This window comes from Hypanus sabinus, chromosome 9, assembly GCF_030144855.1.
Source record: "Hypanus sabinus isolate sHypSab1 chromosome 9, sHypSab1.hap1, whole genome shotgun sequence".
NCBI lineage: Eukaryota > Metazoa > Chordata > Chondrichthyes > Myliobatiformes > Dasyatidae > Hypanus > Hypanus sabinus.
In genome coordinates, this window is record NC_082714.1 from 71,038,192 (window position 1) to 71,169,370 (window position 131,179).

A 131,179-nucleotide genomic window follows, 5' to 3' on the forward strand; every position below is an offset into this window, starting at 1 on the left:
CCTTCGAAGGAACAAAAATGATAGTCAGCAATATAGTATAATGGTTAAAGTGTATAAAGCAAACCGATTAATATGATGAAAGAACACTTTAACTTGAATATAAAGTGTAGAGTAAACCTACACCAATAGCCAGAAACAAAATCTGGTTTGAGGAATCAAAAACCATCTTACACGATCAAAAACCCTCATTTGTTAGGAATGAGATTCCGTAACAGTAGGGAAGTTCTCATTTAGAAAACTTCTCGCTTCAAATGTAGAAAGGAAAATCCGGCATGGAGCGTTTGGCGGTGAGATTCTGAGCTTCACAGGTTTTAGATTTTTCTCATAACATTCAGACATCAGAGGTTTAAAAAGAGACCTTGCCTTCATTACTTCAGGACTAAAATCTTCTACTAAGCGGAAATTGTGATCCTGAAATTTAACCATTCCTACACGCCGGGCCACACAAATAAATTGCTCTTTATCATGTACATAATGAAACCGGACAATTACAACCGAGGGTTTAGCTGAAGCACTCAGTGATCGACGCTTGATTCTATGAGCACGATCAAGTAACGGGGGGCTATCTGGAAATACAGACGGGAACACACCCTTTAAAAGTTGAGCAAAGAATTTCAAAGGGTCGCCTTGTTCTATGCCATCCGGGAGACCAAGTATATGTAGGTTCTGTCTTCTGGACCGACTCTCAAAGACGACACTCTTGGCTTTAAGTGTTTCCACCAGTTTAGTGGTCGAAAGTAAATCCTGTTGCAATTTTTCAATTATCAAATCTCTTTTCCGAGCGTCTTCTTGCAGAGATGCGATAAGAACTTGCTGCTGGTTAATTACTGAATCCGTCTTTTCCATATAATCTTGAAAAGGCTTTATATCTTGTTTAAAAATTTGTTGTAGTTCTCAAATTTTTTATCCAAAACCTCCAGAAACAATTCATAAGTTAATTCAGTGCGTTGCGGATGAGCTTGCTTCTTTCCATTACCGTTCAGGTTCAGCCCAGGTTCTCGTCCTTTAGATCTAAGAGCCATTTCTGATTGCATATCTTCAAAAATTCACAATAAACTCTTAACGATAAGTCCAAAAAATGGCAAGAATCTTTTGGTGTAGGTAAAAATAAGTTGGATAAGGGTGATCAAAGATTAAAAAAAGTAAAGGTTATGGAGCGAATCTAAAACAGTACTAACTCCATGAGCGTCTCTTGCTGACTTCCCAGGGAACTCTTAGATAACCATGAGCAGGACAGTTTGGAGCAACCACAGACCCTGAAGGAGCTGATTGACACCATCTATTCATTTGATTCAAATACAACTCATGGAAGCTACAGTTTATTGACTGTGAGTGCTGATGATGAGTTTTGGCCCAAAGCATCAAGTCCCCTGTTACTCCCCTCCATAGATGTAGCCTGACTTGCTGAGACCTCCAGTATTGTATGTGTTGCTCAGTTTACTGACTAACTTGTACTTGGTGCTCTGGGACTGGATAGGCTCAGACCTACTGGAAGTGAACATTGTGATGCTTCTGAATGGTTACATAGCAGAATCCATGAGTAAGTGCATCATCATTTCATCTACAAGCAGAAAGAGGAGGGAATAACATCAGGAATTGGAAATCAATACCTTTACTGAGTGTGGACTCCTGTCTAACGTTGTCACCAACATGGTTGCACCTGCTCTAGCATAGGTAATCTACCTGTGCTGTACCTGGTAGAAATATCTTTGGTAGTCCTGCACTGCTCAAAGATACCATCTGCTATGTTCAGGTCAAAGACATTGGCACCAGTCTAGTCAGCTTGGTACAGGAGAAGGCCTTTGACAGGATGGACAAGTCCACCAAAATGGGTGTTGGGGAAAGAATCAGGAATTGCATTGAAATGCTCTATACAGATATCCCTAGTACAATTCAAATCAATGGATGAAAAACACACAGGCTTTTCCATTAAATCTGGAGTCAATCAGAGTTGTCCACTTCCCCAGTCATGTTTATTTATTGCACAAATCTCTCTATCAAATCCTTTAGGAAATTTTACGTACCCCATAATAAGTTAAAAGAACCAGCAGAAATGGAACACACCTAGAGTCTGGTTTTACTACAAACAAAACACTATTTATTAGTATCTACATAATATAGTAACATAAAACCAGATAAATCAAGCAGGTTAGCAGAGTATATGCATAATTAGAAGTGTGTAAATATAAAACCCCAAACTTCTTCAAGCTTAGGTGGTAAATGATACAGTCTTACAATGGTATAGGAATGAAGTCAGTTTGGTTCGTGATATTGAATTGAGTAGATTTAGCAGAGAGAGAGAGGTGATTTGTTTTCCAAGTAAGCTGATGCTGTTGATTCTTCCCACATTGTCCTCTGAAGTCCTGTTAAAGTCACTGACCTTGACCACACAAAAGGGTACCATCTTCATGCGGTAAAGCTATCAACCCAGGCAAGGATTAAACACACTGATAGCCTTTCACCGGTCACCCCTTTTCCACACTGCGAGCAAAACCCACCCTTTCTTGGGACACTCAAAGCTCACCCAGTGTCTATATCTTCCATGTGTCTGTTGGAAAGGCAGCTGACTTTGTATTTATCCCAAACATGCTGAAACTCTCTTGTATATATCTCACTCACATACACTCTCTCTCTCTCTCTCTCTCTCTCTCTCTCTCTCTCTCTCTCTCTCTCTCTCTCTCTCTCTCTCTCCCTCTCCCTCTCCCTCTCCCTCCCTCCCTCCTAGACTGGATAATTTTGAAAATGCCGGTTTCATGTAATAACGATAAGCGTCCACACCAAGTGTTTTTGAAAATACCTCCGTCCACATTAAAACTGATATTTGGGCAAATTTCCTCCTACTGGGCATGTGCAGGACACATCTACATTGAAAAACTAACTCTGTTGCATTAACAAAGCACCTTGTTAAATATATAAAACATGTCTGCATCAGTGTTTTCTTGTATTTCCATACAATGGTACAGTAGGCTGTTACACATCTATTGTCAAAGAAGTACTTGCATAAATAGGTAAACCACTTTCATACAAGCAAGGACAGAAAACAGGGCAAAGTGAGTATACTTATTTATTCAGAAAGTTATGGGTCAAAGTATTTGGTGAGTACATTTCTAACTCTTCTGGCTTCAGTCTCGTTGCCGTCTGTTCTGAAATTGTTACGTTGTTCCGGCTCGTCATGACAGCATTTCCAGAAATCTCCAGTAACCCCGTCCACACTGCTCCGGCCAATTGGCATTTTAAAATTTACACACTCTGGAGGGCGCTTTAGAAAAGCTCCATTTTTGGGGGAGGAAAATGCTGTTTCAGTGTGGACAGAGGGTCAAAACGAAGAGAAAAAGCCATTTACTGATTTATCTGGTCTAGTGTGAACATAGTCTGAATCAGTGTCCACCCACTCTCTCTCTTTTTAAAGGCACAGTCCATAATGAATAAACCTTAGGATCTTGTCACAGAAGGATGAGAACATGTGTTATGAAATTGCATGGCAGTTGAGGCACACAGATCAAAACCTCCCTGTATATGGTTGATATTGTCATCTTTGACTCATATCCACAGTTGGTTAACAGAATGTCCAGTATCTATGATCAGCTTGAATTGACATAAGGGCCAGAATCAACAGCAGGAAGATTCAGGTAAATGGTCTGACTGGTTTCTACTACACCTTCAGTATCAGCTTTGATGACTTGAAAGTGCTGGGGTTCTTGTTTGGAGGGGGTGATACATGTCACAAACATTGTCTGGAGCACATTGGAAAGGTCAAGCAAAAAAGTTCCAACTGTGAGAAGGGCACTCCCTTTCAATGATTGGGAAGAACCTGGTCCTCAGATGTGAAGTACTTTTAGTACTGCTTGTTATGTTTTGTAACACCACAACATTAAACTAATTGAAAACAAAAATATGGAGCCAGGAATAAAGCATCATAGTTTCATTTTTACTGAAAGTGAGGCACACATGTATTCAATTCACTTATTTTTACATATAGCCAGTAATGAAATATTTAAATGAACAAGAATGGTGAGAGGCAGGTGAGTGGGATCTGGGATCAGTCATATAACCATATAACAATTACAGCATGGAAACAGGCCATCTCGGCCCTTCTAGTCCATGCCGAATGCTTACTCTCGCCTAGTCCCACTGACCTGCACTCAGCCCATAACCCTCCATTTCTTACCTGTCCATATACCTATCCAATTTTACTTTAAATGACAATATCGAACCTGCCGCTACCACTTCTACTGGAAGCTTGTTCCACACAGCTACCATTCTCTGAGTAAAGAAGTTCCCCCTCATGTTACCCCTAAACTTTTGCCCCCTAACTCTCAACGCATGTCCTCTTGTTTGAATCTCCCCCACTCTCAATGGAAAAAGCCTATCCATGTCAACTCTATCTATCCCCCTCATAATTTTAAATACCTCTATCAAGTCTCCCCTCAACCTTCTACACTCCAAAGAATAAAGACCTAACTTGTTCAACCTTTCTCTGTAACTTAGGTGCTGAAACCCAGGTAACATTCTAGTAAATCTTCTCTGTACTCTCTCTATTTTGTTGATATCTTTCCTATAATTCGGTGACCAGAACTGTACACAATACTCCAAATTTGGCCTTACCAATGCCTTGTACAACTTTAACATTACATCCCAACTCCTATACTCAATGCCCTGATTTATAAATGCCAGCATACCAAAAACTTTCATCACCACCCTATCCACATGAGACTCCACCTTCAGGGAACTATGCACCATTATTCCTAGATCACTCAGTCCTACTGCATTCTTCAATGCCCTACCATTTACCATGTATGTCCTATTTTGATTAGTCCTACCAAAATACAGCACCTCACACTTATCAGCATTAAACTCCATCTGCCATCTTTCAGCCCACTCTTCTAACTGGCCTAAATCTCTCTGCAATCTTTGTAAACCTACTTCATGATCCACAATGCCACATATGTTAGTATTATCTGCATACTTACTAATCCAATTTACCACCCCATCATCCAGATCATTAATGTATCTGACAAACCACATTGGACCCAGTACATATCCCTGAGGCACACCACTAGTCACTGGCCTCCAACCTGACAAACAGTTATCCACCACTACTCTCTGGCATCTCCCATCCAGTCATGATGGAATAGCAGACTCAATGGGCTGAATCCTGCTACTATGTGTCTTATATTCACAGTATAACTATATAATACAACTACTATACAGATATTCACAGTACAGTTAATTTTAAATTGTCCCATTTAGGCCTAAAGATTTAATTGCTGTGGAAGATTTCTTATTCTTGCGGGGTAACAGCTTTCCTGACGAGAGAGATCATTCTGCTTGGCAGGTGAGACTTATGGCTGTGAAACCGTCCAATCTCAATGGTGGTTGTAGGAGTTGACTCTGGATACCTTTCTTCTGGACTTGTTGGCTTTCCAAACAATGCATGGCAAGTTTCACATTCAATATGGATTATAATGTGTGAGTACGGTGTCTGATATTACCATTTTCTTTTGTTTTTTTGAAAACTACCCCACAACTGCTTTGTTCTTTGCTGTTTCTTCCCAATCTGTAGTAATGAGTTCAAAGAATGGAGCACAGTAGCCAGGTTTGGCAGGAACCTATTATAGTAATTGACAAATCCTAAAAAAGTACCACAATTTTGACACAACCTTTTGGCCTTGGGGCATCCACTACAGCTTGAATTTTCTCAGCACACTTGTGTAATCTTTGTGCATCAATGGTGTGACACAGTAAGTGATGCCTGGTTTAAAGAAATCACACTTGTTGCATCGTCCTCTGAGCCCATAACCTTCTAATCTTTTAAACACTGTCTTGAGATTTTAGAGATCATCCTCGTCATTGAAATTTGAGTGGGTAATGCTATTGGTCCCAGGAGCCATAAAGAATGGGTCTGTCAGGTTCTATGGTAATTTTAAGGTCACCATCAAACCAGTACTGAAAGTAGATCGATAACTTCTGCTCAGGGTAGAGGATATCTTTGCAAACCTTACTGGAGGAAAATACTTCACCAGAGACCTATATATAGATGGAAACGAAATAAGAGTCTAAAGTATTACTCTGTATAAACACTTGTAACCCTCAGACTTGCCCAGCTCGCGTTTGTCTAGGGGAATCAGCCTTTGGCCCTGCCAAACTGGGTGATCACATTTGTGTGGATGCTGAGTAACATCCCCCTGGTTTCAAAACCACAACGCAAAATATCGGATAGTACATCATATGCAATTAAATGATAAACTTTATGAATCTTAATCTGAATATAAGGTTAGTAATGAAAATAAGTAAAACAAAAAAAAGGCCTAAATCACAGTCAAGATTACGTTGGAGCTCACCCAGTAGACATTCTTCCACCATCGGTCCCCTCTGTATGTTGCTGACCTTCGGGACCCTCAGATCCCAGTCCACTCCGTCCGGTGGTCTACCAGCTCTCTCCACACACCTTTCCTCTTCATCTCTCCTCGAAAAAAGACCACAAAAACCCCGGCTCCCAGAATCACAAGAAAGAACAACATTTCTCCCATTTGATAGTCACTGAATTCCGAAGTCCCATTATCTCTAGTCATAACCCAACCATCGCTGCTACAGAGAAACCATTATCTTATTATCATAACCATTATCTGGAACATTATATAGAAGCCATTACATTAGCCTTAGCAGTGAAACCTTACAGTGTGTTACACACTCAAAAAGGATTTTATTGCTTTAATGGCCTTATTTTGGAGTAACATCCACACCTGCACTCTGGCAAAAAGTGATGTACCAGTCACTGCAAGGTTACCCAGGCACTCAGTGTTACCTGGATAATGTCAGTACTGATTTGACGGTGATCACCACAAAACTTGACAGATTTGTTCTTCTTGGCTCCTGGGACCATTGGCATTACCCATATGGACTCCACTCAACCTTGGAAGGGATTCCTTCAGTCTCCATGCAATGTAGCTCAATGGCTACTTTATCACAGATGGTATAAAGAACTGAACGGGCTTTTGCAAAATGTGGATGTGGCATTTTCATTTAGCACTATTTTTACCCTTGGTATGTTTGAGTTAAAAGTTCAGATTTGAAAGTACATTTATTATTGATGTATACAGACTATATCTCTGAGATTTCATCCTCCTGCAGGCAGCCACAGAACTAAGTTTTCCAATATCATCCTTGAACACTGCTGTGGCATCATCCAATACCTTTTTAAGTTCACTTTCAGTTGACTCTTTTGCAGGGAATATGGCATGAAAATGGTGGATGGCTCGCCAATCAGGTTGTAGTTGTCTCAACCACTCTGGCCCTCCTGTTTTTACCAAATACCAGTCCAATGTTTCTTATTGGTTGTTGTATTTCACTGTTATTCCCACAGGAACCATCTTTTCTCCAGTATAAATTCTTAGTTAGATATCTGCAGGCATCTTTGAAATGCCATTTTGTGGAATGATTGAAACAGCTGAGCCAGTATTCAATTCCATTTTAATTAGTTTGCCGCACATTTCTAGTGTAAGCCATATTGCTTGTCTTTGTTAGTTTTCACACTATAAATCTCAAGGCTACTCAGTCCTCTATCATTCTCATCATTATCAGATTAGTGCTCTTTTTGAAACTGCAACTTGACTTTTTATCTTTATAGATAATATCTTTATCTTTATCTTTATAGATACTGTGCAGTTCATTTATTTCTGTCTGCCCAACATGCTCTTTGTATGTGTCCAGTTAGGAAGCATTTTAATTGCTTTCTTGTAAGAGTCCGCAAACTATACAATCTCTCGGAGAACCATGAAGCCCACTACCAAACAGACAGTGCTCAGGCAATCTCTTCATGCTGAAATGAACTCCCCTTCCTATTGATTCCACTTATGAAACCCAAAACATCCTAAAAATACCAAAAGTTTCAGTTCTAAATGTCCCTGCATTACTTTTACAATATCAGTAAAACTCATTTAGGCTGGTTTGGTTGCAGAAAACTTCAAAGCAAACGGTGTTCAAGCACCTAGTCAACTGCCAGATGCTGTTGTTGTCACTGTGCATAATGCAACCATAGCTCAAACCTTAAGCTACGGCCAGCATCCAAGCCATTTTCCATTTCATCTGGAGATCCAGATTAGATTGTATTGCTTGGGGCTGAATGTTCAGGTCAGAGGAAGGAGAGAGTGGAAAACATATTCAATTTGCCCTCATTCTGATGGCCACTTTTGTGTGTGGGTGCACATTGAGTTCAGATATACACAACATGCTGTGGATCTATCTGCTCACATTGTTGTAGAGCTTGGGCCTGGCTTAGTTGCCACTCACTGTCTCACTGAGCTGAACATTGCTGCACCACCTGCAGAGAAAAGAAACTATGGAAACTATGGAAACTTTGGAACTATGGAAACTTTTGGCTCAGAAGTAGGAAGAGGGTGGTAGCTGAAATATGTTCCTTGGAATTGGGGTAGGTGACTAGTGACAAATGCCATGTCAAGAGGTCTAGAATACAAGAGCAAGGATGTGATGCTGAGGCTTTATAAGGCACTGGTGAGACCTCACCTTCGGCATTGGGGACAGTTTTGGGCCCTCTGATCTTAGAAAAGATGTGCTGGCATGGGGAGTTTCCAGAGGAGGTTCACAAGGATGATTCCAGGAATGAAGGGGTTATCATATGAGGAATGTTTGATGGCTCTGGGTCTGTACTCACTGGAATTCAAAAGGATGAGGGGGGATCTCATTGAAACCTTTCAAATATTGAAAGGCCTTAACAGAGTAAATGTGAAAAGAATGTTTCCCATCGTGGGAGAGTTTAGGACAAGTGGGCACAGCCTCAGGATTGACGGGTGCCCTTTCAAAACGTAGATGTAGAGAAATTTCTTTAGCTAAAGAGTGGTGAACTTATGGAATTTGTTGCCACATGCAGCTGTGGAGGTCAGGTCTTTGGGTGTATTTAAGGCAGAGATTGACAGGTTCTTGATTGGACATGACATCAAAGGTTATGGAGAGAAGGCCAGGAACTGGGGTTGAGGAGGATATATATAAACAAAAAAGGATCAGCCATGATTGAGTGGCGGAGCAGACTTGATGGGCCAGATGGCCTAATTCTGCTTCTATGTTTTATGGTCTTGTTATTTATTTACAGTAATGACTTTGATGTGAATGTAGGCTAGATCAGTATGTTTATGAATGACACAAAATTAGAAGTTGTTGATAGTGAAGAAGGTTATCATTGATTACAGGGGATCTTTATCAATTAGGCAAGTGAGGCAAGAAGTGGCAAATGGACTTTAATACAGATAAGGTGATGCAGTTTGGAAAATCAAACCAGCAAAGAACATACCAATAATGACAGGGCAGTGAGGAGTGTAATAGAACACTCAGGTGTATAAGTGTATAGTTCAGAAAAAGATCTATCACAGAAAGAAAGATTTGTGAAAAAAGCAATTAGTACACCTGGCCTTTATCAGTCAGTGCATTGAATATAGGAACCAGAGCTGACTTTGCATGCTAGGACAGGTATGTCCCCACGTCACCAGGACATGAAGCCACTGGCTACCCCCACCTGTTGAAGCACTATGCTGTGGCTGCTGTCACATGCAAACAGCTACTTGTGACAGCTGAGTGTCTGGTGGGGATCAGAGGTAAACAAACTGCCCTGGAATAAACAAGACAAACCCCTTCACCAGAGGTGCTACCCCATGCGCCCCAAGGAGGATGTACATTAAAGTCATAAGGAAGTACAGCACAGAAGCAGGCCCTTCAGCCCATCTAGTCCATGCCAAAACAATTCAAACTGCCTATGCCTGTTAACCTGCATGGGGATCATAGCCCTCCATACCCCTACTATCCATGTATCTATCCAAACTTCTCTTAAACACTGAAATTGAGCTCGCATGCACCACATGCTGGCACCTCATTCCACACTCTCACAGACCTCTGACTGAAGACGTTTACCCTCATGATCCCCTTGAACTTCTGGTTGTAGTCCCACCCAACCTCAGAGGAAAAAAAGCTGCTTGCACTAACCCTATCTATTCTGCTCACAGTTTCGTATAGCTCGATCAAATCTCTTCTGAATCTTCTACATTCTAAAGAATACAGTCCTAACCTCTTCAATCTCTCCTCATAACTCACATCCTCCAGACCCAGCAACATCCATATAAATTTTTTCTGCACTTTCAACCTTTCCTGTAGGTAGGCGATCAAAACTGCTCACATTACTCCAAATTAGACCTCGCCAATATCTTATACAACTTCAACATAACATCAATTTATGAAGAGCAATGTGCCAAAAGCTTTCTTTACGAACCCATCTGCCTATGACGGCATCTTCAATGAATAATGGACCTGTATTCCCAGATCCCTTTGTTCTACCCTCTCTTCAGTGTCCTACTGTTCACTTTGTACCTTATGAGGTTTATCAAATTATGAGGTAACAGCATCATTTAGGAAGCACTTTGAAAGGTACATAGGGGGATATAGCCCAGACACAGGAAACTGGGACTAGCTGGATAGGAAGTGGTCAGTATAGACATGTTGAGCTGAAAGACTTGTATGTGATGTATGTGCACCTTAGGGTTAGGCTCCGTGGGAGATGGCAGCAAATTCTGTGGGACTGTTTCCCACCCAGTACTATACACACAGCAATATTAATTGAGTAACAAAGCCCAAGGTGCAAACAAAGTCGGAGTCAAAGTTCAGGCAGAGATCAACACATCTAGAGAAATCCATAAAACCAGAATTGGGAAACAGGCAGAGTCGATATTTAGACTGAGAGTACACAGACGAATGCTGGAAAGCCCAGGAAAATTCACTGGCACAATCTGGCAACAAACAGGTGAAAACACAGGACTGAAATACACTGAGCAATAAACAGAGAGGCAGTCGGTAATAATGAGAAACAGAAGAGAGATGGAGTACTCAGTAATACAGGGGCCGGAGTAGAACAGGACCGCGGACAGGAGCATATGACAATACAAAACCACAGACTGACGGCTAGGGGGGAAAACACACAAAAAGACAGTTCGACTAGAGATACTGACAGTACACCACCCTCCCCCCCCCCCCCGAATGCCTCCTGGCATCACGGAAGGTAGAGCCGGGTGCTGGCGATGAAAGTCTCTGATGAGAGAGGGGTCCAGGATGTTACGGGCAGGGACCTAGCATCTCTCCTCAGGACCATAGCCCCCTGCCCCCAGTCCACAGTTTGGCAACAAACATCCAGCAGTCAACGCACCATGAAGACCTCTGACCTATCAATGAGCTGTTGGGGGGGGGGGGGGATGCGGTTTGGGGACAGGACACAGAGGGTGGCTCGTGAAAGGCTTTATCTGGGACATATGGAAGGTGGGATGAATGCGGTGGAGTGTGGAGGGGAGCTTGAGATGGATGGCAGCAGGGCTGATGACTTTAGCAACAGGAAAGGAGCTAATGAAGCAAGGGTGAGCTTGCAGGAATCCATCTTGAGGGGCAGGTCTCGGGTTGAAAGCTATGCACGCTGTCCCTGCCGGTAACGTGTGGCCTTGGAGCTTGACGCTTGACTCCTAGCAGAGGCACAGAGAAGGGCAGAGCAAGTACGTCTCCACGTCTGCTGACAATGGCAGATGAATGCCTTGGCAGATGGAATGCCAACCTCCTCCTCCTGGGCAGGAAACAGTGGAGGGTGGTAGCCAAGGCAGCACTCAAAAGGGGACAGACCGGTGGATGAGGACGGATGAGAGTTTATGGTGTACTCGACCCAGGGTAGCTGCTGACTCCACGCGGAGGGGTTCTGGGAGTCCAGACACAGTCTCTAGCTGTTGGTTGGCCCACTCAGTCTGGCCATTGGTCTGTGGGTGGAATCCTGAAGACAGACTCACAGAGGCACCCAGAAACAGGAGGCATGCCCTCCAGAAGTTGGATGTGAATTAAGAGCCCCTGTCTGACACATCTACAGGTAAACCATGTAGTTTAAAAACATGCAATACTAGTAATTTGGTTGTTTCTTTGGCCGAGGGGAGTTTAGGTAAAGGAATGAAGTGTACAGACTTGGAGAAACAATCAACAACTGTGAGAATGGTGGTATTACTATCTGTTGGGGGAAGACCAGTGACAAAATCCTGGGCAATGTGGGACCAGAGTCCCCTGGGGATAGACAGGGGGTGTAACAGACCAGCAGGTGACTGGTTAGAGTTCTTGCCTTGAGCACAGACTGAACAGGTTGAGACAAAGTTGCAAGTGTCATCTCCCATGGAGGGCCACCAGAACCACTGACTGATGAAGGCCTGAGTATGCTTGGTTCCAGTGTGACAGGATAACTGGGAAGAATGACCCCACTGCATTACCTGTGAGCAGACAGAGCTAGAAAAATAAACATGGTTAGTGGGACATTGACTAGGGGTTGCCTCGCTTTGTAGAGCGGCTTGCACAATGGATTCAATGTCCCATTGCACTACACTCATGAGACAATGAGCAGGGAGGATGACATCAGATACCTCAGGGGTGTCAGAGGAAGGAAATCTTTGGGCGAGGGCATCAGGTTTTCCATTCTTGGAACCAGGGCAGAAGGACAGAGTAAAATTGAATCTTGAGTAAAACAGGGACCAACGAGCTTGACAGGAGTTGAGATGCTTGGTTGTGCGGATATATTCCAGATTCTTGAGATCAGTCCAGACTAAGAATGGCACCTTTGCTCCCTCCAGCCAATGCCTCCACCTCTCCGGAGCTAGCTACACACAGCCAGCAGCTCCCAGATTCAGACATCGTAATTCCGCTTCGTGGGAGTGAGGTGGTGAGAGAAGGTGGCACGGGAGGTGTACCTCCTCACCCTTGGCCGAGCACTGAGAGAGAACAGCTCCTAAGCCAATGTCAGATGCATCCACCTCCACAATGAACTGCCTGTTGGTGTCGGGTTGAATCAGTATGGGGACAAAGATGAAACATTCCGTCAGGTCAGATAATGATTTTTCAGCATCAGGGGACCAGGAGAATCTGACATCCAATGAGGTAAGAGCAGCCAGTGTATTGTAATTTCTGATCAAGCGGCGATAGAAGTCAGCAAAGCCCAAGAAGCATTGCAACACCCGACGAGTCGGAGGTTAGGGCCACTCGACCACCACCTTGACCTTCAATGTGAATGGAACCGCCTGAAATTACATACCCCAGGAAGGAGATGGTATTGTGCTGAAACTCACATTTCTCAGTCTTCACAAAGAGTTGGTTCTCCAGAAGGTGCTGGAGAACTCTGCAGACGTGACCTGTGTGTTGAGCAAGGGCTTAGAAAAAAAATCAAAATGTTGTTGAGATACACAAAAACAAATTGGTTCAGCGTGTCCCTGAGAACATCTTTTAGCAGGGCTTGGAAGACGACGGGGGCATTGGTGAGACCAAATGGGATGACCAGATACCTGTAATGGCCTGAGGTGGTGTTGAAGGCAATCTTCCACTCGTCCCCTCGCAGATGCAGACAAGCTGATAGGCATTATGGAGATCAAGCTTGGTGAAAACTTGGGCTGCTTGTAGTAGTTCAAATAGAAACATAGAAAAGCTACAGCACAACACAGGCCCTTCAGCCCACAAAGTTGTGCCGAACATGTCCCTACCTTAGAAATTACTAGGCTTACTTATAGCCCTCAATTTTACTAAGCTCCATGTACCCATCTAAAAGCCTCTTAAAAGACCCACTCGTATCCTCCTCCTCCACCGTTGCTGGCAGCCCATTGTACGCACTCACCACTCTCTGAGTAAAAAACCTCCTCTGTACCCACTCCCCAGCACCTTAAGCCTGTGTCCTCTTGTGGCAACCACTTCAGCCCTGGGAAAAACCCTCTGACTATCCATATGATCAATGCCTCTCATCCTGTACACCTCTATCAGGTCACCTTTCATCCTCCTTCACTCCAAGGAGAAAAGGCCGAGTTCATTCAACCTATTCTCATAAGGCATGCTCCCCAATCCAGGCAACATCCTTGTAAATCTCCTCTGCACTTTTTCTATGGCTTCCAGAACCTTCCTGTAGTGAGGCGATCAGAACTGAGCACAGTACTCCAAGTAGGGTCTGACCAGGGGCCTATATAGCTGTAACATTACCTCTCAGCTCCTAAATACAATTCCACGGTTGCTGAAGGCCAATACACTATATGCCTTCTTAACAACAGAGTCAACCTGCGCAACTGCTATGAGTGTCCTATGGTCTCGGACCCCAAGATCCCTCTGATCCTCCACACTTCCAAGAGTCTTACCATTAATATTCAATAATATAATTAATATTATATATTATATTATATTAATATTCCAATAATTAACATTAATAATTAATGTTACAGAAATATTTCAAATGTCATTAGAAATGGGGATGGTGCCGGAGGATTGGCGTATTGCTCATGTGGTTCCATTGTTTAAAAAGGGTTCTAAGAGTAAACCTAGCAATTATAGCCTGTCAGTTTGACGTCAGTGGTGGGTAAATTAATGGAAAGTATTCTTAGAGATTGTATATATAATTATCTCGATAGACAGGGTCTGACTAGGAACAGTCAACATAGATTTGTGCATGGAAGGTCGTGTTTGACAAATCTTACTGAATTTTTTGAAGAGGTTACGAGGAAATTTGACAAGGGTAAAGCAGTGAATGTTGTCTATATGGACTTCAGTAAGGCCTTTGACAAGATTCTGCACGGAAGGTTAGTTAGGAAGGTTCAATCGTTAGGTATTAATATTGAAGTAGTAAAATGGATTCAACAGTGGCTGGATGGGAGATGCCAGAGAGTAGTGGTGGATAACCGTTTGTCAGGTTGAAGGCTGGTGACTAGTGGTGTGCCTCAGAGATCTGTACAGGGTCCAATGTTGTTTGTCATATACATTAATGATCTGGATGATGGCGTGGTAAATTGGATTAGTAAGTATGCAGATGATGCTAAGGTAGGTGGTGTTGTGGATAATGAAGTACGTTTTCAAAGTTTGCAGAGAGATTTAGGCCAGTTAGAAGAGTGGACTGAATGATGGCAGATGGAGTTTAATGCTGATAAGTGTGAGGTGCTGCATTTTGGTAGGAATAATCCAAATAGGACATGCATGGTAAATGGTAGGGCATTGAAGAATACAGCAGAACAGAGTGATCTAGGAATAATGGTGCATAGTTCCCTGAAGGTAGAATCTCATGTGGATAGGGTGGTGATGTTTTGGTATGTTGGCCTTTATAAATCAGAGTATTGAGTGTTGGAGTTGGGATGTAATGTTAAAATTGTACAGGGCATTGGTAAGATCAAATTTGGAGGATCGTGTACTGTTCTGGTCACCCAATTATAGGAAAGATGTCAAAAAAATAGAGACAGTACCGAGAAGATTTACTAGAATGTTACCTGGATTTCAGCACCTAAGTTACAGGGAAAGATTGAACAAATTAGGTCTTTATTCTTTGGAGCGTAGAAGTTTGAGGGGGGACTTGATAGAGGTATTTAAAATTATGAGGGGGATAGATAGAGTTGACGTGGATAGGCTTTTTCCATTGAGAGTAGGGGAGATTCAAACAAGAGGACATGAGTTGAGAGTTGGGGACAAAAGTTTAAGGGTAACACAAGGGGGAATTTCTTTACTCAGAGAGTGGTAGCAGTGTGGAATGAACTCCCAGTAGAAGTGGTAGAAGCAGGTTCGGTATTGTCAATTAAAGTAAAATTGGATAGGTATATAGACAGGAAAGGAATGGAGGGGTTATGGGCTGAATGCGGGCCAGTGGGATTAGGTGAGAGTAAGCGTTCAGCATGGACTAGAAGGGCCGAGATGGCCTGTTTCTATGCTGTAATTGTTATATGGATTATATATTAATACTATATTCTGCCTTCATATTTGAACTACCAAAATGAACCACTTCACACTTATCTGGGTTGAACTCCCATCTGCCACTTCTCAGCCCAGTTTTGCATCCTATCAATGTCCCGCTATAACTTCTTTTTTAAATTTTTTTTATTGTATTTTCAAATAGGTTACAGAAGGAAAAAAAATTTAAAAAAAAATTGGCAACCCTTACCCCCTTCCCCCTAACATATCCCTGTAGAAGGAGAAAATAAAGAAGAAGAAAGAAAGAAAGAATGCCTCGATATCGGAAGATCCCCACATGCTCCATGGAATTCATAATAACTTTAGTATATATATTTATTTCTTTCCCCAGATAACCAATAATTTTATCTTTGGAACACCTATATAATCCTATCTTTTGTAAATAAGGGCACCAAATTTTCAGAAATATTTCATATTTATCTCTTAAATTATAAGTAACTTTTTCAAGTGGAATGCAGCTAAAAATTTCATTCTTCCAATGATCTATACTTAAGTATATACTTAAGATTTCCAAGTAACTGCATAGCCTTTTTGGCTACTGCCAATGCAATTTTTATGAATTCTTTCTGATATTTATTCAGTTTGGATTTCGGTTTTATCCCTTCAATATTGCCTAGTAAAAATAATGTTGGATTATGTGGAAGTTATGTTCCAATAAAATTCTTAAATTTGTCCACAAAGGTTGAATTTTAAAACAAGACCAAGTAGAGTGTAAAAAAGTACCAATTTCTTGATTACATTGGAAACATTGATCAGATAAATTTGGGTTTAATTTATTTATTTTTTTGTGGTGTAATATATAATTGTTGTAAAAACTTATATTGCTCTAATCTTAACCGGACATTTGTTGTATTTGTCATACTGTCAAGATGTAATCTTGACCAACTTGTTTCTTCAATTTTAATATTCAAATCAGTTTCCCATTTTTGTCTTGACTTATCAATTCCTTGTTTAATTGCCTGTTTTTGAATCAAACTATACATACAAGAAATAATTTTTTTAATTTTTCCTTTTTGAATTAAAGTTTCTATTTCATTAGGTTTCGATAATAACATTGTTTGACCCAATTTATCTCTTAAATAAGCCCTTAATTGGAAATAACAAAAAAGTGTTGTTTGATATTTTGTATTTATTCTTTAATTGATCAAATGACATTAATATACCTCCTTCAAAACAATCTCCTATATATCTAATCCCTTTTTGAAAACAATTGTATAAAAGTTGGTTATCCATTGTAAAAGGAATAAGTTTATTTTGAATTAAAGGTCTCTTTGCTAATAAAGATTTCTTTATCTCATCATCAACATTTATCATCCCATTAATCAATCAAATGTTTTAATATAGGAGATTCTTTCTTTTCCTGTATCCATTTAGATTCCCACTTATATATAAAATCATCTGGTATATTTTCTCCGATTGTATCTAATTCTATTCTAATCCATGCCGGTTTATCTTCATTAAAAAAGATGCAATAAATCTAAGTTGATTTGCTTTATAATAATTCTTAAAGTTTGGAAGTTGTAACCCTCCTAGGTCAAATTCCATGTCAATTTTTCCAACGATATTCTTGACATCTTATCTTTCCAAAGGAACTTCCTTACACATTTATTTAACTCTTGAAAAAACTTCTGTGGTAATTGTATTGGTAGTGTTTGGAATAAATATTGTAATCTAGGGAATATATTCATTTTACTGCATTTATTCTGCCTACTAATGTTATTGGTAACATCATCCATTTATCAAGATCTTCTTTAACTTTTTTCAATAATGGTAAATAATTTCATTTATATAAATTCTTTATATCATTATCAACTCTTATACCTAAATATTTTATACCATTTATTGGCCATATAAATTGAATTATTAGTTGACATTGACTATAATCTCCTTTAGTAAGGGGTAGAATTTCACTTTTATCCCAATTTATTTTGTAGCCTGATATTTTCCCATATTCTTCCAATCTAGAAGATAATTTACGCAGCGAATACAATAGGTATGTTAAATAAAACAAAACATCGTCAGCAAATAAATTAATTTTATATTCTTCCTGGTTAACTCTGAAACCCATAATATCTGGGTCAATTACTAATTAATTCAGCTAATGGTTCTATTGCCAACACAAATAAAGCAGGTGATAATGGACAACCTTGTCTAGTTGACCTTGTTAACTGAAATGATGTTGAAATTTGACCATTTGTCACTACTTTAGCTTTGGGATTAGTATTTAAGGTTTTAATCCATTTCTGCTATGACTTCTGACAGCCCTCCACAATGACCACAACACCCCCAACCTTTGTGTCATCAGCAAACTTACTAACCGATTCCTCCACTTCCTCAGCCAGGTTATTTTAAAAAATCACAAAGAATAAGGGTCCCAAAACAGATCCCTGGTGACCAACCTTCATGCAGAATATGACCCGTCTACAACCACTCTTTGCCTTCTGTGTGGGCAAGCCAGTTCTGGATCCACAAAGCAATATTCCCTTGGATCCCATGCCTCCTTACTTTCTCAAAAAGCCTTGCAGGGGTACCTTATCAAATGTCTTGCTGAAATCCATATACACTACATCTACTGCTCTTCCTTCATCAATGTGTTTAGTCACATCCTCAAAAAATTCAATCAGGCTTGTAAGGCACGACCTGCCCTTGACAAAGCCATGTTGACTACTCCTAATCATATTATACCTCCCCAAATGTTCATAAATCCTGCCTGTCAGGATCTTCTCCATCAGCTTACCAACCACTGAGGTAAGATTTACTGGTCTATAATTTCCTGGGCTATCTCTATTCCCTTTCTAGAATAAAGGAACAACATCCGCAACCCTCCAATCCTCTGGAGCCTCTCCCGTCCCTATTGATGATGCAAAGATCATTGACAGAGGCTCAGAAACTTCCTCCCTCGCTTCCCACAGTAGCCTGGGGTACATTTCGTCCAATTCTGGCGACTTATCCAACTTGATGCTTTCCAAAAGCACCAGCCCATCCTCTTTCTTAATATCTACATGCTCAAGCTTTTCAGTCTGCTGCAAGCCATCACTACAATCACTAAGATCCATAGTGAATACTGAAGTATTCATTAAGTACCTCTGCTATTTCCTCAGGTTCCATACACACTTTCTCAATGTCACACTTGATAGGTCCTATTCTTTTACATCTTATCCTCTTGCTCTTCACATGCTTGTAGAATGCCTTGGGGTTTTCCTTAATCCTGTCCGCCAAGGCCTTCTCATGGCCCCTTCTGGATCTCCTAATTTCCTTCTTAAACTGCTTCCTAGTAGCCTTATAGTTTTCTAGATCTCTAACATTACCTAGCTCTCTGAACCTTTTGTAAGCTTTTCTTTTCTTCTTGACTAGATTTATTACAGCTTTTGTCAACCACAGTTCCTGTACCCTACCATAATTTCCCTGTCTCATTGGAACGTACCTATACAGAACTCTACACAAATATCCCCTAAATATTTGCCATATTTCTTCCATATTTTTCCCTGCGAACATGTTTCCAATTTAAGCCTCCAATTTCCTGCCTAATAGCCTCATAATTCCCCTTACTCCAATTAAACACTTTTCTAACTTGTCTGTTCCTATCTCTCTCCAATGCTGTTGTAAAGGAGATAGAATTATAATCACCATCTCCAAAATGCTATCCCACTGACACCTGAGCAGGTTTTTTTCCCAATACCAAATCAAGTACAGCCTCTTCAGGTGTCCATTATCACCTGCTTTATTTGTGTTGGCAATAGAGCCATTAGCTGAATTAATTAGAATGGACCCAGATATTAAGGGTTTCAGAGTTAATCAGGAAGATTAACTTATTTGCTGATGATGTTCTACTTTATTTAACAGATCCATTACATTCATTACGCAAATTATCTTATAGATTAGAAGAATATGGGAAAATATCAGGTTATAAAATAAATTGTGATAAAAGTGAAATTTTACCTCTTACTAATGGAGACTATAGTCAATGTCGATTAATAACTCAATTTAGATGGCTGGCAAATGGTATAAAATATTTAGGTATAAGAGTTGATAATGACATAAAAAACATACAAATTAAATTATTTACCACTTTTGAAAAAAATTCAGGAAGATCTTGATAAATGGATGGCATTACCAATAACATTAGTAGGTAGAGTAAATACTATAAAAATGAATATATTCCCTAGACTACAATATTTATTTCAATCATTACCAATACAATTACCCCAGAAGTTTTTTCAAGAGTTAAACAAATATGTGAGGAAGTTTCTCTGGAAAGGCAAGATGTCAAGAATATCGTTGGAAAAATTGACACGGAAATTTGATCTAGGAGGGTTACAACTTACAAATTTTAAGAATTATTATAAAGCAAATCAACTTAGATTTATTGTATCTTTTTTCGAGAAAGATAAACCGGCATGGATTAGAATAGAATTAGATAAAATAGGAGAAAACGTACCAGAAGATTTTATATATAAATGGGAATCTAAATGGATACGGGAAAAGAAAGAATCTCCTATATTAAAACATTTGATTGACTTATGGAATAAGATAAATGTTGATGATGAGACAAAGAAATCTTTATTAGCAAAGAGATCTTTAATTCAAAATAGACTTATTCCTTTTACAATGGACAATCAATTTTTATATAATTGGTTTCAAAAAGGGATTAGATATAGAGGAGATTGTTTTGAAGGAGGTATATTAATGTCATTTAATCAATTAAAGAATAAATATAAAGTATCAAATAACACTTTTTTTTGTTACTTTCAACTAAGGGCTTATTTAAGAGAAAAATTAGGTCAAACAATGTTATTGCCAAAATCTAATGAAATAGAAATTTTAATTCAAAAAGGAAAGATTAAAAAATTTATATCTTGTATGTATAATTTGATTCAAAAACAGGCAATTAAACAAGGAGTCCATAAGTCAAGACAAAAATGGGAAAGTGATTTGAATATTAAAATCGAAGAAACAAATTGGTCAAGACTATGTCTTGATAGTATGACAAATACAATAAATGTTCGGTTAAGATTAGTGCAATATAATTTTCTATATCAATTATATATTACACCACAAAAAATAAATAAATTAAATCCAAATTTATCTGATCAGTGTTTCCGATGTAACCAAGAAACTGGTACTTTTTTACATTCTACATGGTCTTGTTCTAAAATTCAACCTTTTTGGACAAATTTAAGACCTTTACTGGAACAAATTACAGGAACACAACTTCCTCATTATCCAATATTACTCTTACTAGGTGATATTGAAGGGATAAAACCGAAACCCAAACTAAATAAATGTCAGAAAGAATTCATAAAAATTGCACTGGCAGTAGCCAAAAAGGCTATTGCAGTTACTTGGAAATCGGATACATATTTAAGTATAGATTGTTGGAAGAAAGAAATTTATGGCTGTATTCCACTAGAAAAAATTACCTATAATTTAAGAGATAAATATGAAACATTTCTGAAAATTTGGTGCCCTTATTTACAAAAGACAGGACTAAGTATATAGGTGCTCTGAGGATGAAACAATTGGTTACTTGGGGAAAGAAATAAATATATATACTAAAGTTATTACGAACTCCATGAAGCATGTGGAGATCTTCCAACATCCAGGCAATCTTTCTTTTTTTTCTTTCTTTCTTTCTCTCTTTTTTTTCTATAGGGAAGTTAGGGGGAGTGGTTAAGGGGAGGGGGAGAGGGTTATATACATTTTTTTCTATACTTTACTCTGTAATCACTTAAAAACGCAATAAAAAAAAGTTTAAAAAAAAAAGTACAGCCTCTTCTCTTGTATGCTTATCTACATACTGTGTCAAGAAACCTTCCTGAACACACCCAACAAACTCCACCCCATCTAACCCCTCGCTCTACGGAGATGCCAATCGATATTTGGGAAATTAAAACCTCCCATCATGACAACTCTGTTATTAATACACCTTTCCAGGATCTTTCCCATCTGCTCTTCAATATCCCTGTTACTATTAGGGGGCCTATAAAAAACACCCAGTAAAGCTTTGACCCCTTCCTGTTCCTATACTCTACCCACAGAGACTCTGTAGACAATCCCTCCATGGCGTCTACCTTTTCTGCAGCTGTGACACCATCTCTGATCAACAGTGCCACGCCCACACCTCTTTTGCTTCCGTCCCTGTCCTTTCTGAAACATCTAAAACCCAGCACTTGAAGTAACCAATCCTGTTCCTGAGCCATCCAAGTCTCTTTAATGGCCACCAAGTCATATCTCCAAGTACTGATCCATGCTCTAAGCTCATTCACTTTGTTCACAACACTCCTTGCGATAAAAATCAACATATCTCAAGCCTTTGGTCTGAGCGTGTCCCTTCTCTATCATCTGCCTATCCTCCCTCTCGCACTGTCTGCAAGCTTTCTCTATTTGTGAGCCAACCTCTTCTTCCCCAGTCTCTTCAGTTCAGATCCCACCCCCCAACAATTCTAGTTTAAACCATCCCCAGTAAACTCTCCCCCAATGCTGAGATCATGAGCAGAAGAGGGTAATGGTTCTTAACAGCGATTTCATTCAGTGTCCGGTAATCAATGCATTTTCAACAAAGGAAAAACCAGCACCAGCAGGGGAGGAAGACAGCCGGATGATGCCTGCAGCCAGAGACTTTTGGATGTACTTATTTATGGCTTCTGTTTCAGGTATAGACAGGGAATAAAGGCAGCTCCTTGTGGGAGATGTGGTGGGCAAGAGTTCAAAGGTGCAATCATATGGACGATGAGGTGGCAGGGAAGTGGCCCAGTACTTGGGAATTACAGAACCAATACTGTGCACACCGTGATATTAATTGAGTAACAAATCCCAAGGTGCAAACAAAGTCAGCATCAAAGTTCAGGCAGAGATCAAAACATCCAGAGAAACCTAAAAACCAGAATCAGGAAACAGGCAGAGTTGCTATTTAGATGGACAGAGTACAGATACGAATGCTGGAAAGGCTCAGGAAAATTCACTGGCACAATCAAACAATAAACAGGTGAAAACACAGAACTGAAATACACTGAGCAATAAACAAAGAGGCAGATGATAGGTGGAGCACAATGAGACACAGGTGGCAGCAATACAGGTAATAATGAGAAACAGATGAGAAGCAGAGTACTCAGTAATACAGGGGCCGGAGTGGAGCAGGGGCAGGGGATGAAAACAAACAAGAGCATATGGAAATACAAAACCACAGACTGACAGCTGGGGGAAATACACAAAAAGACAGAATTCAACTGGAGGCACTGACATTCCCATATAAATGTCAAAAGTCATTGCTAAAACAACAAATCCAAGATCTCCCCGTTAGATCCTCCCAGCATTGACTGATGTCCTCAAATCCACTGCCCTCGAAATGGCCGTGATGTGGATGAGGCAATCGTCCACTTTCTACTGGAAGTTGCATTTGCCATGGTGTGTAAAGGGATGCAATGTTCCTCATCAAGATTGATCTGAGCAGCTACATAACACAGGAATGATTATACAAACACCAAATGCTGCAGGAAAATCATTAACCTTTTAAAAAACACATCCTAGTCTGCCCAAAACCCATTGGAGATGTCAGAAATGTTGTTGCCTGGCACATTTCAGGGTTTGCAGTACATGCTGAGGGAAGCACTGAAGCTCATCTGTGAGGAAGGACCACAGTCAAGTGTTCTGCTGCCGCTAGACACTGAGAGCTGGATCTATGTAACAAGGATCTTCAAGGAGGCATTATTTAAGAATGAAAATGAATTGAATTGGTCACAAACAAGAGAAAATCTGCAGATACTGGAAATCTGAGCAACACACAAAATGCTGGAGAAACTCAACAGGCCAGGCAGCATCAATGGAAAAAATTAGTCAATGTTTTGGGCTGAAACCCTTCGGCAGGACTCAATTGATGGTAGAATTAGTAGAGAGAAAGACATGTCCTGGTTGCAAAAAAAAAGTGGCCTTTGGTCATGGAGAGTGACCTTCGAGCCAATCATATGTTGTTAAGTATTTTTGCTTCTTTATAATTCATACAGTAGAACGACAGATTGGATTACATTCTAAGTGGCCTTTAGTTCGGTAGGTGAGCTCAGTTCCATGGGTAGTACAGCTCAGCAACGTGGGGATTACTTAGGAAAGGGAACCTATGGGGAAACTTCTTCACACAGTGGGCCATGAGAGTGTGGAACAAGCATAAGTGGTGCATGGAATGCTGAATGGACATGGATGGGAGGGTTATGGAGGACCATGGTCCCAGTAATAGGTCGATGGGATTACGCAGTTTAAGTGGTTTCAGCATGGACTAGATGGGCTGAAGGGTCTGTTTCTGAGCTGTATGTTCAGATGACTCTGCCCAAATGACTATATCTATAGACTGCACCTCCAGTTTAAGCACTTGCTTTTAGAGCTAGTGTGGCACATTTAGTTGAGCTTGCTGCCTCTCAGCTCCAGTGACCTCTTGTGCTATCTGTGTGGAGTTTGCATTTTTCCTGTTATGAACCCCGTAACTGGGTCACTTACCAGCAAAGATAGAGAGGTCCGTTGAAGTCTGATGGTACTATTTTTAACAGTATTTATTAGTAAAAATACACCAAAAATAATATCAATGCAAATATACAGATAATATACGCCATCAATACTAAATCTATAAGTGCGGGTATAATAATAATCAATAAGAAATAAGCTCTATCGTTGTCTAGGGGATAATGTATTGTCCAATAGAAATATAAAGTTCGCTCAGTTCATGCAGACTGCAGCCTTTGGGGACCGCGGCATCTCTCTTCAATGGTTGGAGAGAGAGAGAGAGTTTTGGGAGAAAAACTTGCCGGCTTTCCTTTTATGATTTCGATCCGTCGGAGTCTCGTTGGTGTGGCCGTTCACTTGTGGCCTCTCCTTTAGCTAAAGCCGTTCTTCCGTGGTGAGCCCGCCAATCCCAGGCAAGAGAAGGGCGCACACGAGCCCCCCACCGGCTGTCGCTATTAAACGCTGTCACAGGATTTCTAGCATTTCTCCTGGTGCATCTGAAGGGGTTGTTCCCCAGACCCTCTTTTATCCTTACTCACGGGGTCTCAGATGTCAATCAGGTTGGGATGATGCAATCCCTCAACCAGCCCACTCTGGTCGTCCCCTGAGGGGCTTCAATGAATAGTACAGTACTCAATACACAATTCCGTCTCCAAGAGACAATAGCCATTATCAATGGTTTTGTTTTCGCTGAGGCCAGGACACATTCTAAACCTTGTGGATTCTGCGTGTCTCTCTCTCATTTCCTGGGTCCCAGACCCGAATTGATAGCGATCTTGCGATTCTCAAAAAGGAGGGGGCGACTTTGTACCCTTCTGAGTTGCGGCACATTCGTAAAATTCCTGTGACAAAATGTGTTTCCCCTGGGCTCTGGTTTTATTCCACATTATAAAGATATGCATTTGGTTAAGTTAAAAGTAACTGTAAGTTGCCCCTAGGTGAGTAAATGAATATGTGGGGAATTGGTGGGAAAGGGGAAAGTAAAAATGGGATTGGTGGAAATGGATGTAACTGTTGCAGCCTGTTTCCATGCTATGTGATCTATGACAGAGGCACTACAATTTACCAATAGTCTTATTACTTGGGAGCTAAAGGAAAAGTGCCAGAGGTAGAAAATGTAACCATTGGTCAGAAAAAGCAAGGCAGAAACCCCAGAGTACACTTCCCTTTGAATATATAGCAGGTGACAAGTTTATTTTCACAAAAAACTTGTACAAAACTACATGGTGAATGAGGTTTAAAGGAATCTCAGAATGAACTCCCCCCATCCCCGAGGTGGAATCCAGAACAGATTACGTAAAGTGGTGGTAGGGGCAGAGACTCTCACAGCATTAAAGTATCTGGACAGGCACCAAGTAGGCTACGGACTGGTGTAAATAAATTCTGTTAGTGTAGATCAGAGAAAGTCAGCATGGACGTGGTGGGCCAAGGATTTTACCTCTGTGTTGTAATACTGTTGAGGTGCAGAAAATGAGCAATAGGAAGGAATGAGCCCTTCCCAGTGGGGCAGCATGCAAGTCCACCAGACAAAATACCTCTCGCAGATGAAGGGAGCTGCATCGTTACCATTGCGGAGGACTGTGGCCTGCCCTGGTAGGAAACATGCGGTCACCTTACCCGCAGCTCCAGTGGGACTGATATTAGCCAACCTGGACAACGTGAGGCTTCATGACACGAGAAGCTGCAGCAAAGAATACTTTGCTTCAGTATTCACTATAAAAAAGAATCTTGATGATTGTAGGGATGACTTACAGAGGACTGAAAAGCTTGAGCATGTAGATATTAAGAAAGAGAATGTGCTGGAGCTTTTGGAAAGCAACAAGTTGGATAAATAACGGGGACTGGATGGAATGTACCCCAGGCTACTGTGGGAGGTGAGGAAGGAGATTGCTGAGCCTCTGGCAATGATCTTTGAATCATCAATGGGGACAGGAGAGGTTCTGGAGGATTGGAGGGTTGCAGATGTTGTTTCCTTATTCAAGAAAGGAAGTAGAGATAGTCGAAATTATAGACCAGTGAGTCTTACTTCAGTGGTTGTTAAGTTGATGGAGAAGATACTGAGAGGCAGGATTTATGAACATTTGGAGAGGTATGATTAGGAATAGTCCACATGGCTTTGTTGTGCCTTATGAACCTGATTGAATTTTTTGAGGACATGACATTGATGAAGGAAGAGCAGTAGATGTAGTGTATATGGATTTCAGCAAGGCATTTGATAAGGTACCCCATGCAAAGCTTATTGAGAAAGTAAGGAGACATGAGATCCAAGGGTACATTGCATTGTGGATTTAGAATTGGCTTGCCCACAGAAGGCAAAGAGTGGTTGTAGATAGGTCATATTCTGCATGGAGATCAGTGACCAGTGGTGTACCTCAGGGATTTGTTCTGAGACCCCTACTCGTTGTGATTTTTATAAATGACCTGAATGAGGAAGTGGAGGGATGGGTTAGTAAATTTGCTAATGACACAAAGGTTGGGAGTGTTGTGGATAGTGTGGAGGGCTGTCAGAGGTTACAGCGGGACATTGATAGGATGCAAAACTGGGCTAAGAGCTGGCAGATGGAGTTCAACCCTGATAAATGTGAAGTGGTTCATCTTGGTAGGCCAAATATGATGGCAGAATGTAGTATTAATGGTAAGACTCTGGCAGAAGGATCTTGGGGTCCAAGTCCATAGGGCACTCAAAGCTGCTGTGCTGGTTGACTGTGTGGTTAAGAAGGCATACGGTGCATTGGCCAGGAGGTAATGTTGCAGTTATATAGGAACTTGGTCAGACCCCACTTGGAATACTGTGCTCAGTTCTGACTGCCTCACTACAGGAAGGATGTTGAAACAATAGAAAAGGTGCAGAGGAGATTTACAAGGATGGTGCCTAGATTGGGGAGCATGGCTTATGAGAATAGGTTGAGTGAACTAGGCCCTTTCTCCTTGGAACGATGAAATAAGTTAACTGATAGAGGTGTATAAGATGATGAGAGGCATTGATTGTGTGGATAATCGAGGCTTTTCCCCAGGGCTGAAATGCCTCAGGTTTAAGGTGCTGGGTAGCAGGTACAGAGGAGATGTCATGGGGTAAGTTTTTTTTATATAGAGAGTGGTGAGCGCGTGGAATAGGCTGCCAGCAACGGTGGTGGAGGCGGATAAGATAGGGTCTTTTAAGAGACTTTTGGACAGGTAAATGGAGCCTAGAAGGATAGAGTGCTATGTGTAACCCTAGGTTAACGATATGTTCGGCACAGCTTTGTGGGCCAAAGGGCTTGCATTAAGTATTAAGCTGTAGGTTTCTATAGCGGTGATGGGCCGAAGGGTCGGGGAGAAAGGCGCATGTCACCTTCACCAGCCGGGACTGGCGGGAATTGTGACGTCACAGCCCCTGTGCTGGGCTACGGGAAACCCCTGGCGTTATTGCGTTGGAGACGCCATTGTTGTGTAGGTTGTGTCGGTTTGAAGGTGCTGGGGTTTGTTGTCTCCCTTCCGCTCCCCGCTCCGGGACTCGTGGAGATTGTTCGCCTGCGCCCTTTCACCTGTTGCCGAGTGCAGTCGGTGGTTAAAGTGAGTGAGTGCTGCACTGCGACGATGTACGTGGGAGCACAGGGCCGGCCTTTGGCCCACAGCTGATCCGGGCGCGGCCGTGTCGTCTCCCGTCCCGGGTTCTAGCCCTCTCTACGTGCCCCCATACCCTTGCTGCCGTCTGCCCGCTTGCCCATGGAGCCGGCTGGTGCATGAGGATTCGCCGAGGATTAGGAGCGCGGGGCCCGTCCGCTGCCGTCCGTCCGTGAACCTTCCCGAGAGAGGTGGTGTTCGCTCGGAGCTGGGCTCCTCTCGCCACCCAGTGTCCGCGACAAGTATCTGGAGATCGCCGCTGCAGCACCGTTCCGAGGAGGGTACGCCGAGACGCAGACGTGGACCTTTTTGTGTTAGATTTAAACAAAAACTCTGACCAGACTTGCTGCATTGCGGCTTTGTCAGAAAACAGACAGGAAGGAAAACTGCATTGTTCGGATTATTTATTTGGGAGATACTTCTTTTGGACTACTTGGACGTTTAAACTATACCATTAAATTTTGAGCTCTCTGGTTTATTAGTGAGTAAATCAGCTAGTATATAATTTTTTATGCAATGTGAAGTTAAAAAGGAAGCTGGTTGCTTATTGAGTTCGGGCAAGATTACTACAGATTATTTTTCTTAAACATTACTATACAACAAAGTCTAAATACTTGAGTTTCACATTTGGGAATTAAATTGTGTGTTTTGCGGTGTTAAAAGGGTAATTTATTTTGTGGGTAAGGCTTGTCCCATTCAAAAAAAAATGTCGTGTATACATTACAAATTTTCTTCTAAACTGAACTATGACACGGTCACTTTCGATGGGCTTCACATTTCTTTGAGTGATCTAAAGAAGACAATAATGGCCCGAGAGAAGCTGAAGGCAGCAGACTGCGATTTACAAATCACCAATGCACAGACGAAGGAAGGTAATTGAACTACCGTAACTTTTTACTATTTCAGGATTTTTTCTGTCCTTTTGTTTTATTTCCTCAAACTGTGTTCTGTGGTAGACAAGATGGCGCGTGTTGCTGGACTTGCCTCTTTAGACATTAGCTTACACGTTTGAAGGAGCAGCAGTCCAATGCACAGGAAGCCGAAAGCTTTAAAAATATACTGGATGACATATTTGTCTTACTCCTTTTCAATTTACTTCGCAGCTTTTATTGTTACTCATTGTCTTTTTTTAACATGAAAATGCTTTATTCACGGATTGTCTTTCTGCCTTTGAAGGGTTTTATTTAGAATACTATAGTAAGCTTTTCATTTACCCGAGAAAGAGCTTCATGGAGGTCACAGTCTCTGCACCCTTCTATAACTCATCAGGATGACGGATTTAAATTACAAAAAGCCTAAACAAGGCTTTGAGGCATGCTGGAGTTGTAAAGATGATTTGATTCTAAATGAATAAAGTAGTTTTGAAAACTGGGAAGTACATTTTAGATAAAAGTCATAAGGTACATGTAATTAAATTACACCGGTTTCAAAATTCATAAAGGCTGCTGGTTTTGGTGCTCAAATATTTTAGAGACTGATCTACTTTTATTTTTAATGACTAGTAAGATTAGTTTGTTAAGGTTGAGTTAGAACAATATGTAAAAGCAATAAGGACTTGTTACAGTTAATAATTTTAAAAAAGTTGCGCAACTTAGCCCATTTCTCACTAGCTCTACATGACAATTCTTCGACTCCATATTCTGGCAATGGGTAATCACTATTTGTGCATCTTCCTTCAATATACTACAATCTACCAATGGTTGGGGAGGGGGATACCTCTCAGTGCCCTCCCAATTCTTCCAATTTTCTGATTCTTGACCCCTCTGTTGTTGCTACTATTTTTATGGGATCATCTTAATTTAGAAGATCTCCATTCAGTCTAAGACACTTGCAAATAAGTTCTGTTCTCAATCTATCCAGTTTTTCTGTGTAACTATTCTAGTAATAGCAACAAACAAGTCTCCCCATGCCATCTCTAGAGCAACCACATCTTATTTTACACTCACTAATTTGGTACCTCCTGTTCAGTCTTCTCTTGCAGTAGCCCATCAACTTCAAGATTCAACGTGTGTTCTGAAATGCACTTCAATACACAACTGGTGTAACGTGTGGTTGTTTGAATTAGTGTTACCTTGCTGTCAGCTTGAACTACTCTGGTCATTCTCATACCCCTCATTACGCAAAACATTTTTGCCAACAGAACTACCACTCACTGAATGTGTTTTGTTTTTCACATCATTTTCTGTGAAGTAGAAATATGCATGAAATCCTATGAAACAAGTCATTTCTGAGATACCAAAACACCCTGTCAGACACAAACAATGATTGTATGTTCAAAGTCACTTGGATTACATTTCTTCCCCATTCTGAAGTTTGGTCTACACAACAATTGAAACTCGAGCATTTCTGCATGCTTTTATGCATGGAGTTACTGCCACATGACAGTCTGAGTAGATATTTACGTTCCTAATAAACTGGTCACTGAGTATATATGCTTCTAAAGTCAAAATGCATTATTCTTCCTGTCAATTATGTGACCAATTTTTTTTGTCTGTAAATTTTGTATCAATTTCTCAATTGATAAATCGTTAATCTAAACAGAAAAAATTGAGTCTTGAGCCTTGTGGAATCCCACTGTTAAAGGAGCCTGTCAGCCATGAAAAACATCTTTTCTCTGTCAGTTTGCTACTTCCTTGGATCCCAGGTAGATTTGCTATTTTGATAAACACACGTAATGTAATAAAAATCTTCAGTGAAACCTGCATATACCGCACAAAACAGATTAGTGCTCACCTAATATTCGAAACAAAATTGAATGGTTATTAGAAAATCTTTGCATTCCAGAAGTGGCTGATTATATTGTTCTGCCTTTCTAACTGAAATCATCAGATTCTTTCTCATCAGGATACAAATAGTTGCCCCCCACCCACCAAAAAAAAGTTTTCAACTGGCTTTGTTCATTGCTTTTTAAGCAGTAGTCCTGCAGCTACAGATGATTGAAGCATGATGATCTCGAGTTGTCTGGACGTGCCTATATATCCTTTTTAAGACGCTTGATATTTTTGTCTTATCGATGCTATAATTTGTTCATCTTCCTTAGCCAATAGAGGGGCAATGCCAAACTTTTTTAAAAACAGCTACAGGATCCTCATGTTGAGAAACCATGTTGACACAATGTTAAGACTGATCCATTGGTTCCTAATGGACCTACCCTTCCTTCAATAGCCAGCCTTATTGTGAATGCTCCAGATGTGCATTACTGTCCTTTTTGTTTGTAGCACCAAGTTTATGTTAAACTATTGTTTCCTCAAATATCTCATATTTTTCTGAAGCAGGAAAATATTTGGTATACATTGATTATTATTTCTGAATCTGATCATAACTCCTGCTTTTCACTTGTCTTCATTATTTGGTTAATTACATAATTCATTTCCAAAACTTCATTGCCAACCAAGTAAGAATATTGTCACTGTAGGAGATTCTTTAAAATCCTGATGTCTGTTGAACTCAAACTGATCAGTTGGTCTCTTTTTCCTACTCTGATTAAACACAAGCTTACCATAAACACTGCAATTTGTTCTAATTTGTACAGTGTTCATCTTCCCACCATCTCTAGTTGCCTACATTGATTGCCTCAATATCTCATTTATTAGACTTTAGGTCTGTTTGTGGTTTTGTTCCTTCAAATGAGCAATCCAAATAAGTACTTTATTCTTTTGTGCTGCATCCTTTTTGGTTTCCAACCATATGCAAGCAACTGTACGAAGTGTTGGATGTTCCCCAGATTTCTATCCACTAGCCTTTCACTTCTGTGACATTTTGAAACCTGACCAATCATACCACTTGAGCTAATTTTGTTTCAGGTAGTCAATACTCTCCTGTGAAATGATTTGCACATTTTGTGGTTGCTACATACTACACTACATTGATAGTTACATAAATATAAATTCAATAATCAGGGTTAAGTAAATCAAGATGAATGCTCTATTACATTCTTTTGTATGTGCGGTCTTATCTGTAGTGTTATATTCTGTTCAGGTTAATTGCGCATCTTTGAACTTGGTTTTACGGTTGTATGATTGAAAAATATGCTGTCATTTTGCATTCTGCTGATTGAAAGGCAGACTGACGACATGGTTATTTTATGATTTTTGCATTTTTTTTGGGGCTGTTTGCATCCATATTTACTTGGGAGATGGACTGTCTAGAATTGGCAGAAAAACATGGATTTGTTTGATGTCTTGAGGCAAATTGAAATGGATAGGTCCCTTGGGCTGATAAAGTTCCTCCTTGGGTCTTGTAGGAGGTTACTGCAGAAATTGTAGGGGTGCTGGGAGAGCTACTGTATTTACAACGTCCTTAGCCACAGTTGAGGTGCCAGTGGACTGGAAGATAAATACTGTTCAGTTGTCCAAGAAAGGCTGTAAGATTAATGTGGGAAATTATAGGCTGGTGAGCTTGACAACAATTAAGGGTAAATTACTGGAACATATTCTAAGGGACTGAATATATAAGTAGATAGAGTGATAAGAGATTGTTGCTCCTCTAACTGGAGACCTGTGATTGATGGTGTGCTGCAGGAATTGGCGCTGGGTCTGTTGTGTGTCATCTGTATCAATGATAACAATGACTTTTTATCAATTTCTCTCCCCTGTGCACACCCATTTATTTTTGTCTACCTGATATTATCTTTATATGTGCATTTTCTGCAAGTTTCACACTGAAACCTGCATTGATCTGGTGTATGTGAGCCCCTACCACAATAGTAACGGTTTGTTCGGCTAAATTGGTTTCTGTTTAGACGTTATAATGTTATTCACACTGGTTTTTATTCTCTGCAACTCAATTGTGTGTGTCTATGCCGTTTCCATTGATACAGCTATTTGAAATGTAAGTTGTGCTTCAGTTGGGGGAAGCAGCAGTGGCCATGTCTGTGGCACAGAGTCTGGCCTTGTGGCTCGGAAGGGTAGGGAAGAGTAGAGAAAGGTAGTAGCGATAGGGGACTCTATAGTTAGGGGGTCAGACAGGTGATTCTGTGGATGCAGGAAAGAAACTCCGATGGTATTTTGCCTCCCAGATGCCAGTGTTTGGGATGTTTCAGATCGTGTCCAAGATATCCTGTGGTGGGAAGGAGAACAGCCAGAGGTTGTGGTACATATTGCTGTCAACGACATAGGTAGGAAAAGGGAAGAGGTCCTGAAAAAAGACTACAGGGAGTTAGGAAGGAAGTTGAGAAGCAGGACTGCAAAGGCAGTAATCTTGGGATTACTGCCTGTGCCACACGACAGTGAGAATAGCAGTTGTATGAGGTGGAGGATAAATGTGTGGCTGAGGGATTGGAGCAGGAGGCAGGGATTCAGATTTCTGGATCATTGGAACCTCTTTAGAGGCAGGTGTGACCTGTACAAAAAGGACAGGTACCACTTGACTCCCAGGGGGACCAATATCTTGGTGGGGAGGTTTGCTATGGCTTCTGCAGAGAGTTTAAACTAGAATTGTTGGTGGGTGGGAACTGAACTGAAGAGACTGGGGAAGAGGAGGTTAGCTCACAAATAGAAAAAGCTTGCAGAGAGGGAGGATAGGCAGGTGATAGAGAAGGGACGCGCTCAGACTGAAGGCTTGAGATGTGTCTATTTTAATGCAAGGAGTGTTGTGAACAAAGCGGGTGAGCTTAGAGCATGGATCGGTACTTGGAGGTATGATGTGGTGGCCATTACAGAGACTTGGATGGCTCAGGGACAGGATTGGTTACTTAAAGTGCAGGTTTTAGATGTCTCAGAAAGGACAGGGAGGGAGGCAAAAGAGGAAGAGTGTGGCACTGTTGATCGCAGATAGTGTCACGGCTGCAGAAAAGATGGACTGCCATGGAGGAATTGTCTGGAGTCTCTGTGGGTAGAGGTTAGGAACAGGAAGGGAGTCAATAACTTTACTTTTTTTTAAAGGCTGCCCAATATTGATAGGGAAACAGGTCGTGGAAAGGTGTAATTATAACATTTGTTGTGATGGGAGAATTAAATTTCCCAAATATTAATTGGCATCTCCCTGGAGCAAGGGGTTTAGGTGGGGTGGAGTTTGTTAGGTGTGTTCAGGAAGGTTTCTTGACACAGTATGTAGATAAGCCTACAAGAGGAGAGGCCGTACTTGATCTGGTATTGGGAAGTGAACCTGGTCAAGTGTCAGATCTCTCAGTGGGAGAGCATTTTAGAAATTCTATCTCCTTTACAGTAGCATTGGAGAGGGATAGGAACAGACAAGTTAGAAAAGCGTTTAATTGGAGTAAGGGGAATCAAGCAGGAAATTGGAGGCTTAAATTGGAAACAGATGTTTTCGGGAAAGTACGGAAGAAATGTGGCAAATATTCAGGGGATATTTGTGTAGAGTTCTGTGTAGATACATTCCAGTGAAGGTTATGGCAAGGTACAGGAACTGTGGTGCAAAAAGGCTGTAATAAATCTAGTCAAAAGGAAATCTTACAAAAGGTTCAGACAGCTAGGTAATGTTAGAGATCTAGAAGACTATAAGGCTACTGGGAAGGAGCTTAAGAAGGAAATTAGGAGAGCCAGAAGGGACCATGAGAAGGCTTTGGCGAGCAGAAGAGCAAGAGGATAAGATGTGAAAGAATATTACCTTTCAAATGTGACAGTGGGAAAGTGTGAATGGAACTGGAGGAAATAGCAGAGATACTTAATAAACACTTCAGTATTCACTATGGAAAAGGATCTTAGTGATTGTAGTGATGACTTGCAGCAGACTGAAAAGCTTGAGCATGTAAATATTAAGAAAAAGGATGTGTTGGAGCTTTTGGAGATAAGTTGCCAGGACCGGAGGAGATTGTTGAGCCTCTTGTCGATGATCTTTGTATCATCAATGGGGACGGGGGAGGTTCCGGAAGATTGGAGGGTTGTAGATGTTGTTCCTTTATTCAAGAAAGGGAGTAGAGATAGTCCAGGAAATTGCAGACCAGTGAGTCTTACCTCAGTGGTTGGTAAGTTGGAGAAGATCCTGAGAGGCAGGATTTATGAACATTCGGAGAGGTATAATATGATTAGGAGTAGTCAGCATGGCTTTGTCAAGGGGAAGTCGTGCCTTACAAGCCTGATTGAAATTTTTGAGGATGTGACTAAACAGATTGATGAAGGAAAAGCAGTAGACGTAGTGTATGTGGATTTAAGCAAGGCCTTTAATTCCTATGCAAGATTTATTGAGAAAGTTAGGAGGAATGGGATCCAAAGAGACATTGCTTTGTGGATCCACAACTCGCTTGCCCACAGAAGGCAAAGGGTGGTTGTAGACGGGTCATATTCTGCATGGAGGTTGGTGACCAGTGGAGTGCCTCAGGGATCTATTCTGGGACCCTTACTCTTCGTGATTTTTATAAATGACCTGGATGAAGAAGTGGAGGGATAGGTTAGCAAGTTTGCCGACGACACAAAGGTTGGAGGTGTTGTGGATAGTGTGGAGGGCTGTCAGAGGTTACAGTGGGACATTGATAGGAGTGGCAGATGGGAGTTCTACCCAGATAAGTGTGAAGTGGTTAATTTTGGTTGGTCGAAAATGATGGTAGAATATAGTATTAATGGTAAGACTCAGCAGTGTGGAGGATCAGAGGGATCTTGGGGTCTGAGTCTTTAGGAAGCTCAAAGCAGCTGTGCAGGTTGACTCTGGTTAAGAAGGCGTATGGTGTATTGGCCTTTATCAATGGTGGAAGTGAATTTAGGGACCAGAGGTAATGTTGCAGCTGTATAGGATCCCACTTGGATCAGACCCCACTTGGAGTACTGTGCTAAATTCTGGTCGTCTCACTACAGGAAGGATGTGGAAGCCTCAGAAAGGGTGCAGAGGAGATTTACAAGGATATTGCCTGGATTGGGGAGCATGCCTTATGAGAATAGGTTGAGTGAACTTGGCTTTTCCTCCTTGGAGTGAAGGAGGATGAGAGGTGACCTGATAGAGGTGTACAAGATGAGAGCTATTGATCGTGTGGATAGTCAGAGGCTTTCTCCCAGGGCTGAAATGGTTGCCACAAGAGGGCACAGGCTTAAGGTGCTGGTGGAGAGTAGGTACAGAAGAGATGTCAGGGGTAAGTTTTTTTTCTCTCAGAGTGGTAAATGTGTGGAATGGGCTGCTGGAAACGGTGGTGGATGCAGATACGATAGGGTCTTTTAAGAGGCTTTTAGATAGGTACATGAAGCTTAGTAAAATAGAGGGCCATAGGCAAGCGTAGTACATTTTTCTGGTAGGAACGTGTTCAGCACAACTTTTAGCTGAAGAGCCTGTAGGTTTACTCCTGTAACTGTAGGGTTTTTTTCGATGTTTTTTGAATGCATTCCTGTAAGAAAATCAACAAATATTCTCTCAGTCCTTAATTAAGCCCATTACCTAGTTGACAGTGCTCAGACAACTTTAATACAGCCATTACTCTGAAATGAGCTTACTTTTGAATTCACTTCGGAAACCTAAAGCATTCTGCAATCAAAAATGGTTTTAGTTCTATATATTCATGCATTACTTCCATGATACCAGCAAAGCTCATTTCAGCTGGTTTGGTTGATTGGAAAATTCTAAGCAAACTGTATGCATTTAAATCCAATGCACTCAAAGTTGTTACTTGTTTCTCATTGGCTATTCCATGGGAAAAAAAAGCTGCGCTGCTTTTTTTTAACTTGACCGTTTCTCGCTTATTTTACTCGAACGCTTAGCTGCTGTTCAACAGGTAGGTAGTGGTTTCAGGTTTGATTAAAATTTTCATGTTGCTACTGTTCTGTAACTCTGTAACATTAAATTGAATTAAAAGTGATATAAGGAGCCAGCAGATGCTCATTCACATTTGTCTTTAAGCGTGTGACCTAGTAGCATCATGACATGTTCAATTTACTTACTATATATAGCCCATAAAGAATTATTTAAGCAAAGAGTGCTTAAGCAATGTATTTACGCAAGCAATATTACTCCAGTATTGCTGAAATATTAAATGCTCAATACAAGTAAGTGGGAAGGTAGATGGGTTGGGATGGGAGACAAAATGAGAAGTTGGGAGGTAACAGGTGGAAACGATAAAGGGTTGAAGTAGTAGTAGCTTGATAGTGCAGACTCCCTTTGGGAGAAAGGGATGGAGGAGGGGTACCAGATGAAGGTGAAAGGCAAATGAGAACAGCTAAGAGTGGGAAAGAGAGGAAGGAATGAGTAAGTAATTACCAGAGGTTGATGTTCATACCATCAGGTCAGAGACTACTCAGATGGAATGAGGTGTTGCTGCTCCATCCTGTGAGGCCTTGTCGTGGCTTTAGAGGTAGCCGTGGGCCAAAATGTCAGAATGAGAATGGCCAGTGGAAGTAAAGTTATCGGCAACAAGGATATCCTGCTTGTTATGGACAGGGCATTGTCTTATCATTGCATGATCATTGCCTCTAGTGCATAGGTGTCAAACTCAAGGCCCGCGGGCCATATCCGGCCCGGCGTACAATTATATTTGGCCCGCGAGATCATTTTAGATAGATCTATTATTTTAATTATTAATGGCCCGATGATATGAAGCCTATGATTGTAAGTTAATACCAATCATAAAAATAATGCTTGCTCAGCAGTCTTCTTCATAAGAAACGGAATTTGTGAAATGAACCACTTTGTAGTTATAGCAGTCTGAGACACATGAGAACAGGCTGAAAAAACGGAGGCAAAGAAAGCTGCGTTCGCACTCGCCCGACTGATCCGGCCCGCATGAAGCTGCATTTTGCCCAATCCGGCCCGTGACCTAAAATGAGTTTGACACCCCTGCTCTAGTGCATCATTCTCTGCAACATCTATTTTCAATGGGATCCTATGAATAAATCCATGTTTCCCCCTACCCCAAAACACACATCCCATTTGACACAGGAATCATTCTTTGCGTTTCCCTTGTCCATTCATCCTGCCACCAATCTCCTGTCAGTTATCCCTGCAAGCAGAAGATGGGCCACCACCTCCCTCATCACAATTCAAGGCCCCCAACAGTGTCCAGGCAAGGCAACCCTCCACCTGTGAATCTGTTGGGGTCGTGCTGTTTCAGGTGCAGCCTATCTACGTAATGAGACCTGACATATATAGGGGGATTGCTTTGTCAAAACATGTTTGCTCTGTGCAACAAGCAGGATTTCCTGTGGCCAACCATGTAAATTCACTGCCCCTTCCCATTCCAACATTGGTCCATGGCTGTTTCTGCATGATGAGGCCACTCTCATGACAGTATTTTGTCTGGAAAATCTCCAACCTGATACTTGAACATTGATTTTTCTAACTTCTGATAATTTCTTGCCTTTCCACCTTCCTCTTTTTTTTGCACTTGCCATTCTAACTCCCTTCTTATCCCATTTCTTATTACCTGCTTATCACCTTCCTTGATGCTCTTCCTTCCCTTTCTCCTGTGGTCCAATTTCTTATATTAGGTCATTCCTTCAGCCCTCTAGCTTTTCCACTTACCACTTGCTAGCTTCTCAATTAATCTTAACCTCTCCTGCACCACCCACCTACTTTCCCTCTGAACTGCCTTCACCTATCACTATTCTAGCTTGTACTATTTCCTTCATCCCAACATCTTACTCTGGCAACTTCCCCCTTTCTAGTCCTGATGATCGGTCTCAAACAAAATGTTGACTGTTTGTTCTTCTCCATAGATGCTGCCTGACCCGCTGATTTCCTCCATTAGTTTTTTTTGTCGGGTTTTTGGACTTCAAAGCATAATCTACAAAAACTCTGGTGCAGTCTGGAACCGTTGCCTTTTTGCTGTCAGCTTTTCTGGCTGTAAATTGATGATTCAGAAATGTTACTTTAAAAAAACGTTTTTATTGAAAAAAAGTAACTTCAACCGGGAAGAAAGAATAAATTGAAAAATTATTCAAAGCAAGGAGTTTAACTTTCTGGTTTGCATTCCTTCGAAATGAATTGAAGCCTGGGCACTTACGCATCCTCATTGAGACATTGAATGACTGAGATATAGAAAATAACACTATTTTGGATCTTGGTAGATTATTTTCAGAATAGAAACTAGTGTGTTGACCCCAAGGGTTTAAACGAACAAGCAAATAATAAGACAAAATGACACAAACCTGTGAGTGAGGTTTTCCTACATTGGTAATATAACTGTCTCTCTCTTGTTCTGTGAGTAGTGCTTCTATTTGCTAATCTACTGTATTCCAAGATGTTTTATGCTGATCAACTTTTCATAATCCTGTGTACTAGTTCTAGATTAATCAGCCCTGAAATCAATGGACCTTTATAGTAGAATGCTTTAGGTTTGTATGCAAACTTTTTGTAGTCTCAGGCTTCTAATCAAACAAACCAAAGTACCCAAGTATTTAATACTTATAATCTTCTGTTTTTCATGGTTGTATTGCAACCATCTACCAGATTGTTCCAATAAAGCCAACTGTTTTAATATTTTCCTACCATTGGCCGTAAGTCTCAAGGCACCTTATCCAAATGGAGGAGAACATGAGGACATCCATTTAGTTGGCAAATGAATTGATAAAAAAGTGAATGTGTTAGATATATTTGATACAATTGAAGGGTGTATGACTAAGATTGAATGTTCTTGTTTTTATTTTGACACTTGGATAATAATGGTATGCTAATTGTTCACAGAATATACAGATGATAATACTCTAATACCCAAGAATTCATCTGTCATTATAAAAAGAATTCCGATTGGAGGTGTGAAATCCGCTGGCAAATCATTTGTCATGTAAGTCTGCCATTTTGATTTTAAGTAACTATTAACTATTACATGTTAAAATTCAAACAAATTTGGCAGTAGGGTTCTTTCACAGTTGAATGTATTGATGAATTCTATTTTTGCCGTTTAACTTGCAGTTTACAGATTTTATAAGGGGTGCAACTTTACATCTACATTACCACTTTCAGTTGTGATTTGTGGAAGTAAAAAGAATTGTGAAATAGACACTGCATAGTCTTTAATTTCTTGATCCTTTGTAAGGTTTTTGTGTAATATAGCAAGACATTATCAATTATTTTGATGACAATTTTGACTTGACCAACAGAGTTGGGGTTTGTGTCTGAACTTGAGATGATAAGCCAAAGCCTTCACAAAGATTTGAACCAGAAATGGGGGATAGCTTCTGTGATGTGATAGAAATTACTGAGGTAGTGCTCTTGGGATGAATTGATAATTAAATGCAGAGAGTGTTTCAAAAAAGAGTATTTAGTGACCTGTAGTGGCTAGTCATTTAACTATCATTAAACTTTAATCATTATCAAACAAATAAACTGATCATCTTGCCATTAAAAACTATTTTGTGACCATTATGAAAAATTAGTTGCATTAACCACATTACTCTGATTACATTTCCAAAGTACTTCATTAATTCTAAAGTGAGTAAATACATCAGCGCTTGAGGTATGCTGTTGTAATGAACATAAAATTTTTAGGGAAAATCTGGCATTTAGATGGTTTCAAAACCAAGCAAAAATATGAATGATTCAGTTTCAAATATGTTATGCAAAATTTGGCATTATCTTTAAGATCATTAATAAATTCAGTACATTTAGAGCAAAGCAGAAGCTTGCAGAATGGATGTTTTTTTTTCAAATTAATTGAAAATAAATACAACACTTCATTTTGCTCAGAATGGATTTGATTTCACAGAGACCAAATAACCACCTGAATATGTTGGGAAACTTGAAATCTAGAAAGAGGAACCAAAAGGAATCAATTAAATATAGTAGGAAAGCTAATGGGGCTAAAGGCTAACAAATCTCCAGGTTCTGATGACTAATGTCAAGAAGCCATGGCTTCTTCCCTTTTCCAGTCCTGATTAAGAGTCTCAGCCCAAAATGTCGACTGTTTATTCTTTTCCCAGAGATGTTGCCTAACCTGAGTTTCTCCAGCATTTTGTGTGTTACAATGGATTTCTAATATCTACAAAATACTTTGTTTATAAATAGTATGAGAGTAGTATTGTTAGTCTTTGGAATCTTGGTTACTTAAATGTGGATACTTCTAGGAGTAGTGCTCATTACACATAACGTGTTGCTGGTGAGAAGGTTTGAGAACTTGAATGAAAGAATAATAAGCTGAAGTTTTAGGAAAAATGCAAATGTGTGAGATGGTGTCTTTTTTATAGATCATAGATGAACCTGATGAAGACTGCATGGACCAAAACTAGTTTATTTTACTTAATTTATGACATGTATGTATAGCAGGCAAGGTCAGTAGTTCCTTGAAGAAGATAGTGGTCTAGATCTTACCCAAATCTGAACCAAAATATAGGAGCATCATAAACTAATGAAGGTGCTTCCAATTTTGGGTAAGATTTAGATCAGTAGTAATAACTGAGCATCATTCTCTTTTTGGTTTGGGTGGTGAATGGAAAGAAATCTACATATGGTAATTTATGCATGTACCCATTGTTATAATGGAAGTAACAGATTTGGGAGGCCTCATGAGTTTCAATAACATCCCCCTCATTCATCTTAATTCCAGTGAGTAAAGGCCCAGAGCCATCAAAATAAGGGGCTGAAAACTGCTTTCCAAGTGATGCCTCACCAGTATCTTATTACATCCTTGCTTTTGTATTCTAGATAACATTGCATTTGTCTTTCTCACCACTGACTCAATCTGCAAATTAACCTTTAGGGAATCCTGCACAAAGACTTCCAAGGAATCAGTGAACCTGATTCTAAAGTCCCTTTGTACCCCAGAATTTTGAATTTTTTCCCTGTTTGGAAAATACTCAATGCTTATTTTCCTTCTACCAAAATGCATTACCATATACTTCCTGAGACTGTGTTTGATCTTAGATTAGATTCAACTTTATTGTCATTGTGCCGAGTACAGATACAAAGCCAATGAAATGCAGTTAGCATCTAACCAGAAATACAAAGAATAGTGGTAGTTACAAAATAACTGCAAATAAAAAGTAAGTGCTACAGCACACAAATATAAAAGTACTGAGACAGTACAGTCTGGGTGCAATACTGCTTAGTGCTGTGATGTGAGGGTCAGCAGGGTCACAGCCTCCGGGAAGAAGCTCTTCCTGTGCTGCTGGTGCAGGAGTGGAGGCTCCTATAGTGCCTACCGAATGGGAGGAGAGTGAAAAGTCCATGTTTAGGGCGAGATGCATCCTTGATAACGCTTTTGGCCTTACCCAGGCAGCGTTTATGGTAGATGTTCTCAATGGTGGGTAATTGGGTGCCGATAATCCACTGGCAGTTTTCGCCACACGCTGGAGTGCTTTGTGGTCTGATACCGGACAATTGCCATACCACACTGTGCCTTTTTGATCAGGATGGAGAAGTTCAGGGACCAGGTGAAATCCTCGGAAATGTGGATACCAAGGAATTTGAAGCTTTGACTCCACTGCAGCTCCGTTGATGTAGATGGGGACGTGAGTGTGGCTCCTAGCATGCCTGAAGTCCACAATGATCTCATTGGTCTTCTGGGTGTTAAGGGCCAGGTTGCTGTCGGCACACCACGCGGCCAGGTGTGGACCTCATCCCTGTAGGCCCTCTCGTCATCCCCTCTGATCAGGCCAACCACTGTGGTGTCGTCTGTAAACTTGATTATGGAGTTAGAACCATGTACAGGTGAAAAGGGAATACAGAAGAGGGCTCAGCACACAGTCTTGAGGCACAGTGGTGTTCAGGGTGAGAGTGGAGTAAAAGAGGTTGTCTTAACAGACGGGTCTGTTAGTCAGAAAGTCCAAGGTCCAATTGCAGAGCGATGAGCTGATATCAAGATGGCAAAGTTTAGCAATCAGTTTGGAGCGGATCACAGTATTGAATGCCAAACTAAAGTCAATGAACAGCATTCTGATGTAAGAGTTGGGGCTGTCCAGGTGGGTCTGGGCAGAGTGAAGTGCCATGGAGATAGCGTCCTCTGTTGACCAATTGGTGTGATAGGCAAATTGATGGGGGTCCAGGGTAGTGGGGAGACAAGATTTCAGATGTGGTAGAACCAGTTTCTCAAAGCACTTTGCAATGATGGGGGTGAGTGCAACTGGGCGGAAGTTATTCAGGCCTGTGGCAGTGGAGTGCTTCAGCACTGGCATGATGGTGGCGATCTTGAAGCTTGTGGGGACAACTGCCTGGGCCGGGGACAGATTGAAAATGTCCTTGAGGACCCCGGCCAACTGCCCTGTACTGACTCTGAGCACGTGTCCAGGTATTCCATCTGGACCAGATGCCTTCCGTACACCCTGCTCAGGGTGGCGCAAACATCAGAGGTGGAAAGAGAGAGTGGCAGTTCACCAGGTGGGAGATCTGCTTTGAGGGTGACCTTGTCCTCAGTCAACGCGAGCGTAGAAGTAATTGAGCTCATCAGGGAGGGAAGCAGAGCTGGCAGGGGGCACATACTAGATGGTTTGAAGTCTAATGACCTGTATGCCATGCCATGTGCGCCGGGGGTCCGAGGAGTTGAAATGCTGTTTGATTCTCTGTTTGTACATGTGTTTAGCCTGAGAGATTCCCCCCCCCCCTCAGGTTGGCCCTGGCTGAGCTGTAAGCCTCCTGGTCTCCCAGACCTGAAGGCTGAATCTCTGGCTTTGAGCAGGAGGCGAACCTCTGTTCATCCATGGTTTCTGATTGGGGAAGACTTTTCTTTGTTTTTGTGGTGTCACTCTATCTGCACACTTGTTGATGTGCTCAAGGACAGGTTTGGTATATAAATCAATGTTAATCTGAGAGTCTGTGGTTGCATGGGCAGCAAACGCACTCCAGTCTGTGTGTTGGAATTTGTGCTGAAGAACAGAGTCAGCACACTATAGCAAGATCTTAATTTTATTTGCCATTTCTTTGCCCATTCTCCTAATCTGTCCAAGTCCTTCTGCAGTTTCCCTGCTTCCTCTTCAATACCTTCCCCTCCACATATATTATCTGCAAACCTGATCACAAAGCCATTGATTCTGTCATCCAAATCATTGACATCTGATGTGAAAGGATATGGCCCCACACTGTTTCCTTTGGAACACAATAGTCGCCAATAGCCAATCAGAACAGGCTTCCTTTATTCCCACTGTACCTCTTGTTAATTGGGCAATATGCGATCCATGCTAGCATCTTTCCTGTAGTACAATTGGCTCTTAACTTGTTAATCAGCCACATATGTGACACCTTTTAAAAGGCCTTCTGAAAGTGATTCTCCTTTGTCAATTCTGTTTATTTCCTCAAAGAATTCTTAACAGATCTGTCAGTAGGTAGGATTTTCCCTTAAGGAAACCATGCTGACCATGTGCCTCCCAAGTACCTCAAAACCACATCCTTAACAATAGACTCCAACATCTTCCAAACCCGTGAAGTCAGGCTAACTGGCCTATCATTTCTTTTCTTTTGTCTCCCTGCTGCCTTGGAGCAACATTTGCAATTTTGCAGCCCTCTGGAACCATGCCATAATTTATTGATTTGTGAAAGATCATTACCTCTGCAATCTCTTTGGCTACCTCTCTTGGATCCACCATACTGTTCGTGTCTTTCACAGTGAAGACTGATACACAATACTTAGTTTGTCTGCCATTTCTGTAGTCCATTTACTATGTTTCTTTTTCATTTTGCCGCACTCCCATTATCTACACTCACCTCCCTTTTACTCTTTATATGGTTTAAAAAGACTTTTGCTTTTCCCTTTGGTATTGTTGGCCAGCTTGCCTTCTGTGTATTTAAAAGTTTTGTAATCCTCTAACTGGCTACTAATTTTTGCTCTATTATGTGACCCCCTCTTGATTTTATGTTTGACTTACCTTGTTAGCCACGGTTGCCTCATCCTGACTTTAGAATACTTTGGGATGTATATATCCTGTGTCTTCCGAATTGCTCCTAGAAACTCCAGCCATTGCTGCTCTGCCGGCATTCCTGCTTCTCCTTCCAATCAACTTTGGCCAACTCCTCTCTCATGCCTCTAATGCCCTTTACTGATATATCTGTCTAGCTTCTCCCTCTTAAATTGCAGGGTGAATTCACTTTAAGAACACACCCACTTAAGGTTTACCACAAGCTCCCTAAAGAAATTCAATTCTTTACACAACACCCAATCCAGAATAGCTGATCCCCTAGTGGCTAAACCTCAAACTGCTCTATAAAGCCATCTTGTAGGCAGGCATTCTGCAGATTATCTCCCTCGGGATCCAGCACCAACCTAATTTTCCCAATCTACCTGCGTATTGAAATTCCCCATGACTATTATAACATTGCCCTTTTGACTTTCCATTTCTATCTTGTGTTGCATTTGTAACCCACATTCTGGCTTCTGTTTTTGATTTTTGTTTACTTTTGTGTATTTTTGGTGTTGATTTGTCAAGGTGCTTCTGCCCCTAAACTGATTCTATGACTGCAGCTTTAGCCATTGGGCTCTTGGACTTGCTTTACTTGCCTCAGCAGTTCTGTGGCTGTGGACTCGCTTTTGGTCACTGGTTAATGTTAATTTGTTTACTTTTTATTGTTTGCTTGATTTTTTTTCACACATTGGGTGATCTTGTGTCGGGTTTTCTTTAAACTGGAAAATTAATCTCAATTGCGTATTTTATACATACTTTGGTTATAAAAATGTACTTCGAACTTCAATATGTGGCTATTTTAGATGAATGATTTCAGTATTCCAAGTTTTTACAATGTTAATCCCCAAAGATGTACTTTTAACTCCTTGGGTTTCTAGATGATGTGGAAAAACCCAAAAATAATTTCAAAGTAAGATTCTGCCACTCAACACACACTAACATGAATTAACTCACTAACATGAATATACTTGGGATGTTGAAACCAGAATACTTGGAGAAAGCTCAAAAGGTCATGGGGTATGTAGGTAAACCTCATGCAGACAGCGCTAAGTCGGGATTAAACCTGGGTCTGTGACACTGAGGCAATGTGGATTTATATCTAGAAACATAGAAAATCTATAGCACTCTACAGGCCCTTCGGCCCACGATGCTGTGCTGCACAGATACTTAATTTAGAAATTACCTAGGGTTACCCATAGCTGCCTATTTTTCTAAGCTCAGTGTACATATCCGTGAGTCTCTTAAAAGACCCCATCGTATCTGCCTACACCACTGTTGCCGGCAATTCATTCCATGCATTCACCACCCTCTCTTTTTTTGCCCCTGACATCTCCTGTGTACCTACTTCCAGTGCCCTCTTGTGTTAGCCATTTCAGCCCTGGGATAAAGCCTCTGACTATTTGAAGATTTATTACCTGCAATCCATCTGTTGTCATTTAAATAACTTCATGCAAGAGGATAAGGCAGCAATATTACTGAGATTTCAGTAATTGTGTTGCTAATTTAGGAACACTTTTCTCAATGAAGGTGAATTGTACTCATTTTTGCAGTTATAGACAATCTTGTTTTTAAAACCTCCATACTAACCTCAAACCCTCATAAGCTCATTGTGGCAAAACTATCCCTGAGAATTTGCACAATGTAACAAATCCCTAATTCACTTTGTTATGTATTTTGTCAGGAAATCTTTTCAGATAGTGTTGATTGCTAAATGAAAATTGAATGACTGTAACATCTTAATATATTTTTGCTTTCCAGAGATCGTTTTGAACCAACAAGTGGGACATCGAAAGCAGTATGTAAAACAAAAATACAATCTGAACCTTTCTATTGGTTGAATTTAAGTTGCACTATTTAATACATGCTAACCATAAGTCACAATGTTAATGATTTTGAGTAATTTTCAAAATGCTCAAATGACATGATATATCTGGCAAAGTAATGTTTTGTAATGCCTACGAAAATAGAGCGATCATTTTAAAACACTGTTGGATAACATTTAGTAATGGTTGTCTTATCTGCACATTACTTGTGTGTGTGTCCTGATAGTGCAAGATTTAAGCACTGTATTTCATACTGAAACTGCAAATTAACATATTCAGGATTCAGTCTGTACAGATCAGTGTATGATTTTTAGAGTCTGGTTCAACAGTTTGCTATGGTGAATATGGAAGTTTCCTGTGATGTCTTGTCTTTTAGTATTGTGTGTATAGGGTATTTTGTGCATTTTCCTTCAAATAAAGAATGTTTGAAGTGTATTTTCCATTTCACATTGTATCACTCCAAGTTTTTAATGCTTTTATAGGTGTAATTTAATGGTAAAATGGGTTGCTTTACACTATAAGGCGTGTGAAAATCAAGCTAGACTGCTGCAATTAAAAATGAATTGCTGAATTTTGTGCAGTTCAACAATTCCTCCTGTAATTTGTTTATAACAGTATATTTTATATTTGAGCTTAAAAAATTAAAATATGACATGCATCTAGAATACTGTTTTTATTTTTTAAAAATCTGTTATTTTGGTTATTTTCCTTTTTCCTGGTCATAGTTTCAAAATGGAAGTTAGAAGGCTTTTGTGGTGTTCTTAACTTAAATCAGTGTATTTTTATGTATGCACTAGTATCAAGCTGGAGGTTCATACATTATGTACTTATTCTTGCTACACACCACAGAAATCTCCTGACTTGTCAATTTAAAGCTCAGAGCTGACTGTTTTGTTATTTTGTTATCTTGATGTAAAGTTGATTTTGGTTGAGCCATATAAAATGTGGATTCCTTCAGAGATTACATTAAACTTAACTAGTCATACACACATGGAATTACATTGTCTCCTAATAAATATATTACTGAATGCTTGATTCGATTTTCTATATCCTCACGATGAAATATAGACTGCATTAGTTTCTAATCTAATAGTTTTGTTGAGGACTTATTTTGTATTATTACCATAACAATTTAACAAGCAATTACGTGCCACGTTTATTGCTTGTTAGTGCAATGGAGTAATGTTTTAAAAAGAAAAGCAATTTTTTTTATTAGACTTGAAAATGAGATCAGTTTGTTTTTTTGTATCACTGACTTTATGAACAAGGCTTAGTTAGGTTTATCCATTGCAAAAATATTTAGTGCTTCATGGATGTCAACAGAGTTGTGGTTGTTTTTCACTTAACACTAATGATTTTAGGATGTTAGCTTTGTGGGGGGGGGAGGGAGAATTGGGAGCTCCATTAAGGTGGCATTGACATGTCTGAATGCCATACTGATTTTGCTGTCAAATTTCTGAGCAAGTTCCTTGTCCTTTACCATGATGGTGGAGTAGTTTAATTGTGCATTTACTAGATAAATTCTGATATTTAACTGAGGTAATGAAAACTTAATGGTGTCACAAAATAAATCAGACTGACACTTTAGCCTTATATCAAAGCTGTAAGTGTTTTAGGAGTGGTTTGCTTTGAATTCCAGCATCCACTTTACAGTTTTTACCAAGGTTAAAGGAACCAACAATCTCTTATTTGTCATGTTACAATATCATAACAATACTACAAGTCTGGGAAGCTTCAGAGGTGCTGTGTTAAATGAAATCGGCCACCAACCTGTTAAAAATCTAACCTAGCAAAAAGCTCATCAGTTTTAAGGGGCCGCAGAGGTTGAGGGAGAGAATTGCTGAGATAAGAGGCTAGCTAGTTTGACTGCCAATGGTGAAATGAGTGAAAATCAAATGGGTGCATCAAAAATTGAGTTGTAAGACTTGAAGTAAATGAGATGAAATCTTTAATGTAAATACAAAGATAAAATTTGTTTAGCTGGTTGTAAAAAAAACTACAAAATGATGAAAAAGTTTTAACAGTTCAAGCAGCATATGTAGAAACAAGTAGTCAACGTTTTTGGGCTGTGATTGTTGGTCAGGATGTTGTCCTGACTTGAGGCTCATTAAGTTAAGATGTATCTTTATAAATACACTTTTATTTTTATAAATTCTTCCAAGATTCTCAATTCTGCCAAGATTCTGATCTGCACCTGTTTTCCTGAAACTACAATCAATTGTTAGTGTCCAAGTAGGCTACCAATCTGTATGTCTTGAGATGTGGGAGGAAACTGAAGCTCCTGAAGGAAGACCACATCTTGAAAAATATATTTGGATAGGGTCCAAAATCAGCATTGAACCCAAGTCTCTTTTGCTCTGAGACTGCACAATTGCCACTCTAATACTTAGCCAATTCATTGTCCCATCAACTTGTAAATCGAGGGATGTGATTTAGAATAAAATACCCATAATTTTGGATATGTCTTCAGATGGAAAAATGGGGAGAGTTTGAGGAAGTAGGTTTGACAAATTAATAGATTAGTGCTTCAGTAGGTGAGAGCAGAGCTAAACAATGTCATAAAGGTGACATGTTCAAAGATTGGAGTCAGTTGAGGCACTAAAATGATGAGTGATCTGGTTCATCATCTAGATGATTGTTGGCTGAGGCAATGATTTGTTCAGCAGACTTGAGGTCAGTAGTGTGATATTTCAGTGTGCGTGACTCAGTTTAACGACGGGTAGTGAGGCCATGGTCTGGGCCCAGAGATGTTATAAAATGTGTAGACGGGTGACTGATTAACACTGGAAATGCGGAATACCACGTAGGAAGAGAAGTTGTAGCAGATTTTGGATGGTTCTTGGAATGGAATCACGTGATGCCTCGGCCAGCTAGAAGATGATTGAGAGGCTTTGTTAAATATAAAAGATTGGATGAGGAGGAAAATGGTCATACCCATACAAGATGTTTGTCATTTTGATTGTGACTGCTTTGGTACTTGAACAAAAATCTGATTGAAGGACTTTAAGTGTAGGGCTATTGTGATTTGAAAGATGGTGGTATTTCTGGGGAAGAATTAAATTTGAACTTCATGGAGAGGTGACTGTTGTAATGTGCATGGTTATGGTTCTTTTAGAATGTATGATACCTACCGCCCACAAATTCCATGGGTACACATGGAAAAGCATTACTTTTGTTTACATAAATAAGTTGTACTGAACAGATTGTATAATTCCTTCTGAGAGTTCTTCAGGTCACTAGGCCTTAGTCAAGGGGAGAGAGCAGAGAAATTGGCCCTTTGGCACATCAATTTCATTTTGATCATTAGCTATGCATTTAATATTAATCATAACTAATTTTTTTATTCCTCCCATATTCTCATCAACTTCCCCCAATTTCAACCACTCGTCTATATACCATGGGTGAGATAGAATGGCCAAGTGTTCTATCATCCCATAACTTTCGGTTATGGGAGAGTTTCGGTGAACTTTATTGGTCACGGAGAACATGCAAGCTCTGCTCAGATGGCACTTGATTTAACCCAGGCCTGGCACTGTATGGCAACGGTTCTATTAGCTGTACCACTGTGCTGCTCTTTGGTGTTTTAAATATGCCCTGGGTTTGATATTTTTGACATCATATTCTAAATTTGATAAGTTTTTTAGAAACCTGTGTGTGTAATGTTTAATTTGTTTGATATTTGTACCATAGTCTTCCTTGCAAATACCATTTGCATATAGTTTTTTAATGCTTCAAAATTCATAGTTTTTTAAATTCTGTTTTGTCAAGATAAATCCCTTTGGTCATTGGAGCTGCAGGGGAAAGCAAAAGAAAGAGGTGTCAGACCTAGTTGCCAGACTGCAGGGAAAACTAAATGAGGTCAGTGTTGAGTAGTGATGTAGAGTAAAGGAACGTAGAGTGCATTAAACTGTGGAAGAAAACAGAAAAGGTAGATGTATTTCAGCGGAAAGGCAGTTGTAGGTGGTCTCTTGTCTAAAAACCTTTCAACCAAGTGAAGACTTGATGAACTTGCTGTTCTGGATTCAGTAAATTGTAGGTCTAAAACCACATATTGCTATGTTTAAGCCTTTAATCTCTGGACTTACTGCTTTTAGAAGTTATTTATAAATGAGGCTCAAACTGAAGAAATGTTTAGTCCTACTACATTTCCCCAATATTTGCTTAAATTGTATTTTCATTGAAAGTAGAATGACTCGTATAATATTCCTTTTTATAGCACCAGGCCTTTATTTAGCTCTTAGAGTCATAGAGCCCTAGAGAAGTACAACACAGAAACAGGCCCTTTGGCCTAACTAGTCCATGCTATATACATTTAAACTGCCTACTTTCATCAACCTGCACTGCAGCTATAGGCCTCTGTATCTCTACAATCCATGTGAAGCACCTATCCAAACTTCTCTTAACTGTTGAAATCAAGCTTGCATAGACCACTTGTGCTGGCAGCTCATTCCACACTCTGACCTGAATGAAGAAGTTTCCCTTCATAGAACTATAGAACATTACAGCACAGAAACAGGTCTTTTGGCCCTTCTTGGCTGTGCTGAATGATTTTTCTGCCTAGTCCCACTGACCTGCACCTGGACCATATCCCTCCATACCTTTCACATCCATGTACCTTTTCGTTTTTCTTAAATGTTAAAAGTGAGCCCACACTTAACACTTCATCTGGCAGCTCATTCCACGCTCCCACTACTCTCTATGTAAAGAAGCCCCCCCTCCCCATGTTCCCTTTAGACTTTTCCCCCTTCACCCTTAACCCATGTCCTCTGGTTTTTTCTCCCCTACCTTCAGTGGAAAAAGCCTGCTTGCATTCACTCTATCTATACCCATCATAATTTTATATACCTGTATCAAATCTCCCCTCATTTTTCTATGCTCCAGGGAATAAAGTCCTAACCTATTCAACCTTTCACTGTAATTCAGTTTCTCAAGTCCCGGCAACATCCTTGTAAACCTTCTCTGCACATTTTCAACCTTATTAATATCCCTCCTGTAATTCAGTGACCACAACTGCACACAATACTCCAAATTCCGCCTCACCAATGCCTTATACAACCTCACCATAACATTCCAACTCTTATACTCAATACTTTGATTTAAAAAGGCCAATGTACCAAAAGCTCTCTTTACTACCCTATCTACCTGTGACACCACTTTTAGGGAATTTTTTATCTGTATTCCCAGGTCCCTCTGTTCTACTGCACTCCTCAGAGCCCTACCATTTACCTTGTATGTTCTACCTTGGCTTTTCCTTCCAAAGTGCAATACCTCATGTATTCAACTCCACCTGCCATTTTTCAGCCCATTTTTCCAGCTGGTCCAGATCCCTCTGCAAGCTTTGAAGGCCTTCCTCACTGTCCACTACACCTCCATTCTTTGTATCCTCAGCAGATTTGCTGATCTAATTTACCACATTATCATCCAGATCATTGATATAGATGACAAATAACAATGGACACAGTCACAGGCCTTCACTCAGAGAAGCAATCCTCCACTACCACTCTCTGACTTCTCCCATTGAACCAATGTCTAATCCAATTTATTACCTCACCATGTATACCTAGCGACTGAATCTTCCTAACTAACCTCCCATGGGGAACTTTGTCAAAGCCCTTACTGAAGTCCACGTAGACAACATCCATTGCCTTCCCTTCATCCACTTTCCTGGTAACCTCCTCGAAAAACTCTTAATAGATTTGTTAAACATGACCTACCATGCACAAAGCCATGTTGACTGTCCCTGTCTATCTAAATACTTGTAGATCCTATCTCTTAGTACTCTTTCCAATAATTTACCTACTACTGACGTCAAATTTACCGGCCTATAATTTCCCAGATTACTTTTAGAGCCTCTTTTAAACAACGGAACAACATACTTCTCACTTTTCACCCTTAAAATATGACCTCTGGTTGTACTACCACCCAGCCTCAGTGGAGAAGGCCTGGTTGCATTTACCCTATCTATACCCCTCATAATTTTGTGTATCTATCAAATTTCCTTTCAGTCTTCTACATTCTAAAGAATACAGCCTCTATCTGTTCAATCTTTTCGTATAACTGGGCATCTCCAGACCTGGCAACATCCTTTCTCTGCAAGTTTTCAACCTGTTTACATCCTGCTGTAGGTAGGTAACCAAAACTGCACCCAGTACTCCAAATTTGGTCTTGTACAGCTTCAGTGTAACATCCCATGTTCATTGATTTATGAAGGTCAGTGTGCCAAAAGCTTTCTTTATGACCCTATCTACCTGTTACACCATTTGTTCTACCACACTCCTCAGTGCCCTACTGTTCACTGAATAAGACCATAAGATATAGAATTAAAATTAGATCATTTGGCTGATCGAGTCTGCTCCCCCCCCCCCCCCCCCCATGACTGATCCAATTTTCCTCTGAGCCCCAATCTCCTGCCTTCTCCCCGTATTCCCTTCATGCCCTGACCAATCAAGAATCTGTCAACCTCTGCCTTAAATAAACATAAAGCCTTTGACTCCACTGCTGCCTGTGGCTAAGAATTCTAGATTCACCACTCTCTGGCTAAAGAAATCCTCATCTCTGTTCTAAAGATATGATCCTCTTCACATACTCTATCAAGGACTTTCACCATTTGATAGTTTTCAATGAAGTCACCCCTCATTCTTATGAATTCTATTTAATACAGGCACAGAGCCATCAAATACTCTTTATGTGACAAACCATTCAGTCCTCCCTTGCACCCTCCAGTTTCAACACAACCTCTCTTAAGATGAGGGGCCCAAACCTGCTCACAATACTCCCAAGTGAGACCTCACCAGTGTTCTATAAAATTTCAGTATTACATCCTTGCTTTTATATTCTAGTCCTTACTCTACCCTAGTTGGTCTTACTGGAAGTGCAAAACCACATACTTGTCTGTATTAAGTTCTAACTGCAGTTTTTCCAGCTGATGCAGACCCCTCCTTCAAGACTTGATACCCTTCCTCCCCCCTCCCCCCCCCCCCCAAAAAAAAGACTTGGTATCATCGACATATTTGCTGATTCAGTTAACCACTTTATTATCCAGATCATTGATATAGAAACCTGCAGCACAGCACATTACAGACCCTTCAGTCCACGACGTTGTGCCAACCATGTAACCTCCTCTAGCAGCTGCCAAAAATTTCCCTACCACATGACCCTCTATTTTTCTAAGCTCCATGTACCTATCTAAGAGTCTATTGTGAATGCCTTTACCACCTTCACTGGCAGTGCATTCCATGCACCCACCATTCTCTGTGTGAAAACCATATCTACTTATAAGCACCTTAAAACCATGCCCCCTCGTGTTAGCCATTTCAGCCCTGGGTAAAAGTCTCTGGCTATCCACACAATCGATGCCTCTCATCGTCTTATACACCTCTTGTCAGGTCACCTCTCGCCCTCTGTCGCTCCAAGGCGAAAAATCCAAGTTAACTCATTCTCAAGGGATGCTCTCCAATCCAGGCAACTGTCTTGTGGAGCTCTGCACTCTCTATAGTATCCCCATCATAATGAGGTTGCCAGAACTGAACGCAGTACTCCCAAGTGGGGTCTAGCTAAGGTCGTGTGTAGTTGTAACATTACTTCATGGCTGTTGAATTAAATTCCACGAATGATGATGGCAAACACACCTTCTTAACAACACTGTCAACCTGCACAGCAGCTTTGAATGCCCTTTGGACACCGCCCCAAGATCTCACAAATCCTCCACACTGCCAAGTATCTTACCATTAATATTATATTCTGTCTTCAAATTTGACCTACCAAGATGAACCACTTCATACTGATCTTGGTTGAACTCCATCTGCCGCTTCTCAGCACAGTTCTGCATCCTATGGATGTCACATGTAACCTGACAACCCTCCAGACCATCCATGACACCCCCACTTTTGTGTCATCAGCAAATTTACTTGCCCATCCTTGTACTTACTCATCCAGGTCATTTAAAAAATCACAATGAGGAGGGCTCCCAGAACAGATCACTAGTCACTGTTGTCCATGTGGGATGCGAACCATCCACAACCACACTTTGCCTTCTGTCGTCAAGCCAATTCTAGATCTGCAAAGCAAGGTCTCCTTGGATCCCATGCCTCCTTACCTTCTGAATGAGCCTTGAAGAGGGAACCTTATCAAATGCTTCCCTGCATCCATATACAGTGGAATGCAAAAGTTTGGGCACCCATGGTCAAAATTTCTGTTACTCCATCCTTTACAGTTTCAAAATAACAAAAAAGGAAAGTGGCCTGAAGCAGAAGTTCGGGCACCCTGCATGTCAGTACTTAGTAACACCCCCTTTTGGCAAGTATCACAACTTGTAAATGCTTTCTGTAACCAGCTAAGAGTCTTTCAATTCTTGTTTGGGGGATTTTCGCCCATTCTTCCTTGCAGAAGGCTTCTAGTTCTGTGAGATTCTTGGGCCGTCTTGCATGCACTGCTCTTTTGAGGTCTATCCACAGATTTTCGATGATGTTTAGGTTGGAGGACTGTGAGGGCCATGGCAAAACCTTCAGCTTGTGCCTCTTGAGGTAGTCCATTGTGGATTTTGAGGTGTATTTAGGATCATTATCCTGTTGTAGGAAACATCTTTTCATCTTCAGCTTTTTTTCCCAGACAGTGTGATGTTTGCTTCCAGAATTTGCTGGTATTTAATTGAATTTATTCTTCCCTCTACCAGTGACATGGGCTGCAACACAAGCCCATGCTTAACAGTTGGAGAGGTGTTCATGAAATTCTGCACTCTTTTTTCCCCAAACATATGTTTGCTCATTGCGGCCAAAAAGTTCTATTTTAATTTCATCAATCCACAGGACTTGTTTCCAAAATGCATCAGGCTTGTTTAGATGTTCTTTGCAAACTTCTGACGCTGAATTTTGTGAGGACACAGGAAAGGTTTTCTTCTGATGACTTTTCCACGAAGGTCATATTTACGCAGATGTCGCTGCTAAATCTTCCTGAAGGTCTTTTGCAGTGAAAAATACATTAATGATCTGGATGATGGGATGGTAAATTGGATTAGTAAGTATGCAGATGATACTAAGATAGGTGGCGTTGTGGATAATGAATTAGGTTTTCAAAGCTTGCAGAGAGATTTAGGCCAGTTAGAAGAGTGGGCTGAAAGATGGCAGATGGAGTTTAATGCTGATAAGTGTGAGGTGCTACATTTTGGTAGGAATAATCCAAATAGGACATACATGGTAAATGGTAGAGCATTGAAGAATGCAGTAGAACAGAGTGATCTAGGAATAATGGTGCACCGTTTCCTGAAGGTGGAATCTCATGTGGATAGGGTGGTGATGAAAGCTTTTGGTATGCTGGCCTTTATAAATCAGAGCATTGAGTATAGGAGTTGGGATGTAATGTTAAAATTGTACAAGGCATTGGTCAGGGTGAATTTGGAGTATTGTGTACAGTTCTGGTCACCGAGTTATAGAAAAGATGTCAACAAAATAGAGAGAGTACAGAGGAGATTTACTAGAATGTTGCCTGGGTGTCAGCACCTAAGTTACAGGGAAAGGCTGAACGAGTTAGGTCTTTATTCTTTGGAGCGTAGAAGGTTGAGGGGGGACTTGATAGAGGTATTTAAAATTATGAGGGGGATAGATCGAGTTGACGTGGATAGGCTTTTTCTGTAGGGGAGATTCAAACAAGAAGACATGATTTGAGAGGGGGCAAAAGTTTAAGGGTAACACGGGGAATTTCTTTACTCAGAGTGGTAGCTGTGTGGAATGAGCTTCCACTAGAAGTGGCAGAGGCAGGTTCGGTATTGTCATTTAAAGTAAAATTGGATAGGTATATGGACAGGAAAGGAATGGAGGGTTATGGGCTGAGTACGGGCCAGTGGGAGTAGGTGAATGTAAGCGTCGGCTTGGACTAGAAGAGCCGAGATGGCCTATTTCCGTGCTGTAATTGCTATATGGTTATATGATGCATAAGACCTATTAATTAGCATGTGTTTTTTTATTCAAAAAAAATCTGATGCTGAAATTTAGAAACAGCAGAAGATTTTCATAATGTCAAAGGTGATTATATGAAACCAGATGGTGCAAACTGATCTTTGATGGACAGTTAGGGTAGTAAGTGCAGGATGATCAGAGTCCTTTCTTGTGTTGGCTGTAGATAATGCAAATGTCAGTGGTGGTCACAGAGCAAGGGGAAAGGCCTGCCATCAAGCACCTATATTCAATTTATTTGCTCCTCAATCCTGTCAATCGTGCTGGGGCAATTTACAAAGCCAGTTAAACTACCAATGTGCATGTCATTGATATTTGGCAGGAAATCAAAGCATCCTGCATATGAAGCAATCTGCATATGGATAGTATTAGAGATGAAATTGCTGGAGTTGAGAGGCCGCATCTCTACAACTTTTGTCTCTTATTTTTAAAATGTACTTTGTGTTCTTCAATTTAGGAATGTCATAGCATTCACAGATGTTTAAAAAACACTTTGGACAGCTTTTAATCCAGGAATGCATTCCTGGGATGTCTGAATTTTTCATCCTTTTCCAGTTAGCCCCTGTTGCAGTGGATTATTGTGGCAGTTTTGTTTCTGGAATATTAGTATTGAACACCTGATAGTGATTAATCTTTATTTTTGAGCCTGGGCATTTATATAAAAAAAAGTAGAATTGCTTGCAGATTGGGCAACTTTATAACCATATAACAATCACAGCATGGAAACAGGCCATCTCGGCCCTCCTAGTCCGTGCCGAACTCTTAATCTCACCTAGTCCCACCTACCCGCACTCAGCCCATAACCCTCCACTCCTTTCCTGTCCATATACCTATCCAATTTTACCTTAAATGACACAACTGAACTGGCCTCTACTACTTCTACAGGAAGCTCATTCCACACAGCTATCACTCTGAGTAAAGAAATACCCCCTCGTGTTTCCCTTAAACTTCTGCCCCCAACTCTCAAATCATGTCCTCTCGTTTGAATCTCCCCTACTCTCAATGGAAACAGCCTATTCATGTCAATACCTAACGACTGAACCTTATTAACTAACCTTCCATGTGGAACTTTGTCAAAGGCTTTGCTGAAGTCCACATAGACTACATCCACTGCCTTACCCTTGTCAACATTCTTCGTAACTTCTTCAAAAAATTATGACAAGTAGAAATATCAAATGTTGTGCTGCCTAACCAGCTGAGTTTTCCTCGTGCTTTCTATTTGTGTTCCATATTTTAACTGTTTTTAATTTTTATTGATTTTCATTCATTGGAAGTTGTTTTTAAAATGCATTTTTATGAATGGTTTGGTTTTTCAATAGTGTAATGTTTAAAAATTATTTTAAGTGCTTGAATTACTCAGTTGTGTGTTTCCCTGTGATGGAGATACTCTGAACCATTTGGAATATACCTAGGTAGAAATAGGTTGTCAAATGTAGAAAGGCTGTTCTTCAGTGGACAGTCATATAATGATGCAGACCAGGTGACCATCCTGTGAGCAGGATGCAACCTGTGGACCATAAATAGTCAATTGCTAGTGCAGCATCATATAGTTTAGAATACCTTATTTTGGAAGAAAGTATTTAAAGAATTAATTACTAATTGATCTAAACTGCTGTAACAGGAAACTGAAATCAGATGGAGGTTCCTGTTGGTCTGATGACTTCATTGAGGTGTTTCTCGCCTCATCATCAACTTTATTTCCTGTACCTATGATCATGTCCTGTTCTATCATCAGATGGAGGTTATAGAGCAGGATTCTTGGATGTTGGCTGAAAGTGTGTAGGGAAAGGTTGCTAATGGGGAGCGGCTATCACAATGTGTTAACTAGGCTGTTTATGCTAGGGCCCAGTGTAAGTAGCTAACCCAGTTTCAAGTTGTAATTCAGCATTTTGGTGTTTGCTAGACCACATTGGAAGCTACCTTCGATCAGCCCCATTGTTGAAACATCTTGAGCTATTATCCATAATTAAATCCTACAATAGAAGAATTTAAAAATGAATAAATCTAGTATGAAAGACTGTGGTAGTAACTATTCAGCTTTTAACTATTAAACTTGTGATTTACTACTATCTTTAAGGAAAGGAAATCTGTCCTTCCGGGTAAAGAAATTTTAATTGTTTCAAGTGACATGATTGCTACGGGGAAGGCCAATATTGTTTTTGCCAGTTGCTCTTTGAACTTGTATGTATATGGCATTAACCAGGTGGTGGTGAGTCAAACACAAGGACAGCAGATTCCTTTGTCAACAATTCCCTCATAATCAGTTATGCTGATTATATTATGGTGTTTGAGTTTATCTGTTAGCAACAGTAGAATTGAAATTATTTTGGGACTTGTATTGTCATGAAAAAAAAATACAACATGAAAATTAGCCCTGTAGCCCAACTGGTCCATGCCAACCCTAGCATCCTCCTGATGCCCAGGTTCAACCCATAACCCTCCAAGTTGCTCCCATCATGCACCTATCCAAATGATGCATTTCTACCCACTAACTGACAGCTCAGACCAGATACTCACTAACTCTGTGTAAGCAAGTTTACCTCTCAAGTCTTAAACCTCTTGTATTTGTGCTTTCTAGTTTTGGACACTTCCAACTCCTGAAAAAAAACTATGACCATCCATCTTGTGTACAGCACCAGATTTATAGAATTCTGAGATAATCCCTTATTCTCCTATGGAATAAAGATTCACCGTGGCCAATTCTCACTGTAATTCAGACAGCATCCTCATAAACCCCTGCTGTATCCTTGTCACTGACTGCAACGTAATTTTCCCTAACCTAAACTGGATGCCCTCACTGATGAAGGCTAGCATGCTAATAACACCTTCTTCACGAGCCTGCCTGCTTACACAGCCACTTACTGTGAACTGTGCACTTAGACTCCCTGGGCACTCTCTTCCACAACACTCGCCTGTGTCCTGCCAGTCAGTCAACAAAGTCCTACCTTGGTTTCAATGTCCAAAGTGCATCACCTCACACTTGTCCAAGTTTAGATCTAGTTGCCATTCCTCAGCCAATCTCCCTAATTCATCAGTCATAATCTGTTTGCAGTTCATTGTACTGCTCCAGACACCTAAGACACCTAATTTTAGCAAATTTGTTAAGCTCATCTTGGTTTCATTTGGCCATGACTGGATAGCATCCAATTATTAAGTTATTAACTGCAATTTCATAGAGGACTAATGATATCTCTGGTTTGATTAGCTCTTGTTCCTGAATATTCTCTGGTTGTGATTTGGATTTTTTGTATAGCGTGTCATTCCCACTCCTGGAAATTCTTGCTCTATTTGGAGCTGGTGCTGCCTGTCTTTGATTTTGGTGCCTGTACAGCCATTTTAAAAGCTATTTCTTAAACATTGATTAAAATTCTAAACATTAGTTTGTACATACTTCAAAACTGGAATGTTCTTTGCCATTTTATCATTGTTAAAATTGACTGCGCTAACAGGGTATGTAATTCTCGACTCCAAAACAGGTGTTATGCAGCTTACGTCATTCTATGGGTGAAGTTGGTGCAATTGAGTATACCTGGTCTCTATCAAATATCTTCCCTTGTTATTTCAAGAAAGTTCATAATGGTAACATCCAGACTGTAGACAGGACCTGTATCAGGATCTGTTGCTGCTAACATGGATGCTGAATTGTGTGAAAGCAGCTTAAATAAAACTTCTTTGCCATGAAGAATGCTGTCTGTGTCTAGCACATTGATGATCTGTTCCTTCAAAAGAAGGCTGTGTCATTGCCCTCCCATTTAAGTGTACATTTAATGCGGTAGCATCTACTACGTCACCGTTCAATTGTTTTTAGATTGATAACACTTTTTCAAATATTAACAATTGAAAATAAGTTTTTAAAGTTGCTAGATACGTAGTTTCACAATGAAAACATTCATTTACAGGTTATTGCTAACATTGTACAAGGATACTAGCCAGCAAACAAGGAATTGTAATAATCGCTTACATCTGTAACTGTTGAACTTTAATATTTTCAGGTTAGTGATAATGGGGAATGCCTAGGCAGATAAATCAGTTTAAGGTGAGAGTGAGCAAATTTTATTGAAGTACAGGCCCTCCTATAATGAGCAAGCATTGAATATGGAACAACAAACCTGACTAAGCAAGATGCCAACAACTATATGTTGAGTATTCCTTATCTAAAATGCTTGGGGCTGAAAGCGTTTTGGATTTTGGAATAGCTTGGGATTGCTATTGTTTCTGATCTGAATTTAAATGCTACCAGTAAGCAGTCTTTGTCTTATACTTGTTCGTCACACATATATGCTGATGCAACATGTTAGATTTTCATCAGTGAAGATATTGTCAAACTCATCAATGACTTGCACTGCTGCTTCGTGATCAGCAGTCACTTTATCACCACAAATCTTTTTAAAAAAAAATTAATGCAGTGGCTTAAATTGCTGCAGTCAGAATATTCACAGTTACCTTCAATTTTCCGTTCAATGTGATTTTTGTTTCATGATCAGCATACCATTAAGCAGCATATGTTCATTTCGCTGACAAATCCACTCTTTCAATACACTATTGAGATCTTAATTTTTTTATCCAGTGCATTTCTATTCTTTATTAACTTCTGTTCATTACATGTATGCGTTCTCTTCTCAGAGTCTGTAGTGCACAGTGACCTGTGTATCACCTGGGAACCTTCGCAGCACCTTACGGAATTTTCCATTTGTGACATCATGTCACTGCTCAAATTCAGATTTCGAAGGTTTACGTATTATGAAATTTTGGATAAGGGTTACTCAACCTGTTTTAGTTGTTATGTGTAAATCTTGACATACATTATGAAACAACACCAATCTTCGGTAAAATTTTAATCTTGTTAATCTTTTACTAGATAATACAGGTTAATCTTTGCTAGACCATAGTTGGCCAGTTTGAGAAAAGTCAATAGATCAGTTGTTCATGAAGTATCAAGGGGACTTGAAATGTCATTATCAAAGTGTCAAGTGTTCTGCATGAAAGAATCTAGCAATGCAGCATTCTGCTACTGTTCTGAATGAATGAATTAAAATTCAGGAAGAAAAGGATTCTTGAATGCCCAATTACATCAACGTGTTCAAGATTGCGTTGCGAAGGTGACAGGATATATCGAAAGCTGTAAGCTTGAAGACAATCCACAATGCTTTCAAAGTGTTGCCTATCATGTATGTATTTACAATGTATTTTTCTGAAGCCATAAATGAGGCATTTTACAGTGTTGGAGCATCAGGTCTGTAAGCCCTTTATTCCAACTACATGACACATATTTTTGACAATATTTTTTCAAAATGAAGCTATTTTACTATTTTGGATTTGGCAGCATTCTAGATTCTGTGTCCTTAATGCATAAGTAAATATTTCTGATTTATCTGTGATACCTGCAGGCAAGTTCTCTATTATTGTTTCATTAATCATTCATTCCTTAAACTAAAATTGACTTGAGAGAAAATGTTTTGTCCTTATCCCATTTGTTATTCCCATAATTGGGTGTCGTCTTAGCAAGTCTTTACTCTCTCGTGTACATTTCCTGTAATATGCCACAATCAGTCTACAGCATTCTACATGAATTAAAAAAAAACTAAAACTAAATCTTTCTTTGTATCATTTTTCCATCTAAAGTGGAAAAATGATTCCATAATAATGCTTGACTTTGTATATCCTTTAGCAATCTGCACAAAAATGTGCCTTTCAGTTTACAGAAGAATGTGTGGACCATCAAACTGCCATTCTACTCATTCAGGTTTAGTCTCATCAGCTCTCCAACCTATTTGCACTCAGGGCAATCTACAACAGCCAGTTAACCTACCAACCAATAAATCTGGGGATGCTGGACCACCCAGAGAAAATAGCGAGTTCATTGCCCTTAACTCATCTTTTAATGTAAATGCCTTTTCCCATTAAGTCAAGCAGTAGTGTCTCCATTTAACTTTTGCATTAGCCTGCATCTTCTGCTTATTGCTTTTTCTTATTACGATGATATTTCAATACTTTATGTATCAATTCCTGATTCTCAAGACCGTACTTGCCATTGTTCAGGTGCAAAACAAATATTAAGTGGATCTGCAAGACTCCAACCATAGAAATTTAAAAAAAAAATTCAGTCACTTCAGATTTGCAAATGCAACAATACCTATTATTGAGACATTTAAGTGATTGAATGAAAATACTTCCATCAGTCTGCGCAAGAAGAAATTATTTTAATTCCTACAGCACATTTTACCCTCAAGAACTTTTAAGAATCTTGTTTTGGTCTGAATGTAACATTACCTGAACTTTATCTGAGATAAATGACCTTTTAGGATCAAATAATTTGTCCAAAAGTACAGAAGTAAGTGGTCAACCTAGACTTTGAGCAATTGAAACTAAATAACCAGTTGATATTTTAATATTGTATATGAACAATTTTATCACTATTGTTTGGTGTTGACTTTATCATTGGGTTACAAGGAAGGGCCCTAATGCTTTAAACTGCTCTTCCTTAATAATAACCAAAATCATAAATCGAGAGGTGCAGAGAAAAAAAAACAAATGAGTCATTGGTTTAAGTTTAAAAGGTAGTTTCAGTCCAGCTGCCAAAATATTTACCACTGTAATTAAAAATAAATGTGTTGTTTATTAATTGCTATTTTGTCAATGTTTTTAAATATATTTAGAAATTTGAATTAGAAGAGGCACAGTAATCATTACAATGTATTTTTATGCAAAATTTTAATCTTTTTCGGAATGCTCCAAGGTGAAGAGAAAAATAGCTAACTAGCATATATAGTCAAGTCACTTTTATTGTCAATTCGACCATAACTGCTGGTACAGTACATAGTAAAAATGAGACAATGTTTTTCAGGACCATGGTGTTGCATGACACAGTACAATAACTAGACTAAACTACATTTTTTTAAAAAAAAGCTTCAATTGACCTGTCAGCTTTTAAATTTCTCATTCTTCTTGTCCATATTAATAGAAATTGCGCATTTCAACATCAGCAGTGATTGCACTTTGCAGCTAATTTTGAAACTGCCTTCATATCTCCAATATTTTCTATATTTCACCCTAATCTGCTTTCCAAATAACTCTAATGTTCCCTATGTAAAATTAAAAAATATATATTAAAAGTTATTAGGTTGCGTGACTTAATGGCAGACTATACAGAATTTGCCTGTGCTTTTCTACGCAGGTCAAATAGGAAAAGTTGATGTTTTAGAAATTTCATATAATTCCTCTGTTGTTTTCCCCCACTATAAATGATTCTGTCCTGTTTTGTCACCTTCCAGGTGATTATCCATGCTGCAGAGGTATTCCAGTGTTGCAAATAGGTTTAAAATTATCCTTAGAACATTCCTTCTCCTTGTTGTATCACAAACTGTTTTAACCAAAACTGTTAATTTTATTTGTCATATTGGACTTCAGTATCTTGAGTGTTTTTGTCTTTATTTCAGATGTTAACATCAGCAGTGCTTTTCACTAGGCTCATGGTTTATAATGCAGTGGTCATTGTCATGGTGCATCTGGAACACTATTCTTGCATATCAATTCCCATAATTGTCTTGTGGATTTGGATATAAAAGTACTTGTTTTTTTCAAGATTATTCATTCTGACCATTTTCAGCCTTCCTTGATTGCTTGACGTACAAAAAGATAAAGCTCTTACGCGTACAAAACTTTACTGTGAAAACTCATTGTGTTAGATTTAAAATCAATTAAGTAATAGGTTGAGTAATATTTAATCACTATTTTAATTTCTGCTTGGATTTTTTTCATATCCAAAGCAGCTTTAAAACTTTTGCTCAAAGCATGCTTTTTTCATTGTATTGCATAAATGAAAATTCAATTTAGTGTAAACATTCTTGCTTCCTTTGATATTTGTTTTCTACAAGCCACACTTCAAATTCTTCTGTGCTGAAGCAACTGTATTGATTCACTTGCTGCATAAGATTTGGGAGCAGAAGTAGGCCATTCAGCCCATTGAGTGTGCTCCACCATTTCATTATGGCTGATCCAGGATCCCACTCAACCCCATACCCCTTCTTGCCATATCCTTTGGTGCTTTGGCCAATCAGGAAGCTTATCAACTTCTGCTCTAAATACATCCACAGACTTGTCCTCCACTACAATCTGTGGCACAGCTGATCACAGATTCACTACTCTGGCTAAAAAATTCCTCTTTACCTCTGTTCTAAAAGGTCACCCCTCAATTTTGAGGCTGTGCCCTCTAATTTTAGATACCCCTGCATCCTCTCCACATCCACCCTATTTAATCCTTTCAACATTCAGTAGACTTCAATGACGGCCCTCCCCCACATTCTTTTAAATTCCAATGAATACAGGCCCCAAGCTGTGAAACTCTCCTCGTGTATTAACCCCTTCATTCCCAGAATCATCCTTGTGGATCTTCTCTGGACTCTACAATTTCAACATATCCTATCTGGATAAGGGGCTCAAAACTGTTGACTATACAAGCATAAGAGTTGAACTTCTGCTGTGATGAAAATTTCTATTGAAGTGCACTGCTGTGTAGTTTTTTTCTTGTGTTCGACGCACATACACGCACATATATATGTAATATGTGCATTTTATGTCAGATGAGTTTGTAACAGAAAATTTAGTGACCAGGCTATCTATTTGGGTAAAAATATGTGCCTTATCATGGTTTAAATGTGAATGTCTGTATTTAATTCCATTAACAGATTGATGACTCTGGAACCTCTATCTCACTGGCCCAGCTTACAAAGGTAGAAAATGTTTTTTTTGTTGTTGTTAGTGGTGACCTTTTTCCTGCAAATTCAGTTCATTATGATTTAATTGTATTAATCAACCTTCTAATCTGTATTGTGATGTTACACAGCAAATTTTCTTCAATGCCTTGTATTACATTGTGTTGCGTTATATGTGCAAGTGCATCATTTATTTTGTCACTAAAGAATTTGTAATTGTGTGTACATGGTAATAATGGAGCATTATATATTATGAATATCCTGTAAAGAGTGAATGAATTCGAGGTAATGGATGGGGAGTAGTCCCTTGTTAGACTTACCTGACTACTGCAGTATTCATCTATTGGTTAGTTTTGAAAATACAAGTTAAGCCTTGCCTTAATGTTGTCTTTTTAATTTGAAATGTGATTATTAAGCTGGTTATTCACCTTTGGCTTTAAATACTTTGCCAGTAAAGGTGTTAGAAGAATGAAAAAGCCTGAATCACTGGATTCAGTGATTGAAATGAAGGTTCTTACCTTTTGCATAATCAAATCCATGTATAGCTGTAAATAAGACTGTTATCACTGCAACATATCCAAGAATTGAAAGCTTCTGTGATGTGATTGAAAGTATAAATTCTGTGTGTAATCTTTATCTGATTTTTAAAGGAATGTCAATATAGTCGAATAAATCTATTTATTAAGTGTATGGCAATCCCCAGTGTTGTACTCATCCATCTTAGATTTGATCATGTAAATGTAAAACACTAAATACAATAAAATTTATTTTCTCTAAGACCATATGTTGGAGAGGATGTATATGGGTAATCATTTGTTTGAACACAGACTGTAAACCAATGTGAAATTCGTTTGCTGACTATGTAGTTGATTCATAGGAAGGGGCATGTATTATGTTTGCAGATGCTTGTGGCATAGGGTTTATAAAGATATACATGTCAATTATTGTTTAGTGTGTTTACATATTTGTTTGGTATTTAGCTTTCTAGATAATCTGAATTGAAACCAAGTGTGCATTAAGCACATTCCCATTTATAAACCTGGTGAACCATATGTCCATTTACCAGTATCTCCAGGTCACAGTGACATTCAGTAAAGTTGCTGTTTGGGTTCAAACAAATCTGTTTGCATAATTAGTACAGTAAAACCTTTGTAGGATCATTTGCTGCATCATAGAACTAGCACTAAAATATCTGGAATGTGGGTGAGCAGTGAGGTTTTCTCATTTGTCGGACTCAATGTTGCATTTCTCAACATTGTGTTATTAAGTATTCCAGTGGGAATTTCTCTCAAGTACTGAGATTTGTACATTTAAATTGTGTATTACTTTGTATGATGTTTCCTGCTAATAGTTTCTGAAATAAATTGAAACGTGAATTCTTTTCAAACTAAAGAGGTGGTACATGAGCGTAGTGTTTATTCTCAGCAGCACAAATCAGATGGTCCATTATGACATAACAATATTTCAAAGGCATGTAGTTTTAGGAGTATGCCGCATGAATTTTATCTTATCGTCCATCTTCATGGGTTGCATGTACTTCCTGGATGAATATGAACACTTTATCTGAGTTAACATTGTCTCTGAAGGCCAGGACCTGGCTTGGAAATTTGAGCAACCATCAAGAAGTCATTAACTGGTTACGGCCAGTGTTCTGCTTATGTACTCTTGATACTGTCAAATTTTGAGGATAACAGGAAAATTATCTGCAAAACTGAACAATGGTACATTCAAGTGCGTAAACCCAAGAAAGAATGTTTTCTATCCAGATGACTTGAGTGCTCTAGGAAAATTGGAGAACATATTTATTACGGTATTAGCACTGGACAATGCAGAGATGGCATTTAGGGTGACTGAGATGTAATTGATCTTTCACAACTAAGTATAAAATCTACTAAGCCCTTTTTACTGAAGAATTAAATCTGCACCAGATTATGAAGGTAAGTGGTGCATTGATATCCTGGTTTCTTACTGTGAAAGGTTTTAGTCGTCTAGCAAATAGGAAACAAGACTTATCACTAGCTCTGTACCCCAACCCCTCCCTTCTCTGAAGCATGCATTCCAAATCTGTATCTCAAAAGAAATAAACAATCTGTACTGCTGTGCGGACATGCTGTTTAATAATTGCACATCTTATTAATAATATAAGATTAATATTAATAATGTTAATAATTCTTCACCATGTGAAGAAACAACAATATTTGAATGTTAGCTGACACTTCTGAAGGCAATGTTTGTATTCCAAATAGTTTTCATTTGACTTGATTTGTAATTTTTCTTGAAATCACTTCTCAGTCTTCTGGAAGAGTCTTGCCATGTGGAACACAAACCTAAAGTTAATATTTTTCCCCTTATTAAGGTGACACCTGTATCCTGTAAAACAAGGAAATGTTTTCTCTTTGAAATTAGTAATGGCTTTTTAAAAAGTTGTGTTCCTCGTTCTCCATATTAATATTTCTGACTGCAAATTATATATCCCTTTTTGGTGATCCTCTCGATGTGATATTTCTATTGTATTCTACCAAGTTTCAGCATGACAGTGTGGAGTTTAATAATTACCTGGTGTTATTGTTATAAGTATTAGCTTTTTAATCCTTTTATGTGCAAATCAGATTTCTGGAGATCATGGTAAGAGTACAGTTTGAGGAATTGAAGTCCCCTTCCATCAATATGCACTGGGATCATAGCCCTTGATACCCCAACCATCCATTTACCTATCCAAACTTCTAATAAATGCTGAAATTGAGCTTGCTTGCACCACTTGAGCTGGCAGCTCATTCCACACTTGCACAACCCTATGAGTGAAGAGTTTTCCCTTGGGTTCCCCTTCAACTTCTCACCTGTGACCTCTAGTGTTGGCCCACCAAACCTCAGTGGAAAAAGCCTGCTTCCATCTACTTTGTGGAAAATATTTTGCCACAAATGTGACGTTTGGAAGGTACTCTAGAAAGAAACCAGTAATACACTGTTTAGCAGTGTCAGTACTTCTAAATGAAATTGGAGTTGTGTTGAATTGTCAAGTTGAAGAAACTGCCTTTTTAAAAAAAAAACTGGATTTGCATTATTTGTCTCTTTCGGGATATCCTAAAAGTCTTGGCTACTGAAATACTTGTGCAAAGCAGTTACAGTTTATAAACTCTGCGAAAGACAACACGACTTGAGTAATCTGAATTGTGTAAAGGGATGGCCTTCAATTAGGTTGCAGTATTCACTTGCTTTGAAAGTTTTTCATATCTTATTGTTTTATAACATTGAGTCAGTGGATTTAATTTGGTTTTTAACGCTGATCAACAAAGAGTCTCATGTCAAAGTAAAAACAGATCTCCACAAAGTGATCTAAATTAATTACAAATCTAAAACACAAAATAATTGATTGCATAAGTATTCACCCCCTTTAATATGACACCATATCATCACTGGTGCAGCCAATTGGTTTTAGAGGTCACATTATTAGTTAAATGGAGCCATGAAGCATGGTGATGGCTGTATCATGCTGTGGGGAATGCTTCACTGTAGCAGGCCCTGAATGCCTGTAAAGGTAGTGGGTAAACTGAATGCAGCAAAATACAGTGAAATCTTAGAGGAAAATCTGATGCAGTCTGAAAGAGTACTGCAACTTGGGAGAAGATTTGTATTCTACCAAGACAACGACCCCAAGCATAAAGCCAAGTTACACAGGACCTTGGAAAAAGTCTGGTCACTCACGATCCCCATACAATCTGACAGCGCTTGAGCAGTTTTGTAAAGAATAGAGAAGAATTGCAATGTCGAGGTGTGCAAAGTTGATGGAGACCTGTGCACACAGACTCAAAGCTGCATCTACCAAATACTTGAAAGGGGTGAGTAATTATGCAATCAATTATTTTGTGTTTAACAATTGTAATAAATTTAGACCAATTTGTAGAAATGTGTTTTCACTTTGACATGAAGATCGGTGTCAGAAAAGCCAAATTAAATCCAGTGTGATTCAATGTTGTAAAACAAGAAAACATGAAAACTTCCGGGGGGGGGGGGGAGGAAGGTGAATACTTTTTATAGGCACTATAGCTATATCTTTCACATCCATAAAAGGTGCACAGATTTATGTGATTTATGATAGAAATTGTGTTGGTTAGTGACCAACCTAACCTTTTGCAAATGTCATGAAAGACAGAGATAACTATTCATGCACTAGTGCGATCAATAACTCATGACTACAGTGGTGTAGAAATGAGCTCCATTAAAGCTTACAAATGGAAAGTGGATTTGAAGAAAACATTCATAGAAAGAATGGGGCAGTAGGTGATGATTAGCTCCTCTAGTGTTATCAGGTTGTTAGATTTCATAATTGGATGATGTGATTAGCTGTGAAAGTTTATTAATAGTGGGCTTGCTATGTTGGCGCCAAATTGTGTGGTGGCTCTTGTGGTCTTCCCCCACCCCCCCAGCATACTTTCTGGTGTGTTGGTTGTTGACATAGTTGGCGCATTTCACTCTTTTGATGTACATCTAATAAATAATCTTGAATCCATTAAATAACAAAATTATTTTTGGGGTTCAGATTTAGAGAGCTCTGGTTCTGGTGATATATATACTAGAAGGAAATTATGCTCACCAGAGACTCACCAGTTTTGGAATCTGATGATTGGGCTTTGGAAGTTCACTATGTTTACCGTGTTCAAGAGGCATTCTTTATATAAAAAGCAAAATAACCAGAATTCTGGCATGGGCACAGTGGGTTTAAGGACTTGTTTATCAAGTTCTGATCATTTGTAGTTTTTAAGATGGATATGTTCTGTGGAAATGTGCAAATTCTGAATGTTTTGGAAGATTTCAATAATTTTGAAGTGTTTGGTGTGAGTAGGATTGACTTTCTTCTTGTGCTGCTTTCATTGCAGTAAAATCCCACTGGAAAATAATCTCTAATAACCAATGTTAATGAGAGAACTTCATTTACTGCTCCCCTGATACTCTGCTTTGTTTCTTTAGAAACACATGCACCCCATTTAGATTTATCTAGGATTCATGGGCTTACCAATACCAATTAGGTATTGATGGACCCACTTTCTCCCCCTTCCACCCCCCCCCCCCCACCCCTTTGCCCTTCCAGCACTAAAAATTACACTGTCTCCTTTGGTGGTACCATGATAATCGAGACACATTGTAGAGAAATTTTTAAAAATTAGCTCTATCACATGATATTTATAGTCTGTTGCTCCACAATGCAGTTTGTTTATAGCCTCCAACCTAGCTATCGATGTGCACTTTGGCATTGCAATAAAAAAGGCACTCAGGTTTGAATATTCAAATTTTCTCTTAATTCAAATTGTTATTAAAAAAAAGTTGCTCAAAAATTAGGATTATCCTTGTCAGTAGAGTTTGTAAGGAAGCAAATCTTAATTCCAATAAAATGTCAGCCGAATTGATCTTACCAATGGTTTTACTGTATATGTGTATGTTTACTATTTGTGTCTGAGAGGGTGTGTAAGATCTGCAGAATAGAACCCGAAGAGCCAGCTATAGAAGCATCATAGATTTTTTTTTATTATAAGCTCTTCTTGGGCATATCACAGTTAATTAATTTTAGTGAAAATCTACAGTTGCTTTTTAGAGGTATTTTTGATACTGTAACTCATTCTGTGGCCTTGATTCTGACATTACAGTAACACAACTGATTGAAGTCTTTCTCCATTACCAAGTGTTGAAAGTTCTTTGAACCAAGAACCTCATTTTGACTAGCCAAGAAGCCCCAAATAATCTTCTTAAATATTTAAATTCACGAAATTTCATTACTCGTTTAGAGTTTCATTGAACTTATTCAAATACAACACTTTTTAAATTGTTTTTAAGTTTTTTTTGAAGAGTTTTTGGTTGTGGATGTTTCAGGAACTGAGGAAAAATGAATCTCATGAGCATCCATGATAACGAGATCCTGGTAATTTCATTGGGGCCCTGAAGTTGATGTGTGCACGATGTTGTTTCTTTGAAAGTATTAAAATTATTTGCAGGCGGCAGACTTAAGAAACTCCCACCCTAACTTCCTACCTCTTCTACCATTTCCTTCTCACAAGCCAGCTTCTTTTTTTCCTAGCATTTTGACAAACTGGATTAAAGCTGTTACTTTTTAAGTGAATTTGTTGATATCATACTAGTCATAAATACAAAGCTTCGTGCTACTCTATACAGGATGTGGACTGGAGTATATAAATTCTAGGTAACTCTTTTTTTGTAACACACACCTGTCAAACAGACGGCCAATCTGGCTGAAGCTAATGCCTCAGAGGAAGATAAAATTAAGGCAATGATGACTCAGTCTGGTCAAGAATATGATCCAGTCAAGTAAGTTGGAAAGTTGTAACTTTCAATTTGCTGATATTTAATAATTGTTTTTTAATTCACTTATGCTATTGATATTAACTGTTAAATTTCCTTTCCTAGTTACATGAAGAAACCTCTGGGTCCTCCTCCTCCAACGTATACCTGTTTTCGTTGTGGAAAACCTGGTCATTACATTAAAAATTGCCCAACTAATGGGGTGGGTAAAACAATTTCAGTCTTCTATCATTGTTATAGTAGTAATGTGCAAAGCAAAAAAAAAGATGCTGGACATCTTGGGGATAACAATATTGTGGAGACCTTCAAGTCAAGCTGCATCTGTAGAGAAGAAATTAGTTTGCTGAGTATTTCCATATTTTCCATTTTATGTAGCCCTTGAAGGATTTCTGCCTACCTTCTTTGGCTCAGTGTTGCAAAAGTCAACTGACAAAATGGTTTGGTGGGAAATACTTCAAAATATTAAACAGAAGAGCAACATTATAGCAGGCTGTTTTCAAAAGTAGTTGCAGTTTCTAGTCACTTGTATTCAAATCTAACAGCATCAGGGAATTAGATTGTTGCTTACTGCTTGGATGACTGGATTGTCTTTTGACCTATTTTCAGAGTTGACGTTTTTCTAGAATCCTTAATTTTTTTTGGATCTGTAACTGGAATAGCATCCATGCAAAGTAAGTTCTGGGATTGCAATGTACATTGCAGGTAATTAGCCAGATGTTAATGTACTCATCCCCATTGTGGGTTCACAACTGCATTTTAATAATGATAAATGAGCTAAGTTGAGACTGGGGCTCTATGATAGATGCTCAAGTAGAAACTAAAGTCTTTACTGTTACAAAAAATCACTAACATTGTCTATGTATGAAATTTGGTTTATTTTTCAATTTTTTTAAATATGTGAAATATTTAGGACAAAAATTTTGAAGCTGTGCCAAGGATTAAGAAGAGCACAGGCATTCCCCGCAGTTTCATGGTGGAAGTTGATGACCCAAATATGAAGGGTGCAATGCTGACCAACACAGGGAAATATGCTATACCCACAATTGATGCGTAAGTACTGTAATATTACTGAATTCCTGATGTTATTTATTGGAGGGGCTTTTAATTAATGTGGTACAAGGGTTAAATAGCTTGGGTCTGAAAATCTCCACTTAAATCATTTCCGATGTAATCTTATGCTGCCAGTCTGAACATAGTATTTAAACAAAAGCTGTGTGGGAATTCAGCAGGTATATGAATGAGGAAAGGTAGGGGAGTTAATGATCTACAACATAAAGCTAAATTAAGTGAAATCAGAATTCTGACTGAATACCAATTTGAACAATATTTGGACATTGGTGCAAAGGATGTGTCATTCTTTAATAAACTAGGAATATAAAATTTATAAGAATGGGGGTGGCTCAATCAGAGCAACATTAATAAAGATTTTGTAAAAGGGATTGAACTCGTGCCCTGTTGTTTATGATTCCTGTGCCACTTGGGAGCCTGAAGACAGAGTCTGAGGTCAGGCCTGTGAAAGTTGTATCAGATTTTATATTTTATATTCCATTCCATAACCATAGACTGACTCTTCAGAAAACACAGGAATGAAATATACCTTCAAAATGTGTGTCTCTAAGACTGATACTCGTGTAGTCTATTCGGGGGAAAAAAGGTAATATGGGGCAATGGAGTCATAAGTGAATGTAATCTAACTAAAAATGGGTAGGCTATTCACAGTTCATTAAGACTACAGCAATTCCTATGTTGATTTGCCCATGCAAGAACATTTGGGGAACAGTAACCAAATGACTACTAGTGAAATGGAATAGTGGATGGCAGTTTTTTTGGTACAAGTAAGGTACACACTAACAAAAGGAAATCTGTGAGAAATGTGTGGGTGGCATTTGAGTGAAAAACAGGGAAACAGGCTCATGCTCAAATCAGAAAGTTAACAGACAACTGGAGCAAGTGGTGAATTAAGACAAATGATACATTGTTAGACAAAGGAGTTCAGAGGAAAGAAAAGTTGCAACTGCTCAAGGACCTAATGAGTATGTATCTATGTAGTGCCATGGAGGCAGTCCAGAAGAGATTCATTCAATGAATTCCTAGAGTTAAGAGTGTATTATCACAAGCAGCTAAGGATATTAATGTGTATTTTTAGTATTGTGAAGAAGCTGAGCAAGTCTTGTATAGTATTTGCCTGTTACTGAGACGTACAAGATCCTGAGAGGAAATGAGAACTATATTTCATTAGGAGCTTGAGGAGACTTCATATGTTACCAGACTCGAGCAAACTTCTACAGATGTATCATGGAGACCATTCTAACTGATTAGGGTTAGGGTTTAGGACCGAGATGAGGAGAAACTTCTTCACACAGAGAGTGGTGGATCTGTGGAATTCTCTGCCACAGGAAACAGTTGAGCCCAGTTCATTGGCTATATTTAAGATTCAGTTAGATATGACCCTTGTGGCTAAAGGGATCAGGGGGTATGGAGAGAAGGCAGGTACAGGGTTCTGAATTGGATGATCAGCCATGATCACACTGAATGGCGGTGCAGGCTCGAAGAGCCGAATGGCCTACTCCTGCACCTATTTTCTATGGTTGTCTTACAGTCTGGTATGGAGGGGCAGAAGATATTGGAAAAAGTTGCAAACTCAGCTAGCACCACCATAGGCACCAGTCTCCCCAGCATCGAGGACATCTTCAAAGAGCAATGCCTCGAAAAGGTGGCTTTCATCATTAAGGACCTCCTTCACCCAGAACAATGCCCACTTTTCATTGCTACTATCAAGGAGCTTGTACAGGAGATAGGACTCGAAGTTGTAGGAATAGCATCTCCTCTGCCATCAGGATTTCTGAACTAAACAATGAACTCGTACACTAACTCACTACGTTTGCTTTTCTTTCTTTTGCACTACTCATTTAATATATATCTCTTTCTCTCTCTCAAAATAAATTTATAGTTCTATATATTGCACTATTCCTAACATATGCCAATGATCCAGAGTTACAAACCTGATTCTATTTCTGAGAGAGTAGCGGTTGAGATGTTTTCCACCAGGAGGAGACATCGTTAAAATGTAAAGCAGTAATTATTTAAAACTGAGATGCATTGTATGTTGTAGTTTATGATGAATCTTTTAAATTCTCACCTGTAGTTGTGGTGGCTGCATCACTTGGTATTTAAAAAGGAAGTTGATGCATTTTCAAATAATGAGGAAGGAAATTAAAGGTTATGTTAAGTGGCATAGAAGAGTAGATGAGAGCTGGAGTAAGTCTGCTGTGAAATTGAATGGTGGGCAGGCTTGGGGGACTGAGTGACCATTATTTTCTTAAGCCGATACTATGAGAATTGTAGGAGAAAATTGGAGTGAACAAAGGAGTTGTAGAAAAACTAGTTTTGCATAAAACTAGAACAAGTCACCTGTTCTGAAAGAGATGCATCCATGAGAACAGTGGGGCTAGAGTTTGAGGAAGTGTTTATTGTAATTCTCTCTGAATACCAGGAAGGGCCCAGACAACTTAGAAAGGTAAGTGTTCGAAAGAGAAAGTGGCTAACAACCTGTTTAGGCATTCTAACATATGGAAAAAAATTCTTGAAGCAATAATCTGAAGAAATAAGTCTCAGCAGCATAATTGATATTTGTTAAGTGACCATAATTTGGTATTATTAAGTGACAAGGTAGGTGGAGGCAATACAATAGATGATAATGCTTTTCACATGGTTTGTATTTAAGGTCAATTTAGCCAAACTAAGAATGGAACAGTTTAGGTTAGCTCCTTTTTGTCTAAATGATTGTCAGTGCAGGGATCACTTCTTTTGCTGTTTGACTCAGCAGTCACATGCCAGAATGTTGGTTAATCAATTATAACAACTAAACGAGTATCAGCTCAGTCAGTTACTGGAGCATTTATGATTCTAAAATGCTAAACTACTTGATTTATATTTTTTATTGTAAATGGAGGGTAAAATTAAAAGTCATCTAGCTGACAGTTACTTGACCATTTAAGACAATTCAATTGATATTTTTGTGGGCTGCCTTCAATGGCACTAGTTGTCATTAGAAACAGACCATTTAATTATTTATTTGCAGGTTTCATATCCCAAAGATTAACCTTTTCACAAGTAATATTCCTCTCACTTTCAGCATTGATTCTGTTTTAGAGTTGGATATTTGCCTTTGCTTGTCTTGGCAACCCAACTCTCATATCTTGTATTCCAGAGAAGCATATGCACAAGGCAAAAAAGAAAAGCCACCATTCCTGCCAGAGGAGCCCTCATCTTCATCAGAAGAGGAAGATCCGATTCCTGATGAACTGTTGTGCCTTATCTGCAAAGATCTCATGAATGATGCTGTTGTCATACCATGCTGTGGAAACAGTTACTGTGATGACTGTAAGTGACTCTGAGCATTCAAGCAAAATTCAGTGCTTTAGAGTTCCATGGGGGACATAATGTTATGGTCCATGCAGGAACGTAATATAGAAGTAATGTAGGTCGAGGATCTCTAGAGAAATAGGGTCCAAGTGAGAAACAACCATAAATATTTATCTGAGTATTAAGTGAGATGCATGCAGATTATGATTGGTTCACTGAAGTCGATGAATGCTCTGGTGCGACAGGCACTGGCAGGTGCTGGATGTAGAGGAGCTGTTCTATTGGTTTGAGAATTGGTTCTGTCAAAGTGATGAGCTAGGGACCTTGAACTGAAATGGATGATGAAGGAAGAGGGATACTTTTGAATAATGAGAATTGGTAATAAAGCAATGTATTAACATAAATAATAGACTTACAAGATTATATAAAAATAATATGTCAGCAACAAATGTCTACATGGAAGAGAATGGTTAAAAGAATATTTAAGGCTCCAGCTGAATATACATACAGATCAAAGTTTCAGATGGGACATGAGTTTCAAGGAGAGGAAGTAACTTCTGATTAGACAAGTGTGAGGCATTGCACAGGGTGGACAAACGAGGGTAATGAGGCATTGCAGAGTGCAGTACAACAAAGGGATCAGGGAAAACATCCATGAAAGTGGTGTCACAGGTAGATGGGTCATTAAGAGAACTTTTGGCATATTGGTCTGCATAAATGAAAGTACTGAGTACATGATTTGGAGTGTTGAACTTGTATAAAGTGTTGGTGTGACCTAATTTAGTGCAGTTCTGTTCACATGTGTACCCACTGGAAAGATATCAGTAAGATTGAAAGTGTGCAGTATAACTTTACAAGGATGTTGCAGGGACTTGACCTGAATTATAGGTTAGGACTTTATTCTATATTGGGCCATTCAGCCCTTCGAGTCTGCTCCACCATTCAATCATGGGCTGATCCAATTCTTCCAGTTATCCTCGCTCCCCTGCCTTCTCCCCATGCCGTTTGAGGCCCAGGCTAATCAAAAACTTACCTATCTCTGCCTTAAATGCACCCAGTGACTTGGCCTCCACAGCCGCTCGTGGCAACAAATTCCTCAGATGTACCACCCTCTGACTAAAGTAATTTCTCCGCATCTCTGTTCTAAATGGGTGTGCTTTAATCTTGAAGTTGTGCTCTCTTGTCCTAGAAAACCCTACCATGGGAAATAACTTTGCTATATCTAATCTGTTCAGGTCTTTTAACATTTGGAATGTTTCTATGAGATTCCCCCTCATTCTCCTGAACTTTAGAGAATACAGCCCAAGTGCTGACAGATGTTTGTCATATGGTAGCCCTTTCATTCCTGAACCCTCTGCAATGTTGGTATATCCTTTCTGTGTGTGGTGCGTCGCTAAGTGGATAAGGCATTGATCTAGTGATCTGAAGGTCGCTAGTTCGAATCTTAGCTGAGGCAGTCCTTGAGCGAGGTACTTAACCACACATTGCTCTGCGACAACACCGGTGACAAGTTGTAGGGGTCTTAATGCCCTTCCCTTGGATGACAATGGTGGCGTGGAGAGGGGAGACTTGCAGCATGGGCAACTGCAGGTCTTCCATACAACCTTGCCCAGTCCTCAGTCATCATTGAAAATCGATGGACAGCTGAAGAAGAAGGTACCCTTTCTAAAATAAGGAGCCCAAAACTGCACACAATTCTCCAAGTGTGATCTCAGGAGTACTTTATAGAGCCTCAACATCACATCCCTGCTTTTATATTCTATACGTCTAGAAATAAATGCCAACATTGTATTCTCCGCCTTCATTACCAACTCAACCTGGAGGTTAACCTTTAGGGTATCCTGCACAAGGACTGCCTAGTCCCTTTGCATATCTGCATTTTGAATTTTCTCCCCATCTGTCGGTTTACTACTTCCACCAAAGTGTATGACCATACACTTTCCAACATTGTATTTTATTTGCAACTTCTTTGCCCATTCCTCTAAACCACCTAAGTCTCTGCAGGCTCTCTTTCTTCAACACTACCTGCTTCTCCACCTATCATTGTATCATCGGCAAATTTAGCCACAAATTCATTAATCCTCTAGTCCAAATCATTGACATACATTGTAAAAAGCAGCGGCCCCACCAACCCCCGTGGAACTTCACTGGTAACCGGCAGCCAGCCAGAATAGGATCCCTTTATTCCTACTCTCTGTTCTCTGCCGATCAGCCAATACCCCACCTATAATTCCGTGGGCTTTTATCTTGCTAATCAGCCTCATGTGCAGCACCTTGTCAAAGGCCTTCTGAAAATCCAAGTACAGCACATCTCCTTTGTCTACCCTGCTTGTAATTTCTGCCTAGGAAAAGTTTTCAATAAGCAGTAATTGCACCTTGGGTAAACCTCATCGGCTGCTATACTGCCACCGCGCCTTAAATAGATTGCAGTAGGTTAGTCGGGCAGGGTTTTCCTTTCAAGAAACCATGCTGGCTTTGGCCTATCTTGTCATGCCTCCAGGTATTCCATACTCTCATCTGCAACTATGAATTCCCACAACTTCCCAACCACTAATGTCAGGCTTAACAGGTCTATTGTTTCCTTTTTGCTACTTTCCACCCTTCTTGTATAGCAGAGTAGCATTTGCAATTTTCTAGTTATCTAGTAAGATGCCGTAATTTATCAATTCTTGAAAGATTATTGTTAATGCTTCCGCAATCTCTCCAGCTACTTCCTTCAGGACCCGAAGGTGCATTCCATCAGGTCCAGGAGATTAAGCTTCCTGAGACCATTAGACCATTAAGCTTCCTGAGCACTTTCTCAGTCGTAATTTTCACTACACATATTTCACTTCCCTGACACCCTTGAAAGTCCTGTATACTGCAGATGTCTTCCACTTTGATGACTGATGTAAAATACGCATTCAGTTCCTCTGCCATCTCTACATTCCTCATTACAGTACTTCCAGCGTCATTTTCTATTGGTCCTATACCTACCCTCAACTCTATTTTACCCTTTATAAAAAAAAAAGCTTTTAGTATTTTCTTTGATATTAGCTTCCTTTCATAATTCATCTTCTTCTTAATGACCTTTTTATTTTCCTTCTGGAAGCTTCTAAAGCTTCCCAATCCTCTATCTTGACACTAGCTTTGGCTTCCTTGTATACCTCTTTTGCTTTTACTTTGACTCTGACTTCACTTGTCAGTCACGGTAGTGTCCTCCTTCCATTCGAAAGTTTATTCTTATATGGTTAATACATCTGTCTTGCACTTCCCTCAATTTTTCACAGAAAGTCCATCCATTGCTGCTCTGCTGTCCTTCCTGCAAGTGTCCCTTTCCAGTCAACATTGGCCAGTTCCCCTCTCGTGCCATTGTAATTTCCTTTATTCCATTAAAATACCGACAAGTTGGAATTTAGTTTCTCCTTATCAATTTCAAAATGAACTTGATCATATTGTGATAACTGTTCCCTAAGGGTTCCTTAACCTTAAGCTCTCTTATCACCTCCAGATCATTACACAACATCCAATCCAACTCAGCCGATCCCCTAGCGGGCTCAACGACAAGCTGTTCTAAAAATCCATCCCTTAGACATTCTACAAATTCTCTCCCTTGAGGTCCAGTACTGGCCTGGTTTTCCCAATCCACTTTCTTGTTAAAATCCCCAATGATTACCATGACATTGCCCTTCTGACATACCTTTTCTATCTTAAGCTGTAGTTTGTAATCCACTTCCCGGCTGCTGTTTGGAGGCTTGTATACTACTGCCATTAGGATCCTTTTACCCTTGCCATTTCTTAACACAATCCACAGAGACTCTACACCTTCCGATCCTATGTCATTCCTTTCTAATGATTGAATATTATTTCTCATACACAGGGCCACACCACCCCCTGATCTTTCTGATACAGTATATCCTTGGATATTCAACTCCCAATGGCAGCCATCCTTTAGCCAAGTTTCAGTGATGGCTACTACGTCATATTTGCCAATCTGAAGCTGAACTTCAAGATCGTCCATTTTATTTCTTATGCTGCGTGCATTCAAACACTTTCAGTCCAGTATTTCTTGTTTTCTGTTTTAACTGCACCACGCCTCTATTGCCCTGTAACTCATCCCACTGGCTGTGATTATCCCTCATCTCCTGCCTGTCCTTTCTATCATTTCTGCCACACACTATCTTTGATTTATTTAAGTTTTCCCCTTCCTCAGCCCTATCAATCTGGTTCCCATCCCCTGCCAAATTAGTTTAAACAGCTCCATTAAACCTGCCTGCTAGGATATCGGACCCCTTTGGTGTAGCCCGTCCTTTTTGTACAGGTCATACTTCCCCCAGAAGATATCCCAATGATCCAGGAACCTGAAGTTCTGCCCCCTACTTCAGTCTCTCAACCATGCATTAATATGCCTGATCATGCTATTCTTGCGCTCATTAGCACCTGGCATAAGCAGCAATCCTGAAATTACTACCCTGGAGATCCTGCTTCCAGGTTGCTACCCAACTCCCTGAATTCTCTCTTCAGGACCTCCTCCCTTTTTCTACCTTTGTCATTGGTACCAACGTGTGCCAAGACTTCTGGCTGTTCACCCTCGCCCTTCAGAATTCTCTTGCACTCGGTCCGAGACATCCCATACCCTGGCACCTGGGAGGCAACACACCATGTAGGTATCTCTATCAGGCTGACAGAACCTCCTGTCTGTTCCTCTCACTATGCAGTCCCCTGTGACTACTGAAAGGTGAAATGTTTAAGAGTAACATTAACAAGAGTGACATCAGTGACCAGTGGTGTGCCTCAGGGATCTGTTCTGAGACATTTACTCTTTGTGATTTTTATAAATGACCTGGATGAGGAAGTGGAGGGATGGATTAGTAAGTTTGTTGTTGATACAAAGGTTGGAGGTGTTGTGGATAGTGTGGAGGGCTGTCAGAGGTTACAGCGGGCCAGTAATAGGATGCAAAAGTGGGCTGAGAAGTGGCAGATGGAATTCAATCCAATATAAGTGTGAAGTGGTTTATTTTGGTAGGTCAAATATGATGGCAGAATATAATATTAATGGTAAGACTCTTGGCAGTGTGGAGGATCAGAGTGATCTTGGGGTCCGAATCTATAGGACACTCAAAGCAGCTGTGCAGATTGACTCTGTGGTTAAGAAGGCGTATGGTGTATTGGCCTTCATCAATTGTAGCATTGAATTTAGGGGCCAAGAGGTAATAGTGCAGCTGTATAGGACCCTGGACAGACCCCACTTGGAGTATTGTGCTCAGTTCTGGTCACTTCGCTATAGGAAAGATGTGGAAACCATAGGAAGGGTGCAGAGGAGATTTACAAGGTTTTGCCTGGATTTGGAAGCATGCCTTATGAGAATAGGTTGAGTGAACTCAGCCTTTTTTCCTTGGAGCGACGGAAGATGAGAGGTGACCTGATAGAGGTATATAAGATGATAGGCATTGATCGTGTGGATAGTCAGAGGCTTTTTAAGAGACTTTTGGATAGGTACATGGAGCTTGGAAAAAGAGGGCTATGGGTAAGCCTAGTAATTTCTAAGGTAGGGACATGTTCGGCTCAACTTTGTGGGCCGAATGGCCTGTATTATGCTGTAGGTTTTCTATGTTTTTATGTTAGAGGGAATCATCACTCAGAGGGTAGTAAGAGTGTGGAGAGCAAGCTTCTAGTGGAAGTGGTGAATGTGGGTTTGACTTCAACATTTAACAAAAATTTGGATAGTAGTATGAAGGGCTATGTTCCATGTGCTGGGTATTAAGACTGGACAGAATAACAGTTTGGCTGTCCTAAGAGCTGAAGAATACCCAGTGTTCTACGTCCTATGATAGAATTCATGGGGCAGTTTGAGAGGAAGAAACTTGTATTACTGTGGAGTAAAGAAAATTAGAAGCATAAGAGAAAAGCTGGCATTGATTGGAAGGGGAAAGTAGCTGTGATGACAGCAGAACAGCAATGGCTTGAGTCCCTGGGGGGAAACTCAGAAGGTGCAGGATGAAAGGATGAGGCAACCATAGTTGACACGGTAAGTCATAGAAGCATAAAAGTAAAAGAGAAGGCATATAATAGAGAAAAGATTAGTGGGAAGTTAGAAGATTACAAAGCTTTTAAAAACCCATTAGAAGATAACTTTTTTAAAAAAGCTATAAGGACAGGAAAGATGAAATATGAAAGTATACCAGCCAGTAATAAAAAAGGTTTTTTTCAGATATGCAAGTAAAAAAAAAAGTGAGAGTAGATGTTGGATTGGTGGAAAGTGACACTGAGGAGGTAGTAATGGGGGTTTAAAGAAATGGCAGACAAACTGAAAAAGTAATTCTATGTCAGTCTTCTGTGGAAGACATTAATAGTTTGCCAGAGATCTGAGTGTTGGGGGAGAATGAACATAGTTGATATTATTAAGGAGAAGCTGAAATGTCTGAAGGTCGATGAGTCACTTTGAATATACCCCAGGGTTCTGAAATAGGTAACTGAAGAGATTGTGGAAACATCAGTAGTTATGAAGGACTGGAAAATTGCAAATGCCACTTCACTCTTTAAGAAGGGAGGGAGGCAGAAGAATTTTAGGCCAGTTAGCCTGACTTCAGTGGTTGGGAAGATGTTGGGAGTCCATTATTAAGGATCAAGTTTGGGGATACTTGGCACAATGATAAAATAGGCCACCAAAGTCAGCATGTAGTGAGATAGATCAGCAAGTTCAGTGGTGTTGCAACAACAACCTTGCACCCAAGGCCAAGGAATTGATTGTGGACTCTAGGAAGGGAAAGTCAAGGAAACACACATCAGTCCTCATTGGGGGCTCAGCAGTAGAAAGGGTGAGCAGTTTTAAGTTTCTATCCTATCTATCCAGGGCCCAACATATTGATGCAATTACAAAGAAGGTTTGACAGTGGCGATATTTCATTAGGAGTTTGAGGAGGCTCGTTCTTTTTGCACTGCTCGAGTGTAAGAGGTCTTGTCATGATCTTCTTTCTCTCTACCCCCACCCCGACCTGAATCATCTAATGATTAAGAGACCATTGTACTTACCAGGAGACTTTTGTGATCCTGACTGCAGTTTATGTGTATGCAGGTTTCCCCCGCTATCCGAAAGTACAGCGTTCCTGTGACGCCTTTCATAAGCCGCATAAAGCGAAAAGCAAATACCATTAATTTATGTGGAAAAAATTTTTGAACATTCCCAGACCCAAAAAATAACGTCCCAAATCATACCAAATAGCACTTAAAACCTAAAATAATATTAGCATATAGTAAAAGCAGGAATGATATGATAAATGCACAGCCTATATAAAGTAGAAATAATGTATATACAGTGTAGTTTCACTTACCAGAATTGGGAAGATTTACCCAAAACCGATTTGTAGGAAAAAATTGGCACGTACAACATGCGCACACACCTGCTTCACAGTCATGGTAGTCTTTCATGGGATAAACAAGTTTACAGCAGGTGCCTTTTTTCATAAAAGTGCAAACCCTCTTAGGATTCCTTTCAGTTAGCAAAAACGGGTCTTTTTCATAAAAGCGAAGTGGCATAAAGCGGGGGACACCTGTCCCACTAAAGGCAGATGTTCTGCAAGAACTCATAGATTGAGTGCAGTGAATAACAAACAAGAAACAACCTAGTTGATATCTTTCAAATCGATGTCGGGGACTTCAGTCATGCTTTTTGGAAGAAATCTCTGCCCAGTTATTAACATTATCACTTGCAACACCTAAGGTCCCAACCTATAGTTAATAATCTGTACAGTTCCATGCCTAGATCACATTTTGGGAAAGCTGTCCTCCCACCTGCATAGCAAGGCTCCAGAGATAAGAATAACAGAGGTGGTCATGGGAGGCTGAGGAGTGGCTGTGGGATTGCTTCGATTTGGTGGACAGGGCTGCGTTCAAGAGTTTTTCAGAGGATCTGAATGAATACATCATGGTTGGCATGGACTTTATACATTTTTTTAAGAAGTCATAGAGCGTGTGTCTCCACTGTGTGTATGGCAGGTCTTGAATGCTACCTTCTCCTACAGAGCAAAACTCTCAATAAGCTTCATGACCTAGATAGGCCTTAATACCTCCTTATGCAAATAGATCCTTGATTTCCTCACTTGCAGACCACAGTCAGTTTAGATTGGCAACAACATCTTCATGATCTCCATCAGCACAGGTGTAGCACAGGGCTATGTGCTTAATCTCCTGCTCTACTCACTGTATACTTATGACTGTGGCTAAGCACAACTTCAATACCATATTCAGGTTTGTTGGCGATACCACTGTTGTAGGCCAAATCAAAGCAAGTGATGAATCAACAATAGGAGGGAGATTAAAAATCTGGCTGAGTGGTGCCATGACAACAATCTCTTACTCGATGTCAGCAAGACCAAGGAAATAATCATTAACTTAAGGAGGTAGAGACCAGAGGTGCATTAGATGGGGTCCTCATTGGTGGATCATAAGTGGAGAGGGTTATGAACTTTCAATTACTTGGTGCTGTTATTTTGGAGGACCTATCTTGGGCTCAACATGTAAATAAAAATTATGAAGAAAGTTTAGCAGCGCCTCTACTTTCTTAGAAGTTTGGGAAGGTCGGCATTATTTTAAAACTGTAAGAAACTTTATAGATGAATAGTGGAGCATATATTGACCGGTTGCATCACGGCCTGGTGTAGAAGTGCCAATGCCCTTGAATGGAAATGCCTACAAAAAGTCTTGGTTACATCCCAGTGCATCTTGGGTAAAACCCATCTAACCATTGAACACATCTGCAGAGAGCATTGTCACAGGAAAGCAGCATCCACCATCCAGGCCCTGCTCTACTGCCATCAGGAAGAACACAACACCGGGTTCAGGAATGGTTATTACCCTCAACCATCAGGTTCTTACTCCAGCAGGGATAACTTCTCTCAAGTTCACTTGCCCCATCACTGATCTGTTCCTACAGCCTATGGACTTAAAAGACACTTCATTTCATTCTCTATATATTTATTGTTTACTTAGAACCATAGAACATTGCAGCACGGAAACAGGCCTTTTGGCCCTTCTTGGCTGTGTCGAACCATTTTTCTGCCTAGTCCCACTGACCTGCACCTGGACCATATCCCTCCATACCCCTCTCATCCATGTACCAGTCCCAAGTTTTTCTTAAATGTTGAAAGTGAGCCTGCATTCACCACTTCAACTTGGCAGCTCATTTCAACTTAATTACATTTATTATTTTCTTTCTTTTTTGTATTTGCAGTTGTTACGAATCCCGTAACTGGAGAACTTACCAGCAAAGATAGAGAGGTCCGTTGAAGTCTGATGTCACTATTTTCAAATGTTATTGATAAAGGGACACAAAAGTAGGGTTAATACAAACATTCAGATAGTGCACATCGTCAACACTCAATCTAAAGCGCGGGTATAATAATCATCATTAAGAAGTGAGCTCTGCTGGTGTCTAGGGGTTAATAGATTGCCCGTTGGAAATACAAAAGTCACTCAAAGTCTGCAGGCCTCAGCCCTTTGAAAATCGCTGGGTTCTCTGTGGGGCGACTGAGAGAGAGAGATTGGGGGAGAAGAGAAAGAACTTGCCGAGTCTCGATGAATCTTCCGTGAAATCGGGGGAGCGTTGGTTTCCCCTCCCCGATGTTAAAAGCGGTTTTCTGTGATTCCAGCCACATATTCCAATCCCAGAATCTAACGCACGTGGCTTCCTTCAGAATGGCTTCCCACTGCTGCGGGAACGCTCTCGTGTCTTCTTGGTGCGTCTGAGGGGCTGTCCCCCTGAGACTCTCCTTTATACTTCCTCACGGGGTCGCAGGTGTCAATCAGGTTGAGATGATGCAATCTCTCTCTCAACCAGCCCACCTTGCCCGAGGGCTTTTCACGTGGTCTCCATGAGACAATAGTCGTTGGCATCTTATTCTGTATCCCAGGTGGGACGTGCAATTTAGCACGTTTCTCTCTCTCACTTCCTGGGTCTACTGACCCCCCCCCCCCCCCCCCCCAAAACGGGTGCTCTTGCGATTCTCACAAAGGAGGGGGCTGGGATCATAACACAGTTTGTTGTCTTTTGTACATTGGTCCTTTGTCCATCCTGTTGGGCAGTCTTTTATTGATTCTGTTGTGTTCTTTATATTTACTGTGAACACCCACAAAAAATGAATCTCAGGGTTGTATGTGGTGACATGTATGTACTTTGACAGTTTACTCAGTACTTTAATAAATAAGTTTGCCTTTAGTGGTCTATGCAGGTTAGAAACACTTGTTTGGCTTCACTAGAGTATTGTGCGTAGTTCTAGTCACGAATATGTTTTTTGAAAAGCTGCAGAAGACATTAACCAGGGTGGTGCTTAAGATTGCAGGACTTCAGTAGGGGGGTGAGGTTTGATAGGCATTTAGACACTCAAGTTGGCATGGAGTATTGTGGTCCTAATGTAGGCAGACTAAGTAAATGGACAAAAGGGCTAGCATTATTTTGGTGAAAGGCCATTTCTGTGCTGTAGTAAGTTCAGATGAGAAGCACACATAGAAACTTTCTCTAACAAATGACATTGTATCAAGATAGTGTTCAAGGTGAAGGTTGTTGGATTTTTTATAAAATGAGTTCTGTTACATAGACAGTTGAGGATCAGTGACTATTTAGCATTCATCTTATAGCAAATAAGGATCAGTGAATTCTACTTCAAAAATTTGTGAGCAGTAAATCACTGGGCACATTTTTTACATCAGTGATCTCACTATCCTTTTTTTTGTTTTACTGCTAATGAATTGGTGGTTTTTCTCCTACCTACAGGTATCAGAACATCACTGCTTGAGTCTGATGAACACACTTGCCCTACTTGCCACCAGACAGATGTTTCTCCTGATGCTTTAATTGCAAACAAATTTTTAAGACAGGTATGTTTCAGAATTGATGGTCTGCTTGAATTGAAAATCTAATGGCCAGTTATTTTATCAATCCAAAATCTAATGAGTTAATAGATTAATCCCTAAACATTTATTATTCATTAGTCTATTGTGTAAGCAAAATCCCTGTTACCATTAAAACAAAATTCTATAAACTTAACCTTTTGATGGTGCAAGGGAACAGGAGGGTGAAATTTCTGAAAAATTATAGCAGAAAAATTCCTTGTTTTACAGGCTGTCAACAACTTCAAAAATGAAACTGGCTATACAAAAAGAACTCGTAAACAGCAGCTGACCCAGCAGCATCAACGGTTAGCTTCCCATCAATTGCAAAATCAGCAGCCCAGCTTGAGGCCATTGCCTCCCATCAACCCTCAGGCTGCTTTGCCCTTAACCAGACCAGCCATCTCAAAGTCAGTGGATGTGCCAGTCACCAATGTTTCTGGGCACGTTTCTGTTCCAGTCTCCCTTCCAAATGCAGCCTCCGTCCCAGTACGTGCTTCTTCGCCTGTGAAAGTGAATCGAGATACCTCTGCTGCAAGCATCCCTGCTCCAGATGTTTTGACGGCTTCTGTTCATTTTCATCGGTTACCTTCAAAACACGAGGAAGGGGACATTCCGTAAGTTACGTTATTGTAAGAACATTATAAAGATTATAAAATCATCTTATGAAAATTTTTTAATAAGCCATGGGTAAGAATAAGGATTTCTGTGCAGGAGTAGCTGTTGGTCCATTATTTATGTGTCTGTATATTCAGTTATGTGGTTTTGTGCAATGCTTTCATCAGTATTTCATCATCCTTTTCCTTCAGTATAGTGTGTGACAGGGTTTAGCTGTGCAGCTCATTCTTAGATAATGAAAGAGAGTAGGTAATTAAAGACCAATGAGACTTGTCTTCTGTGGCAGGCAAATTATTGGAGAAAATTGCAGGATTGGGTACCCGTGGTAGTGCAGCAGTTAGCACAATGCTGTTACAGCAAAGCATTTTCCAGAGTTTGGAGTTCACTTCTGGTGCTGTTCTGTAAGAAGTCTGTATGTCCTTCCTGTGGAATGTGTGGGCTTTACCCTGGTGCTCCAGTTTCCTTCCACAGTCAGACATTAATTGATAGAAGTAAGGTAATTGTAAATTGGTCCATGATTAGGTGAGGGTTTGTCGGGAGTTGCTTGGGAGGGATGGTGTGAAGGGCAGGAAGAGACTACACTGCGCTGTATTGCTAAGCATACAAATTTACAAGCATTTGGAGAAGCATAATCTGATTAGAAATACTCAGCTGGCCTTTGAGGGGTAGGTCATGCATCAAGATGCTTCAGTTATGATGAAGCACATTGAAGGTAGAGCACTGGATGTGGTGTATATGCATTTGATAAGGTTTCCCATGTTCAGAAAGTCAAGAGGCATGAGGTCCAGGACAAAATGGCTTTGTGGATATAGAATTGGCTTACTCATAGATAATCCTAGATGGTGACCAATGGTGTTCTGGAACCCTTGCTTTGTCATATCTATAAATGACTTGAATGAAGAAGGGTAGGTTAGTTAGTTTGCAAATGACCTGAAGGTTGGTGGAGAAGTAGATAGTGTACAAGGTTGTGAAGGGTTACAATAGGACATTGGCAGATGTGGTGTTGTACTTGGAAGTGGCAGGAGTTCAACCCAGACAAGTATAAACTGATTCACTTTGGAGGGTTTAATTTGAAGGCAGAATTCAGATTTAATGGCAGGATTCTTAGCAGTTTGGAGGAACAGATGGATCTTGGTTTCCATGCCCATAGATCCCTCAAAGCTGCACAAGCTGATGGAGTTCTTAAGAAGGTATATGGTGTGTTGCCCTTCATTAGTTGGTGATTGAAATCAAGAGCCATGAGGTAATGTTGCAACTCTATACAACCCTAGTTAGACCACTCTAGAAATGTTTTGTTCAGTTCTGGTTGACTCAAAGGAAAGATTTGGAGACTGTGCAGAGGAGATTTACTGGGATGCTGCCTGGATTAGAGAGAATATCTTGTGAAGAAAGGTTGAGCGATCTTTGGGCTTTTGTCTCTGGAGAGAAAGAGAATGAGAGGAATGTAAGATAAGAGGCATAGGTTGAGTAGATAGACAGGACTTTTTTCAAGTACAGAAATGGTTAATACAAGGAGACATAATTTTGAGGTGATTGGAAAAGAGTATTGGGGGAGATGTCAGGTAGGTATTTTACAGAATGCTAAGTTCATTGAATGTTCTGCAGGGTTGGTAGTAGAGGCAGATATATTAGGGGTAATTAACTTCTTAGATGTGCAATGGGTAATTTAATGCTATATGGGAAAGAAGGGTTAGATTGTTAGTAGAATAGGTTATAAGGTCAGCATAACATTATGGGCAGAAAGGCCTGTACTGTGCTCTTATGTTTTATGTTCGCAAGTTGGTAAAAAGCCATGAAGGAATCACAATATTAACTTGCCAGCCTCTTATCCATCCACTGAAGTTCCTATTAAAGTTTGTAAAAGCCTCTTGAACAATTCCAAAGTCTGCCCATTCTGATTTCTAGTAGACCATTCAGAAGCATTTGAGATGCCACAGTTTGATAATGTAATTATGCATTTACTTGGTAGCCATTTTATTAGGTATGTTGGTATACCTTGTTAATACAAATACTAATTAACCAATCATGTGGCGGCAAGTCAATGCATAAAAGCTTGTGGACATGGTCAAGAGGTTCAGTTGTTCTGGACAAACATGAAAATGGGGAAGAAGTGTGATCTAAGTGACTTTGACCATGGAATGACTGTTGGTGCCAGGCAGGGCTGTTAGTATCTCAGAAACTGCTGACATGGGATTTTCACACATAACAGTCTCTAGATTTTATAGAAATTGCTATGATAAATAAAAAACATCCAGTGGGCAAAAATGCCTTGTTAATGAGAGATGTTAGAAGTTCAAGCTGACTGGAAGGTAGTGAGAGTTCAGGGCCAACTGTGATGGGGAAGGTCAGAATTTTGAAGAGTTGTGGAAAATATAAGTAAAGTATATTACTGCTGTAGGCAACTGGAAAGGGAGTCATTGAGGAATATGGACAAAGAGTGGGAATAAACAGGACCTTTTCAGAATGGCAGGCAGTGACTAGTGGGGCCCAGTGACTAGGCTCAGTGCTGGGACCCAAGTTGTTTACAATATATATTAATGATTTAGACGAGGGAATTAAATGCAGCATCTCCAAGTTTGCGGATAACACGAAACTGGGCAGCAGTGTTAGCTGTGAGGAGGATGCTAAAGAGGATGCAGGGTGACTTGGATAGGTTAGGTGAGTGGGCAAATTCATGGCAGGTGCAATTTAATGTGGATAAATGTGAGGTTATCACTTTGGTGGCAAGAACAGGAAAACAGATTATTATCTGAAATGGTGGCCAATTAGGAAAAGGGGAAGTGCAATGAGACCTGGGTGTCATTGTACACCAGTCATTGAAAGTGGGCATGTAGGTACAGGCAGTGAAAAAGGCAAATGGTATGTTGGCATTCATAGTAAGAGGATTCGAGTACAGGAAGCAGGGAGGTTCTACTGCAGTTGTACAAGGCCTTGGTGAGACCACACCTGGAGTATTGTGTGCAGTTTTGGTCCCCTAATCTGAGGAAAGACATTCTTGCCATAGAGGGAGTACAAAGAAGGTTCACCAGATTGATTCCTGGGACGGCAGGACTTTCATATGAAGAAAGACTGGATCGACTAGGCTTATACTCGCTGGAATTTAGAAAATTGAGGGGGGGATCTTATTGAAACGTATAAAATTCTAAAGGGATTGGAAGATTGGAAGATGTTGATGCAGGAAGATTGTTCCCGATGTTGGGGAAGTCTTGAACTAGGGGTCAGAATTTAAGGATAAAGGGGAAGCCTTTTAGGACAGAGATGAGGAGAAACTTCTTCACGCAGAGTGGTGAATCATTGGCTATATTTAAGAGGGAGTTAGATATGGCCCTTGTGTCTAAAGGGATCAGGGGGTATGGAGAGAAGGCAGGTACAGGGTTCTGAGTTGGATGATCAGCCATGATCATACTGAATGGTGGTGCAGGCTTGAAGGGCCGAATGGCCTACTCCTGCACCTATTTTCTATGTTTTTATGTTTCTGTGTAGTAAATTACAGAAAATCAAATTAGAAAAACACAAACAGGCCCTTAACATTGGCAGACAATGTTAAGGAAAATCCCATGGAATTCTATTAAAATCATGAGTGGAAGAATAACCAGGGTATGAGTTGGTCCCCTTAGAGATTGAAGAGACAACCTCAAAGTTCAAAATGTATTATCAAAGTGCATATATGTCACCATATACAGCCCTGAGGTTTATTTTCTTGGCATGCTCAATAAATCTATAGAATAATAACCATAACAGATTCAATGAAACTGGTCTGCAACAAGGTCTACAACTTTGAGCAATGCATATTGTCACGCTAAACTAATTTTGTTTCCACTTTTCCCCCCCCCCTTCGTACCATTACAATTTAACATCCAGTTGTATATTCAGATATATTGTATATTCAGACTGTCAAGATACCTCCAAATTTTTTTCGGCTGTCTTTAATGTATGTTGACAGAATTAGGTCTTGTTTGTTATGTTGCATGGATGATTTATTGCCTTTTGTGATGTTTGATCTGGGGTGGAAAATCCTTGTATACTTTTAACTTGGTTAACAGATCTCCCCACAGTAACTAGTAAATCTGGAAGTTAAATCTTGTTTGTATTTGAAAGCAACAAATGATATTTCTATTTTAGTGAAATTGGCAAATCAACTGTGACCGTTACTTCTGGAATAACAACTGCTAATCCATCCATGCCTACAAGCAGTACTTCAGCACTTAAGGTATTTACAGATCTTGTCTGTTATAGTATATGGCACAGATGAATGAAGGATTGCATAGGAGAAGGTGTGCATGTCTGCCAGTGTGAGCCCAGAGTTGCTGTTGTGATGAGCTTTTGATAATGCCGTTTGGTTGATAGGTTAATTATTGCACTTGAAAAGTATAAAAAAGTATTTGTTCTCCCTTCCCCCATTTCTGATGAGGAGTCTATGACCTGATACATTAACTATTTATTTTCCATGCTCTGCTTAATCTGCTGATTTCCTGCAATTTTTACCCCTCCAGTATTTGCAGCTTTATTTATTTAACTTATTCAAAAACGTATTGAGTTTTTGAAATGTCACTGACATAATTAGATCTACATAATGATGAGTTTGTGGCGACTCATTTCCTAGCGTATCCGAACCGACTCACAATTAGATAGCCTACGGGGGTTTGCGAGCACAGAGCTTTGGAGCCTCTTCGCCATGGGGGGCCGGTTGACAGAGGCTTAAAAGTGAGGCTGAAGTTTTCGAATAAAGATTTTTCCTTCGACTGCAGTTACCGACTCCGTGTCGTAATTTTAGCGCTGCGTGTAGCACACCGCTACAATTGGTGACCCCGACGGTCCAAACGATTTTTGGACCAGAAATGACCGACGCCGCCTCTGTTCATGCGGTTTCGTTGAAACTGCCGGGTTTCTGGACACAGCGCCCGGACCTATGGTTCCAGCAAGCCGAAGCCCAATTCCACGTTCGCCGGATCACCTCAGAAGACACCCGCTTCTACTACGTGGTGAGCTCCCTCGACCAGGACATAGCGGCCCAGGTCGCGGAGTTCGTACAGTCGCCCCCAGCAGACGGCAAGTACACGGAATTCAAAGCCCTGCTCCTCAGGACTTTCGGACTCTCACGGCGCGAGCGGGCTGCCCGTTTACTGCACCTGGATGGCTTGGGCGACAGACCTCCATCGGCTTTAATGAATGAGATGTTGTCTCTCGCCGGCGAACACACACCCTGCCTCATGTTTGAGCAGGCATTCCTGGAGCAGCTGCCCGAGGACATACGCCTGCTGCTGTCCGACGCGGATTTCAGTGACCCCCGGAAGGTGGCAGCCCGGGCGGACTTGCTGTGGATCGCCAAAAAGGTGAGCGGGGCGTCCATCGCACAGATCACCAGGCCACGCTCCCGGCAGCAAACCAGTCCAGGCCTGGCCGCAGAGCCCACCAACCCCCAGCCCAATGAACACTGGTGCTTCTACCACCAGCGGTGGGGTGCAGAAGCCCGCCGTTGTCGCCCGCCCTGCGAGTTCCCGGGAAACGCCAGGGCCAGCCGCCGCTGATGGCTACGGCGGCTGGCCATCGGGATAGCCTCCTGTATGTGTGGGATAGAAGGTCGGGACGCCAGTTTTTGGTCGATACTGGGGCTGAGATCAGCGTTTTACCTCCGACGGGTTACGACACCCGCAGCAGGGCACCGGGTCCCCCCCTGAGGGCCGTGAATGGCAGCACCGTAAGGACCTATGGCACCCGTCAGGTGCAGCTACTGTTCGGCTCCAGCCAGTTCACGTGGGACTTCACATTGGCCGCCATAGCCCAACCGCTTCTGGGTGCGGATTTTTTGCGGGCTCACAGCCTGCTGGTCGACCTGCCCAGGAAGAGACTGGTACATGCCGAGACCTTTCAGACGTTCTCCCTGGGTGCAGCCCAGTTGCCAGCCCCTCACCTCGGCTCCATCACGCTGTCCGACAACGACTTCACCAGGGTCCTGGCGGAGTTCCCATCGGTTCTGGCACCGCAGTTCACAGCAGCCATGCCCAGGCACGGCGTACAGCACCACATCTCGACCCAGGGACCACCCCTCCATGCCCGTGCTCGGCGGCTTCCCCCGGACAAGCTCCGACTGGTGAAGGAGGAGTTCCAGAGGATGGAGGAATTGGGGATCATCCGGCGGTCCGACAGCCCATGGGCTTCCCCCTGCACATGGTGCCCAAAGCGACGGGGGGCTGGAGACCGTGCGGCGACTACCGCAGGCTGAACGAGGCTACCACACCGGACCGCTACCCTGTGCCGCACATTCAAGACTTTGCGGCAAACCTGCACGGCGCACGGATCTTCTCCAAGGTAGACCTCGTCCGAAGGTACCGTCAAATCCCGATGCATCCTGACGACGTCCCCAAAACGGCTCTCATCACCCCATTCGGCCTTTTCGAGTTCCTCCACATGCCGTTCGGCCTGAAGAATGCCGCACAGACGTTCCAGCGGTTAATGGACGTGGTGGGACGGGACCTGGACTTCGCGTTCATCTATTTGGATGACATCCTCATAGCCAGCGGCAGTCGTCAGGTGCATCTGTCCCACCTCCGTCAACTCTGCGCCCGACTGAGTGAGTACGGTCTTACAATCAACCCTGCCAAATGCCAGTTCGGACTCGATACCATTGACTTCCTGGGCCACAGAATTACTAAAGACGGGGCAACCCCTCTGCCCGCTAAGGTAGATGCGGTCCGCCACTTCCCCCGACCCACCACGATCAAAGGCCTTCAGGAATTCGTAGGTATGGTCAATTTCTACCGCCGCTTCCTCCCTTCAGCTGCCCGGATCATGCGCCCCCTGTTCGCCCTGATGTCAGGTCCGAGCAAGGACATTACCTGGGACGAGGAGTCCGCCGCCGCTTTCGTTCAAACGAAGGAAGCTTTGGCTGACGCCGCAATGCTAGTACATCCCAGAATGGACACCCCTACCGCCCTCACAGTGGACGCATCCAACATGGCAGTCGGTGGGGTGCTGGAGCAACTCATAGCAGGTCGCTGGCAACCCCTGGCGTTTTTCAGCAAACACCTGCGACCACCCGAGCTTAAGTACAGTGCTTTCGACCGGGAACTGTTGGCGCTCTACCTGGCAATCCGGCATTTCAGGTACTTCCTAGAAGGTCGGCCCTTCACCGCGTTCACGGACCACAAACCGCTTACCTTTGCGTTTACGAAAGCATCCGACCCCTGGTCATCCCGCCAGCAACGCCACCTGTCCTACATCTCTGAATACACAACGGATGTCCGGCACGTCTCGGGTAAGGACAATGTCGTGGCGGATGCGCTCTCTTGCCCTACCGTTCATGCCCTTTCCCAAGGGGTAGACTTTGAGGCGCTGGCAGAGGCACAGCAGGCAGATGAGGAGATTCCGAGTTACAGGACCGCAGTCTCCGGTCTGCAGCTCCAGGACCTCCCCGTGGGCCCAGGTGAGAGGACCCTACTCTGTGACTTCGCCACCGGCCAGCCCCGTCTGGTCGTCCCGACAGCATGGCGGCGCCGCGTTTTCGACTCCATTCATAACTTGGCGCATCCCTCCATCCGGACAGTTGTCCGGATGGTTTCCAGCAGGTTCGTTTGGCACGGACTCCGCAAACAGGTCAGTGAATGGGCCAGAACGTGCATGCACTGCCAGACGGCCAAGGTGCAGCGGCACACCAAAGCCCCACCGCAGCAGTTCCATCCCGCCCACCGGCGTTTCGACCACATTCATGTGGATATCGTGGGCCCCCTGCCAGTGTCGCGCGGAGCGCATTACCTCCTGACTATCGTGGACCGGTTCACAAGATGGCCAGAGGCGGTCCCGCTCACCGACACCACCTCCGAATCTTGCGCCCGAGCCCTGATCGCCACCTGGATATCTCGCTTTGGTGTACCAGCCCACATTACCTCCGACAGAGGCGCCCAGTTCACCTCCAGCCTGTGGTCAGCTATGGCCAGCCTTTTGGGGACTCAGCTGCACCACACAACTGCCTACCACCCACAGTCGAACGGGCTAGTGGAGCGTTTCCACCGTCACCTGAAGTCGGCCCTCATGGCCCGCCTGCGAGGAGCCAACTGGGCGGACGAGCTTCCCTGGGTCCTACTCGGCATCCGCACAGCGCCCAAGGACGACCTGCACGCCTCGTCGGCCGAGTTGGTATACGGCGCGCCCCTGGTCGTCCCCGGGGAGTTCCTACCAGCCCCAAGGGGGCAAGAGGAAGAACCCGCAGCAGTCCGGGGCAGACTTCGCGAGAAGCTCGGTAACCTGGCCCCCATACCCACTTCACAGCATGGGCGGCACCCGACCTGCGTACCCAAAGACCTACAGAACTGTAAGTTTGTGTTTGTACGAAGGGGCGGGCATCGGCCACCGCTGCAGCGGCCATACGAGGGGCCGTTTATGGTGCTCCGGAACAACGGGTCCACGTTCGTGCTGGACGTTGGGGGGAAGGAGGAGGTTTTCACGGTGGACCGCCTCAAGCCGGCCCATGTGGACCTGGCGCAACCGGCCGAGTTTCCGGCGCCTCGGCGCAGAGCCCGACCTCCCAAGCAGGTTCTGGCCCAGACTGTGGACATTGGGGGGTGTATCGCCGGTTCTGGGGGGGGGGGGTTATGTGGCGACTCATTTCCTAGTGTATCCGAACCGACTCACAATTAGATAGCCTACGGGGGTTTGCGAGCACAGAGCTTTGGAGCCTCTTCGCCATGGGGGGCCGGTTGACAGAGGCTTAAAAGTGAGGCTGAAGTTTTCGAATAAAGATTTTTCCTTCGACTGCAGTTACCGACTCTGTGTCGTAATTTTAGCGCTGCGTGTAGCACACCGCTACAAGTTGTAAATATTAATCTAAAACTGGTTGGGAGTGTGCACATTTAAATGTGTGATTTCTTTGTAGTCTGTTCCACTAATAATTTATGTATCTTCTAACAGTCAAGAAGTTGATATTTTCTTTTGGTGGATTGTTGCAAAGTTGTAATTTCTGTTCACTTCTGAAATGAAGTATGAAATTATATTTTGAGACTGGAGGTATTTGTTATTTTATGCACTCACCTCCAACTATCTGCCTCACCTCCATCAACTCTGGTAATTTGGGGAATTAAAGAAATCTAAAAATAATGATCAGTTTCATAGTTAAAACTACTAGATTATCATTGCTTTAGAGAGCTTTAAGGGACTTCAGGGATGACCAATAAATGTTAATGCCAGTTTTGGTCTATTTCTATTTCCTAGTCAGTGATGTATACCATTAAGCTTGATTGTTATTGTATTTTCAGGGTTATCAGGTTCCCGTTCTTGGTCATCCTGCTTCACATGGACAGTCCATACCTACAACAGGTATGGTGTATACTTAGGAAATGCTTGTCAGATTGACTTCCAATTGTAAATTCTGGTTAAACATCCCATTACTTTTTTTTTAGTTCAGCCAATGAGATCAAGTAGTGTTCGACCACCAGGAAACAGATCAGGTTGGGAAATGTAAGTAAGAATGACTGCATCCACACTCTGGAGTTGTATCTTATGGTTAGAGAACCTTGAAACGTTAGGAGTTCAGTTGTCTTTCCATGGCTGTATTCCTGTGATGAGGCCAAACAGCTCGTATTCCATCTGGGTACTCTCCAACATGATGGTATGAAAATCAATTTCTTTATCCTGCTAATTTCCCCTCTTCCCCCCCTCTTTTTCTGTTTCTCATTCTGTTTACCCTCTCACCTGCCTATCATCTCACTCTGGTTCCCCCTCCTTCCATGGTCCATTGGCCTCTCCTATTAGATTCCTCCTGCTTTAGTCCTTTACCTCTTCCACTTATCTACTCCCAGCTCCCTACTTCATTCCCCAACCCTATCACCAAGTCTTGCCTATTCCTGTATAACTTGTACATCCTTCCCCTCTGCTTCTGCTCACTTCCTTTCCAGTCCTGATGAAGGGTCTCTTGTCCAAAACATGGCAGTACTTAATTAAAAATGCTTAAGAATAACTTGTACGTCTGTATTTATGGCAACTGCACTAAGTATTGACAATCAGTTTTGGGTACTTGTGTATCTGCAGGTTCTTTGTCTCATCATTTGATATTTGTTTTCAAATCTACTTCACTAGATCATCCAACAGAGGGCATCAGAGTGATCGCATTCCACGAAGTCGGACACAGGCAATCGCAAACCCTCCCCCTGTCTATGTGCCTCCCCCAACCCTGTACCCTCCTCCACCTCACCCAGTTCCTCTTCCTCCAGGCGTACCACCCCCTCAGTTTCCTCCACAGTTTCCTCCAGGCCAACCCCCTCCTACAGGATTTACTGTCCCTCCTCCTGGATTCCCTCCAGCACAGGCTACAATATCTGCCCCATGGATACCTCCTGCTACACCATCAGCTCCCGCCAGTGTCATACCTACTGTCACGCAAGCACCTCCACTGTCCAGGGAGGAATTCTACCGGGAGCAACGACGGCTAAAGGAAGAGTAAGTGAATGAACGTTAGTTTCAGAGTCTGTAGTATCTGTTACTTCCAGACCCTGCTGGGGTCCTGATGCAGGATTTCAAACTGAAGTGTCAGTAATTCCTTTCCTCTCTCAAATTTTGCTTGAATCAGAGTTCCCCTAGCAGATTGTTACTACCACCTGAAAACACATGTTTTAAGTTTTAGCTTTCTATGTGTTGGTGCTCCACAGCTTGTGCAGTAGGGCAAGTTAAGGGATATATACTAGCTGTAATTAAGCTCTTAGTGTTACCATAGTTCAGCTGTATTGCAGAATTAATTGAAGAATACATAGGCGTTAAAACACTACAGATGTATCTGCAGTTACAAAAACTTGCAATGATATGCACTTTGACATGCTTGGGTAGCAGAGTTTGGCAGCAAACACATTGCAAGAGGTAGGGCATTGACCATTAGAGAATGATGAAATCATAGAAATATATGACAGCCCATCTCTTCTATGCCTATTATTTATATTCTTACCATGTTTGCTCAGATTCTGCCATATCTCTGTACTCCTTTCCTATAGAAACATAGAAAGCCTCAAGTCTTTTAAAAGACCCTATCGTATTCACCTCCACCACCATTGCTGGCAGCCCATTCCACACACTCACCGTTCTGCATAAAAAAAACTTAACCCTGACATCTCCTCTGTACCTACTCCAAAGCACCTTAAACCTGGGCCCTCTTGTGGCAACCATTTCAGCCCTGAGAAACAGCCTCTGACTATCCACATGATCATTGCCTCTCATATTCTTGTATATCTCTATCAAGTCACCTTTCATCCTCTGTCACTCCAAGGAAAAAAGGCCAAGTTCACTCAACCTGTTTTCATAAGGCATGCTGCCCAGTCCAGGCAACATCCTTGTAAATCTCCTCTACACCCTTCCTATGGTTTCTGTATTCTTCCTGTCGTGAAGCGACTAGAACTGAGCACAGATCTCCAAGTGGGGTCTGAACAGGGTCCTATATAGCTGCAATATTACCTATCGGGTCCTACATTCAATTCCACGATTGATGAAGGCCAATACACCATATGCCTTCTTAACCACAGAGTCAACCCTCGGAGTCCGAGTTCTATGGACTCGGACCCAAGATGCCTCTGATCCTCCACACTACCAGGAGTTTTACTGTTCTGCCATCATATTTGAGCTACCAAAATGAACCACTTCACACTTATCTGGGTTGAACTCCATCTGCCACTTCTCAACCCACTTTTGCATCCTAAAAAATGTCCCACTGTAATCTCTGACAGCCCTCCACACTATCCACAACAACCCCAACCTTTGTGTCATCAACAAATTTACTAACCCATCCCTCCAGTTCCTCATCCAGGTCATTTATAAAAAATCATGAAGAGTGAGGGTCCCAGAACAGATTTCTGAGGCACACCACTGGTCACCGACCTTCATGCAGAATATGACCTGTCTACAACCACTCTTTGCCTTCTGTGGGCAAGCCGGTTCTGGATCTACAAAGCAATGTCCCCTTGGATCCCATGCCTCCTTACTTTCTCAATAAGCCTTGCATGGGGTACCTTATCAAATGCCTTGCTGAAATCCATATACACTACATCTACTGCTCTTCTTTCATCAATGTGTTCAGTCACATACTCAAAAAATTCAATCAGGCTCGTAAGGTATGACCTGCCTTTGACAAAACCATGCTGACTATTCCTAATCATGCTATACCTCTCCAAATGTTCATAAATCCTGCCTGTCAGGATCTTCCCAATCAACTTACCTACCACTGAAGTAAGACTCACTGATCTATAATTTCCTGGGCTATCTCTATTCCCTTTCTTGAATAAGGGATCAACGTCCGCAATCCTCCGGAACCTCTCCCGTCCCTATTGATGATGCAAAGATCATCACCAGAGGCTCATCAATCTCCTTCCTCACCTCCCAGAGTAACCTGGGGTACATCTCCATGTCCAGGTTTCTTTTAAACATTAATAGTATTTGCCTCCATTATTTCTTCTGAAATCTCTTTTAAATATTCACTACTCTCTGTGTGGGGGTGGATGATAAATTATTCGGACCTCTAAATTTCTCACTCCTCACTTCAAAAGTGAACCATCTCAGTCTGGGGAAAATATGACTCATCTCTTCCAATTAATTTAAGGGATGAGGGCAGACAACAATGGTTTGAGTTTCTGCGAGTAATTTGAAAGGCAAATTACATTCTAAAATATAAGAATGTAAATGGAAAGCATTCTAAAAGAAGGATGAGTCAACTGTGGCTGACAAGGGAAGTCAAAGACACCATAAAAGCAAAAGTGAGGACATGCATTATAGCAAAAAATTAGTGGGAAACTAGAGGATTGGGAAGCTTTTAAACACCAACAGAAGGCAATGAAGAGAGAAAACATGAAATATGAAGGTAAGCTAACCTAATACAAAAGAAGATAGCGCAAGAGTATATAAAGAGTAAAAGACGATATCAGACCACTGGAAAATAACACTGGAGAAGTAATAATGGGAGCTAAAGAAATGGTGGACGAACATATTTTCCCCCAGTCTTCATTGTGGAAGATACCATCAATATGCCAGAAAATTGAGAGTTATCAGTGGATAGAAGTAAGTGTAGTTGCTGTAACTAAGGAGAAGGTGCTTGAGAAGCTGAAAAGGTCTGAAGGTAGATGATTCATCTGGACCAGGTGGTCTGCCCTGCAGGGTTCTGAAAGGGGTAGCTGAAGAGATTGTGGGGGCATTAAATATTTACTTTGTTGATCCCAAAGGAAATTACAGTGTCGTGGTAGCATTGCAAGTACACAGATATGAATATTCGAAGAGAAGTAGAAAGAAAAAAAAAAGTTACCACAAGCAGTCTAACTGGAGCGGGTTATAGGTTGACTCGTCATAGAGCCTAATGGCCGAGGGTAAGAATGACCTTGCATAACACTCTTCGGACCAAAGCGGTTGTCTTAGTCTAATGCTGAAAGTGCTTGTCTGTTCAGCCAAGGTGGCATGCAGAGGGTGAGAGACATTGTCCAGAATTGCCAGGATTTCCTTTAGGGTACTTTGTTCTACCACAGCCTCCAGTGTGTCCAGTTTCACTCCTATAACAGAGCTAGCCTTTCTACTCTGTTTATTGAGCCTGTTGGCATCACCCATGTTGATCCCATTGCCCCTGCATTCCACCACATAGAAAATTGTACTAGCAACAACACACTGGTAGGATGTTTGAAGGAGAGGCTTGCTTACTCCTAAGGACTTCAGTCTCCACAGGAAGAAGAGGTGACTGACATTTGTATACAGTGTCTGTGTTGGAGCTCCGCTCAAATCTGTCATCCAGACAGTAGTAGAAAATGTTACTCCTCTGTTTAAGAAAGGAGAAAGGCAAATGTCTGGAAATTATAGGCATTAAGGGGAGGTTTCAGGGTACTTGTAAGCACGTGACAAAATATGTCAACATGGTTTCCTTGGGGAATATCTTGTTTAACAGATCAGTTGGAATTCAAAAGGGAGGCGGTGATTTTGATTACCTGGATTTTCCGAAGGCTTTCTCCAAGGTACCCATGAGGGTCCTTTTGTAGTTTGCTGCCGGTGACTAGTGGTGTTCCAAAGGGATTCGTGTTGGGACTGCTTCTTTACATGTTACACTATCACAATGATATGAATGATGGAATTGATGGCTTTGTGGCCAGGTTTGTAGATGATAGAGATAGGCAGAAGGGCAAGTAGTGTTGAGGAAGCACGGAGTCTGCAAAACTCCCTGGACAGAATAGGAGAAGGGGCAAAAAAGCAGCAGACGGAATACTAGTGTGGGTTGTGTATGGTCATGCATTTGATAAAATATATAAAAGCATAGGACTGTTCTAAAGGGGCAGCAAAATCAGAAATCAAGTGGAAAGAGACCAAATGCTGGATTCCCTAAAAGTTAAGTTTCAGGTTGAGTCAGTAGTAACGAGGGAAAATGCAATGTTAGCATTTATTTCAGGAGGACTAGAATATACAATAAAAGCAAGAATGTAATGCTAAGACTTTATAAGGCATTGGTCACACCACACTTGTGGAGTATTGTTGGCCATTTGGGGTCCCTTCTGTAAGAAAGAAAATGCTGGCATTGGAGAGTGTATAGGAGGTTCACCCAAATGATCCCAAGAATGAAAGTGTTAACAGATAAATGCATGATGACTGTGCTTTTACTCATTGAAGTTTAAAAGAATGAGGTGGGAATTCGATTTGAAACTTTTCAAATATTGGATGTGTCGAGGATATGTCTAATAGTGCCTGCAGTCTAGGACTACAGGGCACGGCTTCAGAATACAATTATATAAGATGTGTTAAGATAGAGGAGGTATATCTTTAGCCAAAGGGTGGTGAATCTGTGAAACCTCAATAAATAAAGTCACTTTTCCTCCATGTCTGTTCCAGTATATAGTGTGACAGCCAGAACTGCACACACAACTCCAAGTGCGGCTTCATCAATAGTTTGTACAGCTGTCCCAATTCTACTACTCGGTGCCTTGGCCCATGAAGTGAAACATTTTTTCATGACTACCCATCTGTTAAGTCGCTTTTGTAGAGTGTGGGTTTGCACCTCTGCCTTTATATCTCATTGCTGCTAAGGTCCCAATACTTAATCTACATTGTGTAACAATCTGACCTCCAAAAGTACAATATCTGTCTAATTTTATAATTGGATACTATCTGCCATTGCTTCACCCAAGTCTCTAAGTGATTTATGTGCTGCTGTATCTTTTTTTAGTCACTAATTTTTATTGTAACAGCAACAAATTACATTCAATACTACCAGTTGCTGATTACATTTTGACTGTTTAACCCAGCCATTCCCCAACCCTCAACACAATCCCCCTCCACCCCTCATCCTCTTCCTCGTCCCCAGCCCCCTCTCCACCCCTTCCCCCTCTTCCCCACCACCCATCCCTCTCCCTAGCCCCCTCTTCCCCCCCACCCATCCCTCTCCCCTCCACCAACTAACCAAATAGTAGTGCATACACAGACAGAGCATTCCTATTTTAACAGAACATCTTTTAAGTTAGATATCAAATTTGTTCACATTAAGATTGTGTTTGGTCGTGCGTCATGTATTCTTGCTGATGATAGTTCCAGGTAAAAAAATGTCCAAAAAGCTCCAAAGCCAGTGAGTACTTGAATTCTCATGGAGAGGTTTCCAACGCTGGACTACAATCTTCTTAGCTGCAGTCAGTCATGCCAACCAGATTTCGCATGTTTTTTCCATAAGGGAAAATGTCAGTATCTACAGGTGAGGTGCCGGAGGATTGGAGGACAGCTCATGTTGTTCCGTTGTTTAAAAAAGGCTCTAAAAGTAATCCGGGAAATTATAGGCCTGTTAAGTTTGACATCGGTAGTAGGTAAATTATTGGAAGCAGTACTAAGATAGGATCTACAAGTATTTAGATAGACAGGGACTTATTAGGGAGAGTCAACATGGCTTTCTGCATGGTAGGTCATGTTTAACAAATCTATTAGAGTTTTTCGAGGAGGTTACCAGGAAAGTGGATGAAGGGAAGGCAGTGGATGTTGTCTACATGGACTTCAGTAAGGCCTTTGACAAGGTCCCGCATGGGAGGTTAGTTAGGAAGATTCAGTTGCTAAGTGAGGTAGTAAATTAGATTAGACATGTTGGCTCAATGGGAGAAGTCAGAGAGTGGTAGTGGAGGATTGCTTCTCTGAGTGGAGGCCTGTGACTAGTGGTGTGCCACAGGGATCAGTGCTGGGTTTACTGTTATTTCTCATCTATATCAATGATCTGGATGATAATGTGGTAAATTGCATCAGCAAATTTGCTGATACAAAGATTGGAGGTGTAGTGGACAGTGAGGAAGGTTTTCAAAGCTTGCAGAGGGATTCGGACCAGCTGGAAAAACGGGCTGAAAAATGGCAGATGGAGCTTAATACAGACAAGTGTATTGAACTTTGGAAGGAAAAACCAAGGTAGAACATACAAGGTAAATGGTAGGGCACTGAGGAGTGCAGTAGAACAGAGGGATCTGGGAATACAGATACAAAATTCCCTAAAAGTCATGTCACAGGTAGATAGGGTAGTAAAGAACTTTTGGTACATTGGCCTTTATAAATCCAAGTATTGAGTATAAGAGTTGGAATGTTATGCTGAGGTTGTATAAGGCATTGGTGAGGCTGAATTTGAAGTATTGTGTGCGGTTCTGGTCCCCGAATTACAGGAAGGATATTAATAAGGTTGAAAGAGTGCAGAGAAGACTTAGAAGGATGTTGCCGGGACTTGAGAAACTGAGTTACAGAGAAAGGTTGAATAGGTTAGGACTTTATTCCCTGGAGCGTAGAAGAATGAGGGGAGATTTGATAGAGGTACATAAAGTTATGATGGGTATAGATAGTGAATGCAAGCAGGCTTTTTCCACTGAGGGTAGGGGAGAAAAAAACCGGAAGACATGGGTTAAGGATGAAGGGGTAAAAGTTTAAAGGGAACATTGGTGGGGGGGGGGGGGGGGCTTCACACAGAGTGGTGAGAGTATGGAATGAGCTGCCAGATGAAATGGTAAATGCGGGCTCACTTTTAACATTTAAGAAAAACTTGGACTGGTACATGGATGAGAGGTGTATGGAGGGATATGGTCCAGGTACAGGTCAGTGGACTAGGCAGAAAAATGGTTCAGCACAGCACAGAAGGGCCCAAAGGCCTGTTTCTGTGCTGTAATGTTCTGTGGAAAGGTGGGAGTCATCATTTAGAAGATGTTTAGTGGGGTCCATTGGTATTTGTACCCCGTTAGTTCCGTAAGAATACTGACAACCTTCCCCCACAAACCAAAAACCCCTGGACATTCCCATACAACAGATATAAGAGCCAGTGGTTCTGTGGTGGCAAAATGAGCAATATGGGTCAGGAACCAGTCCCATTTTGATGTCTAATTCTCAGTGTTAAATATGCTCTATGACAAAATTTCAAGTGTATACACCTATGATCTGGGGTTTTTTGAAGCATTATCCCAAACCACATCCCAGACTAAGTCTTGTCCCAATTCAGATATGTCCCTATCCCAGGCTTTCATTCCTGATGTGGGATATATTTCTGGGAGTTTAATTTATCATAGATATATGACACTATCTGTCCTGGAGCACTCTGTATCCAACATAAAATGGGATGGTCCTTTAAATCTGACCTCCAGGGAACCCTGTACAAGCTGATCTTGCTCTAAAGTAGAAGAGAAAGGAGTGTTTATCAGTATTATATCGAGATTCCAGTTCTTGAAAGCTAAGGATAGTAGTTGCTCCATTAATATCTTGAAGAGTAATAATACCTTTATCCAAGTTCTGTTAGTGAATGGTTCCCCTCTCCCCCCAGATAGATGACTATTGTTCCATATTTGCACCATATGCTTTTAAATTTTAGGAATTTTTCTGCTGCTCCAAACACTTGTAGCATATGGGTTAAAATTGGACCATAATGCAAATCACATTTTTTGGTAGAGTTACCTATATGGAGAAAGACCTTCAACCTTATTCATGCTATTAGCTCTTCTATATTTTTCCATGACGAAACTTTATCTTCTTCCATCCAATAGCTTTTTAATACAGATGCCCAGTGATACAATTTAAAATTTGGACATCCCAATCCCCCATCCAACTCTTTGAATTGTATATAATTATACCCACTTTATATTGGGTCGTTTACTGTTCCAAACATAACATCGTAATAAAGAGTCCAGTTTTTGTCAGTATCCTGCTGGAGGCACAAGATCACTGAGCTGATTAAAATTAATGCGGGTAAGATGTTTATTTTAATGACCGATATACAGGCTGGGACTGATGCTGGCAGGTGTCTCCATCTATTAATATCTATTTTTTCCAAAATTAAAGAGTAATTTGTTTTAGCCACAGACAATAGGGAAGTATTAACTTTAATACCCAAGTAGAGGACCTCTTATAACCTTAACTTGGATAGGCTGGGTGAGTGGGCAGATACTTGGCAGATGTCATTCAATGTGAATAAATGTGAAGTTATCCACTTTGGAAGCAGGAACAAGAGGGCTGAGTATTGTCTGAACGGTGTAGAGTTAGGTAAGGGGGAAATGCAAAGAGACCTAGGAGTCCTAGTTCACCAGTCAATGAAGGTGAATGAGCAAGTGCAACAGGCAGTGAAGAGGGCAAATGGAATGTTGGCCTTGGTTACAAGGGGAATTGAGTACAAGAGCAAGGATGTCCTTTTGCATTTGTACAGGGCCCTGGTGAGACCACACCTGGAATATTGTGTACAGTTTTGGTCTCCAGGTTTAAGAAAGGACATTCTGGCAATTGAGGAAGTGCAGCGTAGATTCACTAGGTTGATTCCTGGGATGGCAGGGCTGTTTTACGCAGAGAGATTGGAGAGATTGAACTTGTACACGCTGGAATTGAGGAGATTGAGAGGGGATCTGATTGAAACATTTAAGATAATTAAAGAATTTGATAGGATTGAGGCAGGAAATATTTTCCAGATGTTGGGAGAGTCCAGTACCAGAGGGCATGGATTGAGAATAAGCGGTCAGTTATTTAAAACAGAGTTGAGGAAGAGCTTCTTCTTCCAGAGAGTTGTGGAGGTGTGGAATGCACTGCCTTGGAAGACGGTGGAGGCCAATTCTCTGGATGCTTTCAAGAAGGAGCTAGATAGATATCTGATGGATAGGGGAATCAAGGGATATGGGGACAAGGCAGGGACTGGGTATTGATAGTGAATGATCAGCCATGATCTCAGAATGGCGGTGCAGACTCGAGGGGCCGAATGGTCTACTTCTGCACCTATTGTCTATTGTCTTAATCTGGGGAGAGAGAGAGAGAGAGACGTACATTACTTTTATCTGTATTAATCAGCATCAGTGCTGATTTTTACAAATTAACTTTGTATCCTGAAAGAAATCCAAATTGCTCCAGTGTTTTTAAAACTTAGGGGAGAGTTTGTTGAACATTTGCCATATAAACTAGTGTGTCGTCTGCGTAAAGTGATATCGAATGTGATGTTGTACCTATTGTAATAGGGGAGATCTGAGGAGAGTTTCTAATTAAATTTGGAAGCATTTCAATATAGTAAAAATTAAAGGAGACAAAGGGTCTCCTTGTCGTGTGCCCTGTCCTATGTCAAATAACTCTGAGAAACCTCTCACACATACCCGGGCTGAAGGATTAGCATAGTGTTTGAATCATATTGATAAATTTATTGCCGAACTGAAATTCTTTTATAACTCTCCAAAGATATGGCCATTCAAGGCAATAGAATGCTTTTTCAGGATCTAGAAATAGCAGGTCACAGGCAGGCAGGATTTTATATGTTGCACTCAGTATGTGTAAGAGCTGGAGAATATTATCAGATGCAAGACACCCCCTGATAAGGCCCGTTTGATCTGGACTAACTTTTTCCAACTACTGTCTCAAGTCTACTGGCTAAGCCTCCACCAAGTAGCCTTTTTTTTAATATTGCCATAATTAAAAGTAGATATGACTGGGTTGTGATCAGAGAGATGTCTGGGCAAGAATTCTATTGAGTGTACCAAAGGCAGCAAACCAGAAGATACAAGAATGTAATCTATCCAACACAAAATTTTGTATATTGGATTATGCATCCTCCACACATCAGTTAAATTTAAATCCATTAGAAAAAGGTTAAGTGCTTTGGAAGCAGAGTCTTGAGAGCTTGCTATAGTTGAGGAAGATTTATCGAGGTTGCTGTTTACCAAAGCATTCAGGTCCGAACCAACATGTAGTTGGTAGTCACTTAACTTCAGTAATTGTGAGGTAATTGAGGGAAAAAGTTCAACCTCAAATATAGTTGGGGCATATATAGGCTAATGAATTCAACTTTTTTACCCTGAATGGATGTACAGCAAAAAGCTAGACATCCTTCATTGTCGTCGCCAGTCCTTACAATTAATACGTTAATACTATGTCTCATTAATGTCGTAACTCCTTTCGTATGAGTACCATCAGCTGATGCCACAACAGGTTTATAAAAGCGGTTTTGAACCCTGGGAATGTCATTAGGTTTAAGATGTGTTTCCTGTAATAGCGCAATATCTATTTTCTTTCTGCGTAAGAAATCTAAAACCTTTGAAAGCTTGTAGGGAGAAAACAGATGAATGCTGTTTTCAGCTTCATTCTTGATGAAGTATGACATTTGGGTGTATTGAATACTGTATCACCTTAAAAAGTAAAAGATAAGAAGTATATCCTATGTGGACTTGGATATCCTAACCATATTATCCTTGTACTAACAAATTAATTGAGCCATTGCCTTAAAACTCTGACCTGAAACAAACTGGCCCCTTAAATTAACTAAATACAAAAGTGCATTGATTAACTTTCCGATAAAGAATAACCAGAAAACTTTATACCTAGGACATTAACATCCCTGTCCCTGTTAGATTGCGCATACAGGCTGGTCCGAGCTCTTAATGCAGTTCCATCTCCTCCTGAGGGGAATGTGAACTTTGCCCAGGGTCTTCTTCCATATCTCCCAGCACCGATGATTTCAGGGCTTCGTTCACTTCCTTTGCTGAGTTAAACAACATCTTCATGCCCTTGATATTCATTCTCAAAATCGCCGGGTATATGAGGAACAAGTCTATCTCCTTCTGTCAAAGCTTAGCACAGATCTCATTGTATCCCTTACATTCCTGCATCGTGCTGGGGCTGTAGTCATTGAAGAACTGCAGCTGGGTGCCATCAGGGAGAGTAGGTTTGGCTTTCTCGTGCCCTCCAGGATAGCCTACCGGTCAGTGTACCATAGAAATGTAAAGACCATGGTCATTGGTCTTGAGGTGTTGTTGGAAAAGATCCCATGTGCTTTATGGATCTCCAATGGAGTGTTGTGGGAGTTCTTGAGCACTGGAATCCAATTAGGCAGCATTTCCTGGAGGTAACCTCTTGGATCGTTGCCCTCAGTGCCTGTCGGTAAGTTGACCAGCCGCACATTGTTTCTTCTGGATCTATCCTCCAAGTCGTTTAGCTTCTTTCATATCTTGGTCACCTCCACGAGACAGGATTCAGTAACTTTCTCATTCTTGTGTAAGCTAAACTGAATTATCTATTTTGTTGAAGACTGTGCTAAATTTTTTAGCATGTATGTCCACTTACTCGTTTAACGACCAGAGAATGTTGCGATTCTCTGCCATATGCCTTTCCCATCGACTCCTTTATCATGTGGGCTACTGTTTTTTGCAGCGATTCCATCTCCGTTGCCATTGTTTGCTTAATTAGCGTAGCTATTTCCTCGGATGAATCGCTAGCTTTGTGTTGTCTGCTATTTTCTTGTTTCTTGGTTGAATTCTGATTTTTTTGAGGTCATGTCTTTAGTTAGATCTTTCTCCAACTCAACCTTGTATTAAGACCATCTATGAGCCCTAAGTAACATGTAAAAGGAGGGTTATATGTCAGTACTCAGTGCTATGCTGCCATCTTGCCTCGTGCTTCACCGGAAGTCCGTGCTGCTGTATCTTTAAATTCCTTGTTGCCTTTGACACCATCTAATTTTGTATCATCTGCAGCAGTGGTTGCCAACCTTTTTAAGCCCAAGATCCCCTACCTCAGCCTTAGTGAATGGCAAGATTGATCTACTAAATCATTTAGACACACCAGGCAGGAGGAACCGGAAGTGGAGCCCCGGAAGCAGTCTGTCTTTGCAGGCGGCTTTCTATACCTGAAGTGTTGCTATGTTGCTATTATCTTAATTGGTATTACTTATTTTTTATAATGCTCACATTACAACACCTGTAATTCTATGTTTCATTATTTAATTTTATTTCAACATGAAAAATAAATGAATAAAAATTGACTGTTGCACTCAGTGTGATGACTGGGGCTGAATACTTTCTGTTAGTTCCCTGAAATTTGGCTCATAACTACAGACAGTCAGTCTGAGACAGTCTGTGAGGTGTCTGTCAGTAAGACAGCTCCTGTACTTAGGTTTAATAATTTTCGTCTGTTGCAGCACAGCACCCCACAAACCTCCTGACAGACTGAATATTTGAATGGACAGTTTCCTTTGTTAGATTGAATGTTGAACCTGCCACATTTTTCAGGTGTTTTGTATTGGTAAACTGTTACTGAGACACTATAAGCTTCAGAGGTACGTAAACTAATGACACCACTGTTTATTGTTTCCCAGTTCTTTTACATCTGGGGAATGTTGGAATTTAAAGGGGGAGAAGTGTTGTAATGTGAGCATTATAAAGATAGGTTGATGCCGATTAGGAAAATGGTGATGTTGTGGTGTTCCTGCTGTGGAGAGCTGTTTGTGGGGAGAGATTGTTTCCGGGTTGCGGGGTTTTGCTTCTGGTCTCTTCTGCCCGGAGCACATTTTTCTCTTTTTTCGGGATCTGCTGGGAAAGTCTCAAAGATGACCGATCGCGATAGACTGGTTGGCGACCACTAATCTACAGACTTAATCATATCCCCTATATTCTCATTCAAATAATTAATATAACAGACATAAATAATATGATGAGCAACAAAGATCATAAGTACTGACCTCTTGAGCACTAAATGTCAAGGAAACACATGTCCACCACTACCCTTGCTTTCTATCACCCAGCCAATTTTGGAACCATTTCACCAGCACAACTCAAATCCCTTGTGTCTCATCCTTCTGGAGTGGTCGACCAGATGGAAGCTTGTATTAATTACTAAAGTCCATGTGAGCAACATCTCTCTTCACTATTATGATAAATTGAATCCCTACAACATTAGCTATCCTTCTGTGTTCTGGTAAATTGCCTATGGCCAAGAAAGACAAAAAAGTGTCTGTGACCCGACCAATCTTCTCCCTTGGCTTCTTTAGTCAGATCCTGGGGATTTACCTGCACTTATTCCTTTCTGATATGGATCATAAATATGATTGTTGTGTGAAATATTTGAAGTCCCTCAATTACTGATTTAATTTCTGTTCTCTTTCATCTTCTCCATACCTCAGAGAGAAGAAAAAGTCGAAGCTTGATGAGTTCACAAATGACTTTGCTAAAGAATTAATGGAGTACAGAAAAATCCAAAAGGAAAGGCGACGCTCCTACTCCAGGTAATTTGTTAAAATAGGATCTATGAGTAGCTTTGAGCTTATCCTGCAACAGGCTACAAAATAGAAATTCTGAAGTTCTGATATTTGTCCTCTTAAGTGGAAGCATAAGCTCATTGAGCAGCTCATGGAAGTACAGGCGTAGGAAAATTGGCAGTCTTGTGAAATGAAAGCTCCTCACCAATTTGCTATTTTCCCCCATTTTTTGCTTGGTTATGTTGTTTTTGCACTTGGTGTTTCTGTTGTATTTATCACTATCATGTACTTACTGTATACAAGGGTGATGCAAGCAAGAAACTTCATTGCACACTGGTTCACACGGCAAGTTTGAAATCTTTCTGGAGAAGAGGAGATGCATCTCAGGCTTTGCCATTTCTGTGATGTTAGAGTGATTGTAACTCAATGATATTGAGTTAATCACTTTTTAAAGGTTTCAAAGGTACATTTAATGTTAGAGAAATGTATACATCATGAAATGCTTTTTCTTTGCAACCATCCATGAAGAACAAAGAATAAATGACAGTTAATTGTTAGAACCCCAAAGTTCCCGCCAGCTCCCCTCCCTCCTGGTGTAAGTGGCAACAAGCAATGATCACCCCTCCCCCCACCGGCAAAAAAAAGGGTACCCACCTCTGAGCACTCAAGCATGTGCAAAGCAAAGGCAAAGACACAGACTCCTCATTCACCCACTACTTGACCTACCACTGGCTGTCTCTCCCTAATAAGAGAGCAAGGGGTGTTTCCATTTCACAGTGAGTGGGGAGACATAACAAACAAGTCACTGGTTTATGCAAGTCTATTGTGTCGCTTTTTCTGAGTTCTGTGCCCAAAGATCTCGGGTCTCCAGGCAACACAGCCTTAGATCTTCCGACTCTCAAAACACACCGATCTCCTGCCTGGACACTGACCTCCGACACTCCTGTCTTCAGAGCCACGAAATCTCGGTCCTCCGAAGGCAATCAAAGCTCTTAGGTCATGCCCTTGGTGTGCCGAATAATGGCCAGTCTTGAAACCCCTACAGCGGGTCCCATTCCCGCAAAGAACCGTACTCAATATGTAACTCCAGGTCAGGTTCCTCAAAAGAAAAAAAAAATCGAGATATGAAAGGTGGAAATAGAGCTGTTTCAAAAGATGCAAGCAATGGAGTCGCTGTTAGGCGCCATTGGTTCTCCTAAGCTGCTGCTGCTCCTCAAAACTCCTGGGAAACTTGTTTCCTTGGAGTTTCTGTAGATCCCAATATGTCATGTTTGAAATACTTGTATTATAAGTTGTATTAAGCAACACCAGACATAACTTTAGAATAAACTCAGCATTATCGTTTCATTGTTCAAGAAGGAAAATATGGATAATTCTGGATTGGAGAGCTACTGGTGAGTTTTCTGAGGGATAGGATGTATGAGAATTTTGAAAACCATGGTCAGTTAGTATTGCTTTTTGTGGGGCAAATTGTGTCTTACAAACTTGACTTGAGTTTTTTTGAGGAGATGACAAAGGTGATTAACTGTAGAGTTGTGGATGTTGGTTTTGTCATTTGACAAGTTCCATATGATGGGCTCATCCAGAAGATTAAGCTAAAGGGCATCTTTGGTGATTTGGCCATTTAGATTCAGATTTGGCTTGCTCATAGAAGATAGAGGGTAGTGGTCAGCAGCACTTAATCTATTTGAAGGTCCATGACAACTGGGTTCTGTGAGGATTCGTGCTGGCATCTCTGTTTGTTATACATATAAATGACATAAAATTGTGAATGGGTTTGCAGATGATACAAGTATTGATGATATTTTGGGTACTGTAGAATGCAACAGGATTTAGATCTGTTCTAGGTGTGCACAGATGGAGTTTAATCTGGCCAAGTTTAATAGGGTATTGAACTTCAGGAAATCAAATGAAACTGTGCACTGTATATTGCAGGACCCTTAACAACATTGATTTACAGAGAGATTTTGGGCAGCCCAAGAGCATAGCTCTCTGAAAGTGGCTGCATAAGTTGATTGGGTGGTATAAAGAAAGCATCTGGCTGCTAGTTAAGGTATGAGGAAGTTATGTTGCAGTTTTATAAATCTCCTGATGAAGGGTCTTGGCCTGAAATGTTAACTGTTTATTATTCATTTCTGTATCTGCTACCTGACTTGTTGAGTTCATCCACTATTTAGCATAAAACTAGTTGGGCTGCGTCTGGGGTATTCCATTTGATTCTGATTGCTGCATTATAGGAGGCTTCGCAGGGAGTACTGAGAGATTTACCAGGATGCCTGGATTAGTGTGCTGTGCTATAAGAATTTGGACAAAATGGGGTTGTTTTCTCTGTTATGTTCGGTAATTATATAAGTTTACTGTATATTATGAATGGCATAGATAGAGGGTTGGCATCTTTTCCCCAGGGTCAAATACCTACTTTAAGCAGGCATTTTAAGGTGCTGGAGGTAAACTTAAAGGAGAATTTAAAATAAATTTACAAGGCAGTTTCTTTTAAATGGTGGGTCCTTGAATATACTGCTGGGATAGTGGAAGTGTAGTAGTTAGTGTGACAGTATTACGATTCAAGGTGTGTTCCAGAGGTTAGAGTTCAATTTTGCTGCATTTCTGTAAACAGTCTCTGTATGTCCTCTCTGTGGAGTGTGTGGATTTTCTCTGGGTCCTCCTTTCCTCCCACAGTACGAAGACGTACTAGGTAGTTCAATTGGTCATTATAAATCTTAGGGTTACTCTGGTGGACACTCTGGCTTAAAGGGCCAGAAGGACCGACTCCATATTGTATCACTGGGGAAGAAACAAGTGGGGCATTTAAAAGGCACCTGGGCACATGAATGTGCAGGGAATGATTGTATAGGGGTTTAGTGTATGTAGAAGGGATTATTTATTTAGGCATTTAATATTCAATTAGCCTGGACAAATATTGTGTGCTGAAATCCCTGTGCGTGTGCTGTGTGGTTCCACAGTCTGTGTGCGCCTGGCTGTCTGAAATAGTGTTCACTAAAATAAGAACTGTTCCAGTATCTTCAAACTTTTATTACAGATACTAGCCTCAGTAACTAGTTTCAACAAGCCATTATGTGGATTTAAGTTTTTAAACTGAGTCTGTTTTAATATGCACCTTTAGTTGATCTTAAATATCTTTGATTTTTCTCCCAGCAAGTTATTCTCAAAATATTTGAAATTTTCACCTTTTCATCTTGATCTTTTAAGTTTTATGTCCAATTGTGATGACCATTCTTCTACATGTAACATTGCTTTAATTTTTGAAAACCTCTGACATTCTAAAACAACACACCTCAGGATAAATCTAATATTGCTTCATGTACCTCATTGGTAAGAATTTTTTCCTGTAAGTTGGCTACAAATTTGTTTTAAGTCTCCTATGTTATTATTTGTGTTTCATTTGAACTACAGCATCTCAAACTTCACCTTTCCTCACTTCCTGCTCAGGTCTCGATCACGTTCATATAGCGGATCATCGTTTAGTGGCAGCTCTTACTCATATTCCAAGTCAAGATCTCATTCCTCACGATCATATTCTCGATCAGTCAGTCGATCTCCAAGTCGTTCCTATTCGAGGTCACCTTCATATCGACGAGGCAGTGGGAAGAATAGAGGCTATCGATCAAGATCCAGATCTCGTGGATTTCATAGATCCAGGTCCAGGTCACCATCTTACAGAGGATATCGATCCCGCTCCCGATCTCCAAACTACAAGCCCCATTCTCCTTACAAAAGAAGTATCCCTCAGAGTGAAAATGATCGTGAGTATTATGATCGTTACAGAGAACCGTTACCACCATTTGACTACAGAGAACTTTATGATAGACCTCGTGATCCAAGAGACTCTTTCGAAAGGGAGCGGTACAGAGAATGGGAGAGGCGATGCAGAGCATGGTATGAATATTATAAAGGGTATAATGGTGGTAATCAACCACGACCTCGTTCCCCCACAAGTAAGGACCATTTCTCTCCTGAGCGTTTTGTCCTACCTGGCCCCAGGCGTGATAATTCACCTCACATTCGGAGTCGCAGAGATGAATATGCAACGGAACAGTTACCACGAGGGCGTAATTTGGGAGGTGCAAACAATTATCCAGAAAAGTACTCTTACAGAGAAAGTCACTCTGGAAAGGAACTGAGAGGATCAAAAGAAAAGGAAATAACAGTAAGCCTTCGCCCTGACTCAAAAAGTGCAAAACACAAAAAGCACAGGAAGAGGAAAAAAGATGAAACTGAGTCAGTCAGTAACCTGATGTCTTCTCGAGAAGGAAAAAAAGCTGTCGAGACTACTGGTGATGACAGCAAAGGGTCTTCCTTGTTTCTGCCTCCCTGCAGAGATGATGCCACACCTGTGAGAGATGAGCCCATGGAAGGAGATTCGGTTGCTTATAAAACTCCGTCTGACAAAGACAGGAAAGAAAAATCAAAATCAAAAGTGGAAAAGATGAAGCGGAAGGCAGAGAGTAGCATGCCGAAAAAGGAATCCTCTGGGAAAACCACAAAAGCTCCCCAAGAGAAGCCTCTTGAAAAAGAGCGGGAGAAATCACCTCACAACGAGCCCAGCATTAAGAAATACAGGGAGGAATGTCCTTCCAAGGTTGAAAGTGTGAAAATCCAACCCCTGCCAAAAAGTGAAAAGTTCTTTCTGCCAAGGAAGCTGCAGCTCAAAATGGGAAGAGAATACAAAGAAATGAAAACTGCAAAGGAGGAAAAACAAAAGAAAGATTATCCCAGAGAGGAAACAAAACATGAGAAAACTGTGAACAGAGAGGAAAAATTTAAAAAAACAGTCAAAGCAGATGATAAGCCAGGTAAAGCAGAAGCAAAAGCTGACAAGCGTAAACGGAAAAATGATGAAAAGGTGACCGACCGAGAGCTTGGAACACCTCCAACTAAATCATCAAAAGTGGAACTGCAGGAGGCAGCAAAACCTTCAACAAAGCTGAAGTCCACATCTGCTACTGAGAAAGCAACAGGAAATCTTGCAGAGTTATCTTGTGAAAGTGAGAAAGTCACTCCTACAAATTTGCCAGTGAGGAAGATTAAAATAAATAGGGAGAGTGGCAAAAAGATTGTGAGTGGGGAATCCCCAGCTGCTCAGGAGGAGGTTTCCGAGTTACTGGAATTAAATGGTGGAAAATCCAAATCAGACAAAGTGAAAAGCAAGGCGAGGAGGAGAGTGGCAGGCAGCGAGACCGTTGCTTCCGTCCTGGTAGATTATACAAGGTTAGCACTTTTCATGTTTGTATTTGTTGATACCAGTTGATCTAGGTTCTTGGGAGCTAAGCAGGGCAAATCTTTTGGTTCTGGTTGTCTGGTTACTATTAAGCATGTAACTTTGCTGATATTGCATTTGCTCTGGAAGGTAATTTTCAGTGTAAGAGTGCTGTACTCTATCTTCCAGTATTGCACACAAATTGCATATTCGGTTGTCATTACTTCCCCTTTGTAACCCTTTAAAATTGCAATCAATCATAAATTTAATCAAAGCACGATACTGAATGCTGGGTGCCATTGCTCAGGGTACACTCAAGTTCTCAGTGCTTTTGACGGTTTATTGAAGAAATGAGCATGTTGTAAATGTATTAAGCCTAACTGAGAAGACCGGCTGTTGCCCAGGTTTCTATACATTTTTTTTCTATTTACACAAGTTCAGATTCCAAGTGATTTCCTTAATAGTACAGCAATACATCCTATGATTTTAAGCAGTCTTTGAATCCACAGCACTGACATTCATTCTCTTGTATTGGGGTTTCCAATGGGAAGCATGTTGGTCAGTTTGTTGGTATATGCATCTCTTTTGAATTGGGTGAGCCTGCATGTGGAAATTTTAGCTATTGAAGTAATAGGTGCTGACAGTAAAAGTGTAATCATTTTCTTATTTTTTTTCACTCCCAGCACCAGTTCTGCTGGAGGGAGCCCCATTAGGAGAGCTGAGGAGAAGCTGGATGCAAAGAAAACCGTGATCAAGACCATGGAGGAATACAACAGTGATACCAGGCCCCCAGCTGAAGATGAGATTGTTATTGTCCAAGTCCCTCGGTCCAAGTGGGAAAAGGAGGATTATGAGACTGATGAAGATGAAGGAAAAGCAGCAGCTGCACTAAATGCTGGGAAACCTAACAGTTCTGGGCAAGGTGTAAAGACTGCCAACCCAGCAAAGCAAACTGAGAAAGATGCTGTTTTTGTAGAGAGAGTTCCAAAAACTACTAAAGAGCTGACCATGGAAGAAGCTCAGCAGGAGGCTAAACCCCCAGGTAAAAGCTATGTGCTGAGTGAAAAATCTGCAAGGACTAAAGATAAGGAACATGTTATATCTGACAGAGAGATTTTGGAGAAAAAGAAAGCAGCCATTCAGCTAGACAAGCCAACGGTTACTGAGAGAGTGATTGAGGTAGCAAGTGGAAAGAATCCACCTACAAAAGAGCACCAGACTGAAAAACTGGAGCCAGGTAGCCGAACTGCCTTAAACAAAGACCTGCTTGCTGATGTTGACAGTAAGATGGATGGCAACAACAGGCATGGCTCAACCAACAAGCAGAAAGAGGAACGAAGCCGAGATACAAGAAGGCGAGTCTCCCCCAGTAAGTGTGAAGAACTGACATATGTTCAAAAGGGACGAGAACAACATACAGAGAGCAGAAGAGGCAATACTGAGCCCAGGAAAATAGATCACAATGCTGAGAAAGACAAGAAATCACAGATGGACCACAGAAGTGCGTCAGAGTGCATTAGTGGCAGTGAAGAGGCAAGATCAATCCCTTTTAACCGAGGCAAAGAGAAACACATTTTTGAAACCAGAAGCAATAAGGACAGTCAAGTAACTGGGAATAAGGTGCCTCATCAGACTGAAGAATCAGCTGAAAAGAATGAGCAGGATCTTTCTTTGAGCCGGGGTGAGAAAGATCACAGCCGCTCCAGACTTTCAGGATCCCTTAGTCGTTCCTCCCGATTATTACGCCATTCCTTGGATGTAGCCAGGGAAACAGATGAGGCTGCCTTTGAACCAGATTACAGTGAAAGTGACAGCGAAACTGAAGCTGAGCTAAATGATGGAAATGACACAAAAGAGATCACAGATGAACCAAAGGAGGTCACGGCTGTGTCTGCAGGTTCCAGGAACAGTGGAACTAAAAGTCACACCCAAAGCAGCCCTAGCCCCAGTTGTAGTCGCAGCTACAGCCCTAGTGAAAGTCAGACACGCAGTCACAGCAGCAGTGCGAGCTCAGAGGATACACAGGACAGCAAGAAGAAGAAGAAGAAAAAGGAGAAAAAGAAGCACAAGAAGCACAAGAAACACAAAAAGCACAAGAAGCACCTTGGGGCTGACTCAGAGCCTGATAAAACTCAGAAACACAAACACAAAAAGAAAAAGTCCAAAAAAAGCAAGGACAAGGATAAAGATAAAGAAAGTGACCAGAAGGTCAGATCTTCTGTCATTGTGCGAACTGCAGAAACGGATTAGACATTTGTCTAGAATGTTTCGTCAAACTTTGCCACAATGCTTGGAAGCTTTGTAAATAATAACTCAGACATTGCTATTCTGCGCTGAGTTTAAACTGCAATTCTGGAGATATTGTTTTCTGTAAAATTGAGGGTTTATAAATTAGCAATTTTTGTACAGAATTGTGTTTGACCAAAGTATGGTCAGATTATGCTGCAGCATTTTTAAGTGAACTGTCAGACTACACTGGGAACTACTGTGAAATTCTCACTGTACTTTTTTTATAGCTGTGTATACAAGCTGACAGTGTAATTAATGTAAATGTTTTGCTTGATGATTTGCAGTACAAGCCCCATTGTGTCATCTTTTGACTGAATAAATTTTCATTGAATTCAGTACAGTTGCAACAAATACTTTCTCCCCATTTCCAGATAATATAGCTAAAGACAGTTATTTTTAAAGTCAAAATAGGATTTTTGAGGACTGGGCTAATAGTCTTAAATTATGGGGTTATGTAGCATAGAAACACGTCCTTTGAACCATCACTAACAAGTTGTCTACAAGTTAGTCCCATTTTCTTTTCTTTTCCAAATCCTGCTTGAGATTTTCCTATCCATGTCACTGCCTAAATGCCTTTTTAATATAATTGTACCTCCCTTTCTCTGGTAGTTCATTCCACATCCCTATCACTCTGAATGTGGAATAAGTTATCTCTCAGCTCCCCTTCCACCTTAAAACCTATGCCTTGTAATTTTTACTTCCATTACCTTGGGAAAAAGACTGTAACCTTTCACCCAATTGATTCTGCTCATGATTTATCTATGATGTTAACCCTCAGCTACCCACGCACTAGACAAACTCCCAGCCTACCCAGTCTCCCCTTATAACTCAAACCCTCCAATCCCAGTAACATTCCTGTGAATCTTTTTTTAGTTTGCACCTTTTCTGGCGTTATGACATCCTACCTGTAGACAGTCAGAACTGTGCATACTGCTGGTCTTGCAAGATTTCTCTGTAGTTGTAACATGCTAATACCTTGACTAATAGACAATAGACAATAGGTGCAGAAGTAGACCATTCGGCCCCTCGAATCTGCACCGCCATTCTGAGATCATGGCTGATCATTCACTGTCAATACCCAGTCCCTGCCTTGTCCCCATATCCCTTGATTCCCCTATCCATCAGATATCTATCTAGCTCCTTCTTGAAAGCATCCAGAGAATTGGCCTCCACCGTCTTCCGAGGCAGTGCATTCCACACCTCCACAACTCTCTGGAAGAAGAAGCTCTTCCTCAACTCTGTTTTAAATAACTGACCTCTTATTCTCAGTCCATGCCCTCTGGTACTGGACTCTCCCAACATCTGGAACATATTTCCTGCCTCAATCCTATCAAATCCTTTAATTAAACGTTTCAATCAGATCCCCTCTCAATCTCCTCAATTCCAGCGTGTACAAGGCCAATCTCTCTGTGTAAGACAGCCCTGCCATCCCAGGAATCAACCTAGTGAATCTATGCTGCACTTCCTCAATTGCCAGAATGTCCTTCCTTAAACCTGGAGGCCAAAACTGTACACAATATTCCAGGTGTGGTCTCACCAGGGCCCTGTACAAATGCAAAAGGACATCCTTGCTCTTGTACTCAATTCCCCTTGTAATAAAGGCCAACATTCCATTTGCCCTCTTCACTGCCTGTTGCACTTGCTCATTCACCTTCATTGATTGATGAACTAGGACTCCTAGGTCTCTTTGCATTTCTCCCTTACCTAACTCTACACCGTTCAGACAATACTCTGCCCTCTTGTTCCTGCTTCCAAAGTGGATAACTTCACATTTATTCACATTGAATGACATCTGCCAAGTATCTGCCCACTCACCCAGCCTATCCAAGTCTCCCTGTATTCTCCTAACGTCCTCTTCGCATGTCACACTGCCACCCAGTTTAGTATCGTCAGCAAACTTGCTGATACAGTTTTCAATGCCCTCATCTAAATCGTTGACATAAATCGTAAAGAGCTGTGGTCCCAATACAGAGCCCTGTGGTACCCCACTAGTCACCTCCAGCCAGTCTGAGAAACACCCATTCACTGCTACCCTTTGCTTTCTATCTGCCAACCAGTTTTCTATCCATGTTGAAACCCTGCCCCCAATGCCATGAGCTCTGATTTTACTCACCAATCTCCTATGTGGCACCTTATCGAATGCCTTCTGAAAATCTAGGTACACAACATCCACTGGCTTACCCTCGTCTAACATCCTTGTTACACCCTCAAAAAACTCCAACAGATTAGTCAAGCATGATTTGCCCTTGGTAAATCCATGCTGGCTCAGCCTAATCCTATTACTGCCATCAAGATGTGCCACTATTTCATCCTTAATAATGGACTCAAGCATCTTCCTCACGACTGACGTTAGACTAACAGGGCTATCAGTTCTCCGTTTTCTCCTTCCCTCCCTTCTTGAAAAGTGGGATAACATTAGCCACTCTCCAATCTTCAGGAACTGATCCTGAATCTAAGGAACATTGGAAAATGAAGGAAGACACTAGACACTAGAATACTACAGCACAATACAGGCCCTTCAGTCCTCAACGTTGTGCCGACCCGTATATTCCTTTTAAAAAAAAGTACTAAACCCACACTACCCCATAATCCTCTTTATTTCATCCATGTGCCTGTCCAAGAGGCTCTTTAAATACCCCTAATGTTTTAGTCTCCACCACCATCCCTGGCAAGTCATTCCAGGCACCCACAACTCTCTGTGTAAAGATACTTACCCCTGATGTCTCCCCTCCCTTAACCTTGCACGCATGCCCTCTGGTGTTTGCTATTCGTGCCCTGGGAAACAGGTACTGGCTATCCACCCTATCTATGCCTCTCATAATCTTCTAGACCTCTATCAAGTCCCCTCTCATCCTATGCTCCAAAGAGAAAAGTCCCAACTCTACTAACCTTGCCTTATAAGACTTGTTTTCCAATCCAGGCAACATCCTGGTGTATCTCCTCTCCATAGCTTCCACATCCTTCCTATAATGAGGAGACCAGAACTGAACACAATAGTCATAAGTGTGGTCTCACCAGAGATTTTGTAGAGTTGCAACATGACCTCTCTACTCTTGAACTCAATCCCCCTATTAATGAAGCCTAACATCCCATAAGCCTTCTTAACTATCCTATCAACCTGTGCAGCGACCTTGAGGGATGTGTGGATTTGAACCCCAAGGTCCCTCTGTTCATTCACGCTCCTAAGTAACCAACCATTAACCCTGTACTCAGCCTTCTGGTTTTCCCTTCCAAAATGTATCATCTCACATTTAACTGGATTGAACTCCATCTGCCACTTTACTGCCCAACTCTGCATCCTGTCTATATCCTCTTGTAACCTTCAACAACCTACAGCTTCATCCACAACTCCTCCAATCTTCTTGTCATCCGCAAACTTACCTATTCTTCCGCCTCTTCATCCAGTTCATTTATAAAAAAATCACAAAGAGCAGGGGTCCCAGGACAGATCCTTGTGGCACTCCACTAGTCACCGACCTCCAGGCAGAATACTTTCCTTCCACTATTACCCTCTGCTTTCTTCCTGTAAGCCAATATTTTATCCAAACAGCCAAGGTTCCACTGATCCCATGCCTCATGACTTTCTGGATGAGTCGCTCGTGGGGGACCTTGTCAAATGCCTTGCTAAAATCCATGTAGACCACATCTACCACCCTACCCTTATCAATTTCTTTTGTTACCTCTTCAAAAAACTCAATTTGGCTCATGAGGCAAGACCTTCCCTTCGGAAAGCCAGGTTGACTATCCTTGAGTAGACTACTTCTCCAAATGCTTGTGGATCCTGTCCTTAAGAATCCTTTCCAATAGTTTGCAGAACACCGACGTAATTCCCAGGATTCTTCCTATTAACTTTTTTTAAACAAGGGAACTATATTTGCCATTCTCCAATCCTCCAGCACCTCTCCTGCAGCCAAAGAGGATTCAGAGATCATAGCTACTGCTACAGCGATCTCCTCTCACTTCCCACAGCAACCTGGGGTATATCATGTCCGGCTCTAGGGACTTATCAATTTTGGTGTTTCTAAGAAGATCCAACACTACTTCTTCCTTAATCTCCACATTGTCCAGCACACAGGCCTGTTCTATTTTGACCTCACCCTGATCGAGGTCCTTTTCACTTGTGAATACTGAAGCAAAGTATTAATTTAGGACCTCCCCGACCTCTGCCTCCAGGCACATGTTGCCGTCTTTATCCTTAAGTGGACCCACATTCATTCTTGTCATCTTTCTTCTCACACGTATAGAACGCCTTGGGGTTCTCCTTAATCCTACATGCCAAGGTCTTCTCATGCCCCCTTCGAGCTCTGCTGAGTCCTTTCTTAAGCTCCTTCCTGGCTACGCTATATTTCTCATAAGCCCTACCTGCCTCTTATATCTATAATATGCTTCCTTCTTCCTCTTGACGAGTTGCCTCACGTGTTTCGCCAGCCACAGTTCCTTTTTCCTACCATTTTTTTTCCTTGGTTCAGAGGGACAAACCTATCTTGAACCCAGCACGTGCTTCCTAAACTTCCTCCATATTACTTCTGTGCTTTCACCCTTGAACATCGGTTTCTAATTTACTGTTGCTAGTTCCTGCCTCATCCCTTCATAGTTAGCCCTTCCCCAATTAAACACTTTCCCATTCTGTCAGTTTTTATCCTTTTCCCAACTATGCTGAAGCTAAGGGAGTTGTGGTCACTATCACCAAAATTCTCCCCCACCAAAAGGTCTGCCACCTGACCAGGTTCTTTGCCCAGAACTAGATCTAGTATTGCCTCTCCTCTTGTTAGCTGGTCCACGTACTGTGTCAGGAATCCTTGAATACACCTGACAAATTCAGCCCCATCTATCCCCCTTGCAGTCAGGAGGTGCCAATCAATATGAGGGAAGTTGAAATCACCCATAACTACAACCCTGTATTTCCTGCACCATTCTAAAATCTGCCTGCTTATCTGCTCCTCAGTGTCCTGAGGGCTATTTGGGGGCCTATAGACTACTCTCAGCACAGTGATTGATCCCTTCCTATTTCTGACTTCCACCCACACCAACTCAGTGGACACTCCCTCTGCAGCTTCCTCCCTTTCTATAGCTATGATACTATCCCTGACCAGTAATGCTCCCCCCTCCCTCCCATCCTATTCTTGTTAAAACACCTAAACCCTGGTACCTGCATCAGCCAATCCTGCCCTTCCTCTAGCCAAGTTTCAGTAACGGCCACAACATCGTAGTTCCACATACTGATCCATGCTCTAAGTTCAGCCCCTTTATTCCTAATACTTATGTTGAAATAAACACATTTCAACCCCTCTAACTGGCTATATTTATGTTTTATCCCCTGCCTGTCCTTCCTCACCAACTCAGTACACATAGCATCATGCCCTTGTCTTTCTACCCTAATCTCTGCACTCACATTCTGATTCCCACCCTGCTGCCAAACTAGTTTAAACCCTCCCTAACAGCTCTAGCAAACCTGCCCGCCGAGATATTGGTCCCTTTCCAGTTCAGGTGCAGCCTGTGCTTTTTATATAGGTCAGACCTTCCCCAGACAAGATCCCAATGATCCAGAAATCTGAACCCCTGCACCAACTCTTCAGTCAGGCATTCATCTGCCAAAACCTATTCCTACTCTGTCTCATGGCACAGGCAGCAATTCTGAGATTACCACCCTTGAGGTCCTGCTTTTTAAGCTTTTTTCCTAACTCCCTATATTCCTTCTTCAGGACCTCATCCCTACTCCTATCTATGTCATTGGTCCCCACATTGACCATGACAAGCTGCTCACCCTCTCTGCTGAGAATACCGAGAACTCAAACCGAGATAACGCGGACCCTGGCACCGCGGAGGCAACAGACCATCCAGGATTCTCGATCTCTCTCACAGAACGTCTTATCCCCCTACTATCGAATTCCCTCTCACTACTGCTTTCCTCCTTTCCCTCCTTCCTTCCTGAGCTGAGGGTCCTGTCTCAGTGCCAGAGACAACTTGTCCCTGGTGGGTCGTCCCCACCAACAATATCCAAAATGATATACTTATTATTGATGGGAGCGGCTACAGTGGTGCTCTGCTCTTTCTGTCTATTCCCCTTCCCTCTCCTGACAGTCACCCAGTTACCTGCCTCCTGACTTTCAGGGAACAGTCACCCCTAAAACTCCAATCTATTACTGCCCTATCAGCTGCTTTCTGCTGAGTCTGAGCTATTCAAATCTTGATTGACTTGATTTGCACAATCCAACTGCCTCAAAGCTCTACTACTTTACTGGTCACTCTGCTTGAGCTAACCCTCTTTTTATTTGCTTGAACTTTTCAATTTTCAGTTGCACAAAGAGCTGCTTTCGGATGAGTCTGAGCTATTCAGATCTTGATTGTACAATCCAACTGTCAAAACCTCTTGAGCCAAAGCCTCAAAGCTCCACTCCTTCACTGACCTTCACTCCTACTCCGACACTCTCATGGAACTACATACTTGTATCCCTAGTTCTGCAACACTGCTCAGGGCCACATAATGTTTGTAGAAGTCCTGTCCTGATTTAACTTGGCAAAATACAACAGATCACACTTGTTTAAGTTGGTTTCCATCTGTCATTCCTTGGCCCACTTTTCAGTTTATCCGGATCCAGTAGTAATGGTAGTGAATCTTCACTACCCACTGACCACTTTTTGTGTCACCAGTGAACTGGTCATCATGTCAGTTGATCCATATAGTGAGAATTTATTTCATCAGGGTTCTGATAACACTCTCCAACATCTGCTGGATCTTTACTACTCCACATGACAATGATGGAATGGTGATACGTTTCCCAAAATGGGGCAGTGTGATTCTTGGAGGGGATGGTGTAACCATACACTTCTTGTCTTTGTTCCAGATGATAGAAGTTGTGGGATTGAAATTTCATAACAGCTATACACTGTCATCATCACTGTGGTTGTAGGGATTGAATACTTGGATGGTTGTTGGTGTCCCAAATTCTGTTTTGATTGTGTCATGGTTGTGAGACTGCATTAATCCGGGAGTATGAGCATTCCATCCTGCTTTCAACTTGTGATTATAGGTGGTGAAAAGGCTTTGAAAGACCAGTGATATATTATTAAATGTACAAGTATATGTATGAAAAGATGCAATGAAAAACTTGCAGTAACATCACAGGTGCATAACATATTCAGTATAATTTATTTATTATATTTAGCAATACATTGCAGAGTGAGCCATTCTGACTCCAACAACTCACAAATCTAATCAACCTTAGCCCAATTTACAATTTACAATGATCAATTAACTGAATCAGTATGCCTTTAGTCTGTGGGATGAAACTGGAGGATTCAAAGAAAATCTCATCCCACAGGGAGGACCTACAGAGTCACCTTACAGAACAGTGTTGGAACTGAACTCTAAACTCCGGAACCCTCTGACCTGTAATAGTGTCTTGCTTACCACTACAATATTGTGGTGCCCAAAATCATAAATTATGCACCATTTTGCCAAGAAAACAAATTAGAACAAAAATAGCAGTCCATTGTAGTGCGAAGTGGCCATAGTGTTGCTATACTGAGGTAGTAACGGGTTGTGCAGATTTGATCAAATTGAATAGTTGAAGGGAAGTAGACATTCTTGAACCTAATGGTGCTGGATTTCAGGCTTCTGCTCCTTCTGCCTAATAGTAGCTGTAATAGGATGGCATGGGCTGCCTGGATGGTGGGATTCTTTGGATTCCTTGAGGGCAGTACCCTGTGCTGATTCCACTTATGGTGGTGGGGGGAGGGATGCCAATGATGTGTGAAGCTGACCTCACTGTTCTGTAGTTTATTGCATCCCTGCACATTTGAATTGCTGTACCAATGGATGCAATCAGGATACTTACATCTGCATTAGTTTGATAATGATCAGTGAAGCTCAATGTTTTAAGAAAGTAGAGATGTTAATGTGCCTTCTTTGTGTTTGTATCAATGTGCTGGGTCTAGGACAGATTATTGGATGTGCTAAAATTCTAGAATTTAGAGCTGCTGACTCTCTCTACTGCCAATCCACCAATGGAGACAGGTGCATGTTTGTCCTTCCCCTTCAAGTCTTTGATCAGTTTAGTTTCATTGAGGTTGAGCAAAAGATGGTTGTTGCAGCACCAATTAACTTGGTGTCCTTTCTGATTCATCACCACTTAAGTGATTCTTCCAATAACAGCACCGTTGTCAGTAAATTTGAATAAAGCATAGCTACAGAGAATATGTGCAGAGCAGAGGGCTAAACATGATGCCTTGTACACATATTGACGGATAGAGTGCATGAGGTGATAGGTTTTCACTCGGCTCTCTGTCAATGCTGAAGTAGAGGATTCACTTACAGATGGAGATGCACATGCCCAGATCTTGAAGCCCAATAATAAGTTTGGTAGAACAGAGGGTTCAAGGAATACAGATACAAAATTCCCTAAAAGTGGTGTCACAGGTAGGGTAGTACATTGGCCTTTATAAATCGAAGTATTGAGTATAAGAGTCGGAATGTTATGGTGAGGTTGTATAAGGTATTGGTGAAGCCGAATTTGAAGTATTATGTGCAGTTTTGGTCACCAAGTTACAGGAAGGATATTAATAAGGTTAAAAGAGTGCAGAGAAGGTTTACAAGGATGTTGCTGGGGCTCGAGAAACTGAGTTACAGAGAAAGGTTGAATAGGTTAGGACTTTATTCCCTGGAGTGTAGAAGAATGAGGGGAGATTTGATAGAAGTACATGAAGTTATGATGGATATAGATAGTGAATGCAAGCAGGCTTTTTCCACTGAGGGTAGGGGAGAAAAAAAACCAGAGGACATGGGTTAAGGGTTGAGGGTGAAGGGCGAAATGTTTAAAGGGAACATTGGTGCGGGGCTTCTTCACACAGAGTGGTGGGAGTGTGGAATGAGCTGCCAGATGAAGTGGTAAACACTTCTAACGTTTAAGAAAAATTTGGACAGGTACATGGATGAGAGGTGTATGGAGGGATATGGGCCAGGTGCAGGTCAGTGGGACTAGGCAGAAAAATGGTTCGGCATAGCCAAAAAGGACCAAAAGGCCTGTTTCTGTGCTGTAATGTTCTATGGTCTATGGATGATTGTGTTGAATGCTAAATTGTAGTCAAACGGCAGCATTAGGAATGTGTTCCTGTTATCCAGATGGTCCAGAGCAGAGCAAAGAACCAGAGAAGCTGCATCTGTTGTTAGACGTTGCAGCAATAGGCAAATTGAAATGGAACCAAGTCATCTGAGGCAGGAATTGATTCATGCTATAACTGACCACTCTAGCAACTTATTTAAGGTTGATGTTAAGTGCTTAATTGACAGTTGTCATTACTAAGTTCATCTTGGGCACTGATGCAGTGCTTGCCTTTTGGAAGCAGGTGGGAATTTTATGCAGCAGAGAGATTGAATAAGAAATGTGGCTTGGACAGTGTCTTCTGGATTTATTAAGTGTCATGTTTTTTGTAAGGCTTAAAAATCGAATCAAACTGTGCTTGAGGACTATAAAGAAACCAGAAGGGTATTCAGGAAGAGACTTGGGAGAGCTAAAAGTTTTGAAAAGTCTTGAATAGGCATTCTCCACATGTCAAGAGCAAGAGGAGGAAATATGTTTAGAGCTAGAGGATGTGAGTGATATGTGAGTAAATGAGTACTTCACATTGGTAATCATTGAGAAGGATGTAGAAGATGGTGAGATCAGAGTGGAGAATGCTAAGATGCAAGGGAGTTTGAGGTTAGAAAAGATGTAGAATTTGGGTCTTGAAAAACATTGAGATGAATAAGCCCCCAAAGCATGATGGGATACTCACTAGGTGAGCGAAATGGTTTTGAATTGTCATACTACTTATTTCTTGATACCAGTGACAAAAATCACTTCCTTTTGAACACAAGCACACATAATTGATGCTATTTAAAAACTTTGCTCTATGCATGGTGTATTGCCTAATAGCCACACAAGTGCACACACCTGATGTCTGTTAGGAACTGTTCAACAACTATCTCCTGTCCCAATAAGTGGCATAGAGTCCCAAATAAATGAAAGGGATACTGGTTGTGTTTTAATTTGTTTTTGCTCCTTAAAGAGTTGACACTAATAAGAGGCTGCTCCAAATAACCAGACTCTACAGTATGTGTAAATTAAATTAGTGCAAAAAGTGCAAAAGCAAAAAAAAAAAATAATGAAGTAGTGTACATTGGTTCATTGTCTGTTCAGAAAGCTGATGGTGGTGGGAAGAAACAGTTCCTAAAATGCTGAGTGCTGCTCTTCAGGCTCCTGTACCTCCTTGATGGTAGCAATGAGAAGAGGGCATGTCCTGGATGATGGATGCTGACTTTCTGAGGCACCACTTTTTGATTCTGACTGAGTTTGCAACTTCCTAAAGCTTTTTATCAATCCTGTGCAGTGGCCCCTCCATACCAAATGGGGATGCAACCAGTTAGAATATTCTCCACAGTATATCTTTAAATATTTGTGACTTTGGTGACATAACCAAGTCTCCTCAAACTCCTAATGAAATGTAGTTACTGTTGTGCCTTTTTATAATTGCATCAATATGTTGGACTCAGGATAGATTTTCAGAGATGTTGATGCTCAGGAACTTTAAATTGCACACCTTTTCCACTGCCGATCCCTCAATAAGGACTGGTGTGTGTTCCCTCAACTTCCCCTTTTTGAAGTCCACAATCAATTTGTTGCTGTTGTGACACCACTCAACTAGCAGATCAATCATTGCAGTTTTTGCTTTGATACTGAAACTGCTTATTATGACAGTGGAATTAATCTATGGATGTACAATGGAAAGTATCCTAATTATTTAACAAAAATGATGGGTATATGGACAGGAAAGGAATGGAGGGTTATGGGCTGAGTACAGGTTGGTGGGACTAGGTGAGAGTAAGCGTTGAGCACAGACTAGAAGGGCCAAGGTGATCTTTTCCTGTGCTGTAATTGTTATATGGTTTTTTGCATTACAACTTGGTATAGAAACACCAATACCCAAATGTGGACACCTACAGAAAGAGGTGATGCAGCTCAGTCTATCACAGGAAAAGCCCTCACCACCAGAGAGAGCATTTACATGAAGCACTGCCACAAAAAAGCTGCATCTGTTAATAAGTATCCCCCACCCCACCATCCAGGTCATTCTGTGCTACTATAAAATATATTGAAGAATTTATTTTAAATGGAAGGAAAGTAATTCCAATGTTCTCCAACTGTAAAGGCTGCGAGAAGATTAAATGTAGTTTGAATGGAATTCTGGAGTATAACACCAGTTTGCAAAGCAAGCAAACTTGTGAATATAGTGTCCAAAGTGAAAACCCAACTTTGATTTTAAGTCCATAATGTAGCATTAATGCAAATTTGGAGCAGTAAGATCAATAAACCTGAATCATTGATTTGTAATTTGGGATTTTGGATCTTTAATAAATATTTGCATTTGCTTACTAATAGGACCATATATTAAAGTGCTCACTTCTCAACCTCAAAACAAGGTAGTAATCTCTGGATTGCAGCCTGTGCCATATGCCAGTGAGGATAAGAATAGGATAACTTGGCAGATGACTGTGTGGCTGAGGAATTGCTGCAGGGAGATCTCTTCTGGGAAAAGTATGACATACAAAAAAGGATGGGTTACACCTTGTGGGCAGATCTGCTAGAGCTTTTAAGGTTTTGGCAGGGTATTGAGAACCAAAATGATAGATTGAAGAATGTGGCAATTGGTATGCAGATAGATGCAATATGTAGAGGGACTGAGGAGCGGATAGGTAGTTGATAGGGCAAAATTGCATATGGGTTTAATTGTCCATTTTAATGGAAGAAGTATCAGGAACAAGGGTGATTAATTTAGAGTGGAATGGCTGGGGGATGTTCTATAGGGATAGGAGGTAAAAGGTGGCAGAATGACATTACTTATCAGGGAAAGCATCATACAGTGCTGATTTTTTAAAAAAAATATTCAGCCCCCTTGGAAGTCTTCATGTTTTATTGTTTTACAACATTTGATCACAGTGGATTTAATTTTTTTTGGACACAATCAACAGAAATACTGTCATGTCAAAGTGAAAACAGATCTCTACAAAGTATCTAAATTACAAATATAAAACATTAATTGATTAGTTATGTATTCACTTCCTTTAATATGACACTGGTGCAGCCAATTGGTTTTAAAAGTCACATATTTAGTTAAATGGGGTTCAGCTATGTACAGTCAAGGTGTTTCAATTGATTGTAGTAAAAAATTACACCGGTATCTGGAAGTTTCACCTACACCACAAAGACAAAAGAAGCTCTGCAAAAACGTTCTTGAAAGCACAAGTCAGGAGATGGATACAGGAAAATGTCCAAGTCACTGAAAGTCACTTGGAGTACAGTTGTCAATCATCAAGAAATTGGACGAATATGGCTCAGCTGTAAATCTGCCTAGAGCTGGCCGTCCTCAAAAACTGAGTGGCCATGCAAGAAGGGTTAGTGAGGGAGGTCACCAAGAGATCTATGACAACTCTGGAGGAGTTGCAAGGTTCTGTGGCTGAGATGGGAGAGATTCTGCATACAACAACTCTTACCTGGGTGCTTCAACGAGTTGTAGCTTTATGGCAAAGAGAAAACCACTGGGGGGGGGGGGGAACTCATGATAGTCTTGGCAAGGGTTTGCCAGAGGGCATGTGGGAGACTCTGAATTAGCTGGAAGAAGGTTCTATGGTCTGATTAAACCAAAATTGAGCTTTTTGGCCATCAAACCAAACACTATGTTTGGCATAAGCCACACACCACATGCACATCATCAAAAACACCATCCCTACCATGAAGCATGGTGGGGCTGTATCATGCTGATGCTTCACTGCAGCAGGCCCTGGAAAGCTTGTGACAAAACTCAGTACTTTGGTGTCTTCACTGATTGTTTGCTTTTGCTCCAAGGACTTTGCCTGCTTGTGTGAATCCCTGCTGACACAGCAAAGTGGTGCTAGGTGCCTGCTGAGACAACCAGGCGGAGCCAGGTGATGGACATGGACAGGTGATTGATGGCTAGTACCCCATCAGGGGAGATAAAAGACAGCTCTGCAGAGACACCAACAGACACGCCTCG

General features: G+C 41.1%; 1 protein-coding gene and 1 non-coding gene across 2 annotated transcripts; one reads left to right on the forward strand and one right to left on the reverse strand.

Moving 5' to 3' along the window:
- Nucleotides 1-27,633: 27,633 nt before the first annotated feature.
- On the forward strand, nucleotides 27,634-118,465 carry rbbp6 (retinoblastoma binding protein 6). Its single transcript, XM_059979900.1, has 17 exons — nucleotides 27,634-28,736; nucleotides 39,421-39,520; nucleotides 46,320-46,356; nucleotides 65,016-65,060; nucleotides 71,269-71,357; nucleotides 71,457-71,553; nucleotides 72,262-72,401; nucleotides 75,562-75,734; nucleotides 86,464-86,567; nucleotides 86,811-87,196; nucleotides 91,320-91,407; nucleotides 96,446-96,506; nucleotides 96,590-96,647; nucleotides 97,266-97,625; nucleotides 110,548-110,649; nucleotides 114,073-115,851; nucleotides 116,524-118,465. The coding sequence occupies exons 1-17, from the start codon at nucleotides 28,571-28,573 to the stop codon at nucleotides 118,088-118,090; spliced, it is 5,352 nt and encodes a 1,783-aa protein (XP_059835883.1). The 5' UTR covers nucleotides 27,634-28,570; the 3' UTR covers nucleotides 118,091-118,465.
- On the reverse strand, nucleotides 77,989-78,136 carry LOC132400138 (U4 spliceosomal RNA). The gene has a single exon (XR_009514173.1). It is a non-coding gene; the product is annotated as a U4 spliceosomal RNA (small nuclear RNA).
- Nucleotides 118,466-131,179: the final 12,714 nt, after the last annotated feature.

Excerpts from the sequence above, each read along its gene's own strand:
- rbbp6 (XM_059979900.1), top strand. The coding sequence starts at position 28,571 with ATGTCGTGTATACATTACAAATTTTCTTCTAAACTGAACTATGACACG. Across the intron at positions 28,737-39,420 it reads CAATGCACAGACGAAGGAAG|AATATACAGATGATAATACT; the intron begins GTAATTGAACTA and ends AATTGTTCACAG. Across the intron at positions 87,197-91,319 it reads CACGAGGAAGGGGACATTCC|TGAAATTGGCAAATCAACTG; the intron begins GTAAGTTACGTT and ends TTTCTATTTTAG.